Source organism: Hibiscus syriacus, unplaced genomic scaffold (assembly GCF_006381635.1).
Source record: "Hibiscus syriacus cultivar Baekdansim isolate YM2019G1 unplaced genomic scaffold, ASM638163v2 tig00116951_pilon, whole genome shotgun sequence".
Lineage (NCBI taxonomy): Eukaryota > Viridiplantae > Streptophyta > Magnoliopsida > Malvales > Malvaceae > Hibiscus > Hibiscus syriacus.
In genome coordinates this window covers 5,890,416-6,001,081 of record NW_024063482.1, presented here as the reverse complement: position 1 = coordinate 6,001,081, position 110,666 = coordinate 5,890,416, and the positions used below count along the sequence as shown (strand labels likewise).

Genomic DNA, 110,666 nt, shown 5'->3' with positions numbered 1-110,666 from the left:
AATTTATAATTGTTTTATAAATTAATTAAAATTTAATGACCAAAACGTTTATAGTGTATTTTATCCATAATTATTTGATATATTTATCTGATCTATTGACGGTGAATTTTTATATACATGGACAAATAGTGATGGACTAAATCCGTTTGAGGAAAAAATTATACTGGTGTATCAAATGATTTATCTTATATATATATATATAGAGAGAGAGTAAAATTTGCTTTGGTTTCTCGTTATAATTTGCTATGATAAGTGATTTTTAATACTCAAGAGACTACCTAAACTTCCGATTCTTAAATGAATTATTGGTCAGTTTTCAAAGCTAAATAAAGTGGAGAAAGAAATTGAGTTCAAAACTCAAAGCTTACGTAAATTATTCATGCAACCGCACTTAGAAACTGACGGGATCTACTCGATCTCCAAATTTCATTGTTTATTCCCATTTTTTCCTTCAAAAGATGAATTTGGCTCTAAAATATATATAACTAGGGATGGACATGGGTCGGGTTTCAGTCAATCAGACTCGGCTCGAAAATTTTATATCTTTCATCCGACCCGAAAAATATATATCCTCCTCTCAACCCGACTCGAATCCAATTTGACTTTTTGAGATATAACATGAACTCAATCCGATCTGACCCAAAATATTAAAAAATATTATTTTTATTCAATAAAAAACAATGATTTAATTGAAAAAATAATATATAGAGGGATATTATTGTAATTATTCTTAAATATATAAGGTAAAATTATAATTTTTTTCGAGTCAGATAGGTATTTTTCACCATAAACCCAAATTCGAAATGATCCGAACATCACCTTTTAAAAAACCGATCTGACTCGACCCGAACCCAAAATTTAAAAAAAAACTCCGATCTTATCGGGTCAAATCGAGTCAAGTCAGAACCCATCGATTCGACTCCCATACCCATCCCTATATATAATGTCGTCGTCTTTTATGACGTTACGTTTCTTTTATTTTAGTAGGTGATTACAAGTTATTCAAAAGGATTCTGCTATTAAATAAGTAGTTTTGGTATGTGAAGTTATGGACCAGATGAGTTGCATACAAGTATTCCATAAAGTTTAATCTAATTATTTATTATTATAAATTTATTTAATAATCTCAATGGTTAAATAACATAATTTTTTAATATAAAATACGAATAAATATTATATTATAATCATTCAATATTTTTGAAAAAGAAAATTATTTAGTATTACTGTTGGGAGTTATAAGTTGTAAAGTGGATGATGTTTAATTTAATATTTTGGTATACATGTAAACAAAATACTTGTTATTTAGTAAATAAATATTTATTTATATTGTTATATAAATATTTATTTTAGAGTTAATTGTTAATATTAAGTTCAAAGTTTGGCAACCAATTTTGAAAAAATAATTTTTAAAGTTTGGTAAATGTTTTTTTAAAAAAAATGGTTTTTAAAGTTTGGTAAATGTTTCTTTGAAAAATAGTTTTTCAAAGTTTGGTAGATGTTTGTTGAAAAATGATAATGGGATAATCACAATTAATCCCTGACTTTAGGGTATTTACAAGATTAAGTCTTTAAGTTTCAACTATAAATACCCTAGTTCATTTAGCTTCAAAATCATCTCAAATCATTTTCTCTCCCAATACTAGAGAGCTTTCTTGTGAGTAGTGAGTGTTTTGTAAACACCTGTAAATTTTCTCTCTTAGTAAAAGATCTGCAGCAGTCCGGAGACGTAAGCAAAATTAGTTGAACTCCGTTATCAATTTCGGGTATTATTTTTCCGCTTTTATTTCGCATTCTCACTAATCTGGTTATAAGGAAATTACTCGTACTCGTTTATTTCCCAACAACTGGTAATCATAGCTTTTGGTTGTGAATTTTGTCAATTTTTTACGAGGTTACTATTTATGTGAATAGTGAATTTCGTGAATAGTAAAATTTTGTCGGCGATACGAATTTGTCGACGGAAGTGTTCTAATATACGACGGTTCGCAAAAATTATCGGAAACGATCCAAAGAAGCCATATTCGAGTGAGAGCGATTACTACAGAAGAAGGGAATGTGAAAATTGAAAAGTTAGATGGTGTGGACTTTGGCTTTTAAAATATGCAGATTGAAGATTTTTTGTACCAGAAAAATCTATATCAACCTCTCTCAAGAAAGAAACCAGAGGGCATGAAGAATAAAGACTGGGCTCGGCTCGTCTCGTCAGACAAGCCCTCAGAGTTATCCGACTGACGTTATCCTGCAATGTTGCTTTCAACATTACAAAGGAAAAAACACAGCGGGTCTTATGGTGGCTCTCTCCAGTATGTATGAGAAGCCATCGGCCTCAAACAAAGTTCATTTGATGAGGCGATTATTCAATTTGCGGATGGCGGAAGGGGCATCAGTGGCTCAACACCTAAATGAACTCAACACAATCACAACCCAGTTGAGTTCTATGGAAATTGAATTCGATGATGAAGTTTGAGCTTTAATTCTCTTATCATCTCTACCAGACATTTGGAATGCTACTGTTACAGCAGTCAGTAGCTCGTCAGTAAATAGTAAATTGAAATTCGACGATGTTCGGGATCTGGTATTGAGCGAAGAAATTCGACGAAGAGAATCGGGTAAAGCATCAACCTCATCAGCCTTGCACACGGAGTCTAGAGGGAGAACTTCATAGAGAAATTCAAATCGTGGCAGATCCAAATCCAGAACGGGAAAGAAAGATTATACCTGTTATAATTGTGGCAAGAAGGGTCACTTTAAAAGAGATTGCCGAGCACCGAAGAAAGATACCGGTGCATAAGAATCTGCCAACATGACAGAGGAGACAAGTGATGCCATGATTCTAAGCGTCAACAGTCCGATTGAATCATGGATCTTGGATTCTGGGGCATCTTTCCACTCCACCCCATTCCGAGAAATCATGGAGAACTATGTCAGTGGTGATTTTGGGAAGGTTCATTTAGCTGATGATGAAATCTTGAAGATCGCCAGAAAAGGAGACATCCGATTAAAGTTGCCAAACCATACCACCTAGACGCTGAAAGGAGTAAGACATATTCCTTGCCTCAAAAGAAATTTGATTTCTATAGGGCAGCTTGATGGAGAATGATATAGCACAACCTTTTCAGGCTGTTAATGGAAGATTACCAAAGGAGCACTCATCATTGCTCGTGGTAAGAAGATTGGTACTCTCTATATAACCTCAAATTTAGATAATATCATTGCAGTAGCAGATGCTGATAGAAAATCAAACCTATGGCACCAAAGACTTGGACATATGAGTGAGAAATGAACGAAGACACTTTTGTCAAAAGGGAAGCTGCCGGATCTAAAGAGTGTAGATGTCAGACTATGCGAGGATTGCATCTTTGGAAAACAAAAGAAAGTCGGTTTTGCAAAGATTGGCAAGACACCCAAGGCAGAAAAAGTTAGAGTTGGTTCATACTGACGTATGGGGACCATCTCCAGTTTCATCTCTTGTAGGTTCATTATATTATGTCACGTTCATCGATGATTCTACAAGGAATGCATGTATTTATTTTCTGGAGAAGAAATCAGAAGTCTTTGATACTTTCAGAAAATGGAAGGCCATGGTGGAAAATGAGACTGGTTTGGAAGTCAAGCGGTTGAGATATGACAATAGAGAAGAGTACAAAAATAGAAGATTCAGAGATTTCTGCGCAAACAATGGGATCAAGATGGAGACAACAGTTCCCATGAAACCGCAACAGAATGGCGTAGCAGAGCGCATGAACAGAACTCTGAATAAACGTGCCAGAAGTATGAGGATACATGTCGGATTGCCTAAATTTCTATGGGCTGAAGCTATCAACACTATAATTTACCTAATCAACCGTGGGCCCTCAGTTCCCTTAGATGGTGGAATACCGGAGGATGTTTGGAGCAAGAAAGAAATAAACCTTTCACACTTAAGAGTGTTTGGTTGTATTTCTTATGTACACATATACTCTGCTGAAAGAAGTAAACTTGATGCTAAGTCCAACAAATGTGCCTTTGTTGGTTATGGTAGTGATGAGTTCGGTTATCAGTTTTGGGACTACGAAAATCTGAAGATCATCAGAAGCAGAGATACCATTTTCAATGAGAATGTGATGTACAAAGACAGGTCAACCATAGAATCAAGTAGCTCAAATATCGAAGCCGAAACAAAGGAATTTGCTGAGTTTGAGGAGATTTATGGAAATGATGTTCAGATCAGTCCTGAAACAGTTCAAGAAGAACCAAGCACACCATAACTAAGTCGCTCCTCTAGAATTCCTAAACCAACCTAGCGTTATTCGCCTTCTTTGCACTACTTGTTGCTGACTGACAATGGTGAACCAGAGTGCTATGATGAAGTAATACAGATGGAGGATTCAGTCAAGTGAGAGTCTTCTATGAAAGATGAGATGAATTCGCTTATGTCAAATCAGACGTGAGAATTAGCTGAATTACCACTAGGCAAGAAAACGCTCCATAACAAGTGGATTTACAGGATCAAAAAAGAGCATGATGGGAGAAAACGCTACAAAGCAAGATTGGTTGTCAAAGGTTTTCAGCAAAAAGAAGGTATTGACTACAATGAAATTTTCTCTCCAGTCGTAAAACTGTTTACAATCAGACTGGTCTTGAAAATTGTAGCTGCAGAAAATCTACATCTTGAGCAGTTAGACGTAAAGACAACTTTCCTTCACAGTGATTTGGAGGAATAAATCTATATGAGGCTGCCAGAAGGCTTCATAGAGGCAGACAAGAAAAACCTGGTATGCAGGTTGAAGAAGAGCTTGTATGGTTTAAAACAAGCTCCTAGACAGTGATACAAGAAATTCGATAACTTCATGAGTAGTAGTGGTTTTACTAGATGCCAAGCAGATCATTGTTGCTACATCAAGAGGTTCGACAACAACTTCATTAGTTTATTGTTGTATGTTGATGACATGCTCGTTGCAGGCTCAGACATGCAAGAGATTATAAACTTGAAGCAAAAATTATCGAAGCAGTTTGCTATGAAAGATCTGGGCGCTGCAGAGTAGATTCTTGGGATGAGGATCAAGAGAGACACAAAGTCGGGGGCTTTGATGTTATCACAGGCTAAGTACATCAACAAAGTACTCTCTAGGTTCAACATGCAAGATGCTAAACCAGTAAGTACACCTTTAGGTGTTCATTTTAGACTCTCTAAAGAACAATCACCAAATACGAAAGAAGAACGTACACACATGGTGAAGGTTCCGTATGCCTTAGCAATTGGAAGTATGATGTACGCCATGGTTTGTACCAGACCAGATATTTCTCAAGCAGTGGGAGCTGTTAGCAGGTACATGAATAATCCGGGCAAAGTACACTGGAAAGCTGTCAAATGGATCCTTAGATATCTGCGGGGTACTACAAACAAAGCATTTTGTTTCAAAGGTGGAGATACGATACTGACAGGCTATGTAGATGCTGACTTAGTTGGAAATGTTGACATCAGAAGAAGCACTACAGGGTATGTCTATACTCTATGAGGTACTGCAGTGAGTTGGGTTTCTCAACTACAGAAGATAGTTGCTCTCTCCATAACTGAAGCAGAATATATCGCTATTACGGAAGCCAGCAAGGAGATGGTTTGGCTCCAAAGTTTCTTGGAAGAGTTAGGCAAGAAACAAAAAAATAATGTCTTGTATTGCGACAGTCAAAGTGCTATTAATCTAGCAAAGAATCTGTCTTTTCATTCCAGGACAAAGCACATACAATTGAGATATCATTTTATCCGATCTTTTCTGGAAGATGGTATTTTGAAGCTTGAAAATATTAGTGGAGCTCAAAATCCGGTAGACATGTTGACAAAGACGGTGACCACTAATAAACTGAAGTCGTGTTCAGCTTCAGTTGGCATGCTAGAATAACAGGACCAGAAATGCTGATGTATTGGTCGAGGTGTGAAGACAGATTAAAATCAGCCTTCAAGTGGGAGATTGTTGAAAGTATTGTTAAAAGTTAAGTTCAAAGTTTGGCAACCAACTTTGAAAAAATGATTTTCAAAGTTTGGTAAATGATTTTTTTAAATGGTTTTCAAAGTTCGGTAAATGTTTCTTTGAAAAATAGTTTTTCAAAGTTTGGTAGATGTTTGTTGAAAAATGATATTGGGATAATCATAATTAATCCCTGGACTTTAGGGTATTTACAAGATTAAGTCCTTAAGTTTCAACTATAAATACCCTAGCTCATTTAGCTTCAAAATCATCCCAAATCATTTTCTTTCTCCCAATACTAGAGAGCTTTCTGTGAGTAGTGAGTGTTTTATAAACACCTGTAAATTTTCTCTCTTAGTAAAAGATCTACAGCAATCCGAAGACGTAAGCAAAATTGGCTGAACTCCGTTATCAATTTCGGATATTATTTTTCCGCTTTTATTTCGCATTCTCACTAATATGGTTATAGGGAAATTACTAGTACTCGTTTATTTCCCAACATTAATTACACTGTAGGTCCTCAAATTATAACTCTTATTTTTAAATGGTCTCTAGAGTTTTGAACATTCTAATTTTATCCCCAAATTCTTCTAAATATGTAATTAATTTTAATCATAGTTTAACCTAATTTTTTTCCAAACATACAATAATATAACTTGGACTAATGATTTTATTAACAAGAGATGTAAGTAGTATGTACTTATAATTTGGGATGAAATTGGAATGTTTTGATCCTCAAATTGAAATGTTCAAAGGTTTGAGGACTAATTTAGAATGATAATCATAATTTAGGGATAAAATTAGAATATTTCAAAATTTAGGGACAAATTTAAAATGAGGATCATACTTTGAGGACATGTGATGCAATTACCTCTTTATTTTATTATATGCATTGTGTGATAAATTTTATATTACACATTTTCGTGTTATATATTATATATTTTTAATATTTTATATTTATAAATACAATATTTATTAACATTAGAAAATAAATTTTATTTTCAATGATGATACTTACATACAAGCTACCTTATTCTAGAAAAAATAAATAAAATATAAGCCTACCACCTTCACTTTGATGATTTAATAAAGTATGTGTTCCACTTTTATAAATTTAAACAGAATATTATTTCCATAATTAAACTTTTTGAACTAATACTTTTACAAAACTTAAATCAATAATACATTTTCTTTTGATAATATTCAACTGTTCAAATATAATACATTTTTAATGAAAATAGTATTCATATAATTTGATCTTAGCTTATGGATTATAGGATAAATTAAGATATAGTTATACCTTTAAAAATTTTAAATTTATACCAAAAAAAAAATAGTTATCCATTGTTCCCATATATAATGGGGTAAGGGGGAGGTATGATAATAGGTTGTTCCTAACATTAGGTTGAGAGCAGCTTCCGTAAGAGACCTCCAAATTATGAAATGCCCTCTATAGGACTCGATCCCACGATCTCAAGATTAAGAACAGTGTGCTCTACCAGCTGAGTTGGATGGCATTTTATTTAAAATTTTATATTATTTAGAATTTTATAAATTTATATTACATAAATTCGTGTCCGTTCTTCAACCAGACCAAACCTAGTTCAGAACCTAACCCAAAAAGATAAGGTCGGCACACTGTAGAGGCCGGGAGCCCAAACCTATTATCGTCTTTTTACTTTCAATTTTTCAATCATTATAGAGAACACTGCTCAGCCTGTCTATCGTCAGTTGATTGCTTCATCGATCTATTTAATTCAGTCTCTAAGCTTCCGTAGTCTTATTGTATACTCCTTTGACCTCTTGATTTATCCATTTTATTTTTTGTTTCCGCCGAAAAAAAATTGAAAAACCAAAACTAAACCTTGAAATTTCGCATTTGGATTCCTCAAAATCTGGGTAAGGCGTGATGAATTTTGAATTTTTCCGTGTTAAACTTGCTATGATCGGACTATTGATTTCGTTTTCCTTTGTTATTTGAGATTTCATTTTGTTATTCCGATTTTGAACTTAAGTTATAGTTTGTTTCCTAAATGATTTAATTTTTTTATTTGCTTGTTGTGCATAGATAACCCAGGCACAATGGCTAAAAGCAGCTTTAAGATCGAGCATGACTTTGGTATGTTACTGATAATTGTTTGTATTGATATTAGTTCTTATTGGTTTAGTTTATTTTTATTTTTTGTTAAACTTTGTTAATTTATGGGTTCTGGATATTCAGAGAAAAGACGCGCAGAGGCGGCAAGAATTAGGGCAAAATACCCTGATAGAATTCCAGTAAGAATTAATTATTAACCCTTTCTGTTTTCGTTATTTGTTAATGTTTCTTCTGGCGTTGAGTGAGTAATTTTGATTGTTCTATTGCTTGCCGAATTTTAACTTATAAATTTTGGTGAGAAATTCTGTTAGGTGTAGCTTATGTTCCATTTTCGATCAAAGTGACAATTTTCATGTCTGAATTTAAGGGTTGGATTCTTAGGAGTTAGGTCTGGCTTGCATTCCCTTAACGTGTAGTGTAATACTCCACCCTGTTGTTAAGTCATGTTCCTCCGCGGCTTCTGATTTAGTGCTTGCAGCATAATCATATATGTATAACGTCATTGTCAGTTATAATACTGTGATGTATGTTAATGAGATATGGCTCGATGATTTAAAACAATTGTTGCACATTTGAATTGGCAGGACTGGCATTACGGTCTTGACATGATTGTATCAACAGAACATATTGAAGTCCTTTGTCTTGTGTGTTATTTGACTGTGTTGTTAAGGCATATGTATATGTAGAATTGTGAGATGCTTTCATGTTGTGCTTGCAGGAATGTGATATCTATCGTGTTCATATCAGTCATTTGCTTTATTTAATGTATGTTCATGAGATACAACTTGAGGGTTTAAAGCAATAGTTCAAATCTTTGTTAGCTAAGAATGATTGCATGAATAATAGTGGATATCATGTTACAACTTTTGGGTTTTTTCAAAACCGTTGCCTATTCTAAGCAGATGAAAAGGAGAACTTTTGCCCTTTAAATATTAATAAAGATTAAACATCTTAATCTTGGAATGAATTGCTTGTGATTTGGTTTATACATTTTTCGTCTGTCTCCATGCATGATGCAAAAGAAAAGCTTGCACTTTGTGACCCCAATCTTTCTTCTATTGATATTTGTGTGTGTTTCTTAGGTGATCGTGGAGAAGACAAAGGGAAATGACATTCCCAACATCGACAAGAAGAAGTAAGCAACAGTTTCATGCCAAGTGCTCGATATCGTATTATCTTTTATATTTGTTTTCTTAAATAAAGGGCATAACCTTGCTATCATCATATTATTATTTAGTAGCAAGTGGTGATGACTGATTATATAATTTACAGATACTTGGTTCCAGCTGACTTAACAGTGGGTCAGTTTGTCTATGTTATTCGGAAGAGAATCAAACTGAGCGCCGAAAGGGCTATCTTTTTATTTGTGGACAATGTCCTCCCTCCAACTGGTATTTTCCTTTGCAAGTTCTTCCTTGACTAAAATAATAAATAACCCCCAGTTTTTAAAACTTTATTTAAGTAATCCCCTACATTTTTATTTTACCCGAATAAGCCCTTAGCATTTGGTTTATATTTAAAAGAAGCCTTTAACTCAAATCAATATCTCTTTGAATACTTTGGGTACAAATCAAAGGATAAAAATTCAATTTGGTATCCTTATGTAAAGTCATAAAATTCCGGGACATTTTTCGAAGTTTATCCTTTTTTTTCTTCTATGCTAATCTGTCTAATATCGTATTATCAACCTGCAGGAGCAATTATGTCAACCATCTATGATGAAAAGAAGGATGAAGATGGGTTTCTGTATGTTACATACAGTGGGGAAAATACATTTGGTTAGTAACATCATGCAACGACCTTAACTAATCTCAATTTAATACGGTCTCTTGCTTTAAATAATGAATAAGCATGGCATCGTTGCATGGTATATAGAACCTTTGTGTATTTACTTGTATAGTTCATTTGTACACAGCTTCTAAGCAACTAAAATTTCAGACCAATGAGCAATTTAAAATTCATTCAGTTGTGTTCATTTTATAGCATCTTGTTATCGGTTCGATTCACTGATTTATCAGAGCTTCACGATGTGAAGTGTATCTCGTGGAGTTTAAGTACAGTGATACAGTAAATTTGAGTTAGATGATCAAATGAATACATTGGAGAGCATTTACTCAAACATTTTTTCTAGTTTTCTATGTAGGATAGGGTACTTGTTTTGCATGATTTGAATGCAATATTGGTTTAGAAAATGTACTGGAAATTCAGCTATAAACGACCTTTAAATGTCATACTCTACTCATCTTCGTATTCCAAGTCTTGATTTCATTTCCCAATAGCTTCCATTGTGAACTAGGACTTCTTTTGGCGTCACTTCTCTTCTCATCATTTTGCATATAGCTAAAAGTATCGCTCAACCATGATCGCAATCGTTGTAATCTACACTGTTGCTGTCTTAAATTGGTACCAAATAATTTACATTCTGTTTTGGGTAAAATTTCAGTATGTTTTGGTGTGTTTCAATCCACTTTGGCCAATACGATGTGACACCGGTTCTATTTCGGTTTTCTTCATTCACAATGTTGGGTTTCATTCACAATGTTAGGTTTCAGTGTAGTAGAGGGGTGAGCATTAACTATCAAAGTTGATGACTCATATTTTATAATTTGAATTTAACTTGAATTTTTTTAAGTCGAGTCGAGTTTAAGAAATTCGAGTCAAGTTGCTTGGATTTTTATACAAATTTTATTATAATTATTTATATTTTATGGTAAAAATTAATTTTGATTTTTTGATTTTCTCTAATTATATAAGATATTCTTATTATTTAAATAGAATGTTATTTAATATATTAAATATATTCTAATTATAAAATTATATTTTAAAGGAGATATTTTGAGTGTAAAATATTGATGAGAAGGAATCAATAAATTAAAAGAAAGAAAGAATGTGTAAACAATTGAGTAAAATGTAAATGGATTAAATAAGAATGAAAGTATATTTTTAGTAAAATGAATTGAAATTACATATATATTCTATAGTGGTATGGGAGTATATGATTCAAATTTGATAAAAAAATGACTTAAAATGAAAGATGAATTAAATAAATAAATAATGAGATTAAATTTAAAAAATGAAAAAATAAGAGAAATTGAAAATATATAGATATTTTACTATGATTTAATAGTATAGTTTATATTTGGTAAAAATATATTTAAAATGAAAGAGAAATTGAAAGAATAAGAAAATATGAGATTAAATTGTAAAATTGTTAAAATATTCCGCTAAAGTTTTAGTTTTTAAATATTCAAAATTTTTAAATTTATCTCGAATCAAATTTGAAAATTGAATTGATAATTCAAGTTAATTCAAATAACTCGTTTCAAATAATTTAAAATTAAAAAAAATCAATTTTTAAGTTGAAATTTAATCATCCTTGCGTGATTTATAGGCTTTTGACGTCAGTTTTTTCTTCTTCTTCTTGTTAAAGCGTGCCTTATAAGGATGCATCTGTTTTACTTCTTTCGTATGGTTGTAAATGCAATATTACTCAAACTTAGAATTTATATGTAAACGTGAATATCAAATACTCTGATGGTTGGTAAAGAAAGATAAAAATAGGGATGGAAAAAAATATTTGACTCGATTGGGGAATATAACACTATTTAATACTAATATCAATCAAATACATTGGTTGTAAATGTAAAATTTGGTTAGATTTTTAAGATAAAAATCTATATCTATGTCATACAAAATTGGTAAGTTGGCGGACAGAACCAAACTGAGTTAAAGGAAATTTCTTTTTGCCATTTCCATTGCAGAAAATGAATGGATTTCAAGCATGGTTTTCAGAACCAGACCGGTTAGCAAATCGGCCGTACTATCGGTTCACTGGTTCAATCAATTGGAAGAACCGGACGACATCATAATTAATTAATTATTTAAAAATTTAAATGAAAATACCAAAAACATTTAATAATTTTTTTTATATCACAAGTCATATTCAAAGCAAGTCATAATATATATAAATTAAAAACCATAAAATCAAGTGAAACAAAATGATTCAAATCAACTACAACATAATATTTAAGGTAAAACATATTAAATAATAAATATAATTATATAACTATAATCAAAAAATAAATTTGGGGCTAAAAAAGTCATAACAAACGATGTTGTTTGATTTAATTTTTTAAAAAAAATCCCACATGGCTAAGAAACATAGAAAAGCATCAAAAAAGTCTAAAGAGAAAATATGAAAACAAAACAATTTCATATGGCTAAGAAACATAGAAAATCATCCCAACTGACTTCTATAAATAATAGAGGTAATTTGACATTCAAAATCATAGAGCCTTTTGGTGAGCACAGAGCGAACTATTCTTTCTCTTCAATCGAGCTTCTAATTTTTTTTAGTTCGAGCCTTTTTGAATTCAAGTTTCAATATTATATCTCGAGTTCGAGTTGAACTTGATATTTTTTAGCTAGTGAGTTTTTGAGTCGAGTTGAACTTACTTTTAAAGTTTTCGAGTTCGAGTCGAGCTCGGCAATACTCAAGTTCGACTCGGCTCGTTTAACAAACGATGTCGTTTGATTTAATTTTTTTTTAGAAAAAAAAACAGAACTGGCGGTTTACACCGGTTTTACCGATTCTATCGGTTTTCAACCGGTTTTACCGGTTCTATCAGTTTTCAACCGGTTTACGGTCCGATTCGGTTCGAACGATTCATAGCGGTTCTTTCCGGTTCACTAGTAACGATTTAATCGGTGTAAAATGAATCAGACCAGACAACGATTCCAGGTTAAACCGACCGATCTGATTCGATTTTCAAAACACTAATTTCAAGTTCCAGAATCTCCTATCAAATCCCCACAACTCTCCTAAAGGTCCAAAACTTCGCCTTGACTTTCAAGACCAAGACCAAGACAATCCCAACAACAGCAACGATGAATTTTCCCTCCTCGATGACCAGCAAGTCGTCGTCACCAAGCCCGATGCCCCTCCCAATCCTCCGTTAATAAAGCTTCCCACGATCGAACTGTCGATACCCAGATCGCCCGAATCTTTGATTGCGTCTGTCTTTGCCGCAGTTTCTTCGTTTGAAACTTCGTATCTTCGTTACAGGCTCGCACGCGCCCTTCGTGGAGGAAAGTGTGAAGGCAGCCGATATAGCTTTGATTTCTCACCTCAGGATATTGTCCGATTTGAAGCGTTTTTAAAAGGATATTTTGAAGAATCCAAATTCTAAAATCGCTCATGTCTTGCTTAGAAGCTCAAGTGCAACAGAATCAAAGCAAGTTGGAACTTTGCGGACGTTTTCAAACCGCTTGCAGGAAGAGGATGAGAAAGACAATGAAGTTTCGAGTTTGAGGAAGAAATTAGCTGAAATTCAATGGGCAAACGCCAAATTATCTAAGAAATTATGTGGTAATCTGAATTCAGCCTGTGATGTTCTTTTCGCCGTTAAGGTATTTTGTTCTGTTTTGCATGATGCTCGTAGAGCAACTCAAGTTCAGTAAGATTTTAATTGGTTTGATGAGAAAAGATTTGATTTGGTAGCCAACTCGGTTTATCCTGGTCTTGGTTATGCCAAGAAAGGGCACACTACATTTGCATTTCTATTATACGTTTGTCTCGGGATGTTTCGAGGTTACAATTTCAAAGGTTTCGGTTTCAGTCTGAGCTAGATCGAAACTCTTTGTAATGGGAATAAGAGTACTTGCTCATTGAAGCAATTGCTCTAACATGTATCTAACAAATCTATGGAGTTGCTAAGTAGGGACCAAAACTCCAAATTCAATCGATTGTGTACTAAGTAGGGACCAAAACTCCAAATTCAATCGATTGTGTGCTAAGTAGGGACCAAAACTCCGAATTCATCCCACTTTGGAGTCGTTGACATTCAGCAATTTGGATCAGAATGAAGTTGTGCTGATATCGTGGCAATCGTTGAGCATATTCTGTGTCATTTTTAGCATAGCTAATTCCGTATGGGCATGTCACCAATAGATGTAACTTGTTGAGACAAACTAAGGTGAAAGTCGGGTACACAGTGGTTCCGGGGTTCAAAATCAGAAGCACCGAGATTCAAACCAAAATTTGAACCTTGAATTTTAAGTTCGAGAATCAAGTCAAGCTCAGCTAGAGCTTTTTTAAGCTTGAATGCAGCTCTATGAGATGCACCCTTAGATCCAAAGAAAAGGCAATCAAATGCGAGATTGAAAATAAAAAAACGTTTCAAATTAAATGAAAAATATAAGATAGATAATTCTGACACACTAAACATAATATTTCCTTCCCAAGTATCTCAATTTCAGACATAAATGAACTAGTTCTTTAAAAAGCATTAATACCAAAAGTTTAACCCTGCATATTCAGGAGAATGTCAATTGGCCCTAGAAGACTTGAACTGTCGGGTCTAAGCCACAAGAGTGCTGGCGGTGGTAGATTCACTGCATGATGGAAATTCTGTTAAGATTTGCAAGTAAAAACCTGAGTCTTTAGGCCACTATACTAGAATGACCACTATTGGGGTCAACAAAATTTTCCGAAAGGGCAGTCCTCCAACACTGGTTGAACACTATGTTATTTTAACCAACATATACTCGGACATGGGTATAATAATAAAATTCTCCAAATATACGAGCATATTTGGAAACAAAAAGAAAATATTTGTTAATGATACATGCATCCAACACTCTCTCTCAGCCCAACTAACATAAGTTAAAACACATTAAGAACATTAATGAGAAACAGGGATATAAAAACTTACTATTTCCACACTGGTGGAAGCTTCTTTGTCTTCTTGTAATATCGGGCAAGACGGTGAATTCTGCTCTCGACCAGGATCAACCTAAATTTGGAATCCTTGTCTTTCCTGTTCCGTTCAAGATGCTTTCTGATAGCAACAGCTTTCTTAATCAGGTGGTAGAGATCCTCAGGAATTTCCGGAGCAAGGCCTGAAAATCAAATCAACAGTTCGAATGTTTATAGTTAAATGTAAAGAGAAATGTAAAAACAAAAATTTCAACAAGGTGTACCATGGGCTTTCAGTATACGCAAAATCTTGCTGCCGGTGACACTCTTCACCTGTGCAATACCATGAGAATCACGGAGGATGACACCGATTTGTGATGGGGTCAAACCCTTCTTTGCAAACTTGCAAATGTTCTCCTCAACCTAAATGATAAAATCAAAATGAATAAATATTGCGAAACTAAATAGTACAAACTTTAAATATCAGACATAATGAACTAAAGTAGGGGTTTTCCAACTACTCATAATAGCATAAATGTAAACCAATGTTACTCGGGCTTTCTAACTTTTTTTCATATCTTTGAATGACCATACCACTTACTCATTGCCAAATATGCGATGAACGAGAGTGCTTCAAGAAAAATGAAGATTCAAATTAACATAATATAAACCCCCAAAACGCCTTTAGAATACTAAAAGGAACAATTGTAGCAGCCCAATCCTTTGAGGTAGATCATTAATTACAACAAAAATCGCCCATCACTTGAGCAGTAAAATTTGTGGTTACACTTGAATTCTTCAAGAATAACATACTAATCAAAGATCAAAACAACTCGAGGTTTAGTCCATGAAAAGTAAGAGAGGTAATGTGTGAAACCACCGACAAACAAGAACCAAAGTCTATTTTGATTCCACGCTTGAGAAATGTGAAGAAACAAAGCATTGGGACATAACTAAATGCCATGTTATTCTAGCTCTTCGCTTTCCTTGAGCTCCATTTCTAATATCAACGTCGGACGTAGACATTAAATTACGATTAGAATGTAATCACGCCGGACACACGTCCGTATTCTTATACTGAATGCACTATCAAACATAAATATTAATCATTTAGAGGTTGCTCCCACAGCTTTCGGTTTTCTCAATCTTGACAAAATTTAACTAAAGAAACTTCGATTAATAATAAAATTTTGTTCGGTGAAGCAAGTAAAATTAATAGAGCGTTTAAGACAAATGACTCACATCTTGAGAAGAGATCTTCAACCAACTAGGCGGAGTTCTCTTGTAAGGCAAAGCGGATGCTGAAATACCCTTACTGCAAAATAAAATTTCTAATCAGCGACAAAGCAAATAGAAGAGACACGATCGATGAAATCATGGGGCTGTTTTCAGAGGATAATGAATCAAGTTTTAGACGAAATACAAACCCTCGGCTGTGCATACGACCCATGGTTACAGATTCTCGAGCCCGGCTGCTTCTTTTGATTACTTACCTCTGCTAGATTGCAGTGAGCAAAGAAACCCTAAACTCGAAATAAAGGTTGTTGGGGGCTAGGGTTTTATTATCATCTAGTCCTTTGCTAGTGAACTTTGGGCCCTTTTTGTGTTTATTGGGCCGGACCTTGCCAGTTAATTAGATAAAGATAAACTACACGAATGATTATTTATATTTTCGATCTGATTGATTTTGAGACATCGATTAAAAAGAGGTGACTTTGATTTCTTACATTATCGATCTGTTCAACTTTAATCTCTTAACTATTAACCCATGTTAACCCTTTAACGAAAAATTAAGTAATAATTAAAAATTAAAATAAAATCTACTTATTATGTCAATTAAATTTAAAATAATATTGTGTCAATTAAAAAATTAAAATAAAATCCACATGTTGTGTCTTCTTCTTGTGTTAGTACTGTTATCGTGGTTATGATTTCACTATTTTCTTTTTTTGATTAATTTATTTTAGTTTTTTTGTTTATAATTAGTTTGATGTTATTACACTGTAATATCGTAAAGTCAAAGTAATTACATTGGTTGATAATAATGTCATTCGCACCATTTACTGCCTCTTCATCTTTCTCATTTACTTATTGATTCCAAATGCCCAATATATGTTGCATATAATACCATCACACTTAACAATAAATTTTGTATCTCTAATTCTCCATCCTCCACTGCCATTGAAATGGATTTTTTTTATATATTTTAATTATCACCTAACACTTCCGTTCACGTAATACTTCCGTTAAGGTTGACGTTTAAGATATTAAAATCAAACGGACCAAAAATATAACTGATCGGAATCATTCTTTTTTTTTTAATCGTTGACTAAAATTTATCTAACAAAAAATATAAGGGACTATCCGTATAATTTACCCATTAGATAAAGCTATTAGATCAACTTTTTTTTATATTAATTATTTTTCCGTTCTTGTATGGTGACTGTGATGACAAAATTGTTCCAATAGTATATTTAAAAATTATTTTTTAAATAGGGTGTTTACTATAATACTTAATGGAAGTCGTCAGGATCACTCAACGACTACCGGAAGATGTCTAGTTTACTTGGCAATTTCTGAAACGTCATTAATTATTTCTACTATCGTTTATATATAAAGATTAAATAAGACGTCATATAATCCAGACGAATTTTAAAATTCGTATGTTCAAAACGATTTTCAAAGAGTAATGTAGCAAACATTTTAAATTTAAAATATTTTTTCAAGCACTTTATGTGGCCGATTATTTTTTTCTATACATCATTTAAAAAATTGCAGGACTATGATACAATCTAATTTGATAATTATTATAATTATTGATAATTTGATCGGAACTGGGGCTACTTCAAGTTATGGAACTAGAGATGGTAGTGCCATCGTTGCCTCTTGTTCCAAAAGTTTGCGGTAGCACTCTATAACACATTACTAAAAAATTTACAATAAACAGTAAAAATGTTCATTTGGATGTAACATGAGTAACACTTTGTTGTTTCACAGGTACTGATATCTTACTTTGGCATGGGAGAACTGGGAAAGTTTTAGGGCATGTTGACACTAATCAGTTGAAAAATATCATGGCTACTATATCACCAAATGGCCGTTTCGTTACTGCTGCAGCCTTTACAGCGGATGTAAAGGTGTATCTCTCTCAATTCCCTTTTATTTGTGATACAATATTAATACTACAACCAATATTTGGAAATTCTGAAGTCTCTCTAACACTTGAAAATCGAAATTGTTTATCACCCAAATTTTATGGAACTCTCGAATTAAGATTGCATCATTTTGATCACGATGGATTACTTTGTAGCATTGAATTTACACTTCATTGAGAGTCAGACTATGGGCATGCTTCATATATAGATAAAATCACGTAGTATTGCTGTGAGATTTCCACCTATATTTTGGACTATTTTAGTTCGTGTTTGTCATATACATGCCTGATGCACTGTGCATGAATGGATTACTTCATCCTGCATTTTATCCTTGAGGTTCATTATTTTGCTAAGTATCAGCATTTACGTTGTTAGATATGGGAGATTATATACGCCAAGGACGGTTCAGTCAAGGAGGTTACAAACATTATGCAGCTTAAAGGGCACAGGGCATGTAATTCCACCCATAGTCGTAAAGCTTATGTGCTATTTTTTTCATTATGTTCATATCGTTCAATTACATCTTTTCTTTCATGCCACAAGTTGCTATCCTCTGTTATAGTCGTAAAAGGTTTCGCTTTAACAAAGTCTTTTGTTTGTGGTACTTAGTATTGATGAAAGTTTCTGTTCCTCGTGCAAAGTATTTTACACAATTACAGAATACTTGACAAACTTCTATCGACTAATGCATCCCTTGTTTGTTTCTTCCTCACGGCATATTTGGAAGTAATGGCTTTTGACGTTTCTTTAATTGCTGCTTGTTTCTAACTTCGTCATGTTTTGGGTATTGTTTTCTTAATGTGCAGAGTGCAGTGACTTGGTTGTGCTTTTCTCCAAACTCGGAGCAAATTATTACAGCATCCAAGGATGGTACAATAAGAATTTGGAACATCAATGGTCTGTTTGCACTCCCGTGACTTTCTCCCACCTCTTTTACACACACATGCACATACCGGTTCCGATAACAAGAAAATCAATGTCGATGACTTTGTTGCTAATAAATTTTCCCTTCCATTGAAGTTAATTTACAAACTGTTATGCCTAACATGAGTGGAGTTTTTGTACCCTTTTCTATTTCTCGTATTGGAGTTATTATTCTGCCCCTGCTGACTGTTCTAAGTGCTTTGTTGAAGTTCGATACCAGCTTAACAAGGATCCAAAAACTCTGAAGGTGTTTCCAATACCGCTTCACGATGCAATTGGTTCAACTTTGCACTATGATCGCCTCAGCGTATCCCCTGATGGAAAGATACTGGCAGCAAGTCACGGTCCAACATTGCAGTGGCTATGTCTGGAAACAGGAAAGGTGTTGGATACTGCCGAGAAATCGCACGATGGTACAGCCTGAGCCGTCAATTTTTATTTTTTTCCGCTCATATCCATACCATTAGATCAAAATCTAAAAAACGATGTTTTGACGAAGAATACAGGTTTTCAGGTTCAAATTATTATGCACAATGGAGGTTATTATGACCTGAACTAAATCCGGCCCCCTTTATGTCCCTCTCCCATTTTGTTTCTTTCTAAAAGCCTTTGACCATCGCCTTTTTCACGACTATTTTAACGTTTGATTGATATGGATTGCGAATTGCTGATTCGAGACTCAGGCATTGACTCCGGTTGTATACAGCAGATAATATTACATGGATTTCGTGGTCACTGAAGCATATGCCATTAGGTAAAACATATTCTCGAGCTATGTCGATATATCTCCGATTGCTTATACTCTTGCAATAACATGGATTTTGTGGGAAGCACCATCGAAAGATTTGTGATAGTAATCAAACCAATACACTCCATCCCTGTCAAGGTTGTTCATGAGGCCTTGCATAATGCACTTTAGATTAGTTAATGAGATTTTGCTTACTTGAAACATTTGTTTGCTTTGTGAAAATATATAAATAAAATGTTTTTTTCTTAAAAGTTTTAAATATTAAAATGGGTTTTCAATCTTCACCTAAATGGCATTTTGAGTAAAGTTGAAAATATCAGCTAAGCAGAGCCTTAATGTTAAATAAAAATACATGGGCGGCTGTTCGGACGGGATTGGCATGAAGAAAACAAAAAGAACAACTAACGCCCACCGTGGGGCTCGAACCCACGACCACAAGGTTAAGAGCCTTGCGCTCTACCGACTGAGCTAGACGGGCTGGTTGGTTAAGAAGTGCATAGTTTATTTAATGTTTTATTTTTTATCTCTCAATAACAGGCAAATATATGAGTAATGAAATTGTTCGAAGTTTGAACCATGGATTTCATATAAACTGTAAGTTTATAATAAATACAAGCAATATTATAACTTATTAAGATTAATTTACGTCACATTATATAATAATGTTATCAAGTTATATTCGTATATATTTTTAATGATTTTATAATTTTTTTAAAAAAATCTACAAGTAACAACAACATCTCAAAAATATATTATAGTTTAACAGTCAGAATTTATAAAATTTTTAACAGTTTCAGTATTTTCAATTTGAGAGTTTAATTAATTAATTTTATTAATTTAAAATTTATATTATACAAATAAATAATACATTTTTTTTCAAAAGCACCCCTAAGTCAAAATTTTACGATTTAGATAAAAACAAGGCTCGATATAATATATTCGTGTATTATGGGGCAAAAGTGCCCAGATAAGGATGTGCGAATGTTTAATTCCCAATCTAATGTATTCATCCGATTAATTCTTGATCTAGGATGTTTTCTACAGGGTTTTGGGATTTCTCGATGTCTTCAGTGGTGTTGATTATTTCTTGGGATCTCTAGGCGTCTTCAATTGAAATCCAAGAAAAAAAATTGGCGTTTTTACACAAATATCACCTTAACATAAATTAATTATTTGTTAGGTACTGTTTAAAAATATTTTACGGATCTAACAAATTTTAAATAATTTCTATAAAATTATTCCTGCATTAAATTACACAATAAAATTATGTCTACTAATTACCACTTGACACTTTCTGATGCGTTTTTGACCCTTTCAAAATATAAATAATTTTATAAAATATTACGGATAATCATCATCATTATTTTGAAAATAATTTTGCAGAAAGGAACGGTACATGCACCGCATAAGATTTTGAAAAATATTTATAAAAGTTTTATAACTAATATTTATTTTTTAAAATCCTATGCGGTGAATGTGTCGTTCCTTTCTGCAAAATTATTTTTTAAAATCCTAGAATATAGTATACATATAGGATTTTGAAAGGGTTAAAAACGCATCAGAAAATGTCAAGTGGTAATTGGTAGACATAATTGAATTGTGTAATTTAATGCAAAAATAATTTTATAGAAAAAAATTAAAAATTTACTAAATCCGTAAAATATCCTTAAATATTTACGTTTCAAACACCCTTTGCGATAATATTCCCGATCTAACATCCTTTGCAGAAAGGCGCAACCCATGCACCTTCCATCCCACCGACCCAACTGACTGTTCACACCATCCATCCAATCCTATAAATACCCCACTCTCAACTATTTTCACCACACCAAATCCTCTCAAATTCTCTCAAAAACCAAACATCGTTCAAATTTTATTTATAAAATATATTTTGTTATATTTAATATTTTGTTAATATTTTATTTAATTATTGTATTATTTAATTTTTTTATTATTTTATTTAAATATTTTATTTTTTTTGTAGTTATTAAATAGAAATCGGTCTGCTTCGTTTGGATGGAAATCTGTATAAGTTAACGATGATGTTGGATATCTGTATTGAAGCGACGACATTCTTCTAGTTGAGAGGATTGTTGTGAATGTTTACAAATTGAGAGTGTATTTATAGTTGAGAAAAAAGTTTAAAAGCGGTGCATGGGCCGCACCTTTTTGCAAAGGGTATTAAATCGGGAATATTATCTCAAAATGTGTCTGAAACGTAAATATTTAAGGAAAATGTGATTTTTTTGGTAAAATCGCCAAAAATCCACAATAAGCAGAATTTTTTTTAACAAAAGACGCCAAGTAATCCATGTATTAAAATTTTAGCCCAAAGACGCCGAGATATCCTGGGGTCTTTAGGTGATTACTGTAGAAAATACGTTAGATGGGGAAATAATGTTGGAATCACGTTAGTTTGAGAATTAAACACTCTCTGTAGCATTATCCGGGCACTTTTACCGTATTATGGTGTAATTCTCATTTATTTATGTATATGTTTTTTTAATTATCTCTTATATTATCATTCAATCTTATTGTTACTCTAACGATGTTTTTATATTGAAAAAGTTACTTGGAGTAATCAAAATGTGCCACTGGACTGGACACAGGGTGAAGTAGGTTGATTTTTTGACCGCTCCTATTCCAATCTAAAAATTAAAGAGTTATACCCTATCTTAATCCCTTTGTATTTGATGATGTTCTAAGTTCAACGTTTGAATTTTGTGTTTTAAATTTACTATGACTCGACATGAATAAAAAAAAAGATAATTGATACAAATTTATAAATGAGTATTATTATAATTATTAAAGTCAGATCAGATCAGTTCTTTTTATTTTAAATTCATTTCTACCGTAACTTCGGTTATTCTCTTTTATAAAATCTCTTCTAATCTAATATGAACCTACTTTTTTTAAAAATTAAATAAAAAATTAAATCGAAACTTAAATATCCCTTCGCACCATGGGTCAAAAGAATATATTTAAATTCGACCGACTCATAAATCCACTGGTTTTGTGTTGGGTTGGGTCTATATGGGCCTAAACCCGGACCCATACTAATAGGAAAAACGGCTTTCTTGTTGGCAAAGGCAGACTTGTTAAATCTGAGTAAAGGAAAATAATTTAAAAAAAAAAATCAGTGTTCTCTAAATTTCTCTTTGTCGACCTAAGTCTCTATCTGCTCCGTTCACCATGACCAAGCAACAGGCGAACTGGTCTCCTTACGACAACAATGGAGGGTACATTTTTTTTCACCCAACCAAAATATGTTTATTTTTTTTCTTCATTTTCGATTTCGTTGTTTATTGAATGTTATTGTTGTGTTTTTCTTGGATTCTTTTTTGGAAAATTGCAGATCTTGTGTTGCGATTGCCGGAGCTGATTACTGTGTTATCGCAGCTGATACTCGAATGTCAACCGGTTACAATATTCTGACCCGCGAATACTCCAAAATCTGTAAACTGTATGTTCTTTATTCAGTCCCTTGGTCTTTTTTTTTAGGTTAACCAGAATTGATTGAAAATAATAGAAATTTGGAGTAGAAAGTAATAGCCTGTTAATCAGGGACGGAGTGAGGATCAAACATTGGGAGGGACCAAATCAGCTAACTTAAAATTTACAAGGGTCAATTAAGCATTTAAACTCATTTTTTCTTCTGGTGGGAAGGGTTAATTTGTCTGATATTTGAACTCACAGTTACAGAACCTAAATTGCTATTAGTCCAAAAAAATTGGTGGGGGTGTAGGCAATGGAGTTTATTTTTGGCAATTAATAACAGTATTATCAAGATGTAGTCTTGTAAATTTTCCAAGCTGAGGTTAAGTATAAGGAATTTGACAATTAATTCTTAATGGGGAAATTATGGAATTTGGTGAAATTTGCTAAAGAAGATTGTTTGTAATATTTAAAGTAGTTTTGACTGTAATGGTTGAAAGGATCCCAGCACTCTATTTTATTTCCGGTTAAGATAATGGAATAGAAATTGGTAAGTTTTCCTACAAGCTATCCTCGTATGTTTGATAGTTTTCTGAGCTATATTGTTATAGTTATGGAACTCTAGAGGATAGCAATGTCAGTGTTTCCATAACCAAATAGCTCACATGGTAAAGGAAAAGATATGGCATAGTTTATACATTCTCAATCGTTAGATCAAGATCTTTGGTATGTGTTTCGAAGACAGACTTTTAATATGTAGATAATGGGTATTTCGGTGCATCTCAATTTTTAAAGCAAGTGTTAGTGAAGATGGAGGGGGGTTAATAGTCTGTAATGATTGATTTTCTTTACTTATTTATGTTTCAGCTTTTCTATTTGTTTCTTTTTGAGGGTTTCTCATTAGTGTCTCTTTGACATTTGCAGTGCAGATAAATGTGTTATGGCATCCTCGGGATTTCAAGCCGATGTGAAGGCTTTACAAAAGCAACTGGCAGCTAGGCACTTGGTAAGGTTTCCCCTTTCGTTGATATGAGGCAGTACTCGTTTTGCATGGAATGTTGGCTTCACTTGAATTTTCTCATTAACTGTACTAGAATAATTTCAAACAAGAAGGACATGTAATTTTGATTTAGTGTTCAGACTTTTAGGAACCTAATCATGATTCCAGTACTTGTAAACATATGCTGCAGCTGATATAAATTATAATATCGTATATATATATGTACGTGTGTATATACACAGTTCTAATGTTGCTTCTCAAAATAAAGATTTATCAGCATCAGCACAACAAGCAAATGAGCTGCCCTGCAATGGCCCAACTGCTGTCCAACACCCTTTATTACAAGCGATTCTTTCCTTATTATTCTTTTAATGTTTTAGGCGGCCTTGATAATGAAGGTATTCTGCTTTGAGCCGTAGTTTCAAGTATTAAGCCTTTATTTGTATCGTGAGAATATGAGTTAATATTCTTATTTTAAACCATTAGGAAAGGGTTGTGTCTTCACATATGACGCTGTTGGTTCCTATGAGAAGGTTGGATACAGCTCTCAAGGTTCCGGTTCGACACTCATCATGCCTTTCTTGGATAACCAACTGAAATCACCCAGTCCTCTCTTATTGCCTGTCCAGGTATGCTCCCGAGTTTAATTATTTATTGTCTCATTTCATTTAGACTTTGCTTTTTTTTTTTCATCTCAAGCCCATGGGTCTTGCAGGATGCTGTTACTCCACTTGTGGAAGCTGAAGCTGTCGATTTGGTGAAAACTGTTTTTGCGTCAGCATCTGAGAGAGATATATACACTGTAAGTTCTCATTCAATTAGTTTCTATGATTTGGTAACTTGGGAAGGCTGTGTTCTATTGGTATGCTCTGACTTTCACTTTTCTTTTAGTATCCTTGTCCGATACATTTTTTGCCATAGGTATGGGATGTGACCCTCCAAATACATGGAAGAAGTTGGAAATAGCGAACATACCCTGTTGGATGCGTGCCTGAAGTAATAATAGGGATGGATCCTCCAAAGATCCTTTAGATAAATGAAAAAGAGTCAGAAAATATCCATTACCATCACTCACACTTGAGTCTGTGTAGCATACATCTTAAGTGCCTCGAAATAGATCAGCTCCCTTCTTGGTTGTTGCGGTCTTTGATTTTATCGGGATATAATCAGGCTTTGGGGAACGAAACTTCAATCTCACATATCCTATTTCAATTCCTTCTCTAACTCTTTTCTGTTTTTGTATTCGCCACGGATGTTTAACAGGGAGACAAACTTGAAATTGTTGTCATAAATGCTGATGGTATCCGTCGGGAATACATGGAACTTAGGAAAGATTGATCAAATTTCCACTGTGATCTGGGTTACACACCTCTTACAGACGTGTGAGTCCTTGAATTGATGGAATGACTGGTATACCGTGTCTGATGCTTGTATCAAACTACTTTGATCGTATTCTGATACTCAAATCATGCATTGCAGTTTAATTTATCTTTCAAGATATCAGCTGTTAGGCAAAAATAGGCTTTGGATAATGTTTCATGGATGGTCTGTTGCTCAACTAATCTTCTGTGTTTTAAAAGGAAAAAAATTGTTTCCACTTTTGATTCTGTTTTGGCAAAGTAGATAATGAAATGCTGTCCAAAATCCAATTGTTGCAATGTGAGGGTATGGCTATTGGGACGCTGATACGAGTTGAAGCTGTAAGAAATTCGGTTCGAAATTAAAAGACTCGAAGCTCTGTTCGAATAAAGCTCATTTATCTAGTGAAGAAAGAATTATTGTTTTTCTGTTAATTTTATATAACTCTAAATAATATAATATTAAATTTAACTTTCAATATTTACATATTGGGTTAATATAATCTGAATTCCAAAAAAATCAATGTATAATATATACATTTTACAAATATTAAAAGTTAAATATACTGATTTTTTTTTAATTTAGAATCAAAATGGTGTAGTATATAAATGTTGAAAAGATCAAGTTTATTATTTTAATAATTAAATTTATATAAAGTTAGTAAAAAAATACTAATATTGTAATTAGTTGCTGAATAAAAAAGTTAAATTGAATTAAATTATTAAGATAAATTTGAAATGGGTGAAATATTATCAAACATCAAGACTATTCACGATTGGGTGCAAGACTTCAACTATTACATCAGAGTCGATGCGATAATAAACCAACCGTTTAATATATATATATATATATTTATAATTAACGTTCATATTCGTATATATGGGATACTTAAGACCTTAAAGAATAACAGTAAATTTCGGTTTTAATTCCCTCCTATCACCAGCCTTAATATGAAATGCCCTGATTGCCCTCCTTCGTATCACAAAAGTACACCTCACCATTCTACATGTTAGCTTCCACTTTATTGCAGCTCCCGCCAGTTAGTTAGGCCGTTACTAAGCAAGCGCATTTCAGTACATTGGTGAAAGTATTGATGAAAGTTTCGCTTTAACAAAGTCTTTTGTTTGTGGTACTTAGTATTGATGAAAGTTTTTGTTCCTCGTGCAAAGTATTTTACACAATTACAGAATAATTGACAAACTTCTATCGACTAATGCATCCCTTGTTTGTTTCTTCCTCACGGCATATTCGGAAGTAATGGCTTTTGACGTTTCTTCGAATTGCTGCTTGTTTCTAACTTCTTGTTTTGGGTATCGTTTTCTTAATGTGCAGAGTGCAGTGACTTGGTTGTGCTTTTCTCCAAACTCGGAGCAAATTATTACAGCATCCAAGGATGGTACAATAAGAATTTGGAACATCAATGGTCTGTTTGCACTCCCGTGACTTTCTCCCACCTCTTTTACACACACATGCACATACCGGTTCCGATAACAAGAAAATCAATGTCGATGACTTTGTTGCTGATAAATTTTCCCTTTTATTGAAGTTAATTTGCAAACTGTTATGCCTAACATGAGTGGAGTTTTTGTACCCTTTTCTATTTCTCGTATTGGAGTTATTATTCTGCCCCTGCTGACTGTTCTAAGTGCTTTGTTGAAGTTCGATATAAGCTTGACGAGGATCTGAAAACTCTGAAGGTGTTTCCAATACCGCTTCACGATGCAAGTGGTTCAACTTTGCACTATGATCGTCTCAGCGTATCCCCTGATGGAAAGATACTGGCAGCAACTCACGGTCCAACATTGCAGTGGCTATGTCTGGAAACAGGAAAGGTGTTGGATACTGCCGAGAAAGCGCACCATGGTACATCCTGAGCCGTAAATTTTTTTTCCGCCTATATCCATACCATTAGATCAAAATCTAAAAAACGATGTTTTGACGAATAATACAGGTTTTCAGGTTCAAATTATTATGCACAATGGAGGTTATTATGACCCGAACTAAATCCGGCCCCCTTTATGTCCCTCTCCCATTTTGTTTCTTTCTAAGAGCCTTTGACCATCGCCTTTTTCACGACTATTTTAATGTTTGATTGATATGGATTGCGAATTGCTGTTTCGAGACTCAGGCATTGACTCCGGTTGTATACAGCAGATAATATTACATGGATTTCGTGGTCACTGAAGCCTATGCCATTAGGTAAAACATATTCTCGAGCTATGTCGATATATCTCCGATTGCTTATACTCTTGCAATAACATGGATTTTGTGGGAAGCACCATCGAAAGATTTGCGATAGTAATCAAACCAATACACTCCATCCCTGTCAAGGTTGTTCATGAGGCCTTGCATAATGCACTTTAGATTAGTTAATGAGATTTTGCTTACTTGAAACATTTGTTTGCTTTGTGAAAATATATAAATAAAATGTTTTTTTCTTAAAAGTTTTAAATATTAAAATGGGTTTTCAATCTTCACCTAAATGGCATTTTGAGTAAAGTTGAAAATATCAGCTAAGCAGAGCCTTAATGTTAAATAAAAATACATGGGCGGCTGTTCGGACGGGATTGGCATGAAGAAAACAAAAAGAACAACTAACGCCCACCGTGGGGCTCGAACCCACGACCACAAGGTTAAGAGCCTTGCGCTCTACCGACTGAGCTAGACGGGCTGGTTGGTTAAGAAGTGCATAGTTTATTTAATGTTTTATTTTTTATCTCTCAATAACAGGCAAATATATGAGTAATGAAATTGTTCGAAGTTTGAACCATGGATTTCATATAAACTGTAAATTTATATGAAATACAAGCAATATTATAACTTATTAAGATTAATTTACGTCACATTATATAATAATGTTATCAAGTTATATTCGTATATATTTTTAAATTATATAATAATTTACGTCACATTTCAGTACATTGGTTTTCAAACTTGAATTTTCATAAAATTCAGATAAAAATGCGATCTAAATCTCGATCCTTTTGTATCTGTTTACCAAAAAAATCAGCTCAGTCTTCGGCTCTTGGCCTTCCTCTCTCGCATTGTACTTTCTTTGTAATTCTTATGCAATTAGAGCAATAGCAATGGTGGTGTAGTGTAGGCTCAGTGAGTCAACCAGATTCCATTTCTCACTCGGATAATTAACAAAGCTAAAAGGGAAGATCAAATGATACGTAGCAGCATTTTATTAACCGTTTCCTAAAATCTTCTGAGTTGGTGGATTGACGAGTTATATTCGACTCGGGAATGTCTTCTGCGGAAGCTGATTCCCGCGTTAGCCAATTGGTAGTCCCGGCCTTAAAGAAGATCATCAAGGGCGCTTCGTGGCGGAAGCACTCGAAACTCTCTCAGCAATGCAAATCTCTTCTCAAGGAACTCACTTCTCCGATGACGACGCCGTTATCCCCTTCGGATTCGGAGCCGGAAAACTTGATCCCTGACCCAATCAACGACGGAGGACAAGTAGAGTATTCCCTCGCTGAATCGGAATCCATTCTCAGCCCTCTGATCAACGCTTGCGCCACCTCCTTCAACAAGATTGTCGATCCCGCCATTGATTGCATTCAGAAGTTAATCGCAAACGGGTACCTGCGTGGTGAAGCGGACCCCACCGGAGGGCCCGAGGCTCAGCTGTTAGCCAAATTGATTGACTCGGTATGTCAATGCCACGTTTTAGGTGACGACGCCATTGAATTACTGGTATTGAAAACGCTTTTAACTGCGGTAACTTCCTTCTCATTGCGAATTCACAGTGACTGTTTGTTGCGAACTGTGAGAACATCTTATGATATTTACTTAGAGACAAAAAATACCGTTAACCAAATGACTGCGAAAGCTACATTGATTCAAATGTTAGTTGTTGTCTTTAGAAGAATGGAGGAGGACTCTTCAACAGTTCCAGTTCAGCCAATTGTAGTGGCTGAATTGATGGGACCGGTTGAGAAATCGAATGTTGATGGATCAACGACTAACTTTGTTCAAGGGTTTATAACTAAAATTGTGCAGGACATTGATGGAGTGTTCAATCCAGTGACACCAAGTAAGGTTTCTTTAGGTGTCCATGATGGCGCATTTGACACTACTGCCGTTGAAACCACGAATCCTGCCGATTTGCTGGATTCTACTGATAAGGATATGTTGGATGCAAAATATTGGGATATTAGTATGTATAAGACGGCACTAGAAGGGAGGAAAGGGGAGTTGGCAGATGATGAAGCAGAGAAAGATAATGATTTGGAGGTTCAGATTGGAAATAAGTTAAGACGAGATGCATTTCTGGTGTTTAGAGCACTTTGCAAGTTGTCGATGAAGACACCACCTAAAGAGGCTATGGCCGATCCCCAGTTGATGAGAGGGAAGATTTTGGCACTGGAGTTGTTGAAGATTTTTCTGGAAAATGCTGGAGCTGCTTTTAGAACAAGTGAAAGGTATCTTTTGTGTTCCATCTTTGCACATATTTCTTTGGTTTTATTTCTAATTAGCTTTTCCAAAAGTTTCTAATACTTAGGGCTTTAGTTCTGCATTTACTCAAGTTTATGAAAAATATGTATAACTCTTGATATGCCCTCTTAATATTAGTTTGCTGAATAATCTTTAGTATGTGCTGAATATAGGTTATATTCAGAAACAACAGTAAGGTATAAACACCTAGATGACAAGTCTCAAAGGATTGACAAAACCGTTGTAACATTTTTTTAGATTTTGAAACATCTGAGGTGGCTTTTTCTGACAGGTGCGTTAAAGTAACACCTGAGGTGGCTTTTTCCGATTTTGCTGGATATTTTAAATCATATTGTGTTATAGTCTTGTGGTTGTGGACCCTTTGTACATTTACCAACTTGTTCTGGGATGCGTCCTTTTGTTGATCACTTTAATTCCAACCTCTGGTTAATCCGCACAGTGGTAGTGCCTTTGCTTATTGATTTCAGTAACATTGTTGTTTGCATTCATATTCCAGCAGCACCTTTAGTTCTGTATTTGTCTTTATGATTTTATCTCATGTTTATATCGATATCACATCTTTTTGTTCATGCCTTAACATTTGTAGTAGTGGTAGACAGCCTATGTATAATATCTTCAATTTCCTTGATCAAAAGTTACTATTTTATTTCAAATTTCATTTTTGTTTGCTCGCATTACCTGCCCCGATACTTTTAGCCTGAGTTTGAATTTTTCCTATTGGTGAAAATGCTTTTGTTGGTACAGGTGTCGAAACCGTTTTTTCCTTAAAATGGTGAAAAAAGGTGAGATTTAAAAGCCACATTAATTTTTAATTTACCTCTTTCAATTGAGTTTTAATTTAAAACAAATGTGATTTGAAAACCTCTCGTTTCGAAAAATTTTGGATTTCTTTTATGATTAAAAAAAAATACAGTTCAAAGAGTCGCCACCAATATTTGATTAGGGTGTGATTGGGCACCCAAAAATGCTTGTTATTTTAAATAAAAATTAATTTTAATTAAAACAACAAATTGAGGTCTGCGTTACCAAAATCCGAGTTCGGGAGTCGGTTACGTGTGGGGAAGGATTAGCACCCCCACAACGCCCTAAATCAGTACCTAGTCGATTAATTAACGTCTTTGCAATGAACTTTACAAATTCGAACTTTATTTGACTTTTGATCCCATAAAACAATGACGTAAATTTAAAAACATTCAAAAACACTCAAACAAATTAAATTAAAATTACCAAGTCGTTTTAGAAAGATAAAGAATGTTCGATTATTTACAAATATCGAGACCAGATCTTAAAGATATAACAACCTTTTCTCGATATATTTAAATAAACGAACATTTCTTTTTCTCTCGTTCCCAAATTTTAGATGACGAATCAATTTTTGGTTTCACTTTTGGGATACACTTTTATTTTAAAATCATTAAAAGCAGACCTCAAATCAGTTATGACTGCCCACTTAAAACAATTTTAAATTAAAAATGTATTACCCTTAATTCAATTATGTATTATGTCGAGTTATGCAAGTGAGGCTATCATGCAAATTATGCAAAAATGATGTCATGTAAAAATTAATTAAACATGCGATTAAAATAAATAAGTAAATAAATCTAAAGCTAAAATTACTATTAAACAAAGACCACAAAAAAAAACTATCAATGCATTACATATACCAAGATCAACATAAAACTGAGACCACTTGTAAAACTAAAATGAAAACCGAGAAAATGTTATGCCAAATATGCAACATCACATAAACTTAAAATAACATACCCACCTGACTAAAATGTGACATGCAAAAACCTTAAAGTCTAATATCAAAACAACGTAAATTAAACAAATCAATATTTAGGACGAAAATTAAATGAACATAAAATAAATAAACATAATTAGATACATGCAAACTTCTACCTAGGGACTAAAATGTAACATGCAAAAATTAACAATTTAATGTTTAAAACAGCAAAGATTAAATACAAGAATACTTAGGGCTAAAATTAGATGCGAGTAAAATAAAGAGACAAAACTATAAATATGCAAATGTTGATTTATGGACTAAAACGAACATGCAACCATTCAGAAGTTAAATGTCTAAAATAACAAAAACTAAATAACATAACATTTGGGACTGAAAATTAAAACGCATAAAATAAAGATGCAAAGTTGGAAACAGTAAAACATTCGGTTTGGGGACCAAAATGAAAACAAACACAAGAACTATAGGGATTAAACGAAATTCTAAGGACTCGGTGGCTAAAAGCTAATTAACCCTAAAATTTTAACATATAACCTAAATAACAAACCTAACCTAACTTTAAACTAAACACACACAGCCGCAATGCTCTCTTCTTCTCCTCTCTCTACGCCGATCTCTCTACCCTATGTGATAACCTTAAAGCCCTATACGGGCATGATTCACCTCCCCGACCACCGTGATAGTCACCAACGATGAAGCACCCGAACCGACCTAATGAGCCTAGACGCCTCCTTCCTCTCTAACCCTCAACCAAAACGAACGACCAATGCCGCCTATAGACTCCGACGAGGGCCTAAACCAGTAAGGTAAGCTAAGCTGAATCTTTCCTTTAACCTCTCTTCTGATTTTGCTTCTAGTCTAAACAAGATTTCAAAACGTATGAAACCAACATGACTTGGTGTTGAACCAATTTCAGACCATGAACTCGAGAGCTTCGGACCCTAAACACCAAAAAAAAATGAACCAAACGGGACAGAAACCCAACCTGGACGCAGCAAAACTGACATTGATAATCAATCAAAACAGAACCAGAGGTAAATCTAACTGTCTATTTCTATCTTCCTTACCTTTAGTTTGTTTTTTTTTTTGTTTAGAAATAAAAAAACACTCATACAAATTACTAGAATTTGAAATAAAGAGAGAATATACCAAAAGAATGGCTCTTTGCTTGTTATTGCTTTCCTGAAAAACGATGATTGTTACAATGCTTGACCTTGTAATATGGAAATATTGTTTTCCCCTATGCTCGAATTTCCTCACTGAATATTGATGGAATTTCTGCTTGATTAGTTTTGAATCGGACAATAGAACCCCCTTTCTTTCTTTTTTTTATTTTTCTTGTTTCTGGTCGTTTTTGTCTTGATCGTGTTCCTCCGTAATGCTTGCTATTTTTTTTCTGTAATCCTTTTGTTCTCTTTTTCTCTCCCTGTTGATGAATGGTTATATCTAAAAAAAACTGACCATCCCCCATTTACAGTTTTTTTGATAACTCACAATACCCCCACTCTCTACAAACCGTTCCCTCTAGTTTTTTCTGGTTTCTTAACTACCCAAACAAATTAAGCATCTACAGCTGCCCCTCTTTGTTCATTGTCGTGTAACGAGAATAGAGCAAAGATCAAAAGATGACCGAATTTGTCTGGTCTTGAGAATGTTACGTCAGGATAAATACTTGAAAAATCTTCAAATGACGAGCCTGCTCCCTATTCCTTCAGGAAGTATAAGACTCGAATAATCTTCATAAAACGTGTCTGCTCTCTATTCATTCAGAGAGTATAAGACTTGAACAATCTTTAATAAAACGGGTCCGCTCTCTCTTCCTTCAGAGAGTATAGAACTCGAAAAATCTTCAATAAACAGGTCCGCTCCCTATTCTTTCAGGGAGTATAGGACTCAATCTTCAACGAACTAGTCCGCTCCCTATTCCTTCAGAGAGTATAGGACTCAATCTCCAACGAACTTGTCCGCTCCCTATTCATTCAGAGAGTATAGGACTCAATCTTCAACGAACTTGTCCGCTCCCTATTCATTCAGAGAGTATAGGACTCAATCTTCAACGAACTTGTCCGCTCCCTATTCATTCAGAGAGTATAGGACTCAATCTTCAACGAACTTGTCCGCTCCCTATTCATTCAGAGAGTATAGGACTCAATCTTCAACGAACTTGTCCGCTCCCTATTCATTCAGAGAGTATAGGACTCAATCTTCAACGAACTTATTTGCTTCACTACTCTTTCGTGAAGGCTTATAGATGATTTGCTTCAAAGGTCAAACCAGTTATCTTCATCTCGATGCTTTCATATCTTCAATCTTCAACTATCCCTGGGAAACCTGTAGATATTTAAGCCATAATGCGATTATGAATGCCATGATCCTACTCATGCCTAAAATGTATGCAATTATGCAATTCAATGTGTTTTCTTCTTTGTAGGAACTCTATCTCCTTTTGATCTCGATGGAACTCGGCTTCATCTTGGGCACAGAACGTTTGATCAGTTCACCCCAGTCGACAATCTCAATTCCATATCTCTCGCCTTAACAGTACCTTGACTTATTTCTTTCTTGAAACCCGTCAGTATCCCTGACCAACTTCTCGACCAATGATAACCTCCTTGGGTCATCTTTTAATGGCTGAGATTTTCTTTGAATTTGAGGATTTTAGTTTCCCATAGCCACACAAGCTTACATGTTTAAACCATTGTCAACTTCAGAATACCTGCATTTTCCAAAATCTTTTGCACAATAATACAAAATGATCTTATGTACTTCAAGTTAAGCCATATGTTTTAACCTTTCAAAATAAGATGTTTGCAAAAGGGAAACGAACAAGAAAATACATCTCTTTATTTATATAAATACAGAGAATTTTAGGCAACTAAATGGCAAACTTTTAACTGGAAACAGTAAAAGAACAAAAGAGTAGGCGTCTTCAAATATCAATAATGCAAATGCTTTTGAACTGACACGCCGTTAGAATGTCTCGAGTGTAGCTTCTATCAAAAGGATCTCCAAAATTGTGATGTTTACGAGTATGAAGCTACTTCTAAACTCCCAAATCTCTATCATTGGATGCCCTAAACCAGTATTGAATCTCATATACATTCAATTTCTCTTCTGGTTGTTTCAATCGAAACTCATTAATCTTTAGTCTCATTCCTGATCACCAACTGTCATTGTTACTATCCATATCAGGAGCTCTTTCCACTTCCAAAATTGATTCAGAACCTCCACCATGCACGAATTCTGAATTTCAAACTCAACTCAAGTCGCCCTTTGCGAGTTTTCAACTTGAGACCTCCTTTGGTTCCAAGACGCCCTTTTCGGGTTTTCGTCTTGAACCCTCTTTTTATTTCTCTTTTTTTCATTTTTCTCTTTTTATTTTTCTTTCTTTTTTTTCTTTTTTTTATTTCCTTTTTATTTTTTCTCATTTTTTCTTTTCTTCTTTTCTTTTTTTTTTCTCATTTTTATTATTATTATTTTTTCATTTTTCGTTTTTTTTTCTTTTATTTCTTCTTCAAGCGAAATATCTCTTAACAGCGTCGGAATTCACTGGATATGGCAATTCTGATCCGTCCATTTCAGTTAGGACTAGAGCTCCCCCAGAAAAGGCCTTCTTGACAACATAAGGTCCTTCCCAATTGGGCATCCATTTTCCTCTGAAATCCTTCTGAATAGGCAAAATCCTTTTAAGCACCAAATCTCCCTCATGGAATTCTCGAAGGCGAACTTTCTTACCATGTGCCCGTATCATACGTTTTTGGTACATTTGACCATGACAAATAGCTTTCAATCTCTTTTCTTCAATCAAATTCAATTGGTCATACCTAGCTTGGACCCATTCTGCCTCATCAAGCTTTACCTCTGACAAAATCCGAAGTGAGGGAATTTCCACCTCAATAGGTAAGACAGCTTCCATCCCATAAACCAAAGAAAACGGAGTTGCCCAGTTGAAGTCCGTACTGAAGTTCGATAAGCAAACAGAGCAAAGGGCAACTTTCCATGCCAATCCTTATAGGTCTCAGTCATTTTCTCTATGAGCCTTTTGATGTTCTTATTGGCCGCCTCTACTGCCCCATTCATCTTTGGGCGATAAGTGGTGGAATTATGATGCTTTATTTTGAACTGTTTACAGACCGAGTCCATCATCTTATTATTTAAATTCAACGCATTATCGGAGATAATCCTCTCTGGCAAACCATATCTACAAATGATCTCCTTCTTCAAGAATTTACATATTGTAGACTGGGTAACATTTGCGTAAGAAGCCGCTTCTACCCACTTGGTGAAATAATCTATGGCTACCAGAATAAAGCGATGACCATTTGAAGCTTTGGGCGAAATTTGTCCAATAACATCCATGCCCCACATTGAGAATGGCCACGGCGCTGTCATTACATGCAACGGATGAGGAGGAGTATGTATCCTATCTCCATAAATCTGACACTTGTGACATTTTCGGGCATAATTGATACAGTCTGTTTCCATAGTTGACCAATAATACCCAAATCTCATAATCTACCTAGCCATAGCATGCCCATTAGCATGGGTACCACATATTCCCTCATGCACTTCTTCAAGAATCAATTTGGCTTCTTTCGCGTCCACACATCTTAACAAGACTTGATCCAGACTTTTCTTGTATAGGGTCTCACCATCAAGCACATACCCTGATGCCATTCTTCTAATGGTTCTCTTATCATTCTCAGTGGCCTGTTCTGGATAACTCTGATACCTTATATATTGCAAGATATCATAATACCAAGGGTTTCCATCTCCTTCCTCTTCGATATTAAAACAATGGGCTGGATACTCATAAGCTTTCATTTCAATGGGCATCATATTTGAATGCTCGTTCATCTTAAATGCTGCTGCCAGTGTGGCTAAGGCATCTGCCATTTGATTCTCTTCTCTGGGGAGGTAATTGAAAGTTACTTCTTCAAATTCTTCAACAAGCTCCATAACCAACTTACGGTATTCTACAAGCTTGGGATCTTTTGTCTCCCATTCTCCTCTGAGCTGGTATATTACCAAAGCTGAATCTCCATACACCTTGAGCATTTTTACTTTGCGTTCAACAGCAGCTCTAAGACCCAGAACACAAGCTTCATACTCAGCCATATTGTTAGTACAATCAAAATTAAGCCGACTGGTTAAAGGATAATGCTCTCCCTCTGGTGAGACCAAAATTGCCCCGATTCCATGTCCCATGGCATTTGAAGCACCATCGAAGTTCAACTTCCAATATTTACTAGTGGATGCAACTGCTTCTTCTACCGAAATAGCCATTAAATCTTCATCTGGGAAATCAAAGCTCAACGACTCATATTCTTCCGAAGCCCTGCTTGCAATGAATTCCGCTATAGCACTTCCTTTAATTGCCGTCTGGTTTACATACTGGATGTCAAACTCGGACAATAAGATCTGCCAACGAGCTAATCTTCCAGATAATGCAGGCACACCCATTAGATATTTCAAGGGATCAAGCTTGGATATAAGCCAAGTAGTATGATACAACATATATTGCCTAAGCCTTCGGGTAGCCCATACTAAAGCGCAACACAACTTTTCAATGGGTGAGTATCTTGTCTCACATTCAGTGAACTTCTTGCTGAGATAATAGATAGCCCTTTCTTTCTTCTCAGTTTGGTCACGTTGCCCCAGCACACACCCCATTGAATTTTCATAAACCGACAAATACAGAATCAAGGGTTTGCCTGAGATGGGTGGTGCTAAGATCGGAGTGCTTGACAAATATCTTTTCACTGCTTCAAGAGCTCTTTGACAATCCTCACTCCATTCCCTTGAGTTATTCTTGCGAAGAAGGCGGAATATGGGATCACACTTTTCCGTCAGCTGTGAAATAAACCGAGCTATATAATTTAATCTCCCCAAAAATCCTCTGACTTCTTTTTGTGTTCGTGGGGCTGGCAAGTCTTGAATAGCCTTTACTTTATCTGGGTCTATTTCAATTCCTTTTTGGCTTACTACAAATCCCAACAGCTTCCCAGATGTCACCCCAAAAGTACATTTATTTGGGTTGAGTTTTAGCTGGCATCTTTTTAGTCTTTTAAAGAGCTTTCTCAAATTCCCGATATGTTCTTCCTCTGTCTTAGCTTTGACAATCATATCATCAACATAAACTTCTATCTCTTTATGCATCATGTCATGAAATAACGTCACCATGGCCCTTTGATATGTTGCCCCGACATTCTTCAATCCAAACGGGATTACTTTATAGCAAAACGTTCCCCACATGGTAACGAACGTCATTTTTTCCATATCTTCAGGGTTCATCTTAATTTGATTATAGCCAGAGAAACCATCCATAAAAGAGAACAAAGAATTTCCAGCAGTATTATCCACTAGAGTGTCTATATGTGGCAAGGGAAAATTATCCTTTGGACTAGCTCGGTTGAGATCTCTGTAGTCAACACACATTCGAACTTTCCCATCATTCTTCAGTACTGGGACAATATTAGCTACCCATTCAGGATATTTGGCCACTTTAAGAAACCCGGCATCAAATTGTTTTTTCACTTCCTCTTTAATTTTGAGCAGCATCTCAGGTCTCATTCTTCTCAGTTTTTGCTGTACCGGTTTACATTCAGGCTTTATTGGCAGTTTGTGAACAACCAACTCTGTATCTAAACCCGTCATATCTTCGTATGACCAAGCAAACACATCCTTGTATTCTTGAAGCAATTCTATCAAATCTTGTCGACCTCCAACTGACAGAGTGGTACCAATCTTTACTTATCTCTTATCCTCATCCGTCCCCAAATTCAAAATCTCAGTAGGCTCTTTATGAGGTAGAATCTGGTTATCTTCATTCTCCACCATTTTTAACAATTCAGAAGGTAGTTCACATCCTTCATCATCATCACAATCTTCGATTTCCCCTTGACATATAGGCTTCTCGAAATCAATCTCCGGGTCAGAGTCATTGGCATTCATATTATTGATATCTGAGCTCCTGAAAAAATAATGAAAGAGAAGATATATATACATATATAAATATGGGAGAATCTTTTCCCATATAAATAAATAGAAAGAAATAAATACATACATATATACAATAATGAATGAATGAATGAAATGCATGGGAAAATGTTTGCCATTTGGAACTAACAGAATGCATCTTTTATTGAAAGCAAGAAAAAACAGACAGCTTAACCCTTTACATAAAATCACCTATTGCCCCAGGGTATGAACAACAAGGAGAAAGTTCCAGTGCATTACTCTGTAACAGATTTATAAATTACAGGCAGTTCTTTCGCGGTCCAATTGTTCAACACGAAGCCCGGCGGTGCAGGATAAATGCCCATAACTCTCATTTCCTCAAATTCATCATCAGTTATAACGTTAATGCCTAAATCTCCCAAGGCATCCTCAACCATCACCTCAGTATTCCTTGAATTCCCTTGAAACATATGTCCCCCAGATATGAAAATGCTACTCAACGGCGGGAAGATCATGGGTTCCCAGCTAAGGTCTTCACCAGCCAATCTGGCCTTTCTCATTTCCTGACCCTTTTTAATTCTCCTCAGCTTATCCATCGGCGTTGGCTGATACCCCAAACCAAATCGATCTCTTTTAGTAACAGGGCATATTGGATTCACTGGTCCTTGCAACTGTCGACCTAACCCCTTTCCAACTTTTGCTCCTCTTTCAAGAGTCAATTTGAGCCCCATCTTGGTACAGTTTGACAACCGAGGCCTTGGTATCTTCTTGCCTTCGGCCACAAACGTAGCATTGACAAACTCCAACGATCTGAAAGAACACTCGATCGCTTGCTCATCCACTTCAATGTACGGAGCAGTAGTAGAAACAGAAGCAATAATGTCCTCTTCAGCATGAATACATACCAACCTTCCATCAATCACAAATTTCAGTCTCTGGTGCAATGTGTATGGAACTGCACCGGCCTGATGAATCCAAGGCCTTCCCAACAAACAATTGTACGTAGGCATAATGTCCATTACGAGAAATTCCACTTCATAAGTTGCTGGACCAATATTCAGAGGAACATCAATCTTGCCCAACACTTCTCTTTTAGTCCCATCGAAAGCTCGAACCACACTTTGACAGGTTCTCATAAGTGTACTATCTAATGGAAGCTTCTTTAGAGTCACTAAAGGCATCACATTCAAAGCTGAACCATTATCAACCAAGACCCGGGACAACACATACCCTTTACATTTAACTGTAATGTGCAAAGCCTTCTGACTACCAATTATCCCATAAGGGATCTCATCCTCAGAAAAAGATAAAAAATTATCAGCTTGTATATTGGAAACTAACTGATCCAACTTTTCAATGGGCAACTCTTTCGGAACAAAAGTCTGGTTCAAAACCTTTAACAGAGCATTCCTATGGGCCTCTGAACTCAAAAGTAATGATAAAACAGAAATACGGGCAGTCAACTTGTGTAACTGTTCCACAACACTGTATTCAATGTGTTTCAGAAACTTCAAAAATTCTACCGCTTCACTCTCGGTTACTGGTTCATTAATAACAGGCTTATCCTCTTCTATCTGCACATCCACTTTTTTCCCTTTATCAACAGCAACCTTCTTCTCAGACTCTTTAGGTGGATTAAGAGAATAACGCCTACCGCTTCTAGTAAAGCGTCCCACCTCATCTACTTCCTCATTCTCTTTTGTTACATCTCCCATCTGGCAATCATATCTCCAAGGCACTTGTTTATTATCCCGATATGAGAATGGAGATGGAGGTGTAATAACCACTTTCGGGGCTACCTTCTCAGCAACTCAATTTTTGGGAGTAATAATTAGAGGACAACTGGCATTGTATACCCCTTTAGACGATCCTTCTGAAGCGCAAACTTCCGCTTCCTCTTCTTCAGCAATTTCTCTAAAGAACTCAATTTCTTTATTGTCCATCATGTCTTGTACCAAAGATAGGAAATCAGGACATTGCTGAATATTGTGTCCTTCACTGTTATGATACAGACATACCTCTCCACTGTTAAACTGTTCACCTGTCAAACTGGGCTTCAACAATCCTACCTTGACCATCTGGCACCACACCCAACTCATGGGTGATACTACATCACTAACATTCCTTACAATTCTCTTTCTTTTTTCTTCAGTAATCGCATTAACTCCTACCCCTGCATGGCTTGGCAACGGATTCTGAGCTATATTTGGCTTCTCACTGTCACCAAAGTTGATGACATTCCTCGTTCTCAAAGCTTGGACAACCTTCTTAAAAGCAGTACAATTCTCAATGGAATGCCCAGGGTTCCCTGCATGGTACTCACACTGAGCACTAGCATCATACCATTTGGGAAAAGGAGGTTGCATTGGTGTCACGTGATATGGTGAAACCACATGTCGATCATACAAAATCTGAAACAATTCCTTATAAGTCATCGGGATGGGGTCAAATTGAAGCCTCTCTCTCCTCTAGTCCCTTGCCCCTTGTCTATTATCATTTTGTGTTGACGACCCTGCTCCTTGAGGACGGGAAACAGTGATGTTATTAGAATCGTACTGCCTCACATTACTGACTTCGCTTTCCTTTTTCCTCGTTGGTGGCCTCTTACTAGACTCTCCTCCTTCGAGCTTTCCACTCTTAATCGCCATTTCAATCATTTCCCCTGCTGTAACCACATCAGCAAAACTTCGATAAGGATTACCGATAAGATGCGAGAAAAAAGGAGCCTTTAAGGTGTTGACAAAAAGCATATTTGTTTCCTCCTCTTCCAATGGCGGGTGGACTTGCACCGCTACATCTCTCCATCTTTGAGCATATTGTCTAAAACTCTCGTTAGACTTCTTTTCCATTCCTTGCAACATCATTCTGTTTGGCCTAACATCTTTTACATGTTTGTATTGCTCAAGAAAGGACTTAGCCAAGTCCTTCCACGATTTAATATTAGCTTTACTCAGCTGGTTATACCACCGGATTGCCGAGCCAGTTAAGCTTTCCTGAAAGCAGTGTATCAACAATTGATCGTCCCCTATATATCCGGTCATATTCCTACAAAACATTGTGATATGTGCAGAGGGGCACCTGGTACCATCAAACTTTTCAAAGTCAGGAACTTTAAACTTTGGAGGCAAGACCAGATCAGGAACTAGACTTAACTCATTTGCGTCAAATCCATAGACACTGGTATCTTCCTTCATGGCTTTGACCTCTCTTTCTAATTGCTTCCATTTCTCTTCCAACAGATTGTTTTGGTCATTCTTGGCTTCTTCATCAAGGTCCGGAACTTGATGATATTGATGTTCTTCCTGATACGAACTAGATCCAGGCTGTACGTTAACAGAAGCACCGACTGGATTAATGTGCACCTTCCCGACATGAACAGGGGTCACTTGAACATTCTGAGATTGTTTTGGGGTTAACCCTGGATGATGAAGTGGGTCTTCAGTTACACCTTCTGGCATAGGGCTTTTCCCATGTTCTGGATTTCTTCCATCCAACATACTCGCAAACTTGGCAAACATCTCCTTTTGGGCATTCATCATATCTTCTTGCATTTTCTTGATATTATCTTGTAACTCCGACTGAGCCTTCTCAATTTGGGCAAGTTTGTCTTCCATAACTTTCTTCCTGGTTCTGTAGATATACTTGGGATTTTCCAGTATTACTCTGTCATAGAGTCATTTTGTTATCGCTGATATTTATTAATGAATATGAAACATATGATTATGAATGAATAAAATGCGATGCAAAAATTAAATGCATTAAAAATGCATATGCAAAATGCAGGGTGTTGATCCTGGAACGACTCCTTAGAACAACTCTTTATATTAGAACGACGTTCAATTACAAAGTTGAAACATATCACAAATAAATTTGCACCATCTCTCCTATTTCTTGTACGTGTGCTAGTAACTCTACAATCTTCTGGTTTTCTTCAGCCTCGGGATCCAGTTCTTCAGTCACATCAGCAGCTTCCTCAGATAGAATGACCAAATATTGAGCTATTCCCTGTGCGTGGTCTAGGTAACAAGCAATAAAGTCCTCTATTTGCTTAACTCTCGCCTGAGCTCGCTCCCATCGAAAACGCCACTGTATATCCCCCTCATAAGGAACTATCGATAGCTCACTTGCTTGCCTCTGAAAATCTTGAACCATGGCTTCAAGCTTGCTCACTTGTCTCTTCAAACTTTCAACCTCCCCACGGCTCGAGCTACCTTCCTTGTTTCGATGTCGTCGTAATGCAGTCTCTAAACTTGAAATTTTCTCCTTCAACTTTTCATTCTGGGCTTGACTCTTTCGTAACCGCTGCTCTAAAGAATCCTTTTCTTTCGATAAAATTTTCACTTGGTGCTTGCTTTGCTTGAGCTCTTCTTGACTCTCTCCGGCTACCCTTTTGAGGCTCGCCACCTCTTGCCTCAATTCAACAGACTTACTCGAGCTAAAACCTGTCTGAGCTTTTACCATTCGCTGATAAGTTGACCGAAGATCGTCAAAGTCTAGCCAAAGTTGCTTCTCTACTTTTTCAATTCGATCTGCTCTACTCTTCTGAATGTCAATCTCTAATCCCTTTTGATACACTTCATCTTCTAGCTTCTGCAAAGTCATTCTCCATTGTCTTCGTTCTGCTTCGAAATCGCGCTTGGCTAACTCTAATGGAGATGGCACCACTCTCAACTGTTCCTCCACCGGCTGAATATTTTCAGGATTCACCATCGGGATATTGTCATTTACTCGACCGCTTCTCCAATGCTCGTACTCTTGAGACAACTCGAGATCATAGGTAAACAAATTCACGCGACGAGTTTGCTTCCAGGCCTCAGCAACCCCTTTAACTTTACCCTTATACTGATCTCCTTTGAATGCAAAATCCGACCCTACCAAGTCCCATGTGGCTGGAATGAACTGCCTTGACCCATACTGTCTGGAGACTAGTAGCGGTGCATACCCAACAGAACCCCATATACCTGGCAAAGGAACCCAATCTCGCTCTCCACATCGGTAAAGTATATCCGAAGAGGTATTCCACGAAACTCGCCATAAAATATCTCCATCCCTGATATCCTTGAAGATGACCATCCATTTTTCTTCGGTAAAACCCCCAGGCCACTCTTTAGAAAGAAAATCCTTCAAAGGTGAGAAACCGTCTAGAAATACTCATCCTGGTGCTCTTTCAACATGTTTGAAATGACTCAGAATCCACACTAGCAGCAAAGGCGCACATCCTATAAAGCGTCATTCTCCCTCGCGCCTACAAGAACTCAAAGACCGGAACGTCTCAGCTAGAATAGCTGGAACAGGATCCACGCGCTTGTCTAATCTTTCAAACAGGTCAACAACTGATACGTCTACATATCCTAACACTTTTGGAAAAATAACAAGCCCATAAATCCCTAAAGCAAACAAGTCAAGCTTCTTTCTCTTATCAGGATGATGAGCAATTACTTCTTTCAGAGCAGCCCAAGAGATGCACTCACTGTCTCCCTTCTTCTTAATGTTTCTGATTACCCAATCTTCACTCATTCCGGTCATCAATAGTAATTTCTTCTTAAATGAAGGAGTGACTGGCAGCTTGGTATATACTCTATCCATCTGTGACCTCGAACAACGGACCAAAGCTTGATATTCCTCTATTGTTGGTGTCAGGTCCACCCTACCAAATGTGAAACAGCTATAAGCCGGATTCTAGAACTGCGCCAACGCTCTAAACAGATTTCGGTCAATAGAAACATCCAGAAGATAAGGAATATCGTCGTACAACTGATAAAACATCTCCTTATCGGCTGCTTCCCATCTTCCCCATATCTCTCTTAGCTCACTCAGATCATTCTGGCGTACGTTGATGTGAGTGTAACCAAATAACTCTGACACATATCCAGGCATCACGCTGTCTCCATTGGTCAATTGGGACTGTTCCGACCACCTCAAAACATCTGCATTGTCCTCAACCTTTCTCTGAACCGTTTGTTCCATATTACTGGCCTTCTATATGGACATCGACCCCAAATCAACACCATGTAATGGATCGTGCAATGCAAAACATAAAAAAAAACAAGGCAAAGATAACAAAAGATCGGTTAGTAAACATAAAGCCATTAAGTCGGGATAATAATTTATTCAAGAATCCTACCCACACATGCTGGCTACCCAATCATGCTTTATCAGATCGTACCCAACATGATATCTACCCCCATGCTTTGTTATCCATAAAAAGAAATCCTAACCGCATGATATCTAATTCGCATGCTTATTCAAAAATAAACCTAACCGCATGATATCTAGTTCGCATGCATTTATTCGAAAAAACGAAAATAAATGACTCAAAAAAGCTTTTCCTTGTGTACCCTCCTCACGGGATTCTTAAGGTTCGGGTTTGGTTCAACCTAAGTTCGGGCTCTATGTTCACTATATGCCGGGTTAGGTTCTAAAGTAATAGGTTCTCGAATTGTCCTTGCCGGTGCCCCCTTGGGCTGCCGAACCCTCAATCCTGGCCCATCACAGGCTTTAGGGGATCGAGTTCAATTTCGAGGGAACACACCTCCTTATGTCCATGCGGAGGTGATTACCATCACGAGGACCATAAGGCGTGAGTTCCAAGAGCGATCCACTATCCCATGCGGAGGTGAAAACCACACGAGGGCATAGTCTCTCACTCCTACTTAAATAGGACGGAGCGGGGTTTTAGCTCATGTTATGATAATGCAGCTGTGCAGTGTGTGAGGAAAAAGCGAAAAAAAATCAATAAAAACACTCAAAATCAATTCCCAAAACACACAATTATTCTGAAATCATTAGCAAACAGATCAGTACAACTATTTAATTGTCAATCAAATTAAATTAAAGAAATCAAAATACAAACAAAACTTATTAAAAACCAAACAAGGGATCAAAAATCAAATTAAAACGAATTTGTAATTTTCAATTGCAAAGACAATTAATTAATCGACTATCGGCTTGACTCTCTAAAAAAAGTCCCCAGTGGAGTCGCCAAGCTGTCGAAATGATTTTTCCTTAAAGGTGAGATTTTGAAAACCACATTAATTTTTAATTTACCTCTTTCAATTGAGTTTTAATTTAAAACAAATGTGAGTTGAAAACCTCTCGTTTCGAAAAAATTTGGATTTCTTTTATGATTAAAAAAAATACAGTTCAAAGAGTCGCCACCAATCTTTGATTAGGGTGTGATTGGGCACCCAAAAATGCTTGTTATTTTAAATAAAAATTAATTTTAATTAAAACAACAAATTGAGGTATGCGTTACCAAAATCCGAGTTCGGGAGTCGGTTACGTGTGGGGAAGGATTAGCACCCCCACAACGCCCTAAATCGGTACCTAGTCGATTAATTAACGTCTTTGCAATGAACTTTACAAATTCGAACTTTATTTGACTTTTGATCCCATAAAACAATGACGTAAATTTAAAAACATTCAAAAACACTCAAACAAATTAAATTAAAATTACCAAGTCGTTTTAGAAAGATAAAGAATGTTCGATTATTTACAAATATCGAGACCAGATCTTAAAGATATAACAACCTTTTCTCGATATATTTAAATAAACGAACATTTCTTTTTCTCTCGTTCCCAAATTTTAGATGACGAATCAATTTTTGGTTTCACTTTTGGGATACACTTTTATTTTAAAATCATTAAAAGCAGACCTCAAATCAGTTATGACTGCCCACTTAAAACAATTTTAAATTAAAAATGTATTACCCTTAATTCAATTATGTATTATATCGAGTTATGCAAGTGAGGCTATCATGCAAATTATGCAAAAATGATGTCATGTAAAAATTAATTAAACATGCGATTAAAATAAATAAGTAAATAAATCTAAAGCTAAAATTACTATTAAACAAAGACCACAAAAAAAACTATCAATGCATTACATATACCAAGATCAACATAAAACTGAGACCACTTGTAAAACTAAAATGAAAACCGAGAAAATGTTATGCCAAATATGCAACATCACATAAACTTAAAATAACATACCCACCTGACTAAAATGTGACATGCAAAAACCTTAAAGTCTAATATCAAAACAACGTAAATTAAACAAATCAATATTTAGGACGAAAATTAAATGAACATAAAATAAATAAACATAATTAGATACATGCAAACTTCTACCTAGGGACTAAAATGTAACATGCAAAAATTAACAATTTAATGTTTAAAACAGCAAAGATTAAATACAAGAATACTTAGGGCTAAAATTAGATGCGAGTAAAATAAAGAGACAAAACTATAAATATGCAAATGTTGATTTATGGACTAAAACGAACATGCAACCATTCAGAAGTTAAATGTCTAAAATAACAAAAACTAAATAACATAACATTTGGGACTGAAAATTAAAACGCATAAAATAAAGATGCAAAGTTGGAAACAGTAAAACATTCGGTTTGGGGACCAAAATGAAAACAAACACAAGAACTATAGGGATTAAACGAAATTCTAAGGACTCGGTGGCTAAAAGCTAATTAACCCTAAAATTTTAACATATAACCTAAATAACAAACCTAACCTAACTCTAAACTAAACACACACAGTCGTAATGCTCTCTTCTTCTCCTCTCTCTACGCCGATCTCTCTACCCTCTGTGATAACCTTAAAGCCCTATACGGGCATGATTCACCTCCCCGACCACCGTGATAGTCACCAACGATGAAGCACCCGAACCGACCTAATGAGCCTAGACGCCTCCTTCCTCTCTAACCCTCAACCAAAACGAACGACCAATGCCGCCTATAGACTCCGACGAGGGCCTAAACCAGTAAGGTAAGCTAAGCTGAATCTTTCCTTTAACCTCTCTTCTGATTTTGCTTCTAGTCTAAACAAGATTTCAAAACGTATGAAACCAACATGACTTGGTGTTGAACCAATTTCAGACCATGAACTCGAGAGCTTCGGACCCTAAACACCAAAAAAAATGAACCAAACGGGACAGAAACCCAACCTGGACGCAGCAAAACTGACCTTGATAATCAATCAAAACAGAACCAGAGGTAAATCTAACTGTCTATTTCTATCTTCCTTACCTTTAGTTTGTTTTTTTTTGTTTAGAAATAAAAAAACACTCATACAAATTACTAGAATTTGAAATAAAGAGAGAATATACCAAAAGAATGGCTCTTTGCTTGTTATTGCTTTCCTGAAAAACGATGATTGTTACAATGCTTGACCTTGTAATATGGAAATATTGTTTTCCCCTATGCTCGAATTTCCTCACTGAATATTGATGGAATTTCTGCTTGATTAGTTTTGAATCGGACAGTAGAACCCCTTTCTTTCTTTCTTTTTTATTTTTCTTGTTTCTGGTCGTTTTTGTCTTGATCGTGTTCCTCCGTAATGCTTGCTATTTTTTTTTCTGTAATCCTTTTGTTCTCTTTTTCTCTCCCTGTTGATGAATGGTTATATCTAAAAAAAACTGACCATCCCCCATTTACAGTTTTTTTGATAACTCACAATACCCCACTCTCTACAAACCGTTCCCTCTAGTTTTTTCTGGTTTCTTAACTACCCAGACAAATTAAGCATCTACAACAGGTTTTTAGGTGCCATAAAAGAGTACTTGTGTCTGTCACTGTTGAAGAACAGTGCTTCAACTCTTATGGTTGTTTTCCAGCTTTCTTGCTCCATTTTCATTAGTCTGGTGTCGAGGTTTCGAGCTGGCCTGAAAGCCGAGATTGGAGTATTTTTTCCTATGATTGTTCTGAGGGTCTTGGAAAATATTGCTCAACCTAATTTTAAGCAAAAGATGATAGTTCTACATTTTCTGGATAAACTTTGTGTTGATTCACAAATCTTAGTAGATATCTTTATTAACTATGACTGCGATGTCAATTCGTCAAACATATTTGAGAGGTATTTTCTCTACTTCATAATTTTATCAAACTTAAGAAACTACGTCTGTTAGAAGTTAATTCCTCTGAATATTTCCCATTTTTTCCCTTATGGTTCTTTCCAGAATGGTCAATGGACTTCTGAAAACAGCTCAAGGTGTTCCTCCTGGTACAGTGACAACACTATTGCCTCCCCAGCAAGCAGTCATGAAACTTGAAGGTATAAAAGTTTTAGTGGCTTCTTTGAAATCAATGGGAGACTGGATGAACAGTCAGTTGCCCATTCCAGATTCTGAATCTACCAAGAGATTTGAAGCAGCTGAGAACAGTCTTGAACCTGGAAATGTCCGCATGGACAATGGGAATATGGATGAGCCCGTTGAAGGATCAGATTCTCATTCTGAAGCCCTAAATGAAGCTTCTGGCATTTTAACAATCGAGCAGCGTCGAGCTTACAAGCATGAACTTCAGGTATATCTCCAGATTATGTATAGTAAACTGGTCTGATTGTCTTCGTTTTAGCTGATCGTGATTCCTGAAACCTTATATAAAATTCCTGGCAGGAAGGTATATCTCTTTTTAATCGGAAGCCTGAAAAAGGAATTGAATTTCTTATCAAAGAAAAAAAGGTTGGTGACTCTCCGGAGGAGATAGCTGCTTTTCTTAAAAATACATCTGGTCTGAAGAAAACCTTGATTGGTAATTATCTTGGAGAGAGGGAAGATTTATCTCTGAAAGTGATGCATGCCTATGTTGACTCCTTTGACTTTCAAGGAATGGAGTTTGATGAGGCAATCCGAGCCTTTTTGCAAGGTTTCAGATTGCCTGGTGAGGCACAAAAGATTGATCGAATCATGGAAAAGTTCGCCGAGCGCTATTGCAAATGTAACCCAAAGGCTTTCATCAGCGCTGATACAGCATATGTCCTCGCTTACTCTGTCATAATGCTCATAACCCTATGGTTAAGAACAAGGTGCATATACATTCTCTCTCTGATCTTGTTTCCATTTAGTACTTGAAAATTGATCAAGTTCTTCCTTTTCCTAAATTGAAATGTGCAGTGTCAGCTGAAGATTTCATAACAAACAATCGGGGCATAGATTATGGGAAAGATTTGCCAGAAGAATACTTAAGATCATTATTTGAACGTATATCAAGAAATGAGATCAAAATGAAAGACGATGACCTGTCTGCGCAACAGAAACAGTCGGTGAACTCCAACAGAATTTTAGGCATAGACAGTATCTTGAATCTTGTTATACGCAAGCATGATGAAGACCAGCATATGGAGACCAGTGATGATCTTATCAGGCACATGCAAGAACAATTTAAAGAGAAAGCTCGTAAATCCGAGTAAGATCAACAAGCATTTGAGCTTTTATGTTGATGCCCTACCATAGAGAGATTCCTGTTTGACTGTATCTAGCGGAACCATCTTACGGGGTCTTTCTTTTTAAAACTACTTTTATGCCTTGGTATTTCGTTGGAATACGACGAAATTCTGCAAATTTTCATCATTTCTTTACGTGGTTTAAGCTTAATTAATGTGCTATGATGATGTAAATATAATCTTCCATTGTAACGTCAATTTGTAGGTCAGTTTATTATGCAGCCACAGATGTGGTGATTCTGAGATTCATGGTCGAGGTATGCTGGGCTCCTATGTTGGCTGCGTTCAGTGTGCCACTTGACCAAAGCCACGATGAAGTAGTAACGGCTTTGTGTATTGAAGGCTTCCGCAGTGCAATACACGTCACTGGTGTGATGTCCATGAAGACTCATAGAGATGCATTTGTGACTTCATTAGCAAAGTTTACATCACTGCACTCTCCTGCAGATATAAAACAGAAAAATATAGATGCAATCAAGGTTAGTAGTTTTCTTATGCTATGAATATTTTGTTAGTGAGCCCCAATATTTGAACAATGCAAAAAATTTCTATTTTGATTATGGACCTATCATAGAATTTTCCTTCTACATTGTTAACAGGCAATAGTTACAATTGCAGCTGAAGATGAAGATTATTTACAAGAAGCTTGGGAGCATGTTTTGATTTGCGTTTCACGGTTTGAGCATTTGCATCTCTTGGGAGAGGGCGCTCCTCCAGATGCCACTTTCTTTTCCTTTTCTCAGAATGAATCAGAAAAATCTAAGCAAGCGAAGTCGCCCGTCCTTCCCGTTTTAAAGAAGAAGGGTTCGGGAAGAATTCAGTATGCTGCTTCTGCTGTGATGAGGGGCTCATATGATAGTGCTGGTATTGGAGGTACCATTGGGACAGTCACATCTGAACAGATGAACAATTTAGTCTCCAAATATTCACACGTAGTCAAAACTTGAATAGCGAAGCTATAATAGACTTTGTTAGGGCTCTTTGCAAGGTTTCCATGGAGGAATTACGATCTATATCCGACCCTCGAGTTTTTAGCCTTACGAAAATTGTTGAGATTGCGTAAGAATCATCCTACTTCTCTTCTTTTGGTCTGATCTTAATGCCAGTTAAGTTGTTTATGCTCAAATTTTCTGATCTACAGGCACTATAACATGAACCGGATCCGACTTGTATGGTCAAACATCTGGCTTGTCCTCTCTGATTTCTTCGTGACCATTGGCTGTTCCGAAAACCTATCGATCGCGATTTTTTCCATGGACTCTTTACGACAGCTATCGATGAAATTTTTGGAGCGAGAAGAGTTGGCTAATTATAATTTCCAGAATGAATTTATGAAGCCTTTTGTTATTGCCATGCAGAAGACTAACGCTGTCGAAATCCGAGAATTAATCATCAGATGTGTCTCTCAGATGGTGTCGTCTCGAGTCCATCATGTTAAATCAGGATGGAAGAGCATGTTCATGGTATTGAATTTTTCTTATAACTATCATATCTTAAATATTTAATTAATTTATTATTGAACTGATAAATCTTTCCTCAGGTTCTCACTACTGCAGCTTATGACAGCCACAAGAACATTTTACTGCTATCCTTTGAAATAACAGAAAAGATTATTTGAGACAATTTCCCATACATAACCGAAACGGAAACAACCACCTTCACAGATTGTGTGAATTGCCTAATTGCATTCACCAACAACAGATTCAGCAAAGACATTAGTCTCAATGCAATTGCTTTTCTGCGATTCTGTGCCTCGAAACTCGCCGAAGGAGATCTCGGCTCCTCGTCTATGAATAGGGATAAGGAATCAGGGGATACTTCTCAATCTTCACCTCACAAGGGAAGTAATGAAAGGCAAGAAAATGGAGAGTTGATGGATAAGGATGATCATCTCTATTTTTGGTTACCTTTGTTGGCCGGTAAGGAGAAATGAACTAGTTGTTTCGATGTTACTCGGCATTTGAATTTGCTCGGTTTTTCGAAATTTTAAAAGTACATTTATCTTCATGCTCTAGAACTGCATATATTTTCTGCAATTACATTGTGTTTCGTTGTACAGGTTTATCGAAACTTGGCTTTGATCCAAGAACTGAGATTAGGAAGAGTGCTTTACAAGTGCTGTTCGAAACTTTGCGCAACCATTGCCATCTCTTCTCACTACCTCTATGGGAAAAAGTGTTCGAATCTGTCCTTTTTCCGATATTTGAATATGTGTGCCATGCTATTAATCCATCAGGTGATGACCTACCTGAGCAGGGAATCGATGGCGACATGAGCGAGATCGATCAAGATGGATGGCTCTACGAGTCTTGTACGCTGGCACTTCAATTACTCGTCGATCTTTTCGCTAACTTTTATCATACCGTCAATCCACTTTTAAGGAAGGTTCTCTCTTTACTCTTAAGTTTTATCAAGCGTCCTCACCAAAGCCTAGCTGGTATCGGAATTGCAGCGTTTGTACGTTTGACGAGTAATGCCAGTGATCATTTCCTCGAGGAGCAGTGGCTAGAAGTTGTTTCTTCATTAAAAGAAGCAGTTAATGCAACACTTCCTGATTTCTCTTACTTTGTTAGCGGGGATGGCACGCTTGAAGGCAATGAATATGCACCTAACAACCAAAGTAAAGAGGCCTCACATGGTTCTGGCTCGTCTCGTGATGATACAGAGAGCCCGAGAATGCGACGTCTTCGTGATTCTTTGTCCGATGCAAAGTGTCGAGCTGCCGTTCAGCTTTTATTGGTTCAGGCAGCGATGGAAATTTATAACATGTATCGAGCTCGCCTCTCGGCTAAGAACATCTTAGTCCTCTTTGATGCAATATGCTCACCAGATCAACAACGATGCTATATTACGTACCAAGTTACAAGAGTTTGGCCATATGACACAAATGCAGGATCCTCCGTTATTGTGTCTTGAGAACGAGTCGTACCAATTTTGCCTTACGTTCTTGCATAATCTGATATCGGATAGGCCTCTGAGTTTCGATGAGGCTGAAGTAGAATCACATCTTGTCGATCTATGCCAGGAGGTGTTACTGTTTTATATCAAAACCGCAAGCTCCGAACAGACTCCCAAAACATATCCCAATGGCCAAACGCAGTGGTTGATTCCTTTAGGTTCCGGAAAACAAAAAGAACTCGCCGCACGTGCACCTCTCGTGGTATTGACTCTCCAGACCATACGTAGCGTGGGAGACGCCTTGTTCGAGAAGAACTTAACTAAGTTCTTCCCTCTTCTTTCGAGCTTGATAAGTTGTGAGCATGGGTCAAATGAAGTTCAGCTAGCTGTTAGTGAGATGCTCAACTCCTCAGTTGGTCCGCTTTTGCTTCAAGCGTGTTGATCTTAGGCGAAATTGGAGGGATGTTATTTGGATATTTATATTTAATCATATTCCATATACGAATTTGATTCTTTGAAAATTAAAATATATATATATATATTAGTGTCGGATGCATTCATGTTCTAACGCACACACTTGAGTTTGAGTAGCACAAAACTTTGTTTTCTCCTTTACTCAATAATAATTGACATTCCAAAAGTTCTAGTTGATTTCAAGTTGATTAGTGCTTTTAAATCCGTCGAATTAAGTTGGTATCGTGTTAGTAAATATTATTGTTTTTTAATACTTATAGATATTGATTTGGGTTCTCATTTTAATATTTGTTTTGGTTCGATGTTAATGGTTCTTATTGTTCCAGATTTAATCCAATTTCTTAAAAAAATACAAAAAAAAATACGCAGATACAATGGAGTAAAATTATAGTACATCAGGTAACAATAATATTTTAAAAAAATTTATTAAGACTAAACAATTAAAATTAATCAAAAAGATCTAATTGATTTAATTTCTCAATTCAGTAATTTAATTGATTTACTTTCTTAATTTAAGCATTCAGTTGAATAAAAAAAGGAAATTTAATTGACTTTTTTTATAAAAAAAATTGACTTCAAACACTATTAAATATATATTAATTAACCTTGGAAAATATAAACCAATGTGATTAGGACAAAAAAGTGTTATGAAAAGAAGAATGTAACAATCACTCACTTCTTTTAATTTAACAAAGATAATGTATTAAATACTAAAAAAAGAGAAGAACCATTTTAAATAATAACTACATAACCCTTTGACCAATACTTAATGAACCGATTAAGTGAATTCATCGATTTTCATATCACAATAATTACTCTTTTTAATATTTAAAAGAATACATAACTGAGTTAGTCCCCACTTAGACAATGTAATCAGTTGCCTACAAAATTTTCCACATATTAATCTTTTTTTATAAGGCTAATTGCTTAAATAGGGCCCAAGTTTCTACGTATTGCTCTCAAAAGTCTAACCTTTCAAAATGGTCAATTTAAAATCGAATGTTTTTGAATCTGTTCAGTAAAGGCTGAATGTTTCCGAATCTGCTTAAATAAGAGCCCAACATTTTCGGCATCAATTTTTCCCCGTTATTATTTGTTCAGATTCGAAAACATTACAGCCTTCTTTGACCGTTTTGAAATGTAAGACCCTTATGTAAACAATCCCTAAAAGACTAGGCCCTTATTTGAGCATTTACCCTTTTTTAACCTTGAGCAACATACACTAAGCTGAATGAAGAACATAATAATACTACAAGCCAACAGAACTCATTTACTACAACGCTGAGTGTATGAAAGAATCTCTGACCTTAGCCTCTATACAATGGCCGAATTTGTTGTTCCCCCACGCTACATCCACACACTCGTATAATCTGGTTCCGACAGTCCGACTTCACCATGAATCATAATTCTATCCTTAGTCGTCGCATTTCGGCTCGGAATATGGGGCTTAAATTCAGAGTTCGTCGAGCGAGGCTTCTTATGTCTTCGCGAGAACAATCCCGCGATATTCTAACTACCTCCCAAAGGGCACCTCCGCTTATCATGTCCTTCGCATTTACTTCTGCAATTTCAAAATAAAGGTTAACGTTTTAGGGTTTAGCGTCAAGGTTTTTGCCAACGGGGAAGAAATTTGACTTACCATGTTGCGCTAAATGACACAGTGCAAGCTCAATGTGTCTCCTAATAGGTGCGGAATCATTGTTAGCGTTTTGCACAATCCATGGAAGTGCGCCATCATCGATAAGAACCGATCTACCACTTCTTATGCCTGAAGCGAGGCCGAGGTGGAATTTTTTATAAGATCATGCAAAAGAAAGACAAGAGAGCTGAGCTTAGGCCATTTCATGGAAGATGAGACCAAGCTAAATGAGTGAAAGAAGGTTTGAAACGCATACATAGCTTAAATCGGGTTCAATTCCGGTCCACTCCAGAAGATAATAATAAGAACTTTGCCAATAGACAACGAAACAATTGCAAGTTAGAGATCAAAAGACTTACCATTGGCCGATGCACGGGATTCACATTTTGCGAAGTTGGCAATTCCACGTGCAACTTGGGAAAGAACATCCGGATGTCCGCATCTCACCATTCCCAGCAAGGCCTTAATTCCACCTTCGGACCTCAGCTTTGCTTGCAACTTATCTGGAAAGAAGTACGAGCATGTTAGGGAGGCAGAAAGCGGACACCCAGATATAATGCATGAAAAGGATCTATGTTATCCGGACTTGAGTTCGAGTGTATGTTCCATTTTTTCCAAGTATTTGGAAAGTCCTAGGAGGGTTATATTTCAATACGCAGTATAAGAATATGCATTAGACACGAGTGTCGGGCATGGGTTATTCAGAAGAAAAATGTCAGTGCAACGTAGAAATGATTAAGCCTGATATAATGAAGAAAGTCTTCATGCAGTAGTTTTATTTAAGCTCATGATTTACATAGTGCTCGATATCGATTGATAATGTAATACAATAATAGCATTATAATGGTACCTAAACCCTAAAGTATCTACTCATAGATGCATCCATTTACACATTGGTTAAAATATATCTGACTACTCGCATGTCATTTCATTTCTTTTATTTGTTTGAGGAAGTGTTCTTTCCTTTAATCACCGAAGGAAAGGTTATAAAATCTAAAAAATTTAAGAGCACGAGAGGCGATACAAAAGAAAATGTAATATACCATTGCCACACAGGTTAGCTATAGCTCCGGCAACCATGCGTAGAGTCCGAGGGTCTTCAGCATCAAATGCGGTCATAGACAATAAACTGATTCCCCCTTGAATCATTATGAGTTCTTGACTGGCTTCTGCTTTGCAAAATAGAATCCGATATTAAACCCAAGTAGTTGGTTTGGAACTCAGAACTATTAAGTAGCCAAACTCTTGAGCAAAAACAGCAACACCGATTAAAAACAAAGACGGGAGTACACAGAATGAGACGATGTTGAAGAACAATTACCATTCATCGCAAGATTGGCAATGGCACCAGCTACGACTCTGCGAATAGTTTCATCCTCGTAGTTTCTGAGAAGCATCAGCAAGGAAGTAAGACCGCCGGCTTCGACAATCCTTTCCTGGTTTGCTTCTGTTTAGTAAATGGCACGTGAACTTCATTGCTCGGAATACCAAGTTAAACACGTCTCATAGACATAAATTTATTTAAGCATTTACAAGAGATAAAGCTTATCATGCAAGTAATAATACTTAAAAAAAGGGCATTACCATAACAAGAACTGAACTTCTTAAGAAATATTTTTGACAACGGTGGTAAATAAGAAGCCTCTTCGGACAAAAAAGGTGGGAAAATATTAGTTTGTCCAACTAACACAAGGATATTAGTGACGTAGCTATAAAAAAGGTAAATACATGGGTCTAATATTTTATATTTATTGCTTACGATTCTGATTTGTTTCAACTAAAATCACTCCACGACACGAGATTAAGCAATTAGCACCCAAGGTCCTTCTACAAACAATATTACCAAGAAATGCAACCAATTCATGTGCTACCCATCCATGGCAAATTAAGTGATGGCACCGGAAATCAGTGTTTTCAGTTCACCTTCGGCTGCTAGGTTGGCGACCACTTTTACAGCATGAATGCGTACATTGACATCTTCTGACTCGAGCAAAGCTAAGATCTTTTGCAGTCCAACTGGTAATTTGATAGGACAATAAGTAATTGCAGGCACAAAAAGTTATTTAACTGATATCATGGCAAAACACCTATTTTATCACCTTGATCAAATAGGGCAGCAACTGGTGTCTTATGTCCATTTAAAGAGTCCCTAACTTGAGACATTGGAGACTCCAGACCACCATAAGCATTGGTGGATCCACTTCTTCTGAGAGACCTTCTCATCTACATTTGCAAATAAAAATAAAATCAGCATGAATTTGAGCTTCCTTTTGATAAACTGCACATGCTTGCCTTTGATTTAAGTATACCATTCCATAGAGTATATTTAACTTTTCAACGCAAGGGGCTTAAAAGAATGATAACTTCGAATATCCGAATACCTGGTCAGCTTCAAAAGTCAGTTGTAACATCCGGCTTCTTAGCACAATCATTTCTTCTTCAAGCTTCTTTTTCTGATGAACCTCATCAGCCAGAGCTTGTTGGAGCTTCAAGATTTCAGAATCACCACCTTCCTAATACACCAAAAAAATCCTCATATAATTAATTTCTTATCTAGAAGTCAACAGAAGCTTAGAACATATAAAAGTATTCACTATTCACTTATCGGGCATACCCCTGAATCTGTGCACTGCCTTAGCTGACTCTTAAGTTTGTTGACCTCTTCTTCAGCTTCCTTTCGCATATGAATTTCTTTCTCTAGCAGCTTTTTGACCTCAGCAACATCATCGACGACTGAAAAACTAGGCCCCTGAAAATTATGATGAAGAAGAAATAAATTATCATAATACATGAACACGATGGCCAAAAACCCTAATGTACAAATAGGGATGTCAATCTCCCTCAAACCCGATCCGTGCCGACGAGGATGGATTAGGGGATTAAATTCCAGAACAGGAAAGAAACAAATTCCCCATTCGGAACAAGTATAAGGAATATAGCCCCCACCCCTGATATAAATATACTTAAGAAATATGTAACGGTAAATTTGGAAAATAATGCATAACCCCTTATGCAATTGAAAGTAAATAGCATGCCTATCATCAAAATTTGGGCCCAACTGGTGAGCCATGAATTTAAAGGTCACAAAAGGTACAGTTATTGATGCCTGTACCTCTCCATTACATTTATCATTCATGAAGCCATCACATCCATGCCTTCGTTGATTTTCTATCATCTTTTCCTCCAGCTTCTTAACAGATTCCATATATTCCATCTGGCACTTTAGTCGCTCCTTCTGTAGAAGGAACGCACTAGAAGTTCAGTATCAACTATCACACACTCAAGCAAGAAATGTGTTAAGAAATAACTGAAAATATAAAACCCAAGAATCAATCATCGAGGGAATGATGAATTGCAGGACTAACCTCAAAGGCATCGGCAAAATTTCTCTCAACCTCTGAAATGCGGTTTTGTGCTTCTAAATTTATTCTTTCAACTTTATCATCAAAAGCTTTCTGTTGTCTTTCATTTTCTGCAATGAGCTTGTCCACCTGTATTTCAAGCCTTCTAGACAAACTTTTATAATCAAACTCTTCTTTTATTCTCAACATATTTTCCACCTTCATAGCCTGTAAAAAATGGAGTAGTGCAACGTGTTGAGTAAAAAACTCCTACTTCTACACATTAGAGACAACGTTGCACAAAATTTGAAGAAATTAACAGATAAAAGGAATGTGAATATCATGAAATGAAATGAAATTGAGCTACGTAAACAAGAATGAAAGAGAGATTAAATTTTGAACACCATGGATCTTGAGCAAAGTGTAATTACTTTATAACTCATAAGTTATTTGATAGCAGACCAAATTTAAAAACATGATAGATAACAATCAGAGTGTTCTTATTTTTTCCCTATAAAAACTCACCCTTTGGCCAAACAAAATCGTACTTGCAGTCTCTCCTCGATGTCGTGGGGAGGGACCAATGGTCACAATTAATGAGGTTCTTGCAGTGCCTGCAAATCATGAATCTACCCCATGATAACTCGAAAAAGTATTTAATTTGCTAGAACTGAAATTCCAAAAGTGATACCTAAAAATACATAAAAGAATAGATCATAAACATGTTGACTTACATGAATATAAAACATAACTCACCTCCAAATGAATCTTTAAGCAGCCTCGTTAGTTTGGAATCACGAACTGGAACATGAGCACTATTCTCTGCTAAAGCATTAATGCACTTTCCTAAAGCACTCAGTGAAAGATTAATAGACTTGGCTTCCTCCAACATGTGTCCCTCACTTCCTGCCAAAAGTAGATTGAATCAAACCCATCCTATACCTAAGAACTCCAACTCATAAAAACACCTCCACCACTTGGGAAAGTCTACAGATATATATAGGTAGGAACAGAAAATAAAATTTTATCAGGCAAATACAAAATTTAAATACTGGCCAAATGCAATACGCAAAAAATTTCAGTCGTGAAAATGCTCTCTAAATAAAATATGCAGTTGACTAGCCACTGTAGGGAAATTAAAAAGTCCATGATATGCACCTGACTTGTGAACGCGCTCTGAACCTGCCAAATCTACCAAAACCAGCTTGCTTTTCCGGACAACAGGCTTTGGGGGTTTGGCAAAGTGAGAAGACTTGTCTGTTTCACTTGGAATGGCATCTTCCGCACTCAAAACAGATCTCTTAACATGTACCTGCACAAACATGATTGAATATACAATATTTCACCAAAGGATAAACAACGGCATGATGTCTAGAGAGTAGGAAGGGGAAGAACAGAATAGAGAGATTAATCACCATCAAAATAGCATGACTGCGAGATGATTCAGTGTTCAACTTTGTATTTGCAGCAATTCGGTGAGCTTCCCCTATTCTCAACAACTCCAAAAAATTATGCTCATCCCTGATTTCTATGTGAGTTGCCCCTGGTAATGAAACATCGCCAGTTTTGGGATCTTCCACAATGGAAATATTATCATTTGCCGGATCAAGGAGATCCTGGATGGTCTCCATATAAAGCTACAAGGAAGCATTGGAAGTAAATTAGTAAAGTTCCTTCACGTGAACGTACAAGCCCACAGGAATTGAAACAGAAAATTGAATAAAAATATAAAATATCAGACATCATCTAAGGGAGAAAAAACAAAAGTTATAAATCCAATTAGCAACTAATAGAAAATAACACAATCACTTGGACATGATGGCATTGAAGAAAACTCATTCATTGAATTGAGCAATTGAGATTAAAAGAAATAAAATCATGAGCCTAACAACCTGCAGATATGAAACAGAGACAAAATCTGTTTCCGGAGAAACATTTGCTAAAATCTCCTCCAGTGAGCGGACCATTATTCCACGAGCAGAGGTATCTTCCTCACCCAATCGTCCAAGAGTAAAAGTTTTCCCCGTTCCAGTCTGGCCATAAGCCATTACAGTTCCATTATAACCATCCAAAACACTCTGCGGAACAAAATGCAACATCATTATAAGCATTTGGTTGCATGATTTAATGGCATTAATTGTAAAACTAATATAACTTTCGAAACAAAACATACCTCTACAACAGGCTTAGCAACAACTTCATAGACACGCTTCTGAGAAGCGAATTCCGTAAGCACTTCATCAAACTCGTATGTTTCCGACTCCCAATTGTTTTTACGAAGTTTAAGTCTCTTAAGCTACAGTCAGACAACAATATGATTACAAAATGATTAACTGATAAAAAATAAATAATAAAAAAATAGTAAATAAAATAAATTATTACCGCGCCATGAATCACGGTTACAAAAAATGCGATCTTGGAGAGATTTTTTTACCTCAGGCTGTAGTTCGACACAATCAGCAAAATCTGCATCTGCCACGCATTCTTCCTCATTTCGCGGCCTTAATCTAACAGCTACTCGTACTCTTCCTGGCACTGTAGAAAACATAATAATTAGCAACATCAAAGTATGTTTGGAATCACATTTACGAAAAAACGAATTCAAGAAAGCGAATTGAAAAACGAACCTCCGTCACTTCCTCCAGCGGCGGTGGTGAAAGAGGCAGAGTTGGAGCGGCGAAGAGGCGCAGATCCTGGCGAGTGATTCGAAGACGGAGGAAGTCTTGATTTGATTGAAGATGATTTGACATTATATGAGTTTGATGCAGCGAGTGGCTTAATTGTTCCCTTGTGCGAACTCGTGCCGTTCCTGTAAGCATTGGACGCCATAAGTTTCCTTTTCCAGAATCTTTTTTTCTCAAACTTGTGGAGTTTTGTTTGTTTGTGTTGTCTGTTTGGTGATCGAGAAAATTTAAGTGGAGAGGGAAAAATTTTAGTGAATTTTTCGAAGTTGAATAGAAAGAAAAAGAAAAAAAGAGTGATGATGGAGGAAAAGAAAGGGACCCACTGTGTTTGGAGATAGTTGGGAAAAAGACAGTGATGGTCTGAGTTTCATGGGTCCCCCTCACATTTATTCTGTATTTACAGATTAAAATAAAATTTCCTAAATTGCAAATATATCCATTTTCATACTCTTTGTTGTTGGAATATAATTTAGAAAAGGGTTAAACTTCAAATAAGGACTCTGATTATGTATTTTTTGGTTTATTTAGTCCCTATTTTATTTTTTTTATTAGAGGAAATGGTAGAGGTTATCTGATTATCGAAGCCACGATCGGTGTCAACTGAAGGCCTAGTAACAAGCCCTTTGCCTTTTACATGTCATTCAATCAACCTCCTTACTATAATTTGATTATTTTATACGTGATTCAGTCGACATCTTTACTATAATAAAGTAATTAAATTTATCAGAACAGCATAAAGAAGTACAATAAACGTTTCAAAAAGTAAGACACTAGAAGTGATCAAACTATTGCAACAGAATTTAATCCATCAATAACTCAAAATAATAAAACTATAATAAATAAAAAAATTAGTTAACCCTTTTTCCCACATGTAATGGGGTAAGGGGAGATATAATAGTAGGCTGCCCCCAATTTCAGATTGAGAGCAGCTTCCGTGAGAGACCTCCAAATTATGAAATGTCATCCGTAGGACTCGATCCCACGACCACAAGGTTAAGAGCCTTGCACTCTACTAACTGAGCTGGACGGACATTTCATAATAAAACTATAATGGAAGGGTCAAATATATCAAAAAATATATATAGTATAAGGACTTTGTATAGAATTTGACCATTTTGAAACCAAAAATTATTGTATGGCCTACTAGAGTGGTCTTGGTCGTGCTTACCTGTTTAGAACAGTCCATTCAATTCATAGATCGGAATTTCCCGATTTATCGTAGCAAAATATATAAAATTTATAATTAAATATAACATCAAGGAATATTTGTTATTAAATAATAATAAAAATATACTTAAATTTCTACAATGAGATGAATAATTTAATATTTTATTTCAAAATAAAAATAATCTAATAAATTCAGTGATAATGTCTATACAAACGTGGTGTTGTTGTTTATTCAGTTTTATTCATGTGTAACATGTAATGTGTATGTCATTTTCTTTAATAACATAGGGTGGTAAAGTAATATATGTTTGGATTTTTTTTAAATTTATTGATAACATATATTTTATAAATAAAATTGCTTAAATTCATATCTCATGAAAAATAAATAACATTTTCTTTTATCGATAAGATCACTTAATAAGTTCTGAAAATATTATATTAATAACGAAAAAAATATATATTTATTTGTTTTTTATTAAGTTAAGGTAATTATAATATAATATATGTTATAAGTACTCTCAACCATTAATAATGAACGTTCAATCATTCTTATAATTATTAGTGTTCGAACACGTAACTTCTAAAAATAATAACAATTTATTTAACTATTGAAGTAATTTAGTTTGTGCAATAAATTTTTTTTATAACACACAATCTTTTATCACAACATAATAAATATATTTTAATTAATATTATTTATTATATTTTTCTTATAAAAGTTAATGTTGCCACTGACTTTGGTTGCTTACGTAGAGAAGATGGGCTCAGGTACGAACACGTTTTTTACTTGATAGAAATTTTATTATATTTTTCTTTTTAGAAAAATGATCGCTTTGCCATTTTTATGTTAAGAGCTCATTTTAATTTGGGTAAACAACAAGTTTGGTCACTTAATTACTATCAAGTTTTTTTTTGGTCATCAAACTTTTTTTGATAAATTGTTCACTAACATTATGTTTTTATTCTAAAATAATTATCGGACCTTAAGTTTTAACATAGTTGATGAAATGATATGGTATAATTAATAGTTTTGATTTCTAAAATTTTTATATTATATCAAATTTGTCTCATTTCAAAATAATTAAATTAATTAAACCCTCAATATTAATAAATTTATTTTAATTTGATCCTTATTTTAGTTTTAAACAATTTAATGAATTTAACCCTATGATAAGATGATGGCATCTTATATCATCTTATTAGAGAAGATTAATAAAAATATGGATGTGTTTGGGGATCAAACTTGAGACTTGATAAAAATAACACTTAATCATTTCATTAAGATAAGTATTTGTTATATGGTTGACAAAAATAATATTTAGTTCAAAATATTGTTTTTAATTAATTATTTATATCCGATTTATCGACTGATTAATTCAGATTGATTTTGCACAGGTCAATTATGGGGCAGACCCTTCCAACTCAGTTTGTTCTATTATTAGAATGAACTTAAAAATAATATTTTAGTTTTAGGTTTTCTTCAATTATGTTTTTTTTTAATTTTCTGCAAAATAGTTTTAGATTAATTTAAGAGTAAGACAAAGCAAATTAAATGGCTTTTATATTGTTTTATGAAGAGATTTTGATTTGATCGATATAATCGAAAAATAGACTTTATCCTTTAAAACTTTTATACACTTGAATGAGAAGGATGACACTCAAATCAATTGAGTTTAGGCATGTAAACGAACAGAATGAACACGAACGAGGGTATGTTCATGTTTGTTCGTTTAACTTTAATCGAAAAAATGAACGAACACGAACATAATCGAACAAAAAATTTATTGTTCGTGTTCGTTCGTTAAGGAATGTAGCTTGTTCGTGTTCATTCATGTTCGTTCATTTAAATGATAAACGAATACAAATGAATGAACATAAACGAACGAATGTAAATGAACATAAGCGAACCCAATAAACAAACACGAACAAATGAACACAATAAATAAACATAAACGAACGTAAATGAACATAAATGAAAATATAATTTTTTTTCTTTCCTAACAATTTTAGGATTATATTATATTTAATTGTTTTGAGCTTTTTTATTTGTATTTAAAATTAATCGAATTTTAAAATATTTATAGGTATCAGATTAAAATTTATTGAGCTTTAATATTTTAAATGGGTCTAGAGAAATTGGGCTAAACATAAATGAATAGACATAAACGAACGAACATATTACTGAACGTTCACAAACGTAAATGAACAAACGAAACCGCTGTTCATGTTCGTTCATTTAATTAAACGAACACAAAATCTTGTTTATGTTCGTTCGCTTAATAAATAAATGAACATAAATAAACTTTTCCGTCAAACGGTTCGCTGAACGTTCGGTTCGTTTACAGGCTTAATTAAGTTCCTATTTGTATGTGAGATAGGTGGGGTAAAATAGTAAATAAGACAATGATGATTTTAAACAAAAAAACAAAAAAAAACTCTAAAATTTGATTAATAACAATTGATTTTTTATATTTAAAAAATATTTGTTGTTGCCTAAAAATTTATGAAAAAGGATATCTGAAAAATTTTGGACAGACAAAACCTTTTAACTTCAGCTTAAAAATACGTTTTAACAAGCTTGAAGCATAGTTTTGTATTAAACTAGAAAAATGAAAAATGCATGAATCAAATTAGAAAAAAAATGATAAATTCATGTATCAAATTAGATAAAAAGGTACCATAATAGAAAAAAATGATAAATTAAAGTATTAAATTATATATTAAATCATCCCCTATATGAAAAGAAAGAGAGAGTAAAAGGAGGTGGACAAGTCTGTAATAACATAAAGGGTAAACTACATGTCTTGTCACACTCCCAACCTCAAATTTAAATTTATTAAATAAATTATTTGATTTGAAGGACTAAATTTAAAGTTTATGAAACTTTTTGGGCTAGTTTCCAAAACCTATGAAGTTTAACTATGAATTGTCTCATTTTTCTGATCAGGTGAAAAATAAAAAAATGGGGATTTGGTGGCTGATACCTAAACTATTATTTTTATTCTACTTTGGTATCAAAACTTATTTTGTTTTAAAATTATACCTAACGTTTACTTTAAGTTTTATTTTGGTACTTGTCGTTAAAAAATTAACAGAAACGCTAACATGATTTTTTTAAATTTTTCAATAATGATAGGCATTACCTTATGATATGATTTTGAAATAAAATAAAGTTTAAATATCAAAACGAAATAAAAGTAATAGTTTAATTACTCAACATAAAAAATCCTAGGGTGTTGTCAATTCACCTAACAACATGACCTCTCTAAGGAAACTCATAAAGTAAAAATATTTAAAGTTAGGAAGTTGCAGGGTTCCTGCTTGTAATTTAACTAGTGATGGAGCCATTACCACCTAAATATGATTTTTTTTTTCTAAATTTTTTTAAGTTGACATCTGTTATCTTAAAATTTTAATTAAAAATAATAAATGTTAGGAGTTTAAATTTGTCATTGTGTCTATATTTTTCATGAAATATTATTGATATTAAAATTAACTAATAAAAAAGAAAATTTGTTATCGATAATATAAGGGTCTGTTTGTTTCATTGAAAACGTTTTCCAGAAAATGATTTTCGTAAAATGAATTACATTTGCTAAAAAATATTTTACGATATTTAGAAGATGTTATTTAAACTCTTTTTCCACTAGTTGATAAATTTTTTAAAAATTATTTATTACAAATATTAAATACAATAAATAATATTATTTATCATAAAACTTAATATTATTATTTTTAAAATATTAAAATAATTTATTTATTATTAAAATATTATTTTTATAATTTTATTAATAAAATTTTTAATATTGGATAAATCATTATTGATATAAAAATATTATAAATTATATTAATTATTTATTAAAGTAATAGTGTCATATTATATTTTAAAAATATTAATTAGTATATTTTAAATATCTTTATTAAAATATTATTAGATTAATATTAAATATATAAATAATATTATTCATTATTAAAAATTAATAATATTATTTCTATGAAATTAATAAATAATATAAATTTTATTAATAAATTATTATATATTATTAAAATAAAAATATAATATCTTATATTATTATAATATAATTGATTATTTTATTATAATATTAAAAATATTATATTATATTATTAGAAATATTAATAAATATATATTTTAAATATTTTAATAATTAATATTTTGATTAAAGTGATATTAAAATATTTTATTAATATTAAATTCATAAAATAAAATTATTTTGAGAATTTATTCTTTAAAGTGAAAAGTTCAGAAAATGACTTACGGAAAATCAGACCGTAAGTCATTTTCCAGAAAACACAAAGGAAATTATGTTGACCAACCAGTTTTTCTCCAAACAAACACTGAAAAATAAGAAATTTTTTTTCCGAAAAACGTTTTACGTGAAACAAACGGACCATTAATTAATTAAGACAATAAGAAAATAAAAAATTTACTGAGACCACAACTTTCTGCTCAACTTTAAATTTAGATAAATTAATTTTTCTTAAAATATTTTTTTTAAAATGTTTACATAAAAGTATTAAAAGACATATGGAATTTAAATACAAAATTAATTCATACTTTAACTTCGAATGTTGTTGTTCTCACTTATATTCGAATATCAAATATAAGTATATATATTTACTACGATTATGTTTATGTTTTTTCACATATTTTAAAAATTTGTGAAGAATCATATCTATATTATAAAATTTTTATGTTAGATGATAAAATTATAAGAGAGATTAAACTTATAAAATTCTAAAAAAATAAAAATATATTTTTAATCAAAAATATAAAAAAAATTAAAAATTCTAAGAGCGAAGGATTTTATTCCCCCTCTCTCTCCTCGGTGCATCGCTATAAACAAAGACATGAGTATAAGGAGCAATTACACTTTTGTCAAGAAGCGTACAAATGTCCTATTTTGATAACCCCCCCCCCCCACCCCACCCCCACCAAATATATTTAGTACTTAATACAAATATTTAAACTTTGTCTTAAAATATCTTAGTGTCTAAACAAATTTGTGCTAAAAATAGATATTTAACGTTTTCTTCGAAGCATTTTTAGGTGGCTAGATCGTAACGACTGTTAAATTTGACCGTTAAATAATACGTATCACCTCATAATAATTTTGAGAATTTATTTAAAAAAATATTTTTTATTATTAAAAAAAACCAAACAACGTGCCCCTCCCTCTCCCCCTTTCTCCCTTCCCTCTTCTCCCTCTCATAGTCGCCCGCTAGCTCACTGGTGATCGTCACCGACATTTATATCAGCACCGACGTCGACCTCCGATAAAATCTCAGTTGGCCTTTTGTCGTAAACTGACACCGTTTATTGTGGAGAAGAGTTTAAAAGTTCGTCGGATTTTAAGTCACCATTGTTGTTTTTTGTCGATTTCGACTGATCTCGATGTTCATAAGCCATACCGCTACCACCATTCGACCCACCATCCAATTTCGATCAAAGTCCAAGTGTTCAGCGATGATGGTGGCTGGAGATTGTCTGCGACGGTTAGCAATGATGTTAAAATGAGATATTTTAGTTTTTTAGATTTTTTTATAATTTCATTAAAAATTTAGGTTTTTAATAAATTAATTTAGCTTTTTTTAAATAATATTTTTATTATTAAAAAATTTAAAATTTAAAAAATACATCGAGAGGCATTAAAAGTGTAACTGAGAAAACATTAGACACCTATTTTTAACGAAAATTTCTTTAGACACTAAAATGTTTTTCGAGACATAATTTAAGGGTAAAATTCTAGGCGTTTTTCCCAAAAAATCACCGGTGATCGGTATATTTACCGATCTAACACCGGTCAGATTATATTTCTCGATCTAACACCCGTAGCAGTAAAGCGCGCTCCCTGCCCCGCGCTATATGCTGATTTGGCGCCACGTGGGGTATAGCGCACCCCCTGTACCGCGTTATATGTTGACATGGCTTACATGTGAGTATAGTGCAGCCCCTGATCCGTGTTATACGCCACGTAGGGGTATAGCGCTGCCCCTGCTCAGCGCTATACCTGGATATGAATTATATTTAGCGCGGATCCTGGTCCGCGCTATACCTTTATCTGAATAATTACATATAGCGCGGTGCAGGTACCGCGCCTTATATGGTTATAAATACCCTTCGCTCCCCGTTAAGTTTCTCACATCTCTCTCCTCTAACTTATAAATTAATACAACAATTCCGTCAACGAGTAATAATTCTGGTAATTTTCTCATATTTGATTTAGAAATCCGTGCAATTTTTTCGTTATAAATTTTGTTATAATTTTTTTATTATACTTATTGTTTATTATGATTATTTGAAAAAAATATTATACTAGTTATTTTCAATTAATTTTTGTGTTTATAAAATTGAAAAGTATGAGCATACGTCAAAATAGTTTTGCGGTACATGTAATAATATAAAATTATATTATTTAAATTATTTACGTTGATGTGTAAAAAATTTATTGTGTTATATTTTAGTTCATATATAATTTATTTAATCAGGTTTGTTTCAGTTTTTTTTGCAGATATAATATTGCCACACTTTTAAACTCAAAAAATGGCGTGACTTTCAGCTATTGATTATTATGATGGTGAAATTCGAGAAGATGAAATTGGCGTTGTTTTCGTATCAAATGAGCGTGTTAAAATATCATTCAAGAGAAACATAACCCTTGAGGAGCTGATAACGAAGATTTCGAGGAAGATTCATGTTGGAAGTAGTAGAAGAATGTCGTCGTTGCAGTACATATTTCCAACATCATTATTGCCATTAACTTATACAACGTTTGAACTTTCGAACAATGATGATGTTCAAATGATGGTTGAAGCTCAAAGTAATTATTCAGACACTGCTATTGAGATGTATGCACATTTTGTTCAAGTGTGTGTTGTTCGGGGTCAATCTTTAAGCTCCCACTATGGGCTGGCTGAACAAGTTGATCAAGTTGACAGCCCGACTACAGTAATGTGTAATGATTTTAATGGCATAATGGGGAGACATTCATCCGCAACTCCTTACGATATGTACCGAGGTAGGTCCACGAACAATCCGTATGGCAACACCGCGTCCAGTTCAAGGGGAAGTCATTCATCTGCAAATTTCTTTGACCATATGGAGATGCCATCGACGCAACCATCTGTACAGTTTCCATTTGACACGATGGCTTCAAGCTCCAGGAGGAGGCATTCGACTGCGAGCTTTTTCGATCTCAATGTCGATATGCCTTCCAGTTCAAGGGGAAGGCGTGCAAGTAGTAGGTTCTTCGACCTAAATGTGGAGAGCATGGAAGAACCATTATCTCCACCAGAAGAACCGCTTCATGAGCCTGGTGCGGATGGTGCCGAGACTGGACTATTCATTCACCCAGAATCACCGCAATTCAACTCCGATGATGATGAAGTTCCAGGAAATGTGGCACAAACTGACCCTCCTGCACACATGTATGAAGCTGATTATGGTGCAATGTACGGGCCAGAATATGCGAATATGCGAATATGCCTCATCTTGGTGACTATGGATATTACTCATCAATAAATAATGGTGAGTTATATTTAGGCATTGAGTTTTCAAGCAAAGAAGAAGCGGTGATGGCTATAAAAAATTACAATATCCGTAATTCTGTTCAGTCCAGAGTCAATCGATCGACGACCGAAAAATATGTATGTTATTGTGCCCGACGCGAAAACGGATGTAATTGGATGGTTCGCGTATCGAAAATGAAGAGGAAAAATAACATATGGGAACTAATAGTATACAACGGTCCTCACACATGTTGTGATGGACCCAACTTGGACTCTGAAATGATATGCAAAGCCATCATGCCCATGGTAAAAACAAGCTCTCATATAGCTGTTGCAGTGTTGATTTCAGCTATACAATCGCAGTATGGGTACACTGTCTCCTATAAAAAAGCTTGGTTGGCAAAACAAAATGACATTGTCAAACTTCATGGCGAATGGGATGCATCTTACAATGAACTTCCAGGTTTGTTTAGGCTGGCGCGGACGTTGAATCCTGGGATAATTGTGGACTTCGAAACCTCCTATGCATACCATAATGATCGAGTTCTTCGCGATCAAAGCCAATTCTACCGGGTTTTTTGGAGTTACCCACAGTGCGTTAATGCTGCCAAATACAACAAGCCAGTGGTCCAGATCGACGAGACTTTCTTGTATGGAAAATACAAGTAAGTTTTATTATTGGCAATTGTCAAAGATGGTAATCGCAACATTCTTCCAGTTGCTTTTGCTCTTGTCAAAGGATAAAATACAGATTCTTGGGTTTTTTTCCTCCAAAATTTACGTGCACATGTTATCACGAGGGAAAACATCTGTGTCATTTCAGATCGCGGAGCTGGGATCAAAGCAACAATGAAGTCTTTGGGTCCAATGTGGCAACCACCCTTTGTCCAACATAGGTATTGTCTCTGACACATTATTGCGAACTATCATGGAAGGTACAAGAAGAATAATGAGCGTCAATTAATTGTGCGCATGGGTAAGTGAAACTGATGTAGTTTGTTTTCTTTCAATCGTTTTAATTTTACAAAGAAAGCAAGTTAGTAAGTTATACATTTTTTGATCAGGTTACGAACTACTTTCTCGAACGTTTGAATCAATGCTTCAAGATTTACGGGCGAAGAACGAGGAAGGATACAATTACATCAGCCTCATCGATAAAGAAATGTGGACGAACGCATATGATGGTGGATATCGATATGGACACATAACGACCAACTTGGCAGAGGCAATCAATTCAACTTTAAAGGGTGCACGTCACTTACCAGTAGCGGCTTTGGTAAAGACTACATATTTTCGTTTGGGGGCACTTTTTGTGAAGCTCGGGGGACAAGCTCAAATCTGGATGCAAGGCGATCATGTCTATCACCCTAGATTAGTTGTAGATCTACAGAAAAAAATTGTTGCATCAAATGGAATGTCTGTAACAAGCTTCTCTAGAAAGCATGAAATATTTCGTGTCACAGAGTTGTCGCGACCTCTTCAAGGGATTGAAGTTGTGTCGTTAAGAGTAAATCTAAGGGACAGAACGTGCGACTGCAAGTTTTTTCAAGTTCTGAAGTATCCATGCTCTCATGTGATAGCAGCTTGCTCGCATACACGTCAAGACTATAACCATTTTGTGGATCCCGTAAACCTACTATCTGAAGTTTTTAAGGTATATGAATTTGAATTTCCCCCCATAGGTAATGACAAAGACCCTGATGAGGTTCAAGATTGGCTTTCGATAGTACCAAATTCGAGTTTATTGAGGGAGCGTGTTCATCCAAAATCCAATCGAATTCATTGCGATATAGATATTCGAGAAAGATCTAGACAAGACAGAAGATGTGGGCATTGTAGAAACCCAGGACACACTAGAAAAACATGTCCACTTCTGTTGCCATCAAGTAACAATTGATGAGGAAATGATGTATTTGTTTATCAAATAATAATTCTTGTACTTTGATTTGCATTTACTTCAAGTTAATGTCATTCGATAATCGATGATGAAGATTAAAAAAACGAACACAATCATTAAATTTTATCAAACTAATAACAATTTGGTATTTGAATATAATTTTAAATAAAACAAACTTACAATAAGAATTAAATGATAAATGATAACCAAATTACAATAACTAATATTAAATGGTAATAAACAAAATTAACTGAAATACATTAAAAAAAAGTCCAACAAATTTAACAAAATAAAGTAAGTATTAAATGAGAAATAATAAAAAATTACAATTTAACAAAATAAAGTAAATACAAATATAAAAAAAATCTATCGATGCCTGCGACGCGAATGTGTTCCGCAGGGCGGTGGATGTCGGTCTTGAGGAGGATTTCTTCGTATCACTGGTTCTGACTCCTCGCTGTCATCATCATCAACATCGTCGTCATCGTCGTCATCATCGTCCTGAGCAGGTACATTAAGTTGATGAGGAGCTGATAACGATGAAGCACCTCCATAGAATAAGGACCCTGAAGGTGTATGACTAACTATCCCACCGGCCTGCGAAAACTGGGAAAACTCATAAAACCCAGACATCGTTGAGTGTGAAAACTGTACATGAAGTGTCTGTGCTGCAACCATGGGTGATGAGGCTGATCCCGCCAGATATTCAATATATGAACCCCAAGTCAAATCTGCAAACATAGACCCATAATAGCCTCCAGGAGGGGTCATCTGTGACGGTGGTAGCGGCAGGGTCATAAAACCAAGTGAAGGTGGCAGCGACATCTGGTAATGGAAAGGTGGCGGCATCATATATGGATGCGGCATCATAAATGGCTGCGGTGGCTGCTGTGAAGGTCCTACTGGTGCAGCTGAGGATGAACCAGAAACACCTGCTCTCCGTCCATGAGTCGGGGGATGATGGTGTTGTGTCGGTGAATGTCTCTGTCGACGTCGCGGAAAGGTCTACCCTCGGTGCATCCTCGGGAAGCAGAAACGGTTTCCCGTTACTGTTGAACCACTCATAATAACCTTCAGCAACACTCAAGAGGTCAAGTAAAATAGGCTCTCTATGGGGAAGGCACCGATATCGATCCTCCCACAACACGACCCACTCATGATGTCTCACCAGCCAATCTGTATCTGTCTTGTCGCGTCTATCTAAGCTATGCAACTCGTCCATATTGCGAGGTGCTTCCGGAATTGGTTGAAAACAACCAAACTGCCGGAGCACGCGATCAGTAGAGTGCCACTCGACGGTCGCATAACAAATCAGAGGGATCATCGCCATCCAAACATCTGATGAGCCCCTCAACTTAGGTGGGATCACCGCCCTCACATCATCAATACAATATGACACCCATTCAAACTAAAACAAATATTATATAATTTTTATCAAAATAATAATCTAATTATATCACTATAATCTAAAATCGATTTTTAAACATTAAAATTCATACCTGTGTGCCAGCCTTCTGATCGATTAGCACCCTAATTTTTTCTAAATCATCAGGAACTACCTGATGATTTTTCCTATCAGTATACCACCTATTCAAGGAAAAAAAATTATTATATGTTGTATAAAATTATTAATATACAAAATCAGTTTTATAATTACCTCAGAAGTAGTGGAAATACGAATGGGTTCTTCATAACGGGACATAAAAAGGGCAATCGATACCATGCCCAAGACTGCAGCAGCAGGAGACATCCGCCGATAGCATTACGCCTGTAGTCAGTGGCTCCATATATCTCCCCTATACAGCAAAGCCAAAACTGCCGAGCCCCAACTGATGTCGCAACCACATGCAGTGAACTAAGTTGCACGATTTGTCCAACATCAGCAACCCTCCTATCAACTGCAGTATGCATGCCCGTGCATACATCTTAACTTCATCCTCATAGGCGTCTGCACTCAACTCTCAAAAATTGGTATCTAACCAATTTAACGATATCCTACATCCGATAAAACTTTCCGGGACACGTCCTAGATTATCCCTGCACAAAATAGTCCAGGAACCCTGCGAGATCCCTGATATCATATCTCCATCCACCGGAAGCCCTAGGTGTATAGTGTTAACTTCCTAAAAAGGCTACTTTTAAAGCCTTTTTCACTTAAGTTATTGTTTGTTTAAAAGCTCATTTTAGTCATTTTAGGATCTTGTAGTTGCATATAGTTGCATTTGTGGTGGTTGTGCTATTTTATTTCTTAATGGTGTTGTTTGAGGGAAAGGTGTAGTTTGTCTATGGTGTGCAGGGAATAGCAAGAAAAATGATTCTTTGGGAAGTAATGCCGCGACATCACACGTTGCTAAAGCAGATTGAAATGCCTTGGCATTTCTGGCACAGAAAAAGACAAAAAGATATTTCTGCATAAGGACAGCTGGCACTGGACAACTATCTCTGCACGTGAATGACTGCTGTAACCGCCTGCCAGAGCTGCCAAAGGACCACTGCCACTTGGAGGATAAGGTTCATGCACAACATGTGATTCTAGGGGTATGAGGGGTATTTTGCACCCAACAACCTCATCATTACCCCTAGATATTTTTATTATATATGACACCTCATGGGAGAGAAGAAAAGGGAGGACATAAAGCACACGCATAGAGCACAAAAAAATCACATTTTTATTTTCTTTTCCTTTCTTCTTCCTTGGGATATTCCTCCATTGATAAAGCTCCAAAGAATGGCAAGCTAGGCGCCGGAAGGAGCTAGCGAGCTAGGTGGTTCGTGGTGGTCGAGAGGAGACCTCCGGTGGCACGTCGAAAGCTTCTTCTCACTTCCCTTTTGCTGCTATTTTTCTATTAATTTGTGGGTTGTTGGAACGAATATTTTCATGACTTTGTGTTTGGATATTTCGAACCCCACCATGAACTAACTTATTTGGTGGTGGTTGGTTGAACGATTGTTTAAACTTTATTTTTTAGGGTATATTTAAGTTTATTTTGGGTTATTTATTTGCTTTGCTTATGAATGCTTCACCATCTAGGCTTGTAAGAGGCATGGAAATGTCCATCTCTTAGATGAAGGTTAGGTATTCGGAAGAATCCTAAGCTAAAATACTTGTAAGTATTCGGAAGAAACGCAAGATAAGATCCTCATAAGCAATGGGTTATGGTATTTTCAAGGGGCTTTGAACCGGCTTAGGACTATTATAACTTAACCCCTTAGATCTCAGAAGAGACTAGGATAGGATTTCAACGACTAAAAAGGGTCTATCAATAGGTAGGCTGTCCAACATCGTTGAGTGAGAGCAGATGCCTTGGCATCCTATTCTGTTAGGTTCTTTTGAACACCTTAGGAAAGCCCTGTCGAGTAAGTAAAGACAAGATAGCTTAAATATACTTGAGAAATAAGTTTAGAAACCTTAGACCAATCCTTACCATTCATTTCATTGGAAGCTTGTCACGTGAGGATTATTTTCTTCTTATTTTATTTATTTTATTTATCTTTTTATTTACTGTTTTTACCATTTTTCATTGCCTTGACATTTCACCATACTCAATATTAAACATCCATCATTGCCACTGCATTTCCATTTGCTACACCATCACACCATTAATCCGCATCCACCAGCATACACATATCCATTGCCGTGACATTTGTATATATCAAGACTAACTATACTTAGATAATTTAGTGCGTTGCTTTGGTTAGACTTTCGTAATTTCACCCAATCCCTCGATACTCACTCATCATTATATTACTTGAGCGATTGTGTATACTTGCACATTATTTGCGTATATTTTATAGTACTCACAACACGCGAACATATAGCAACATCCTCAAGTGTAATCGTGCACTCTCCGCACGGAAGATAGAATGTGTGGGTCTCCGGCCTCCACTGCTCTACTAAGGCAGAAATAAGATCTGGTTCTATCTTACAGTGACCCTGATATCTACCTATGTAACCAAATCCAGCCTATACTAAATACGACGAGACACGACTAGGTGTCACTAACTTAAGATTCCTAATAAAAGGATCTAATACACGGTCTTTCTCCTAAAATTAAATAATTACACAAATTAATTCTTAATCTAATAATCATGCATTAAATAAATCAACAAATTATTACAAATAATTTAAATTAAATTAAAACGTTAAAATGTTACCGTATCAGCAAAGTGCCGAGATATATGATTTCCATCCAAGCGAAGTAGACCGCCTTCCATTATATATCTGCAAAAAATTATATTAATAAAATTTTAAATAAAGTAAAATGCTTAAATAAATTAAATACATAATATTAAAAATATTATAAAATATACCTTAAATAGAGAGAGTATTTGAGAGAATTTGAGAGAATATGGCGTGATGAAAGTAATAGAGGATGAGAGTCTTTATAGGGAGGATTGGGGGGTAATTAAAGGTATAGCGCCCCCTGTACCGTGCTATACCCCACGTGTCAGATAAATAGTTATAACGCGGATCAGGGGCCACACTATACCCACGTGTAAGCCATGTCAGCGTATAGCGCGGTGCAGGAGGCGCGCTATACCTCACGTGGCTCCAAATCGGCATATAGCGCGGGGTAGAGACCGCACTTTACTGCTACGGGTGTTAGATCGGGAAATATAATCTGACCAGTGTTAGATCGGTAAATATACCAGTCACCGGTGATTTTTTGAGGAAAACACCGAAATTCTAAAGGGCTTTGAATTTACCTTTAATTTTTAATTTGATATATATAATATTTATTTATAGATTAATTTTTTAATTATCGATAACTTAAATATATATTATATATAATTGTTTAAATTTGAATTTAAAAAAAATAATATTTTTTATTATTTAGATCACTAAATATTTATATATCTTTTATAAATCTAGGTTAGTACAAGATAATATGTGTTCAAAGATTCTCAATCATTTGAGAATTAACACTCTTGACCATAAGGAATAGAACCAGGAATAAACTATAAAAGGGACAAGTTGTTTAACTTTGAAATAATTAAATGATTTAAAATGGAATAAATCATAAAATTTAAATTAATTATGGTTTTATTTCACTAGTTTTAAAATTAAAAGGTATCAAAATCCTAAATTATAATTAAACTAGTAAATTTTTAAAAGGGTAAATAATTAATTATAATGATTTCAAAAATATTAATAGCCTAAAACTAATTAACCCATTACTACCTCTAGGTGTGTCTAACTTCTGAAACCCATCTTTCTTTTATTATGTTTTTACAATCTCTAATGATAATTTCTTTTCGCATGTCTTCCGATCCTTCTTTTTGCAGAGCTTCGATAACCCATTTTGCGTCCGCCTCAATAATCAAATGTCTCGCTCCCAGCAATTTCACAAGAATCATTTCTTCCTTGATTCCCCAAATTTCTGCTATGGCGCTCGTGGTTCGGCCTATGTTAACCATGAAACCGTGAATCCATTTTCCATTTTCATCCCTTATCAGCCCACCCGCTGCTGCCATGCGTATGTTTGTTTTACATGCCCCATCAGTATTTGGAATCCTCTCGGTGGTCTTCTCCACTTAACCCATTTGGGTTTGCAGGTAATTTTTCAATTTATGCTAATTTATTGCTTGATTTATGTCTGTGGCGAGTTTGCTGCTATATTGAAGAATTTGATTTGCATTGGGATTACTACCTTTGAATACTGATTCATTTCTTTCTTTCCAAATTCCCCATATGATTGTAGTAAACTATGTTCCCCAATTTATTCCCTCTATATTTATTTTCCCAGATTGACAATTCTACTTTAACCGATCCTCAAACTCTCTGGATGTAATACTATCATCGTGAATTTTCGCTTCATTCTCATTCCATAACTCCCTTACAACTCTACAATTTCTTAAAATGTGTTCGATCGTTTCAATTTCTCCCTGACAGCTCTTGCACTTATCATCCTGGGTCATATTCTTCTTTAGCCGAACCCCGTTCGTATTTAGTAAGTCATATAAAAAATCTAATTCTTTCAATTGTGTTTACTCTCCAAATCCAATCAGATTCTGAACCTGTTGGTTTGAGAGATTTGATTTGATCTTGTGATTGCTTTGAAAGCATATTTCACTGAGAACCTACCATCTTTAGCAAATCCCCAAAAGATTATGTCCTCTTCATGTTCAGTTTTATTTCTGGATAGGGGTATACTCCTAATTTGGTTGTTTGTGTCTTATGAAATCATACTCTTAAGCTCTTGTAACTTCCAGTTTCGATCCCCATTGATGAACTTAGCTACTTTACTTTCAATGTATTTATCTCTTCCAGGACATTTAGCACTCAAAGGAGTGTCATCCACCCACCAATCAGACCAAAACTTTGTGTTTTCTCCTTATCAAATTTGGTGTTTACAGCATTTTCTTATAAATTCCTTTGCACTAATAATTCCTCTCCATGTTGAAGAACAATTAACTTTGTTGACTTGCTTCCATAAACTTCGTGCATTTCAAGTATTTTTTTCTAAAAGTTTTGTACCAGAGGGCTTCTTTCCCCTCAAGCATTCTCTAATCGTTTTTTGTCATCAGTGCAAGATTCATATCCTTCGTTTTTCTTAAACCAATTCCTCCTGCATTCTTCGTTCTACACACAATATCCCAATTCACTAAGTGATTGTGCTCGTAATCTATGGTCCCACTCCATAAGAAATTTTGATTTAATTTGACCAGCTTGTTGCATGTTAACTTTGGGAGGATGTTGGTTTGCATTGTATGCACAGGGAAAACAGCAGTCACGGCTTGGATAAGAGTTTTACGGCTCGCCATAGATAGAACTTTACCCTTCCACCCGACATTTTTTCTCACCACTTTTTCTACAAGAGGCGCATAAGTGCTAGTGATTCTCCTCTTATGCAGAATCGAAATTCCAAGATACACTCGCAAATTTCTAGTTCTTGAAATTCCACTGAGTTGACTCAGCTGATCAGCATTCTCGTTGTTTACGTTTGTTGATATAAACATTTTTAACTTTTGAAGATTTATTTCAATCCCCAAAGCTTTGCTAAAAGTCTTTAAGCAATTCTTTACTTCAATAATTGATCCCTTGTAGCTTCGAAGAATAAAAGTAAGTCATCTGTAAAAAATAGATGACTAATTTTAGTACCCCTCTAGAAAATATAGATGACTAATTTTAGTACCCCTCTAGACAATTTAATAGGTTTCCATTGTTTCCTTTCTATTTTTTCTAATATTATATGTGATAAATGTTCAATAATGAGAACAGATCTCCTTGTCTGAGTCTTTGTTCCGGTTTGAAGCTCTTTGTTCTGTCTCTGTTCCACAATGGTTCAATGGTACTGTTTTTGATGCAGAATATAATTAGACAATCATCTTCTCGGGCAAATTGAAATCTATTAAAGTCTCCTTTAGGAATTGCCAGTTTAGGCTTGTAGGTCAATCTTCATTATCACGGCGCCTTTCCTTCCTTGTAAGTTTGAAAATGTGTAGATTGATTCCTGCACAATGAAAATATTATCAGAGGTATTTCTTCCTGGTAAGAAATTGTTTTGATAAGGCTTACCCTTCCACCCAACCGTTTTTCTCACAACTTTTTCTACAAGAGGCGCATAAGTGCAAGTGATTCTCTTATGCAGAATCGGAACTCCAAGATACACCCTCAAATTTCCAGTTCTTGTAATTCCACTGAGTTGACTCAGCTGATCAACATTCTCGTTGTTTATGTTTGTTGATATAAACATTTTAACTTTGAAGATTTATTTCAAGCCTCGAAGGTTTGCTGAAAGTCTTTAAGCAATTCTTTACTTCAATGATTTGATCCCTTACAGCTTCGAAGAATAAAAGTAAGTCATCTGCAAAAAATATATGACTAATATTAGTACCCCTCTAGACAATTTAATAGGTTTCCATTGTTCCCTTTCTATTTTTTCTAATAATATATGTTATAAACGTTCCATAATGAGAACGGATCTCCCTAAATGAGTCTTTGTTCCGGTTTGAAGCTCTTTGTTCTGTCTCCATACCACAATGGTTCAATGGTACTATTTTTGATGCAAAACATGATTAGACATTCATCTTCTTGGGCAAACTGAAACTAATTAAAGTCTCTTTTAGGAATTGCCAGTTTAGGCTTATGTAGGTCAATCTTCATTATCACATAAGTGCAAGTGATTCTCCTCTTATGCAAAATCGAAACTCCAAGATACACCCCAAATTTCCAGTTCTTGTAATTCCACTGAGTTGACTCAGCTGATCAACATTCTCGTTGTTTACGTTTGTTGATATAAACATTTTTAACTTTTGAAGATTTATTTCAAGCCCCGAAGCTTTGCTGAAAGTCTTTAAGCAATTTTTTACTTCAATGATTTGATCCCTTGCAGCTTCGAAGAATAAAAGTAAGTCATCTGCAAAAAATAGATGACTAATTTTAGTACCCCTCTAGACAATTTAATAGGTTTCCATTGTTTACTTTCTATTTTTTCTAATATTATATGTGATAAATATTCAATAATGAGAACAGATCTCCCTGTCTGAGTCTTTGTTCCGGTTTGAAGCTCTTTATTCTGTCTCTGTTCCACAATGGTTCAATGGTACTATTTTTGATGTAGAACATAATTAGACAATCATCTTCTCGGGCAAATTGAAATCTATTAAAGTCTCCTTTAGGAATTGCCAGTTTAGGCTTACTGTAGGTCAATCTTCATTATCACGGCGCCTTTCCTTCCTTGTAAGTTTGAAAATATATAGACTGCTTCCTGCACAACGAAAATATTATCAGAGGTATTTCTTCCCAGAAAGAAATTGTTTTGATAAGGCTTACCCTTCCACCCAACCATTTTTCTCACAACTTTTTCTACAAGAGGCGCATAAGTGCAAGTGATTCTTTTATGCAGAATCAGAACTCCAAGATACACCCCCAAATTTCCAGTTCTTATAATTTCACTGAGTTGACTCAGCTGATCAACATTCTCGTTGTTTATGTTTGTTGATATAAACATTTTTAACTTTTGAAATGAAACTTTTTAAGCAATTCGTTACTTCAATGATTTGATCCCTTGCAGCTTCGAAGAATAAAAGTAAGTCATCTGCAAAAAATAGATGACTAATATTAGTACCCCTCTAGACAATTTAATAGGTTTCTCCATTGTTCCCTTTCTATTTTTTCTAATAATATATGTGATAAACGTTCCATAATGAGAACGGATCTCCCTAAATGAGTCTTTGTTCCGGTTTGAAGCTCTTTGTTCTGTCTCCGTACCACAATGGTTCAATGGTACTGTTTTTGATGCAAAACATGATTAGACAATCATCTTCTTGGGCAAATTGAAACTAATTAAAGTCTCCTTTAGGAATTGCCAGTTTAGGCTTACTGTAGGTCAATCTTCATTATCACGGCACCTTTCCTTCCTAGTAAGTTTGAAAATGTGTAGACTGCTTCCTACACAACGAAAATATTATCAGAGGTATTTCTTCCCACCCAGCCATTTTTGTCAACTTTTTCTACAAGAGGCGCATAAGTGCAAGTGATTCTCCTCTTATGCAGAATCGAAACTCCAAGATACACCCCCAAATTTCCAATTCTTGTAATTCCACTGAGTTGACTCAGCTGATCAGTATTCTCGTTGTTTACGTTTGTTGATATAAACATTTTTAACTTTTGAAGATTTATTTCAATCCCCGAAGCTTTGCTGAAAGCCTTTAAGCAATTCTTTACTTCAATGATTTGATCCCTTGCAGCTTCGAAGAATAAAAGTAAGTCATCTGCAAAAAATAGATGACTAATTTTAGTACCCCTCTAGACAATTTAATAGGTTTCCATTGTTTCCTTTCTATTTTTTCTAATATTATATGTGATAAATGTTCAATAATGAGAACGGATCTCCCTGTCTGAGTCTTTGTTATGGTTTGAAGCTCTTTGTTCTGTCTCTGTTCCACAATGGTTCAATGGTACTGTTTTTGATGCAGAACATAATTAGACAATCATCTTCTCGGGCAAATTGAAATCTATTAAAGTCTTCTTTAGGAATTGCCAGTTTAGGCTTACTGTAGGTCAATCTTCATTATCACAGCGCCTTTCCTTCCTTGTAAGTTTGAAAATGTGTAGACTGCTTCCTGCAAAACGAAAATATTATCAGAGGTATTTCTTCCTGGAAAGAAATTGTTTTGATAAGGCTTACCCTTCCACCCAACCATTTTTCTCAACTTTTTCTACAAGAGGCGCATAAGTGCACGTGATTCTCTTAAGCAGAATCGGAACTCCAAGATACACCCCCAAATTTCCAGTTCTTGTAATTCCACTGAGTTGACTCAGCTGATCAGCATTCTCGTTGTTTATGTTTGTTGATATAAACATTTTTAACTTTTGAAGATTTATTTCAAGCCCCGAAGCTTTGCTGAAAGTCTTTAAGCAATTATTTACTTCAATGATTTGATCCCTTGCAGCTTCGAAGAATAAAAGTAAGTCATCTGCAAAAAATAGATGACTAATATTAGTACCCCTCTAGACAATTTAATAGGTTTCTCCATTGTTCCCTTTCTATTTTTTCTAATAATATATGTTATAAACGTTCCATAATGAGAACGGATCTCCCTAAATGAGTCTTTGTTCCGGTTTGAAGCTCTTTGTTCTGTCTCCGTACCACAATGGTTAATGGTACTGTTTTTGATGCAAAACATGATTAGACAATCATCTTCTTGGGCAAATTGAAACTAATTAAAGTCTCATTTAGGAATTGCCAGTTTAGGCTTACTGTAGGTCAATCTTCATTATCACGGCACCTTTCCTTCCTAGTAAGTTTGAAAATGTGTAGACTGCTTCCTACACAATGAAAATATTATCAGAGGTATTTCTTCTTGGTAAGAAATTGTTTTGATAAGGCTTACCCTTCCACCCAGCCATTTTTCTCATAACTTTTTCTACAAGAGGCGCATAAGTGCAAGTGATTCTCCTCTTATGCAGAATCGGAACTCCAAGATACACCCCCAAATTTCCAGTTCTTATAATTCCACTGAGTTAACTCAGCTGATCAGCAATCTCGTTGTTTACGTTTGTTGATATAAACATTTTTAACTTTTGAAGATTTATTTCAAGCCCCAAAGCTTTGTTGAAAGTCTTTAAGCAATTCTTCACTTCAATGATTTTACCCCTTGCAGCTTCGAAGAATAAAAGTTGTCATCTGCAAAAAATAGATGACTAATATTAGTACCCCTCTAGACAATTTAATAGGTTTCCATTGTTCCCTTTCTATTTTTTCTAATAATATATACGATAAACGTTCCATAATGAGAATAGATCTCCCTGAATGAGTCTTTGTTCCGGTTTGAAGCTCTTTGTTCTGTCTCTGTTCCACAATGGTTCAATGGTACTGTTATTGATGCGGAACATAATTAGACAATCATCTTCTCGGGCAAATTGAAATATATTAAAGTCTCCTTTAGTAATTGCCAGTTTAGGCTTACTGTAGGTCAATCTTCATTATCACGGCACCTTTCCTTGTAAGTTTGAAAATGTGTAGACTGCTTCCTACACAACAAAAATATTATCAGAGGTATTTCTTCCTGGTAATAAATTGTTTTGATAAGGCTTACCCTTCCACCCAACCATTTTTCTCACAACTTTTTCTACAATGAGGCGCATAAGTGCAAGTGATTCTCCTCTTATGCAAAATCAGAACTCCAAGATACACCCCCAAATTTCCAGTTCTTGTAATTCCACTGAGTTGACTCAGCTGATCAGCATTCTCGTTGTTACGTTTGTTGATATAAACATTTTTAACTTTTAAAGATTTATTTCGAGCCTTGAAGCTTTGATGAAGGCCTTTAAGCAATTCTTTACTTCAATAATTTGATCCCTTGTAGCTTCGAAGAATAAAAGTAAGTCATCTGCAAAAAGTAGATGACGAATATTAGTACCCCTCTAAATAATTTAATAGGTTTCCATTATGTGATAAACATTCCTAATGAGAATCGATCTCCATCTCTGAGTCTTTGTTCCGATTTGAAGCTCTTTGTTCTATCTCCGTTCCACAATGGTTCATTGTTACTGTTTTTGATGCAGATAATAGACAATCATCTCTCGGGCAAATTGAAATCTATTAAAGTCTCCTTTAGGAATTGCCAGTTTAGGCTTACTATAGGTGAATCTTCATTATCACGGCGCATTTCCTTTCTTGTAAGTTTGAAAGTGTGTAGACTGCTTCCTGCACAACGAAAATATTATCAGAGGCATTTCTTCATGGAAATTGTTTTGATAAGGCCCAACTAGTCTTTAAAGAAGAAGTCTAAGCCTTTGAACCAAAGCTTTAGCCAAAATTTTGTAAGAAGTATTAAAAAGACTAATTGGCTGAACATATGTAAGTTGTTCGCATCTTCTCTTTTGGGAATGAGAACCATATAGATGTTCAGAATAACCCTCATAATTGATTGTAAGGAAATCTTGATAATTTACCTTTGATAAGGAATAACCCTCATAATGTAAATATTTTATTAATTATATTACTTTTCTGTAGATTAAAATATTGGTATCATACGAATCATTTGTGATGAAGTTGCAAATATTAATTCATTTTAAGCAACATGCAATAAGTAACAATAATAAAAGCAAAAGTTGATGAGCACATAGACAAGTTGTAGTAAAATGCTTCAAAAAAAAAGTATTCTCCTTAATTTTAATAGCCATGTTTCATAAACTCAATATGAATCTATATCTAAAATAGGTAGTCAAGATATCTAGATAATTAAACTTTACCTTGAAAGAGAGTAAGCTTCATCATGTAAATAGTTACTACTGTTATTTTTACCGATAAAATATACAAGTATCATACAGTTTACATTTATCTTATTAAAGAGTAACTATCACGTGTAAATAGTTATCATATTTTTTGTAGGAAAAATATAGGTATCGTAGAAAGCATATGAGCTGAAGTTACAAAAGTTATTCGATTTTAAATGTCTTGTTGAGTATTAATAATAGAAGAAAAAACTCATAATGCATATTGATTTTGCAGATAAAACATACTTGGACAGTTTTCCTTTACCTCAAAACAGTAACAGAATAACCCTCATCAAATAAAAAGTTACTTATCATATAGGTTTCATGGAAGGCATGCAAACATAAGTTGAAAAAACTTATTTGATTTATAAACTTGTCAAATATTAGTAAGTGGAAATACTCATGAAGCATGGAGACAAGCTTTAACAAAATGTTTCAAAAATCACAATAACATTCTACTCAATTTTAGGAGCCCATAATGTTAAAAACCTTTCAAAGACATAACATGAATCTTTTTCTAAAATGGGTTGTAAGGAAATTTAACATAATTTACCTTTACTTTGATATAAAGTAACCCTTATCATGTAAATAGTTACTTGCAAATATTAACTCATTTGAGCTGAAGTTACAAATATTAATTCATTTTTAAGCAACTTGCATGAAGTAATTAATGTTAGTAATGGAAGCAAAACTAACGAGTACAGCTGTAGCAAAATGCTTCAAAAAGCACAAAAATATTAACCTTAATTTCAAGGCCCCTAATACTGAAGACTGTGCTCCAGAGACTCAACATGAATCTATATCTAAAAAGGAGTTGTTTATCTAGATAACCCCTAATACTGAAGAATGTGTTCAAGAGACTCAACATGAACTATTTCTAAAAATGAGTTGTTTATCTAGATAATTTACCTTTATATCGAAAAATGGTAACCCTAATCATGTAAATATTTACTCATATTGTTTTTGCCGATAAAATGTATAGGTATCTTACAAATTACCTTTTCCTTGATAAACAATAACCGTCATCATGTAAACAGTTACTCATATTTGGGACAAAAAATGTATAGGTATCATAGAAAGCATGGAAGATTAAGTTATAAAAGTTTTTTAAAGCAACTTACATGGTATTAGTAATAGAAGAAAAGGCTCATGATGCATGGAGACTGGATGCAGAAAAATGTTTTAAAAATCAGAAGTATGTTTCACAGACTCCGCATCAATCTATATCTAAAATAGTTAGTCAAGTTATCCATATAATTTACCTGTATCATTGCAAAAGAACATGAAAAAAGATGGTCGTAAATAAGGAAATTAAGGATCCAAGAAACAACTCACCATATTTTGATATTGTCCAAATGTGGAATCACTATTGATATGATAACATCAAAATGCAACTCGATGACTGGTATCATTTTTAACGAATCATTTCCTAGCTAAATAAAGAAATCAAGTTATGTATAATATTATAGAAACATGATTTAAAACCAGATATCAGCAAATGAAAGGAATCTAAATTGACTACTCGGAGGGAATGTTTGCTGCCACCATAAGAGGTGGCTCCATGAGCTTTTGTTTCTGTTAGGTTGGTTCCTAAACATAGATGGTAGTAAAATTCTGTATCTCTTTCACATAGATGATTAGAATACGAATGGTGATAAACATAATACACACAATGAGTGAAAGAAAGAGATCTATATGAAGGAAAAGATTAACCAGAAAATTGAGCTGTTAGATTAGAAATGAAAGATTTAACACCTTCATATCGAGTAAGCAACATCAGAAGCTCCTATTTCTTAACTTCGGCGAAGTTTTCAAAAATTGTAATGTTAAAAATCATGTTCTAAAAACTTAACATGAATCTCTGTCTAAAATGGACTGTAAGGAAATATAGACAATTTACCTTTACTTTGATAACGAGTAACCTTCATCATCTAAATAATTACAAAGCATATTATTTTGTAGATTAAAATATTGGTTCTATATATTTCATTTTAGCTGAAATTGTAAAATATCGGTTCTATGTTATTCGATAATTTTAGCTGAAATGTTTCAAAACTCAGAAAAATATTCTTTTTAAATTCAGGAGTCCCTAATACTGAAAACCATTTTCTAAAGACTAAACATTCAATATCTAAAATGTGTAGCCAAGGTATCAAGATAATTTTTTTTTCTTGACAGAGAGTAATCCTCATCATGTAAATAGTTACTTATATTGTTTCTATGGATAAAATGCAGAGGTATCAAACAGTTAACATTTTCATCGATAAAGAGTAACATCATCATGTAAATAGTTACTCAATGTTTTTAGAGAGAAAGTGTATAAGTATAATAGAAAGCATGCAAGCTGAAGTTACAAAAGTTATTTGATTCTTAGCAATTTGTCAGGATTTACTAATAGAAAAAAACGCTCATTATGAATGGAGACAAGATGTAGTAAAATACTTCAAAAATCATAATAACATACTTCTCAACTTCAGGAGCCTTTGATGTTAAAAAACCATATTCCAAAGACTAGACATGAATCTGTCTAAAATAGAAAGTAACATTATATATATAATTTACCTTAACTTTGAGTAACCCTCATCATGTAAATAATTACACATCAAATTATGTTTGCAGATAAAACATAAGTCATTTCATGCAAAAAAATGGGCACTGAATTTGTAAAAGTTTTTTTTTTAACTTACATTAAGTAGCAAACATTAGTAATATAAGCAAAAGTCCTCGAGTACAAAGACAAGATATAACAAAGTGCTTCAAAACTCAAAAAAAAATATTCTTCTCAAATTCAGGAGCCCCTAATACTAAAAACCATCTTCTAAACACTCAAATTTTTATATCTAAAATGTGTAGCCAAGGAATCAAGATAATTTTATTTTACCTCGATAGAAAGTAACTCTCATCATGTAAATAGTTACTCATATTACTTTTAGGGATAAAATATATAGGTATCACACAATTTACCTTTCCATCAAACGTCGTCATGTAAATAGTTACTCATTGTTTTTAGAGAGAAAATGTATAAATATCATAGAAAGCATGTAAGCTGAACTTACAAAAATTATTTGATTCTAAGCAACTTGTCAAGATTTAGTAATAAAAGAAAAATCTTATTATGAATGGAGATAAGATGTAGCAAAATACTTCAAAAATCATAATAACATACTCCTCAACTTCAAGAGCCCCTAATGTTCAAAACATATTCCAAAGACTCGACATGAATCTATATCTAGAATAGAAAGTAACATTATATGATAATTTACCTCAACTTTGAGTAACCCTCATCATGTAAATAATTACACATCATATTATGTTTGCAGATAAAACATAAGTCATATCATGTAAATCATGTGCACTGAATTTGTAAATGTTTTTTTAACTTACATTAAGTAACAAATATTAGTAATATAAGCAAAAGTCCTTAGGCGCAAAGACAAGCTATAGTAAAGTGCTTCAAAAATCGGATAAATATTCTTATTAAATTAAGGAGCCTATAATACTGAAAAACATCTTCTAAAGACTCAATATTCTATATCTAAAATGGGTAGCTAAGGTATCAAGATAATTTTATTTTACCTCGATATAGAGTAACCCTCATCATGTAAATAGTTACCCATATTTTTTATATAAAAAATGTATAGGTATCACACAATTTACCTTTTCATCGATAAAGAGTAACATCTTCATATAAATGTTACTCATTGTTAAGTAACAAATATTATATAAGCAAAAGTCCTTAGGCGCAAAGACAAGCTATAGTAAAGTGCTTCAAAATCGGATAAATATTCTTATTAAATTAAGGAGCCTATAATACTGAAAAACATCTTCTAAAGACTCAATATATCTAAAATGGGTAGCTAAGGTATCAAGATAATTTATTTTACCTCGATATAGAGTAACCCTCATCATGTAAATAGTTACCCATATTTTTTATATAAAAAATGTATAGGTATCACACAATTTACCTTTTCATCGATAAAGAGTAACATCTTCATATAAATGTTACTCATTGTTTTTAGAGAGAATGTATAGGTATCATAGAAAGCCTGCAATCTTAAGTCACAAATGTTATTTGAATTTAAGCAACTTGTAGAGATTTAGTAAAGGAAAAAACTCATTATGAATAGAGACAAATTGTAGCAAAATACTTCAAAAGTCATAATAAGAGCCCCAAATGTTCAAAATAATATTCCAAAGACTCGACATGAATTTATATCTAAAATAAAGTAACATTATATAGATAATTTACCTTAACTTTGAGTAACGCACATCATGTAAGTAATTACACATCATATTATCCTTGCAAAAAAAAACAACTCTGGAAAAAAATATTATTCTTAAATTCAGGAGCCCATAATACTGAAAACCATCTTCTAAAGACTCAACCTACTATATCTAAAATGGGTAGTCAAGGAATCAAGATAATTATATTTTACCTCGATAGAGAGTAACCCTCATCGTGTAATTAGTTACTCATATTGCTTCCATGGATAAAATGTATAGGTATCACACATTTTATCTTTCGATCGATAAAAAGTAACGTCATCATGTAAATAGTTACCTTTCTATCGATAAAGAGTAACGTCATCATGTAAATAGTTACCTTTCTATCGATAAAGAGTAACGTCATCATGTAAATAGTTACTCATTGTTTTTAGAGAGAATAAGTATCATAGAAAACATGTCAGCTGAAGTTACAAAAGTTATTTGATTCTAAGCAACTTGTCATCATGTAAATAGTTACTCATTGTTTTTAGAGAGAAAATGTATAAAAGAAAAAGCTCATTATGAATGGAGGTAAGATGTAACAAAATACTTCAAAAATCTTAATAACATACTCCTTAACTTCAGGAGCCCCTAATGTTCAAAACCATATTCCAAAGACTCGACTTGAATATATATCTAAAATAGAAAATAATTATATAGATAATTCAGCTTAACTTTGAGTAACCCTCATCATGTAAATAATTACATATCATATTATGTTTGCAGATAAACATAAGTCATATCATGCAAATTGTATGCACTGAATTTGTAAAAGTTTTTATTTTTAACTTACAAAAGTAACAAATATCAGTAATAGAAGCAAAAGTCCTCGGGCGCAAAGACAAGCTATTGTAAAGTGCTTCAAAAATCGGATAAAATGTATGGGTATCACACAATTTACCTTTCTATAGATAAAGAGTAACGTCATCATGTAAATAGTTACTCATTGCTTTTAGAGAGAATATGTATGAGTATCATAGAAAACATGTCAGCTGAAGTTACAAAAGTTCTTTGATTCTAAGCAACTTGTCATCATGTAAATAGTTACTCATTGTTTTTAGAGAGAATGTATAAAAGGGCGACAAGTATCTTCGGGTCTTCTCCACTAATCACCTGAGCATCCCTATCATGTTCTAGCATGTAAGACTCAATCGAATACTGAAGCGATGATGGAATTGGCACCTCGTAAGGTAGGACATATCTAAGTATCAGTAAAGAAACTGCCACATAAAAAATGCAACAAGTGTACCCACACTAACCTGCAAAAGAAAGGCAAGTCTTAGGTCATTCAAATACATTCAAGGAACTTTTAATAAACGTGAAGCTCGAGCCAGAGGTGTCTGGTTCATATATACAATGTAGCATCAAATTTTGTGATGAACTTACCATCCCTGTCAATTGTGAAACATCCATGAAGAATGCCAAGTTAGTAGCAACTATACCAGTTGTCAGTATGCTATTGACAGGAACTTGGGTTTTTTTGTTAACATTCGAAAAAAAGGGAGGCAACAATCCATCTCTAGCCATTGCCATTAGAATTTGAGGCTGAAAACACACAATTAAGTAAATCAGCATATATAAATAAAATATCAATACCTATGGCCGATCATGTAGATTAAGGTGATATTCTACAAGTTAAGATGACGAGTAGGTTGAAGTCCTAAAAACATATTAGTGAATCTCCTCAAAAGAAATAATTAAAATATGATAAATGTCACTATGTTAACATATATACACAAGTGCATAATTAACGAGTTTATATCAGCACTAAGAAGTCATAATTGAATGGAAATGCTATCATATCCCATGAGTTTGTACCTGAGGGAGAATTGAGCCCATCAACGTAAAGATAAGGGAAGTAACAACTCCAACGGTTATGATATAACTGAAATAGTAGGGTCTCTCGAGTATAAAGGTTTATAAAAAGTACAAACACTTCGGATGCACTAAGAAAACTCGTGCTGCCCATTGCCAGCAAATGCAGAAGAGATGGGGTGTCAGGATCCATTGCATATAGGGGACCAGTTCAACAATCACCACAGAAACCAACATGTTCAACCCACAACAAATGGTTAAGGATAATGCAATACCCAATGGCAAATCTAGTTTGGGATTCTTCGCCTGTCGTGCATGGTTTCAAGTTCCTTAGATCATCAGAAAAGATTGATTTAAATAAAGGGAATATATACCTCCTTGGCAGTGCTAGCAACTGTGTCAAAGCCAATATAAGCAAAGAAGCTGTTGCAGACCCAGCGAGCATTCCATCCACCCCAAAGGGAAAATAACCATTGGGAAGTTTATATCCGGTCCATCCAGTCTTGAAATCCAAGTAACCACCAACTATTATGACAAAAAGCATGGCAAATACATTTCTAGCCGTTGCAATGCCTTGTTCCAATGCACTCTGCACAAGACATGTCGACACGTTTTAGTTTGAAGGTGCAAAGCACGAGGAGTATTAGCCATACACATGGAAAATGAACCGAAAATGGAAGGAGATAAAATGCACCTCCTTGATTCCACAGCACAAGAGCAAAGTCACAATGAGAGTTAGAACTGCAGCACATGGATCCACTATAATATCAAGTCCGGGAAAATGTTGACGAGCTAGAAAAGATGGTAGACAATCTTCAACTCCACAAAGCAGCCTTGATGCAAAAAAGGGGTAATGTAAATAAAAAACAAAAGAAGGCAGCTCTCTGCTGCTCTGAGCCAAACAAATCCTGCCAAAGAAAAGTAAAAGAAGTACAAGGAAGATTGCTAAACCAGATTAGGCGAAATGCCACGAGCAACAACAGATCCACCAATTGTATACTCCAGTATCAGAGCTCAACCAACCAACCAGGCAATACTACAAAATGAATCAGTGGCTAAGTAACATAGAAATTTTAGAGAAAGAGAAAGAGTTGTAGTGTACATTCTAAGCCCCTGATTATTCTATTACCAAATGAAATAATTGACTAATAACTATCAGCTTCTTTTAACGATGCCCCTAACAATGTGTGTATCTTCCTACACTAATAAAACTCAGTACTTTTCAAGAAAAAAAACTATCAACTTCTCGAGTTCCGAGAACAAAGAACATCAACTATAAGAATGTACAAGATAAATCACGAAAACATGGAAATTACCCTTCGCCGATACAAATGTATGAATAATGGCAGGCACTGCCAGCAGAAGGGCAACGACTCGCAAGCTCGGTAAAAAGCGAAGAGTGCGGCAGCAATTCCAGCAATTAGAAAGGAAAATGTGAGAGTTGGCCCTGCATGCTCTCTAGCAACTGTTTCAACAAGAACGTAAACTACAACTCCAATTGTTAATTCAATACCTAATCACATTCCACCAAAATTCAGAATAAGCTATCTATTTAGCTACCCATAAACACGAACCAACATATGTCACCCTCCATAAAATCAAACCAAATATAACTCAAAAAGAAGAATAACCCAATGCATAAAAAATATCCATAAGGGGAAATAAGCAACAAAGATGAGTAATTTAGAACCATTCAACTCCAATTCTAAAAAACAATAGTAAAATCAATATATAACACTAAAATTGACAAAAAAAAAACTCAAAAATTGCTAAAATTTATAGAAATGATCATATATATATATATATATATATATATTGGTATAGGATAAAAAAAAGGGAACACAAAACGAAGAACAAAATTTCCCTCTAAGCAGCAAAACAAAATTTAAACCAAGCGTTAGAAACAAGAGAAAAAGAACACAAATCCAGGATCGAATCCCCAAAACATGCTAAAAACATGAAACCAAACGTAAATCCAAAATAAAATTTACCTCGAGGAGAAAAATACAAACCGAGGGCTGTTTTAATTGATTTTTTAAATACTTGGAGTACTCTTTTAATTGATTTTTTAAATACTTAGAGGGTTTTTTAACCCTAAACCTAGTTTAATTATATGAATATTTTAATTTTTTAATTATAAATCTATTAACAAATTTAAAAGTATATAATGTTCTAATAAATATATTAAATATATAAATATAAAAAATTATCTTAGTATGTATGGACTGAGTCGAATTTATTTACATCTTAATATATTTTTTATGGGTGCTCTGTAGGGGACCATACAATCAAGTTGTAGCATGATAATTGAATTCGTCTCAAATGCATATTAACTTTTTGCAGGCCTTTTAATGTGGGAAAAATTAGAGAAAAAATGAATTTTAAATATTTTACTATAATAAAGAGCAAATATATTTGACAGTTATATCAAATTAATCTTAATTTTTTTATATTTTATTAGATCATAAATTCTATATTTATTAGGAGTATTGTCTTTCTTTCTTAAAATCTCTCTTTCGCTCCCTTTTGAGTCCATATTAAGATCAGAATTATGGTTTTAAAAAAAAAATTGTTACATAATATTTGTTAAAAATATTTTTACATGATACAAAATATACTTAAGGTTCTTATTTGAACAAACTAAAAAACATTAGTTTTATTTAATTATTTAAAGAAATTAAACCATTATTTATATATGTTTGAAAATTTTAATTAATATTTAATTTTTTTAAAAATGAGTTTCTTATGTAAGTAACCCTGAAAAAAGACATTTTAATTTTCTAATACATTATTTAAAACTACATATCCACTCAAACAATAAGAAAAGTATTTTAAATATAAATTGAAATAATGATGCACCTAAGTCGTAGTATAGTGGTAAGTATCCCCGGCAACGGCGTTTCTTTATTTTCTCTCCTAATGGCGTTTGATTCATTTGAATTAGGGGGAATTGAAATCCAATTCCACCATTTTCTCATGTTTGGTTCAAGTTTTAAAAGGGAATTGAAATTCCTTAGAGGGAATTGAAATTTGACCATACTACCCTCATCAATTTTTTGGTAACTTATTCATATATTGAATAAAAATATTTTTTATTATTTCGGGTCAGGTCGGGGCGGATTTCTAATTCATATATTCGGGTTGGGTGAAACTTTATTTTGGTCGGGTCGAGTTCGGGTTTAAGGTGAAAAATACCCGACCCGACCTGACTCGAAAATGTAAGTTTCAGAAATTGGTGATTAAGTAGGATAATTAAATAGTTCAATGATTATTTGGAAATATTACCTAAGATGCTAGTAATTATAAAAGGTATTAAAGGGCAAAAGGGTCATTTGACCAAGAAATGAATTAAAAAATAGGATATGGTAATATAATACACGGGGAAAGAAGAGATTTCTCCAGAGCTTTCTTCTTTCTTCTTTTCTTCATACGTGAAAAGAGAGCCAAGCAAAGGTAAGCTTTCTGATCTGTTGATTATTTGTTAATTTAAAGTTTGGGTTTTGATTGTTAGATGATAACTAAGCTTAAGGAAAGCTTAAGTTATCTTAAAATCGAAAGATAAAAGAGTTAAGAAAGATTAAAGATTTGGAGTTCTTGAATGAAATTTTGATATAGAGTTGATAATTAGAATTGGAAGTTGGATTTGACTTGTCATAAATCTAGTTAAGACATATAAAGTGTTAGAATTGGAATTAAATCATGTTGCAAAGTTGGTATAATTCTTGAATCTCATAAGGGGGATAGGATTTTGAGGTTTAAGATGAAATAAATGAGTATAGATTAGTTTAAATAGGTGTATAAGAGTTAAGAAAAGAAAAAAGGATGAAATATGAAGAGTTTATAGAATAAATAAGGGATTTTCGTGCTCAAAGTATCATTTCTGGGTTGTGTGCATCGATGCATCTTCAATGTGCATCGATGCACTCTCAAATAAATGAACATCGAATGCAATCAGTGCATCGATGCACCTGCTTAAAATACAAACATCGAATAGGTTTTATGCATCGATGCATAGACAGTGCATCGATGCACCCGTCAAGGGATGCATCGATACATGGTGTAGTGCATCGATGTATACATTCATTAAAAGATAAAAATAGCTTTCTTATTAGCCTAAGGAATGATAGTTTAGAATATATCAATTAGTATACTGATATGTATCAATGTATTAATATGTAGAATTAGAATGTAATATCGTTCCGGAATAATTGAAGGATTAGAATCGAGTCAAAGCAAGGCTAAGGTGAGTACATATTATAAGTATGGTACAATGGAATAAGACTTGTGATAAGTCTAATTCCTATGTTGATTTTCATAGCACAATAGTTATGAACATGCATATATGATAACTATTATGATACATGCATAAAGTATATATGTGAATATGATTTGATAAATGATATATATGAATAGATTCAAATGTACGTGTGACATGGTAAAGGATATGAGTTATATGATCACAAGAGAAATGACATGAATATATGAACATATGAAATATAAGAATAATACCCATGGTATACGATATGAGAGTTATAGGTATAGTTGGCATGCCAAGAGTCGAGGGTTCTACGTGATCCTTTGGGACATATATGTATCCTTTGAAACATTTACAGGGTCTTTTGAGACAGATTTGATCCACTGGAATATATATATGGTTCTTAAGGAGTGGTCATTCGGGACACATACAGTACATAGGTCCTTCGGGATAAATTTCATAGCCCCTAGTAGAACCCCATACGAGCTGTGATGACAGCAATAGTGCACAACCTCAATATACTCGAATACCTTGAATTCTAAAAAATGTACATGAGCCTATAAAAAGTTATTAAAGGTAATTGCATTGTTATAGTTATATGTTACCATATTATTATTGTTTACATTGAATTGCATATGACATGATTGAATGAATAGATTGCATGTTCATATTCATATGAAATGGATTTTTATTATATATATATGTCTCACTAAGTCTATGACTTAGTGTGTAAGCGATTTACACGTACGTACCAAGGATCAGGAAGAACGGAAATAGGGTGGCAAGAACAATAGCACTGCTAGAAGATCGGATCAGAAATAACTGTTAAAGTATGTATTTTGTTGTGTATAGTATGTTGGCATGCAAGTAAAGTGTCATTTATGAATGCTCTGATCGATTTTTGGTTGTTTTGGTCATTTTATGTAAATAAACTACTTTGGTGTAAATGAAAGTTTTAAATGTTTCTTGAATTTTGTCAAAAGTCAAAGTTTGAAAAGTCAATGTGACACCTCAGACTCGTATTCGGGTTGGATACGGGTTGGGGGTGTTACATTTAATGGTATCAGAGCTACGGTTTAGTCGATTCTCGGCATAAATCGGAGTCTAGAGTGTCCTATAAAGTATTCATACCAACAAAATAGTGAAAACTTCTTATATGATATAATAGTAAGTATGTTGTTTTGCTAATAGAACAATATGGTTATGTTCTTATAGATGTCCGGACATGGTAGCTCTAAAAGTGAAGCGGAAGATGATAGGCCCGCTGAAAGTAGTAATTCACCTGCCCTGGCCAGGCAAGGTGAAGAACATGCACCTTCTGGAGTGCCTGTAACTGATCAAGATGTGTTCTTCATAACATTGGACGCGGTATTGACGCGTTTCCAACCTCCTGCTACTTTAACTCCGAGAATGAATGTTGCAAAGGAGTTGAAGGGTTTAGGAGCTCCAGAGTTTAAAGGTGAAGCCGAAGAAGGTCCTGTTGTTGCGGACCTTTGGCTTAATGTAAAAATTATGTTAGATGGTCTCCACTGTTCTAATGTAGAGAAGTTAGATGGAGTGGTCTCCTTGCTTCGTGGGCAAGCGAGAATCTGGTGGACAAATGTCACTCTGAGAACGACAAGCGACGAAGTGACCTGGTCTTTGTTCTTAAAAGAGTTCAAACACTAATATATAGGAGACCAGTTTATCAGGCAAATGAAGCAAGAATTCTTGAACATGAAGCAATTGGACCGCACTGTATATGAGTATGAGTGCGAATTTAATAAATTAAGTCGCTTTGCAGCAGAGTTAGTGCCTACAAAGAAAGATTCGTGTGAGTGGTTTGTTGAGAGTTTGCACCCAAGGTTAAAGGAGATGCTGATAGTATTGAACTTGTCCTCGTTTCAAGAGGTAGCAAATCGTGTTAAAGCCTTAGAGAGAGCTCAAAATGAACGGTTTGGGAATCAAAGAACCCAACTATCTAAAAGAACTGGGCTTCATCAAGTTTTGCACCACCTAAGAGAAATAGAGATTTTGGTTTCCAATCTCCAGCACAATCAGAGTCGATGGCATCCGTTGTAAGAGAATCAAATCATATGAGAGCTAGACAGACTCAATCTGTAGGGTCTGGTGATGGACGAGCACAACATAGTCAAATTAGACAATGTGAAATTTGTGGAAGAAGCCATAGCGGAACGTGTAGGGTAGTTACTGGAGCTTATTTTCGATGTGGTGAAGTGGGACATTTCATGAGAGATTGTCTATTGAGGACAGGAGAACCAGTATAGTCAGAGCGATCTGCTTTGCTGTCTCAAAGAGAAAGAAGTAAATGAAGAGGTAGAAGTCAACATGAATCCTCTACTCAACAGGAAATACGCTCCACTGCTCGAGTGTATAATCTAAATACTAATGAAGATTTTGATGATCCATAGATGATAACAAGTATTTTTTTATTATGTAATAGATACGTTATGATATTATTTGATCTGGACTTGCATATTTATATATTAGTAGTAAGTTGATGTGAGTATTGAGAATTCAATTAGAAGTTATTTATAGTGATGTGGAAGTGACAAATTTATTATGGTACAATGTTTGGATAAATAAGATATGTTGAGAATGTTCCATTAGAATTTAGAGAATTGAATTCCCTGTTAATTTGATGGAATTACTATTCAAATTATTTGAAGTAAGATTGGAAACTATAGAGTTAGAGGATCTCTATCGTTCTGAAATAAAGTAGTTTCTTTACTTCAGTGACAAGATAAGGTAGAAGGAATGGGTGTTATTAGGGGAATATTAAAAGAACAAGTGATGGATACTATTATTTTGGAGGAATTGGAAAATATGTACATCAGTAATCAGTTTATAAGACCAAGGTAAATGGAATGTTTGAATGCAAACCAAGGAAATTGTATTAGGGATAAGTGAGAATGAAGGTTTGATAAGTTAAGTAAATGGAGGACAAACTATTTTTGATTGGGAAGAATGTATAGTATATGAATGGTTTGATGGTGGGGTATGTTTTATTGGAAGAAATGAGTTGAATAATAAAGTAGTATGATAGTGAGTGTAATAAAGATAAAAGATTTGTATGTTTGACGGAAGTAAGAATTAACTGAAAAGTTCAAGGTAATAAAAAGGGATAAGTAATTCATGACTAGAATAAGGAAAAAGATATGATCTATGAGACAAGGAGATAGTGATTTATAAAGGAGTAAATAGATAGGGAAATTAAATGAAAAGGGTGTAAAGTGTGAATTAAGTGGATATGAAATAAGGAAATGGTAGATAGTGTTTTCAACGGTCAAAAGTAGGTGTATAACCAAGAAGAGAAAAGATCGAAATGGATTGAGTTACTTGGAAATTGAAGGCAAATCATTAGTTACAATTACGTAAGGAATAAAGTGGAGAAAGCAACACGAGAACATTAAAAGACATGTTCTTATTAATATGTTCAGTGAAAATTCGAGGATGAATTTTCTTTAAAGGGGAGATTTGTAACATCCTCAATACCGGGTTAGTGACCAAATATAAAGTTTCAGAAATTGGTGATTAAAGTAGATAATTGAATAGTTCAATGATTTATTGGAAATATTACCTTAAAGATGCTAGTAATTATAAAGGTATTAAAGGGCAAAAGGGTCATTTGACCAAGAAATTAATTAAAAATGGGACATGGTAAGGATATATACACGTGGGAAATGATAGATTTCTCCAGAGCTTTCTTCTTTCTTTTTCTTCATACGTGAAAGAGAGCCAAGCAAAGGTAATCTTTCTGATCTGTTGATTATTTGTTAATTTAAAGTTTGGGTTTTGATGATTAGATGATAACTAAGCTTAAGGAAAGCTTAAGTTATCGTAAAATCAAAAGATAAAGAGTTAGGGAGATTAAAAGATTTGGAGTTCTTGAATGAAATTTTGATACAGAGTTGATAATTAGGAAGTTGGATTTTTACTTGTCATCAATCTAGTTAAGACATATGAAGTGTTAGAAGTGGAATTAAATCATGTTGCAAAGTTGGTATAATTCTTGAATCTCATAAGGAGGATAGGATTTTGTGGTTTAAGATGAAATAAATGAGTATATATTAGTTTAAATAGGTGTATAAGAGTTAAGAATATAAAAAGGGATGAAATATGAAGAGTTGATAGAATAAAGAAGTGATTTTCGTGCTCAAAGTATCATTTCTGGGTTGTTTGCATTGATGCACTCTCAAATAAATGAACATCGAATGCAATCAGTGCATCGATGCATAAGGAGTGCATCGATGCACCTGCTTAAAATACAAACATCGAATAGGATTTATGCACCGATGCATATAGTGCATCGATGCACCCCGTCAAGGGATGCATCGATACATGGTGTAGTGCATCGATGCATACCTTCATTAAAAGATAAAATAGCTTTCTTATTAGCCTAAGGAATGATAGTTTAGAATATATCATTAGTATATTGATATGTATCAATGTAATTATATGTAGAATAGAACGTAATCTCGTTCCGGAACAATTGAATGATTAGAATCGAGTCAAAGCAGGCTAAGGTGAGTACATATTATAAGTATGGTACAATGGAATAAGACTTGTGATAAGTCTAATTCCTATGTTGATTTTCATAGCACAATAATTATAAACATGCATACATGATAATTATTATGATACATGCATAAAGTATATATGTGCATATTATTTGATAAATGATATATATGAATAGATTCAAATGTACATGTGACATGGTAAAGGATATGAGTTATATGATCACAAGAGAATGACATGAATATATGAACATAAATATAAATAATGCCCATGGTATACGATATGAGAGCTATAGGTATAGTTGGCATGCCAAGAGTCGAGGGTTTTACGTGGTCCTTTGGGACATATATGTATCCTTTGGAACATTTACAGGGTCTTTTGAGACAGATTTGATCCTCTAGAATATATATATGGTTCTTAAGGAGTGGTCATTTGGGACAAATACAATACATAGGTCCTTCGGGACAAATTTCATAGCCCCTAGTGGGACCCCATACGAGCTGTGGTGACAGCAATAGTGCACAACCTCAATGTACTCGAATACCTTGACTTCTCAAAAATGTACATGGGCCTATAAAAAGTTATTAAAGGTAATTGCATTGTTATAGTTATATGTTACCATTTTATTATTATTTACATTGAATTGCATATGACATGATTGAATGAATAGATTGCATGTTCATATTCATATGAAATGGATTTTTATTATATTTATATGTCTCACTAAGTCTATGACTTAGTGTGTAAGCGATTTACACGTACGTACCAAGGATCAGGAAGAACGGAAATAGGGTGGCAAGAACAATAGCACTGCTAGAAGATCGGATCAGAAATAACTGTTAAAGTATGTATTTTGTTGTGTATAGTATGTTGGCATGCAAGTAAAGTGTCATTTATGAATGCTCTGATCGATTTTGGTTGTTTTGGTCATTTTATGTAAATAAACTACTTTGGTGTAAATGAAAGTTTTAAATGTTTCTTGAATTTTGTCAAGAGTCAAAGTTTGAAAAGTCAATGTGACACCTCAGACTTATATTCGGGTTTGATACGGGTTGGGGTGTTACATAAAATATATATAATTTTACCTTATATATTTAGGAATAATTATAATAATACCCCTCTATATATAATTTTTTTCAATTAAGTCACTGTTTTTATTGAATAAAAATATTTTTTTATTATTTCGGGTCAGGTGAAACTTTATACTGGTCTGGTCGGGTTGAGTCAGTTTTTTTAAGTGTGATATTCGGGTCGGGTCGGGTTCGGGTTTAGGGTGAAAAATACCCGACCCGACCCCAAAAATATATAATTTTACCTTATATATTTAGGAATAATTACAATAATACCCTCTATATATAATTTTTTTCAATTAAGTCACTATTTTTATTGAATAAAAATAATTTTTTCTTTATTATTTCGGGTCGGGTTTCTAATTCATATATTCGGGTCGGGTATGGTGAAACTTTATTTTGGTCGGGTCGGGTCTCGGATGAAGGTTCCCTTGTTCTCAGGTCGGGTCGGGTGGACCAAAAATCCGACCCAACCCGACCCATGGCCATCCCTAATTGGGATGATTTTAACTTATGATGTTTATTAGCATGATTTTTATAATTTATTGAAATGAATAATCAATCAATAAGATTAAAATGTAATATTTTTAATTTTTTATAATATATTACTACATGTAATTTATAAAACAAACTAAAATTAAGCAAAAAAAATAATAATGACAATCCTATCATTTTACATTACTGAAATTAAATTCATCTGACATGTCTGCGAACCAAACAGAATATGAAATTGGATTCCAATTCAATTTTCTGCCAACCAAACAGAATATGGAATTGAATTTCAATTCTTGACATATTCTAATTATTTCACAGACTCTAATTCCCTCATAAACATTATAGCGAGCCAAACGCTACCTAAATTTTTGGGCTTTTCCATTTCCCTTCCTATGTCTTCTTCTTCGAAGTGATTCTAAAGACAGTAGAGATAATTTTCTGAAAAGAAAAGCTGTTTTAAGATTATTATTATTTTCATCCTAAATCTGCAGAATTGAATCCATAGAGAGATTCATTAGCTATGTGAAATACTAAAATGCAATCGATTAATATAAGGTTAATAAAACGAAAAAAATTCAATTATAACCGAAAATCTTATCAATAACCTAATATTTTAGGTTGAATAAAATAATATTTTTAGTTGTAAGTCTGAAATCCTATAATGTAACTTTTTGATTGTAACCGTAAATATTATAAATTTATATAATTTTTTAGATTAAATAATATAACATTTTAAATTAAAATTGTCTTAAATTAGACTATCGCATGGTATATCTACCCTCGGCTATGGTTGTTGATTGCTACGTCATTCCAACTGACAAAGGCAAACAGTTTTCAGTTGCCTACGATTTGATTTAACTTTTTTTCCTTTCTTTTTTTGTATTGTAGGTATCAAAATGGAGAAAATTAAAATTACAGACACAAAATAAAATAAGAAAAACTTGGGACACCAAAATATAAAATTACAAAAATTTTGTCTAAAACGTAGCACACGTATTACGTGTTGTATATACGTATTGAGATGAACATAAATCAAATGACAACACATGGATGGATCTGTGTGCAAAGATGAAAGCATCACATTTTAACCGTATTATCTATAAATAAATTTGCAACCAATAAAACTTAAGAGAATTTGTACTAAACAATTTTTTTAATAAAATAAAATTTAATTTTTGTTCATATTAATGCGTCTCTACGACATGTAACATACATATTATATCTTTTTAAACCAGATTTATGTGATTTATATTTTAGCTTATTTTTCTCGTTTTGATCCATTAATTATAATCTTTTACATTTTGATTCTTGTGTTATAAACGAGTGAATTAAAATTATTGTCGACCCTCGATAATTTTATTAAAATTATTGACTCTCGATAATTTTATTAAAATTAATGATAGTTGCTGATAACTTTAGATATTATTGTATAAATCCTGCCAATGATGTTACCCTACATCATCCCTTTAAAGAATGAAAATAACAAGAAATAGCATGACAATGAGAATTCGAATGAAATGATGTAAAATTTTAAAATTATGTTTATTTAAATAATTTTTAATGATGAATTATTATTTGATTTATTAATAGTGCATAAAGTTATATATGATATTTGATAATTTTATTCAAATAAATTATTATATAATTTAAATTAGATAAACTTAAAAGGGCGATCTATTAACTTAAATAAATCATATTTGAAGCACCAGAAATACACATGCAATCCACACTGGATTTATTCAAACAAGTATTTGTTAAACTAATTTTAAATGATTTATAAATAAAATGAGCATAATCAAAAGTTTGTCTGTAAATAATTCATTTAACTTATTTACATTTACGAAAATAAATTAAATCTATTTGCCAACTAATCTTGATTGGTACTATACAGGCCTATTACGGGGATAACCCTTTTAACCCAATTTACTTTGTTCATAACGTTAGGATTCAAATTACAGATCTTGCTTAAGAGACCTACCACCTCATCATATTAGACCAACGAGTAATTAATAATTTGAATACAATTACTTTTTATTTGGAAAAGGGAATAGAAAAGGAAGAAGATTTAGTTCAGCAATGTAATGTACTTATTGATTGTGAATAAATATGGAGAACATGAGACATTATTATAACCAGAAAATGGAGCAGAAATTCAACTATGCCTAGTAACCACATGATAAAAAAGAAGTTATGTATCTTCAAGAATCTCTCTGTGAACATGCATGCAAGAGGTGCTGCAATACTTGTAATTGTACCTGTGAAAGGGAACTTTTCCAGCCAATGATGTATTACAACAGGAGCAGCTAATATCGCCTGGACCTGATACTCCACTTTTCGGTTGTATACTAGTCGTGGATCCTTCCGTCGTGCTACTGCCTTGAGCATCCTGGGCGCAGGAGGCAGCAGCTGCGGTTGCGGCGATTCTCCTCTCAGCAGCAGCAGCTCTCTTTTCCCTCTCAATCTTCAATTCTTCCTATTGTGTATTACAGGAGCAAAAGCAGGAATAGTTGAAATATTGCTTAATTCGAGGTGATTTATAGAGAAAACTAATGGAAGAATACGAAATATATTCAACCAAAACTGTCGCAATAATTTAATCCGATGAAATAATCACCTCTTTAGAGATTCGCTGTGCACCAACTGGTTGGGATTGTCGTCCCTTAGAAACTGAAGCTCCAGTGGCCTGGTTTTGTGGAATTGCTACGGTACTCTGAGACTGGGTAGCCTCAGCCTGAACATTGACATGAAAAATAAAATTTCTCATAAAATGCAACAAAGAACATACCTTTTTCATCCGTATAGAATTACATATCACCCCGTAGATGCACCTTCATTGCACAACAGAAAATTCAACATCTTCTCCGTTCAACTAATCCGGCATTTCTGATGAACCCGTGTTTTATTTTAGTTTTACTTAATGTTGGAAGCAAGATAAGAGCCTTTTTTCTTCTTTCAGTCATATATTCTTTACACTTTCTGAAGGGAGGATTTGCAGGGTGAAATTTTGGTGCAGCAGGTTGATACATGGTTTCTTCCATTTCAAAATTGATTAATAGAGAATATTCACCTGAGCTTTCTTTTCCCTGGCTCTACGCAATTTCTTTAGTTCCTTTGCTCTTGCTTTCCTCTTGGAATCTTTCTCTGCCTGAACAACCATATATGGAGAAAAGTCATCAGACTCGATATGGAACACAAAAATTTCACACATTAAGAACCTACGTTACGCAAGGACAGCAACAGCTAAAGGTATTCAAATGATTAGATGTCCCAAAAGTGAGAAGAGAAGTAATTTTGAAAGAAAAACTTCTAAGAAAATTTGATAAAATCATTTTTTGACAAAGTTCATGTGCGTGGGCAAATGAGAAAGAAAAGAGTGGCATAAGCCGCATAACTAACCAACATTAAATGTGCTTCTATTGACTTTGAAAATTTCATGATTGATAACTATCTCATGGTCAACAGCTATGCAAAGATTTTTATTCTTTTTAAGGAAGAAATACATTTATTTCAAAGATAGGTCTAATTTTTAATAGAAGAACGAATATCTCATGATCGATAGTTATGCAAAAACTTGTACTTTTTATAGGAAGAAAGATAATATTGAACAATACTCAGCCTGCTTAATCGATAACTACTTATATAATCTGAACTGTTATTTATCATGTTTTATCACGCAATATCAGAGGTTAAGCACATCAACTGTCAATAAGATTCGTGGTGAATACTCTGATACAAGACCAACGAAGAAAAATAAGCATACTTGCTTGGTTGCTTGAGATTCCTCCATTTCTTTAGTTAAGGCACTAGGTACTTTCGCAGAATTCCAATCCCACTTCTCAAGGTTTGATGCCATGAACCGTCTAAACATATTCCTAACTTCCTTCTCATTGGCCAGCATGTAAGGAGTTCGCCCTCTTTGATCTTTAATACAGGGATCTAAACCCTGCTCTAGGAGTTCCATAACTTTTTGAGCATCTCCAGATTTGTGCTGCTTCGTGCAAAGGTGTTGAAGTACAAACAACTTCACTATCACTCTCACTTGATATAATATCAGCTTTTACATTGCGTGAAGGAGTTTTGGAAGCATCACTACCATTCAAGTTTTGCCCCAGTTCCTCTTTGTGGGAGTATAGGTTGCCATTATTATTGGCGCTACTACTTAACAACATATCTTCTTTGGTGCCTGGTGGAATTTCCTTCTCTTCCACTTCATACGAAACTTGTGTAAGTTGGCTATATATACGCTTGGCCTCCTTTAATGTGGGCCTACAAACAGTTAATGGAACATTTCGAACAGCACAGAACTGGTGACTGAAACAAGGTTTATCCCCATTGAAAAACACATTACGATTGCTTGAAGGAGCATGAACGAAAACACATGAGGAAGCTTCAAAATAAGACTTCCAAGAAGCAAGCAACTCTTGAATTTCCTAAATATTTATAATAACGCGAGTCAGTCAACATTAGGAACATGAACAAAAAACAAAGAGTAACAGAAATAAAACAATGTTACCGAATTAAAACCATGACGGAGTTTAAAGCATCACTAGAACATTGCTAGGTGATGGAAACAGAACATTGAGGACCTAATAACAAAAATAATAACCCAATACCTTCTTCAAAGCAAGTTCATTATGCCGCCGGAGTGAAGCTCCAGCAGAATGTGCAGCCTTCCCCATTGCATCTTTGGACGACTGTTTCTTACCAGCCTTGGCCCTCACCACATATCTACAAGAAATGGAACGAGATTATGACTATCGCTGGCTATGAATACATTCTAAGTTATAACATTAACAGAATGAGATTATATATATATATGGGGACCTGTGGAATGTTTTGTGAGCCACCACTCTGTTGCCATTAAACACACAACCAGCAAAGTGCCAACCACTTGAAAGCAGCACAATCCTGAAACTCACATTATCCTTAGGCTCTTGAATCAAAGCTTTCAACCTCTCAATCACCTCATTTTCTCTCAAGCACCCAGGATTATCATTCCACACTTCTTTATCATTCTCATATAGAACACTTTCAGACTCATTTAAAATTAAAGATTTCCAAATTGAAACTCTCTCTCCAGTTTGAAGAAGAATAAACAACTTCTTCCTGATATTTTCAATCAATCCCTTTGATGCATCATTGCGAGGATAAGCTCCCTTATCAGCTTCATCCTCAGATCCCGAAATACTTGAAACCTCGAAGTCTTTGTAAGAATCCATGGTCAACTCATCAAACTCTTCCTCCTTTACAGTATCCTTACCAGCAATGCTTAATTTTACATATAATCAAATAAAACGGGGAAATAAAAAATCCATTGCTTCAATTCAAGAATAACTTTTTCAGAGAAGTAAAAAAAGAAGAAGCAAATTTAAAAGAAACAGGTGACAAAATTTACATTGAAACGATGAATGTCGGATTTGAAGTGGGAGCGCTGGTCCTGGAGAGAGTCAAACTCAGCCTTGCAGGTGTTGCAAGTCCATCTGGGCAAAGCAACGCCGGTTTTGGTGCTCTTTTCGTTCCTTTCTTCGGTGTTATCAGGGTTTTCTGAAGAAGAAATTTCGGAAATTGAGAGGGGCTCGAAGAGTGAAGTTAAAGGAGATAGTAAACGACAAGAATTGAATTAGTTGACAGGGAGGTCAAATATCGAACGGTATCGATTTTCGTGTGAAGTTGTGGCGGCGGTGGCTATGGCGGAGGCAGAGGCAGGGGCGGGGGCAGAGGGAAGAGGTTCGGTCTCCATGACTGTCGTTTGGATTGAGTCCTTTGGTTTACTTTGCTATGCTGCAGCGAAACGACGCATTGCAAATAGGGATGGACATTTCGCCCCCGATGCGATGGTTTCTATCTAATTCGGTCGGGTTAATTATTTATTTTAAAATTTTGGATTTGGATTTGATGAATTTATTTTTAAAGAGTGAAGTTAAGTTTAGGTGAAAATAGTAGTGAGATAATATTATAATTATTTATTATATATTTAAAGATAATTATATATATATATATATATATATTTGAGTTAAATCGAGTTAATCAAAATCGGTGTTGTTTCTAAAGGTAATGAGTTCGAGCACCAACGATTATAAATGTAATTTGATGTTTATTGTCAACTGATTGAAAGTATTTAGAAGAAATATCATCTTATAATCATCTTAGCTTAATAAAAAAAATATTAATTTTAACTTTAAAAATCGTGTCAAATTTGATAAGGCCTACTAAACCCAAATTAAATTAAATGTAGGGGTTTAATTCTGGGGGTGAATTTAGATGGATTAAAAACTACTTGATCCGACTTATAGATTTAGATAATAATTGGGTAAACTATACAATATGATTGAACTTTAGATTATATAATGTTTTTACCATTAAACTATAAGTTACTTCAAATTTGGTATATTTTTTAGAATTGAAAGGAGACTAGAACAGCAAAACTAACTCTGCGTTGCAACTACGGGTTGAACTGAGGTAGCGTCTGCAGAGAGGAGAGCCATAATTTCATCCGGAGGAAGAGGATACTGCACCAGATTAAAATAGTGAACCAGAGCAAGTTTGGCCATCAGGTCGGCCACCTCATTCTAGCTATGGGGATCCACTTGAAACGTACCACCCAATCATGGGCACAAATACGTGTAATCGCTCGACCAAGGGAAAGTTGGCTCCGATCATGATATCTTCCAACAGCAGCTTAATTGCGTGAGAGCTATCCGACTGTACTAGGAGATGGAAACACCCAGTGGTCCGAGCAAGGAGGAGACCCTCATAAATTTAGTATTAAACTTTAGTTTCATATTCAATTAGGACATTAGACCGTTAAATAATAATAATATGATCGTTTTTTGTTTCTCATAAACTTTAGTTTGTGTATCAATTTTATCATCAAACTTTAAAATATTTCAATTTTAGACATTGAATTTTAATTTGTGTATGAATTTGGTTCATGTTGAAAATCATCAACTCCTTTGAATATTATTATTAGTTTGCAGTTGTTCGTTGCCAATCACCATTTGCAATAAGATTGATATCAAAATATTTACGTTACATTCCTCTTTCTTCTTCTCAATTTGTTTTTTTATAAAACTCATTCAAAATTGACAAAAATACATTTAAAGATTCAACATTTTAATATCATGATCTCATCAAAAGGTCGTCCAATAAGACTAGTTTTGAAGTATGTTATTCATCTTATCGAAAGAATGCTCTCATATTTAAAATTTTGAACAAATGCACCAAACCCCAAAAATGATAGATAGTTTTATGTTTAATTTCATGAGTTTTAAAGAAATTATGATAAAAAGAAATAACTATAACACGATATTTTAATCATTATTGTATTTTCTTAATTTTTTATCGATACTTATTAAAATTGACAATAATAATATTCATTAGTATCTATAATTACAATAAACATTACAACTAAAACCACGTTTATGATGAAAATCAAATCCCTAAAGCCTTGGAGCTGAGCACTAATAAAATCAAATAAACAAAAAGAATCCGCCTAAACCCTGTTCATTGGGTTGCTTCTCTCACTAGTGAAAATGTAAATGCATAAAATTTATACACAAATGCAGCAGCTGAGGCCTTTCCAGGTCGTTATTCACTTGGTTTTGTATATATATAATATCGAACACGGCGACATCAATGGTGCATCTTCTATTGTCATTCTTTCCCAAACCAATCAAAACTCGAAAGGACTATGATCTTTTACGAGGGTTGATCCCTTCGCTCTCCGAATTATGTTTAAACTTATTCTTCGCTATTTTTGAATTCAACTACATAAATCAAATATTAAAATATTAATAATTATATTTAATTTCATGTAAGATAAAATGTGCTCTTAAATTATTATCAAATTAAAATTAAATAATCATCGAACTCATTAAATAATTTCAATGATAAAAGAAAATGTTGTTATTTCTAGAGGTCCTAGATTCGAACAGCTACGTATGCAGAGTTGATGTGTTGCATTTCAATTGGTTAAGAAAGTTCTAAATATATATTACCTCATAATCACCCCAAACTATTAAAAAATTAAATAATAATCAAAGTATTACGGAGTCAAATCTAGCAAAAAAAAAACCCTACTTGTCTCATTATCATATCTAATTTTTTATTAGGGTAAATTGATATATAATATTTATGTATGGTTAGTGAGAGAAGCTCCACCTTCTCCCTAAAAATTAGGCGCTTTCAAAAAATTTCTTTTTTTATCCCTTTTCATATCTCTTAGATGGCGAGTAAGGTGAGAAGATCTATTGGGAAAAATTGCGTTACAGTGATCATTTTCAATATTCCCGAGTGTCTTCATCATCTAGGTCTTTGGTTATTATTCGATAAATATGGCAAGGTGGTTGATTCTTTCATCCCTAAAAAAAGAAGCAAGAGAGGAAGTAGGTTTGGTTTTGTTCGCTTCACCAGATTGGAAGACGCGAGGAAGGCTATCAACTGTGCTGATAGATCTTGGATTCAAGGTTTTAAAGTTAGAGTTTCAACCTCGTGAAGAATTCTGGAGAAAGAAGTTTTGTGGTCTAAATTCAGCCGAGGTTAAGAGTAAAGTGGAGGTTGATACTCATTCAGAGGCTCCCATTGTCGGTGTTGTTGACGAGGATAAGCTCTTACTCTCAGAAATACCTTGGTAGGTTGGTGCAGAAAATTTTTAAAAATGAAAGAGTTGGCTACTCTTATGCACAAGGCATTTTAGGTCCGAAAATTATGAGGTTAAGTGGTTTAGCAATTTTAATCATTTTTGAAGAAGAAGAGAGTAGGGATTATGCTCTTAATAATCAAATTGGGGCGTTGAAAAGCTGCTTTGACAAAGTGGAAGTGTGGTTGGAAAATTTTCAGTGCAGCAGCCGTCGGGCATGACTATCGTGCAAAGGGATCCCACCGTTTGTGTGGAGTCATTCCGCCTTCAGAAACATTGCAGACAAATGAGGATATCTTATCTCCATTGAGGAATGGACCTTAAATCTCGGCTCTTTTGATAGGACATTGTTTCAGATAACTACGATCTGCCAAGCTCGAGTGGAAGACTACTTAGATTTGAAAGTCGGGGATCAGATCTATACGATATATGTTTCTGAGTTTGAACCATGTTTCAGCCCAGAATCTATCTGGGTAGATTTGTCCTTGATGGAAAAGGAAGTTGCCTACCCGTTATCCACGGTGGGGGAACTCGTTGGTGACTCGCTAGTAAAGCCTTTCTAGATGGAGGAATGTGCTGAGGAAACAGGAAGAAGTGTGGACTCATCGGAGGAGAAGAATTCCGAGCGGTGTTCTGAGGAAGAAGACAGTCTAATATGTTGTATGGGGAACATAACTAGAGGCAGCAACTTGTCGGGTGAGGATAAGAAGGAAATGAACATAGGGGAGGAATTAATTATGGGACTGAGGAATATTGTTGCTGGTCAGGGGATGGTACAAACGAAAATTGAGGAAGTAGTGGAACACGAGAAAATGTTGGATCACGCGGAAAGAGACAGAAAATGAAAAAAGTAAAATTTTTTGAGACTGTATGTGCTTATGAGAGAATGAAGGATTATTTAATAGATTTCCCCATGTTGGATGGTAGGGTAGAGTCAAAGGTGGTGGAAGATGTGATTAATGTGGGCCTTACAAATAATTGTGCATTCAAAAGATCCAAGGGTGAGGCCAGATAGAACCGGAGAGCAAAAGAGGGGAAAAACAATAATTACAGCTCTCTCCAAATAGTTCAAGGAAAATATTCTGCTCTCTAATGGACGTCTAGAGACTTCCGCAACAAGATTAATCAGAGTAATGTGCAATGTGAGGAAGAATTGTCTGAATTTGAAGGTAGAATCCTATATGATTATGACTTCCAAGCAAGGTGGCAGAGACAAAAGAAGGAAGCGAAAGAATCCTTACAGATTGGGAAAGAATTGGGTATAGAGTCTAAAGGCTCACGAGTGTTTTTGATTTCGAAACATTATAGCAGTGGAAGTATTGAAAGATACAATATGTAGTGATTAATTTTCGGGGACTCGAATATGATTTTTGATTTTGGAGTTGGAGGTTCGGATGGTCTCCGATGTCAAGTCAAGTAATTAGTGGCAGAATGGCGGATAGAGTTTTTTCGAAGTTTGTTTTGTTCAACATTTTTCGTGTGGAAGCT

General features: G+C 34.5%; 6 protein-coding genes, 1 long non-coding RNA gene, 2 other non-coding genes and 2 pseudogenes across 11 annotated transcripts; 5 read left to right on the top strand and 6 right to left on the bottom strand.

The window, feature by feature from the left end:
• Positions 1-7,666: 7,666 nt before the first annotated feature.
• Positions 7,667-10,016, top strand: LOC120188634 (autophagy-related protein 8f-like). Of its 3 annotated transcripts, none has more exons than XM_039192042.1 (6): positions 7,667-7,844; positions 8,014-8,064; positions 8,167-8,222; positions 9,126-9,178; positions 9,316-9,434; positions 9,738-10,016. In XM_039192042.1, the coding sequence occupies exons 2-6, from the start codon at positions 8,028-8,030 to the stop codon at positions 9,824-9,826; spliced, it is 354 nt and encodes a 117-aa protein (XP_039047973.1). In that variant the 5' UTR covers positions 7,667-7,844; positions 8,014-8,027; the 3' UTR covers positions 9,827-10,016. The 3 variants fall into 3 exon arrangements, with proteins under 3 accessions (XP_039047973.1, XP_039047971.1, XP_039047972.1); XM_039192040.1 differs by having other exon boundaries at positions 7,668-7,850; positions 8,012-8,064; XM_039192041.1 differs by having other exon boundaries at positions 7,839-7,886; positions 8,011-8,064.
• A 4,190-nt stretch (positions 10,017-14,206) lies between these two features.
• On the bottom strand, positions 14,207-16,312 carry LOC120188840 (40S ribosomal protein S13). The gene is made up of 5 exons (XM_039192227.1): positions 16,168-16,312; positions 15,983-16,055; positions 15,025-15,163; positions 14,757-14,943; positions 14,207-14,436 (listed from the first exon to the last, which is right to left on the bottom strand). Exons 1-5 carry the CDS (start codon positions 16,188-16,190, stop codon positions 14,403-14,405), a joined length of 456 nt encoding a protein of 151 aa, XP_039048158.1. The 5' UTR covers positions 16,191-16,312; the 3' UTR covers positions 14,207-14,402.
• Positions 16,313-17,522: 1,210 nt separating this feature from the next.
• Positions 17,523-19,243, top strand: LOC120188547 (transducin beta-like protein 2). The gene is made up of 5 exons (XM_039191941.1): positions 17,523-17,637; positions 17,738-17,877; positions 18,271-18,345; positions 18,702-18,792; positions 19,029-19,243. Exons 1-5 carry the CDS (start codon positions 17,523-17,525, stop codon positions 19,241-19,243), a joined length of 636 nt encoding a protein of 211 aa, XP_039047872.1.
• A 729-nt stretch (positions 19,244-19,972) lies between these two features.
• On the bottom strand, positions 19,973-20,045 carry TRNAK-CUU. Its single transcript has one exon. It is a non-coding gene; the product is annotated as a tRNA-Lys (tRNA).
• Positions 20,046-22,690: 2,645 nt separating this feature from the next.
• On the top strand, positions 22,691-25,603 carry LOC120188729 (proteasome subunit beta type-1). Its single transcript, XM_039192128.1, has 7 exons — positions 22,691-22,806; positions 22,923-23,030; positions 23,927-24,008; positions 24,271-24,400; positions 24,489-24,631; positions 24,718-24,804; positions 25,266-25,603. Exons 1-7 carry the CDS (start codon positions 22,760-22,762, stop codon positions 25,338-25,340), a joined length of 672 nt encoding a protein of 223 aa, XP_039048059.1. The 5' UTR covers positions 22,691-22,759; the 3' UTR covers positions 25,341-25,603.
• A 1,160-nt stretch (positions 25,604-26,763) lies between these two features.
• LOC120188865 lies at positions 26,764-27,564 on the top strand. The gene is made up of 3 exons (XR_005522449.1): positions 26,764-26,784; positions 27,021-27,224; positions 27,516-27,564. It is a non-coding gene; the product is annotated as an uncharacterized LOC120188865 (long non-coding RNA).
• Positions 27,565-27,959: 395 nt separating this feature from the next.
• On the bottom strand, positions 27,960-28,032 carry TRNAK-CUU. Its single transcript has one exon. It is a non-coding gene; the product is annotated as a tRNA-Lys (tRNA).
• Positions 28,033-28,610: 578 nt separating this feature from the next.
• On the top strand, positions 28,611-53,107 carry LOC120189133 (annotated as a pseudogene).
• Positions 53,108-53,999: 892 nt separating this feature from the next.
• Positions 54,000-61,050, bottom strand: LOC120189132 (kinesin-like protein KIN-UB). Its single transcript, XM_039192466.1, has 19 exons — positions 60,747-61,050; positions 60,554-60,654; positions 60,293-60,415; positions 60,012-60,197; positions 59,535-59,756; positions 59,278-59,431; positions 58,876-59,025; positions 58,645-58,733; positions 58,144-58,347; positions 57,891-58,013; positions 57,393-57,527; positions 57,160-57,291; positions 56,878-57,001; positions 56,702-56,794; positions 56,100-56,225; positions 55,822-55,947; positions 55,138-55,281; positions 54,779-54,907; positions 54,000-54,700 (listed from the first exon to the last, which is right to left on the bottom strand). Exons 1-19 carry the CDS (start codon positions 60,946-60,948, stop codon positions 54,540-54,542), a joined length of 2,724 nt encoding a protein of 907 aa, XP_039048397.1. The 5' UTR covers positions 60,949-61,050; the 3' UTR covers positions 54,000-54,539.
• A 28,381-nt stretch (positions 61,051-89,431) lies between these two features.
• LOC120188546 lies at positions 89,432-91,766 on the bottom strand (annotated as a pseudogene).
• Positions 91,767-102,609: 10,843 nt separating this feature from the next.
• LOC120188578 (ankyrin repeat and zinc finger domain-containing protein 1-like) lies at positions 102,610-106,346 on the bottom strand. Its single transcript, XM_039191970.1, is given in 8 exon segments — positions 102,610-103,013; positions 103,155-103,271; positions 103,608-103,685; positions 104,301-104,522; positions 104,524-104,970; positions 105,154-105,268; positions 105,365-105,815; positions 105,932-106,346. Coding segments are annotated over 8 exon segments (2,064 nt in total). The 5' UTR covers positions 106,281-106,346; the 3' UTR covers positions 102,610-102,728.
• Between the last annotated feature and the right edge of the window lie 4,320 nt (positions 106,347-110,666).

Excerpts from the sequence above, each read along its gene's own strand:
- LOC120188634 (XM_039192042.1), top strand. The coding sequence starts at position 8,028 with ATGGCTAAAAGCAGCTTTAAGATCGAGCATGACTTTG. Across the intron at positions 8,065-8,166 it reads TAAGATCGAGCATGACTTTG|AGAAAAGACGCGCAGAGGCG; the intron begins GTATGTTACTGA and ends CTGGATATTCAG. Across the intron at positions 8,223-9,125 it reads AATACCCTGATAGAATTCCA|GTGATCGTGGAGAAGACAAA; the intron begins GTAAGAATTAAT and ends TGTGTTTCTTAG.
- LOC120188840 (XM_039192227.1), bottom strand. The coding sequence starts at position 16,190 with ATGGGTCGTATGCACAGCCGAGG. Across the intron at positions 15,164-15,982 it reads TGAAGATCTCTTCTCAAGAT|GTTGAGGAGAACATTTGCAA; the intron begins GTGAGTCATTTG and ends TTTATCATTTAG. Across the intron at positions 14,944-15,024 it reads GCGTATACTGAAAGCCCATG|GCCTTGCTCCGGAAATTCCT; the intron begins GTACACCTTGTT and ends TTTGATTTTCAG.
- LOC120188547 (XM_039191941.1), top strand. The coding sequence starts at position 17,523 with ATGATACAATCTAATTTGATAATTATTATAATTATTGATAATTTGATC. Across the intron at positions 17,638-17,737 it reads CGTTGCCTCTTGTTCCAAAA|GTACTGATATCTTACTTTGG; the intron begins GTTTGCGGTAGC and ends GTTGTTTCACAG. Across the intron at positions 18,346-18,701 it reads TGCAGCTTAAAGGGCACAGG|AGTGCAGTGACTTGGTTGTG; the intron begins GCATGTAATTCC and ends CTTAATGTGCAG.
- LOC120188729 (XM_039192128.1), top strand. The coding sequence starts at position 22,760 with ATGACCAAGCAACAGGCGAACTGGTCTCCTTACGACAACAATGGAGG. Across the intron at positions 24,401-24,488 it reads AGGCGGCCTTGATAATGAAG|GAAAGGGTTGTGTCTTCACA; the intron begins GTATTCTGCTTT and ends TTAAACCATTAG. Across the intron at positions 24,632-24,717 it reads CTCTCTTATTGCCTGTCCAG|GATGCTGTTACTCCACTTGT; the intron begins GTATGCTCCCGA and ends TGGGTCTTGCAG.
- LOC120189132 (XM_039192466.1), bottom strand. The coding sequence starts at position 60,948 with ATGGCGTCCAATGCTTACAGGAACGGCACGAGTTCGCACAAGGGAACA. Across the intron at positions 58,348-58,644 it reads CGATTTTGTTTGGCCAAAGG|GCTATGAAGGTGGAAAATAT; the intron begins GTGAGTTTTTAT and ends CATTTTTTACAG. Across the intron at positions 54,908-55,137 it reads ATCCCGTGCATCGGCCAATG|GCATAAGAAGTGGTAGATCG; the intron begins GTAAGTCTTTTG and ends GCCTCGCTTCAG.